Below are 144179 nucleotides of genomic sequence, written 5' to 3'. Positions count from 1 at the left end.
CAATATCATTCTGCATGGGGAAAAGCTGATAGCTTTTCATTTAAGAACAGGAACAAGACAAGGTACCCACTCTTGTCATTCCTATTTAATATAGTATTGGAAGTACTAGCCAGAGCAATCAGGCAAGACAAAGAAATAAATGGCATCCAAATTGGAAAATACAAGTTTAACTGTCCCTGTTTGCAGAGGACACGATCCTATATATAGAAACTCTAAAGACTCTACCAAAAAACTCCTAGAGCTGATAAATGGATTCAGTATAGTAGCAGGATACAAAATCAATATACAAAAATGAGTTGAGTTTTTACACTCCAACAACGAACTAGGAAAAAAAAGAAATCAAGAAAACAAGTCTATTTACAATAACTACCAATAAAATAAAATACTTAGGAATAAATTTAACCAAGAAAGTGAAAGATCTCTACAATAAGAACTACAAGTCACTGATGAAAGAGTCTAAAGAGGACGCAAAAAATGGAAAGAAATTCCATGTTCATGGAATGGAACTCAAAGCTATCTACAGATTCAATATAATCCCCATCAAAATACCAGTGACATTATTCTTCACAGAAATAGAAAAAAACAACCCTAACATTCATTTGGAACAATAAAAGATCCCAAATAGCCAATGCAATTCTGAGCAAATAATAATAATAAAGCTGGAGGCACTACACTACCTGACTTCAAATTATACTACAAAGCTATTGTAACCAAAACAGCATGGTACTGGCATAAAAACAGACACACATAACAATGGAACAGAATAGAGAACACAGAAATTAATCCATGTAGTTACAGCCAACTGATCTTTGACAAAGGCACCAAGAACATACACTGAGGACAGGACAGCCTCTTCAATAAATGGTGTTGGGAAAACTGGATATCCATATGTAGAAGAATATGTAGAAGAATGAAATTAGACCTGTACCTCTTGCCATATACCAAAATCAACTCAAAATGGATTAAAGACTTAAATATAATACCTGAAACCATAAAAGTCCTAGAATAAAACACTTCAGGGTGTAGGATTGGGCAAAGACTTTATGACCAAGACCTCAAAAGCACAGGCAGCAAAAGAAAAAATAAACAAATGGGATTATATCAAACTAAGAAGTTTCTGCACAGCAAAGGAAACAATTAACAGCATGAAAAGACATTCTACAGAATAGAAGAAAATATACAAACTATGCATCTGACAAGGTTTAATATCCAGAATATACAAGGAACTCAAACAACTTAACAGTAGAACAACAAATAATCTGATTTAAAAATGGGCAAAGGAACTGAATAGACATTTCTCAAGGGAAGACATACAACTGGCCAACAGGCATATGAAAAAGTTTTCAACATGACTAATAGTCAGAGAAATGCAAATTAAACCACATTGATATATCATCTCACCCCAGTTACACTGGCTATTATCAAAAAGACAGAGAATGACAAATGCTGGTGAGGATGTGGAGAAAGGGGAACACTTCTACAATGTTGGTGGGACTTTAAATTAGTATAGCCTAGCCTGACTGGTTAGCTCAATCAGTTACAGCATGTTGTTATAACACCAAGGTTAAGGGTTCAGATCCCCATACCAGCCAGCTGCCAACAACAACAAAAAATAATACGGCCTTTATGAAAAATACTGTGGAGATTTCTCAAGCAGCCATAGACAGAACTACCATATGATCCAGAAAACCCATTGCTGGGTATATACCCAAAGGAATGGAAATCATGTTGAAGGAAAACTTGCACTCCCATTATTTATCACAGCTCTGTATACAATAGCCAAGATATGGAACCAACCTAAATGTCCATTGATGGATGACTGTATAAAGAAAATGTGGTATATATAAACAATTGAATACTACTCAGCCATAAAAAATAATGAAATCTGCCATTGACAGCAACATGGATGAGCTTGGAGAAAATTATGTTAAGTAAAACAAGCCAGGCACAGAAAGAAATACCACATGTCCTCATTCATAAGTGGGAGCTAAAAAAATAAATAGGAAAGAAACAACAAACACAATACCTTGAACTTTCAGAAAGAGAGAAAAATAACTGTAGTTATGGGGCGGGGAGAAAGGGAGGCAGATTAGGGAGAAATTGTTTAATGGACACAAAGAATGAGTACATTTTGTAGTGATGAATATGACAACTATCCTGATGTGATCACCATATATTGTACACAAAAACTGATAGTCAACTCTGTACCTCACAAATACATATAATCAATTGTTTCGATTTTTAAAAAATGAAGTACAATGTTTTCTCACTATCAAAAAAGAAAAAGAAAAAGAAAGATAATTCAGTTGGTTTAAAAATAAATAAATAATTTCATAAAAAATAAATAAATAAATTCATACAGGAAGTCCAGAGGTGAGAAGGCACTAGGACCCCCCAAAAGAACTTCACACCCTTTATGGTCATGTAGCTTTCCTTGGGAGAAGTTGGGGTAATTGGCATAAAGATTCTGTTAATCTTCTTTCCATAAGTAATCACAAATTATGTTGATAAATGCAAGATAATAAACCCTTCAGAGAAATTAAAAGACCAAAATTCATGGATTTTTATCCTTTGAAATATTGAAGAAGAAAATGACTTCCTGGATAACATAGAAAAGCAGCCTAAGCAAGAAATGGTAATGCAACAAGTTTTGAGAAGGCAGAAGGAAATCAAACCAAATCAAGTACAACGAATAGAAGAATATTACAGAAAGGAAGATGGGAAATTCCATTTGATCCATTGGAGGGATCCTTTGGGAAGAAATATATAATTTCCGGGAAAAAAGCAACATGCCGTATTTTTTCTTAAAGACAGGAGGGTCTTCTAGGGAGAGGAAACATGAAGAATTTAGTTATTGATCTGCAAAGAGGAAATAGAATGCAGATGGCCATTTGTAGAAATTACAGTCAGTAGCTGTTCTCTCTTCCTGAAACAAATACCTTTATCTTGATGGAGAATTGGCTGGGATTTGTCAATTTCCTGCCTTAGCATGGTACCTGGAACAAAGCAGTCAGTCAATAAATGTAGTTTAAAGATGAGTAAATAAGTTGTTGAATCCTATGGCTCACCCTCACTTATGTTGAGTGGGGCTAAATGATATAAACAGAAAAATTGGGGAATAGCTCTAGGAATTATGAAGCCCCAAGCAGAAAACTAAAGAATTTGTTGGTAGAGTAGACTTATCCAAGTTCCTATTCTAGAGCTGGGGATTTTGTAGATAGAAGACTAGAAAAATAATGGCTAGCTAAATAAATACAGAGGAGGATCTGGTTGCTGTACCAGGGATTATTCTGCCAGATTGATGGACACCTGGAGTACATTGCACAGAATCATCTGGAATCCTGCCAGATTAATAGTATAAAATCAAAATCTAGAGGGAAGGAGAACATTGTTAGATAAAACTATAAAACTAGATATAATGAAGTACATCAGCCATTACAATAGAACAAGTTATGCAAGTGGTACAGGCAAAAGAATTCATAGTTAAAAATGACTAAAAAGAAGGTCAAGAAAACTACCATGTACTCAAAGCCCAGAACATCAACATTTGGAGTATAATTCAAAATAGTAAAACATTACGATTTGTTATTTGAAACTCATGATCACAACAAGGAAAATTTGTACTTTGTTCAAGTAAAGATTTGGAAGAAGATTTAGATAGGTTCTGCATATCATGAAAATATAAGCTTGTGTGAAATCCTTCAATTCTGCTTTTGATAGCATAAAAGTAAACATCGCAATGAAGATAAAAGAAGAAATAGAGCAAAGTGAAATGGTAGAGAATATTCTATAGCTTAGTTACTGAAAGTTCTTGTTCTTGCTCTTAGAACTAAAGTGAGTTGAGACCTTGGAATTGTGCCTAGAGATAGCCCCAAAGTAGGGGTTCCAGGCTAGGTCATACTAGGAATAGTGTTTACCTAAGGAATTAAAGGCCTTGTAGATGGAGGGAGAAACTGGATGTTAGTTGAAAGGAAAACCGTTCTGAATGGAAGATTTAAAGATCAAGACAAGACAGAAAATAGGAGTGGTCAGAAGCCGGAAGGATTAACTGTGAGCTAGTATGTTATGGAAAAGTTTGTGACAAGCAATTCATGATTAAAGCAATAGACAGAGAGCAGGAGAGTGTTTGGATTACCTCCTGGAGGATGTTTAGTGCATGAGAGGTGGGTGTGGACAGCAATGTTGACAGGTGGTAGCAGCAGCAGCTTAAAGGAATCAGAGAGTGCAGACCTGGAAGGGAAGACAAAAATAATGGTGCTGGAACTTTTCAGATTCTTTTTTGTACTCTGTTAATTCCATCATGGGAAAAGTCAGTTTGACATAATCATGTAAAGCACAAATTTTAGAATCAAATAAGCTTAATATAAAACCTGGTTCTGCAGGGCTCTGTGGCCTTGAACAAGAAATGAATCTCTGCATTGGCCTCAAATGCCGTATCCGTAAAATGGGAATTATAATATTAGTACTTACATTACCGTGATATAAGGAAGATTAAATGAGATGGACAAATTTAAAGAGTTCTACCTTGAGCCTAGTAATCACTATATAAATGTTAGTTTACTCATCATTGACAGTAAGTTAAAATTAAATTATTTGAAAAGATTTTTGTATACCTTGAAGTAAATTGTTTTCTACCAGAAGTCCATAAACCTGACTGTCAAAGAGGACTTCGTTGAAGGAGTGGAAATGGGAGGATCTTTGGAGAAAGCGATTCTGATCTGTCATCTTAAAACAGTGCTCCTCTTATTCAATGTGTTTTTTAAAGCACCTGGATGTCTTTTTCCTATGCTCATTTTTATTCAGTTGGCCTAGCATGGGGGTCTAAGATTCTACATTTATAACAAGTTCCCTGCTGGTCCATGGACCACACTTTGAGTAGAAAGGCCATAGAATACTTGAAACTGAGTAAAGAAAACATGGCAGGGAGTCAAACACATAATATGGGTTTCAGGAAGGCAAATTCCAGGGGCGGCAGAAAGACTGGAGATGTTTTTCGGATCAAGGCCTGAAAAGAAGATGGCTCAAATCTAAAACCAATGATATAAGGCACAGTTTTCAAAAATGAATTTTGGCTCTGTAAACTCAAATAATTCTGAAGGGGATTTCCATATAGCTGCAAGCATCAATTACATAAAATAATAACATGTACAGAAAATGGAAAAAAGGGAAATAACCAAGGAAGAAGGGAAGAGTGATGCAGGCCTAAAAGAATAATATTAGTAAGTTGATAAATTTTAGAATATGTTTCTTAAGGCACCTAAAATTACTTTTTAAAGATATGTTGATATCAACAAGAACACAATGACATAGGCCCTCTATAAACAGATTAACCTGTCAACATATGATGTGAACCCTAAACTCATCATTTTTTACTTGTTTCTTACCATGATCGACACTCTGAAAAGTAGAGAATAAAAACTGATTTAAAGGACAATAAGCTAATTAGTGATAGAAATAGGTGGTATAATGCACAATTTCTCTCAATGCATTCAAATGTTCCATGCTAATGAGAGATTGCTGAACAAAGTCTTGTGAAACCACAACATAAAAGTTCTAGAATACCTTAAAAGACCAAAAGTTGTCCTATTTGTTTTAATAGTGGTTTCTATGAAGCATTGTCTAATAAACTTAATGCTAAACCTTGAGAAATATTTTTAAAAGATAATTAATAAACAAAATATTTTTCTAATATTTTTCTCTTTTGTCCAATGGACTCCTATTCGTTCTTAAAGAACCCATCCAAATATAATTTCCTTAAAGTAATTTCTCATTCTCTTAGATAAAATTAGTTACATTCCTTATGTTCCCATTAATCTTAGAGTAAACTTAAATCACTATACTTACAATAGCATATTTTGGTTTTTTTATCCTCATGTCTATTTTCTAACTTTATAGGTGCAGTGGATTGAATGGTCCCCAAAGTCATTTAACAACAACAACAAAAAAAGCTTAATCCCCATTGTAATTCTTGAGGCTGTTAAATCCTATTATGGTAATTGAAAGGTGGGGCCTTTCAAGATTCTGAGGACCATGCCTAATGAATGGATTAATAATGAGGTCATGCACGTGACTCTGAGGGCTTTAAAAGGAGAGCATGTGAAGGTCTTTTTCTCTCTGCTACACCATTTTCTGCCATGTCAGATCCCTGCATTGCTGTAAAGCCACCACCAAAGAAGACCCTCACCAGACGTATTCCCTGGACTTTGTATTTCCCAGCCTCCAAAACTGTAAGCAATAAATTTAATTTTCTTATAAATAACCCAATTCCAGGTATTTTGTTATAAGCAACAGAAACAGACTAATACAATAGGGAATGGATTATTTTTATTATTATAATCCTTATGTTCAGCACAGTACATATTTAATAGAGGTTTTAAAATTGGAGTCTACACACATAGAACATATACATACATAGAACATAACTCAATTTTAGGTTGCACTTATCTAATGTAGTATCTAGAATAACAGAAATGTAAGTCCTAGTCAATTGAGTGATGCACAAACTATGTCAAAAATATAAACTTTAGATAATGCAATATAGCCCAGTCATTAAGAGCATAGAGTTTACAGCCCAGACTACCTGAATTTAAATGCCAGTACTAGGGCAAATTGTTTAACCTCTCTTGCTCTTAATTTCAATGTAGGTAATAACAGTACTACTGCATAACACTGCTAGAATGATTAAATGAAATGATATAAATGAAACACTTAAAACAGTGGCTACCACGTAACAAGCACAGGATGTTAGCTATTGTCATTATTATTATTAGTTATTATTAACTGTTTTAGGTACTGCCCTTAAAAAGCACCATTGATAAACAACCCAGTCCAGAGAGGAGTGACCAAGAGAGTAAAAGAATCAAAATCATTTCATAAGGAAAGCTAATTTATCTCTAGCTGTTTAGGCTTAAACTGAGATTTGAGAAAAGTGGAAGGAATGAGACACGGGATAGCTGTCTTCAAAAGTGAGAGAATGGGTACCCTTGATGTAGGACATTCAAAAGGACAAAGATTGGAAACCGCATGGAAGAAGAATTAGGTTCAAATAAAGGAAAACTTTTCTCCTAAAAAATAGATGGGATACCTCTGGAGGTATTTAAGCAGGATTTAGAGAACCTGTTATGGATGATAAGTATGGGATCAAATCACTGAATGGTAGGAAGGGTTGGGCTAGCTGATGGATCTATACGCTTGAATATCTTAATAGATATCATCCTATTTTAACTATCTTCAACAGTAATAACAAAACTGAGTAAGGAAGGGAAGAGACATTTTCTTCACAAAAACTTCACAATTGGTATATAGAATTTATTCCACATTTTCAAGCATTGATCATACAAAGAGTAGGAGATTGATTAATGGATTGATTGATAAAACATAACATTAGATCATTCAAGTTTATTATGTATAAAATAGTTAACAAATCTTAACTGGGCAATAAGCCATGTTATATATTCCAAGTAGGTTTTATAGTCAGCAGATATTTTGCTCACTGTCGGAACGATGAGAATGTTTTAGAAATTATACTTATCCCCTAACTTCTCAGAATGTTGGAGTATTATGAACTCTCTCCTTTGTTTTTTCTTTCATCAGAATATATTCTTATGAGAGCAAACTCTCAATTTGCTTAGAATAATACTTGAAATATAATTGGTGCTCGATAAATATGATTTGAATAAATGAATTAAAAAGTTAATGAATTAACAAGTGGTAGTGGATGGAACAGGGAGAAGGATAGCTCATGAAAACTGCTTTTCTTTAAGTTTGCCAGATTTATCAAACTTTTTAAAAAGTGCTTATAGAAAAAATATATATATTGTTAATCTGAAATTCAGATTTAACTCAGCACCCGGTATTTTATCTGGCAACTCTACCCATCTGGTGAAAAAAAAGAAAAAGTAAAAACCTAAGGGCAAAAAGTATGTAAAGTCATCAGTATTCACCTATAATAAAGGAAGAAAGAAATTTTCTCCCAAGACTATGTTGATAGAGGTAAAGAAATCACAATAAATGTGTTTAGAAAACGAAACAAAACTTAAAAGAATCAAAAAGCATAAAGGCAAATCCTCTTTGAAAACACAGTTTAGTTTTTAAAGATCTTGCTAGACTTAGAGATGTTATGACCTATCCCATCATGTGTGTATGTGGGTGTGTTTTGGGATAAACCCGAAAACAGCTTTTAAGTGTTTTCTATACTTTGTCCTTTTCTACTTGGAGGTCATCAGGGGTGAGTTGTTGCTGTTGGTTGCCATCCCGGTTTTTCACTTTGGGCCTCATAGTGAAGTCTTAGTAGAATTATGACATTAAAAGTAAAATAAACATTGATTCCCAGTGCCAAAACATCAAACAGGAATTATTTTGTTCACTGACACCGAGAACAAGGACTTGACAATTTTCTAATTAGTAAGCAAACTCTCCTAGACTGGCAACCTCTTACTGATCCTACGATACTCAATTTAGCAATTAGCAAGAGTGAACAAAAAAAATATTTGTGAGATTACAAGTCTCCCTAGTGATATCATAAACCTCAGGGATATTGAGAACATATCTAAATTGTCCACCTTTTGTCTATCTGGAGTTTAACATGGATTGTGGTATATACTGGGTACTCAGTTATTCATTGAATAAATCAAATTTTAGGACATGAAACATAAATAGAACTGTCACCATCTTCTTTTTTAGTTGACTTCTCTTCAGTATGTTTTTCTGTTCTCTCATACCCCCTTAATATGTACTGAATGAATAAATTAATGAAATTCTGGTGCCTCAGTATCCTTATCTGTGAAGTAGATATAATAATCTACCTATCCCATAGTGTTCTTATGAAGATTAAGTGAGCTAACACAAGTAAAGTGCTTGGAATAGTCCCTGCCACATAGGAAATATTATCCATTATCATCATTATCATCATCAACATTACCAGCGACAGCAGCAGTATTTTTCATCGTTAGGCCTTTTTTCAGTGAGAGTTTCAGACTGGAGTTTTTTTGTCCAAATATCACTCCTCCAGTCAGAAGCCTGGCCTCAGGCTGAATGGACACTTCTTTGGAGTTTTAAAAGAAGCATCACCCCTTCTAGAAGAGCCTAGACTAAAAAGTTTTCTTGCAAAGCAATGTTGCCACCTCCCCTGCTTTGTATTTGGTTTTTCTCCTCGCACTCCCTACTTCTTTAGAATCCTCTCCTGAACGTTGTGAAATAGTTTAAACCTGTTTAACTATGCTGTTGAGTCCCCCAATTTTCCCCTCTTATTCTAAAATCCTATCGTGATTTCATTGTTTCAGCTGTTTTTGGTCAAACTACCTCAGTTGAAAATGGAGAAGGATCCCACAAACTGGCTTTTACAGGCTAGATGTGCTCAGCACAGAATAACATGTTTTATGCTATGTTGACTAACAGTTATATCAGAACTCCCTATCATCTATTGCTTAAGTAGACTCAGATTAACAGACCCAGATTAAATGTTCAGCATATGTTATAGCTTGGAATATCTAGTTTACTAAGCTAGTTAATATTCTTTCTCTCAAGTTCTCTTAGACCAAATTTATACTAATAATTGTAACTAACATAAACACTGCTAAACAACATTAATCTGTGGTTATTATATGAAGTTGTTAAAATCTCCTTCCCTCATATTGCCAGAATTGCCCTCCTGAATTATCTTGGATAACGGTCGAAGTTGAGAGACTATTTCCATTGAGATTTCTTGCTACAGCAACACAACTTTCTGATGAGATCGTGTTCCAGACCTGCCAGAAACTAGTGCTCTGTTCTCTCCTTGCTGCCTCCTGGAATTCGGGGATAATGAGCCACCTCAATTCACCAACTTCACTTAATTCACTTACTCTTTGTTTCAGAAAGTCTTGTTTCTTACAATGAATATGTAAACATATGTAATTAACTTTTAAAATGTGTTTCGGTGCTAATAAAATTTTTCCTATTACACAAATATATAACTGAATGCATCTCTTACCTCTTTTTTAATTACCCATACTCTAAATAACCTAACCCAGTGGCTCTCAACCTTGGCTCTGCAAGATTTTAAAAATACACATGTCCTGCCTTACTCCTTGTAAAGTGAATGGAAACTTTTTATGGGTGAAAACCAGACATTAAATTTTTAAACAAGCTTTATAAGATATTCTGATGCTCACCTGTGAGATTCTTCCAATTTCATCCTAATTGATAAATAATGCATAAAAGTAGTAATGTTATCATTGTTTTATTGCAGGCTGAAAATACTTCTTGAAATGTACTTATATAGACAATAATGAATAAAGCCAATATCCATAAATGAGAAAGATGCATATACCAGTCTTATTTCTCTATATCCTAGCACATCATCTTATAACTGGGAACATCTCCTTCTTGGAAAGTTTTGGTTTCTGGTGAGGAATGGTGGAATTGCAATGTTGGAAAATTGCCTGTGGTACTCTTTAAAGTGCCCTCTACATGAATGACGTTAGAGTTCTTTGCTCTTCAAAGGCCTTTTTTTTTTTTTTTGCCTATGAATTCTTCTTGTTGAAAAGGGCCAATTAAATGTAGAGTCACATTATGTAAATGAAGTGTTTCTTTGAATGAATTATTAGTAATAATTTGCAATGTGATGAAAAGACGTATTCATTTGAATTTTAATGATTGGTTTTTACTTATACACTTTTAAAATAACTTGCAGCTTAAGGAAAATAGAATATATAACTCTACTATAAAAAGTTTTTCTTAATCCCAAACATATTGTATACATTTAAAATAATGCTAGACAGAAGATACCATATCATGATGCTTCAATTATCTATTTTAATTTTAATAAAAATTCAGACAATTTGCTAATCAATATGCATCATGATTAAATAAATTCCCAGGTAGTTTTGGAGCCAAACTTTCAGAAGAATCTTAGTGGAGAGGGAAATATTTTTTCATGGAAAAGGCTGTACTTCTAGGTTTAAATAACTGTGACTTGGTCTCTGAGTCACATAATGTATATTAATATCTATACACCATAATGATGCCTTAAAATGGAATGTGGTCTATTCCTTCCTAAAATCTATTCGAATATAAGCTAATAACTCAATTATTCATGGGCCTATTTTCCAGTTTATGAATTATTTATTTCCTTTGTTTTGAAGAGGTTATAGCTGCCAGGGCCAAGAGAATAGTAAAGCTCCAGAACCTGATGATAGTGTTCGTGAGATATTTATGCATGAAAGGGAGTCACTGGATACAAAACCAAATAGATTTTAAATTAATGAAGAGCCAAAGCAAAATGCTTCAAAATTTTACACTCATTCTGTATGAATTATTGAACAACAGATAAAATGAACCCTTCAAGAATTCCCATTTGCTTTTAGTTGGAAATGAAATACAACAGATAAGATTTTTGCCAACATTAGATCTACGAAAGGAGCTGATATCAAGAATTATAGCCACATTTATTTGATACCTTTAGCAACTTAAACCAGAGTTCTGACTGTCACTGGTTGGACTTGGCTGCCCTGAGCTCACTGAATTTAAGGATGATTTAAGTTTTTCCAAATGGAGTATTCTATTTGGCCTTTCCCCCATGAATTAAATTGGGGCATAAGCAATAGATTTAATGGAATTTAACCCACTCACTATACAATAAATAATTTGGAACTTGGCAACAAAATAAGTTTCTGAAATCTGAGGAACTCTTCTAATATTAATTTTAAAATAGTGACCAAACCACTAACCATAGCCCCCACTAACTATCATCAAAATAAAATTTGTTGCTTTATAGATAGAAGGCAGTGCTATAGGTAAATGTTATTAATGACAAATACTAACCTGACCTAAAACTTCTGTGATCAATGTTCAGCTAAAAGCTATCATTAACTCAGCTCTTTTGAGTGTTAGAAAGTTTTCAGATAGATTTTAATGTCAAAATGGTAACAAATCGTCTAATGAAGAAGCTGTGAGATTTCTACCTACCCAAGATTTTACATATTTTTTATTAAGCCATTTTATCAATATCCCTCTGAGTCCCATTAAACGTTAAGAAAAAGGATTTATAACCACATATGCCTAAGGATAATGTATTTTCTATTAGACAATAGAATTAGCACATTATTTATTGCAATACAATTCCATTAGACTTAATTTATGTAATGGGTGGGGAATAAACTAATAGCTAATAGAATCCTGTTTTGGAACATACAACACCTGCATCATCATCAGAAAACCAAGATCTTTATGGTACTAATTTACTTTAAACTATCTTGCAATCCCTTATATTTTAATTTATTTCACCTGAGATATTTACTTGTGAGTGATATGCTTTTCTACCTCAAAGAAAGCATTCTTCTGTGGAAACAATAGTAAAATGGCAATAAATGGCTCATGAGATGGGAAGAACTCAAAAATAGGTCACTTACCAGTCATCTATAACAAATTTTATTGCTTGGACCAACTCAAGCCTAGAAAACATCTGTGACAATTGTCCAACATAGGCTGGTATATTCATAAAATACTTGATTTTTAAAATGCTTATTCTGGCAATACTTCTTTTAAAGTTGGTGAGCTGAAATCAGAGATGGGTTTTGCCTCTTTATAATTCTGTTACTCAGCAAAAGTAATATTTAAAATGAAGAGTTAGCTATTATTTAAAAAAATAACTCTGGCAATAAAATGTCAATGACATCATTGCCCAAATCAAATAATTGCCAAAGTTCTCTGGACATTGTTACTAGAGAATTTAAGCAAAAAATGTTGTGATTATAAAGGCAAAAGTGTTCTTTCTCCTAAACTTAAAAACAGTGAACATAAACATATATGGGAAGGGAGGGGGATTACAGATTGTTATGATAACTTAGAAGCATCAAATAAAAATTAAGAAATATATAAACTAACAAGATGGTTAAGTATTAACAAGAATCTACTAACATGCATTTCAAGACTCCTAAACCATCACAGTATCATCTGTCCGCTCTTCTAACTCCTAAAGAAAAGAGAATTTGTTTTTATCATTCAGATTCTTCTTGAAGTCCTGCCTTTTGGAATGATCTGAATCAATGATTTCCTAAGGGCTGCCGTGCCTGGATTTGGATGTGCTCCTCATGAACTGCCAAATTCATTTCCCAGCCTTTATGTTCTTATTCTCAGTCCCTCCACCCAGAGTCACAATACATATTTGATGACAATACTTTATGGTCTAGAATTCAGGGATTATGAACTCAAAAGCCATCAGCAGCAGGACCTAAGATGAACTGCAAAGTAGATATCTATCCCAAAATATCCAAATTCAAGTTATTAACAAACAGTAACAACAAAAACACAGAGCTAGCCCAGCAAGATAAGTTAGAAGGCTGGCTTCGGCCCAACAGCAGCCATACTGAAATTTTAGTCTAGATCAGTGGTTCTCAATACCAGGTGCGTGTTAGAGTCACCACATGGACGAAAACAAAATACAGTTGTACATACCCAGGCCCTTCCCCCAGAAATTTGGCTGAAATGGCCTGAGGTAGGGCTCAGCATTGGTATCTTTTAACAAGTTCTCTAAGTGATACTAATGCCAAAATTGAGAACCTCTGGTCTAAAGACATAGATTTTATTGTATCACATGAAGAGTATTTATGTTTTTCTGTTTAGATCTTAATTTCTATAGGTCAGGAACAAGCTGGAAATTTACATATTTACAGTAAAGCCAATCATTGAGCTGTTTTTCAAAGGCCAGTGAGAGGTTTCCCTACTCTGTCTGCAGTCACACATTTGTCAGATAGTTAGCCAAGGTGAGATACAAACAGCCATTTTAGAGCATAATCTCTATAACTGCGTATATTAGCCAGGGTTCTTTAAAGAAGTAGAACCAATGGGATATGTGTGTGAGTGTGAATGTATAGACATGTGTGGGGTTCTTTTAATAAATTGGCTCATGTGATTGTGGAGTCTGGCAAGTCCAAAAACTGCAAGGCAGGCCAGTAGGCTGGAGACCCAGGGAAAAGCTGATATTGCAGCTTTAGTTCAAAGTCAGTCTGGAGGCAGAATTCCCTCTTCCCCAAGGACTGCCTTCCTTTTTCCTCTTACAGCCTTCAACTGATTAGACAAGGCCCACCCACACAGTGTAAAGTAATCTACTTGACTCAAATTATATTAATTTAAATGTTAATCTCATCTAAAAAATACTGTCACAGCAACATTTATACTGGTGTTTGACCAAATATTTGAGTACTGTGGTCTAGCCAAGTTGACACACAAAATTAAACATCAGAAGAATCGTGGCACTGAAGAACTTGGTTGGTTGTATTCTTTGCCTTCTCTTCCTTCCATTTGCTAAATTAATGTTCACCTCAAAGTGATTAACTTATTTATTTTAAAGGGCTCAGGAGCTAAAAACAACTTAAATAACTGTTGCATTAAAAGGTATGATATTTGGAAGTTTGCTTATACTAATGTGGCAGTTTTAAAAAACAGCTATAGTTTATTTGAAACTCCTCTCATCCAGAGGTAGAGTTTATGTCTCCTATCTTTGAATCTGAGAAGTCTTGTAACTGCTTCAAATAATAGGGTACAGCAGAAGTGATGTTATGTAACTTCCAACACTGGGTCATAAAAGGTTTTGCAACTTCTGCCAGCTTTTCTTGGAATGATCACACTGAGGGAGGCTTGGCCTTTATATAAGAAGTCTGACTATTCTGAGATTGCCATGCCGGAGAGGCCACATGAAGGCATTAATGGAAATAGTGCCAGCTGTGTGAGCCATCCAGCCATTTTGGCAAACAAGTGAATAAAGTCATCTTAGACTCCACAGACCAGCTTATTGGCTGAATACCACTGAGTGACCTTACTTGATATCATAAAAAGCAGATCTGAATTCCACTTGAATTCCTCACTCACAGAATCTAGGCAATATAATAAAATGGTTGTTGTCTTAAGCCGCTCAGTTTTGAAATTAAATAAAGTTTCTAAATGTGGATGCAGGACACAATTCAATCCATAACCATAGTTAATGTAAAAAATATTATATCTAATTTGTAAATCAAAATGTAATTTTTTTCTCTAAACCTCAGAGCTATCATATCAAATGAATGAGTGAATGAATAAGTGACCAAATGAATTTCTATCCATCTTTGCTCAAGTCTTACTTCTTATTTGGAATTCCTTCTCTAGCCCTTATGGCTGCATAAATTCTAATCAATATCTGAGCTCATCTCAAATTCCTAACAAGGATTCCAGAAGGGTTGGAGGTGTCGGTAGCATATCCCATTATGGTAATTGAAATGTGGGGCCTTGAAGAGGTGATTAGGTTGTGAGGACTATGCCCTAGTGAATGGATTAATCCACTGATGGCTTAATGGTCATTATGGGCATGGTTCTGATGGCTTTAATAGGAGAGTGAACGATCAGGTTACCTCTCTCTTGCTCCTGCCATATTTGCCATGCGATACCCTGTGTTGCTGTAGAGCCATCATCAAGAATAAAGCCCTCACCAGATGTGTTTCCTCATCTTTGTACTTCCCAGCCTCTGAAATTGTAAGCAATAAATATTGTTTCTTTACAAAGTACCCAGTTTCAGGTATTTATATTATAAGCAACAGAAACTAATACAACTATAAACTATTTAATGGTAGATGCTATTTGTTACTCTCTTAGTAATCTCCATAGAATGGATTACAAATCCTATTTTGCTAAAAATTTAGGAGCACATCTTAGAGTTCAAAAATAATACTTGGGGGCTGACCCTGTGGCGCACTCAGGAGAGTGCGGCGCTGGGAGCGCAGCAGTGCTCCCACCGCGGGTTCGGATCCTATATAAGTATGGCCGGTGCACTCACTGGCTGAGCGCGGTGAGGCCAGTCACAAAAAGACAACAAAAATAGTAATAATACTTGGAGGCTTTATATCCTAATTTTATTGATGATCTTTGCTTAAAATCAGGATCAGAAGCAATATTAGAATAAATGCAGATAGATTATAGGTATTTTAAAGATGAAGTCAGGAAACAACTAAAACTAACGCTAAAAATAAAGACAATATATTTACAAATTGTAACTATAGGCGAGTCCAATGTTCATGAAGCTCAGTCTTCAGAACACTGGATAAGTATTGATGTTTGGGAAAGTCAATAAGTGGCAACTCTCCAATCCTTCCCTCTGAAGGAAAGCTGGACAGTTCTGGCCCAGCTGGCTTGAGTTTGAGGGGCCGCCTCAGAAGGTAGAAGTGCCTCTTGCCTGAATTCGTGTGCATGGTGCCAGAGTCCAAATACCAAACTGTGTTCCAAAAAGAGATGCCAAGGGTCAATTTGCAGAAATGTGTCCAAATGTGCTGTCAAACCTGCTGTCAAAAAAGCTTGAGACTCAAAGCCAAGACAGCCGAGAATCCAGGGAAGGCTACACCAAGAAACAATGGATCAGAAATGGGAACAAGGAGGTGATGACCAGGATATACTGCCTTGGGCTACTATCGTTCTAGGTGGGTATAAGGTAGAACAAGCCAGTATATTTAAAGGAACTAGAATAGGGCAGATAGCAAGCAAATTGGCTTTTAAAAAATAGCTAGGATAGGAATTAATTCTACCAGGGAAGATTTCTAGGAATGTGAAATGAGTGGTAACAAATGTAACTTGAGTTGAAAAAGCTGGTAGATTTTGGCTCTTGCTAAACATATTCTTTATCGACTCAATTTTTAAATAAAGTTTTCATTTTTAACCAATAAAGTTAATGATGTAGAATAAAAAAATATTGCTAGAAGATTTATATAAAACATTAGAACTTTAACAAGATACTAATTCATAAATTCTCTTTTGAAAGTGTCTAATTGGTTGTCACCCAGCAAAAAGAGCAGAGGCTTAAAGAATGAAGGTTTGATTATGACAGTTTGTGAACTGAATAGCAGTTCATTGGAGTGTAACTTTCTTAGATTGAGTTTTCCTGAATCAAACTTAGATACAAGAATCCATGTGCAAGTGATTTATGAAGATAGTACTCCCAGGAAAAGCCACCAGTAAAGGAGTGAGAAAAGAAGAGGGAGGGGGACAAACCAAACAAGAATGCAATTTCAGGCAAAGCTCCCTGTCCTGAAGGATAGCTGCAACCTGATTCCACCAAGGTTCTCTGGAGTGTAGGCCTCAGAATTATTCTGCCCCAGGGCAAGAGAGCCAGATTTTATGTTTTTGCATTGCACCAGACTATCATTACCTAAGAGTCATGCTGAGTGGACATAAATACCAGGCACTTCCAGCTCACTTTACAGGCAGATGAAGGTAGTCCTTTTTTGAACAGAGTCATGAGTATAGGTTGCTGGAAGCAAAAGTGCAACAAACCTAGGAGTCAGGGGGCGGGGAAGAAGTAAAATGTATCTGAGGGGATCCAGGCTGAAGGTTAATAATTGTTGTAGTGTTACAGGTAATTTTATTTATTCATTTTTCTTTCTATATTTTTTCTTTTTCTTTTTTTTTTACAGGTGATTTTAGTTTATATATATGTCTGATGTAGTTTGGATGTATAGTCCTCCCAGAACTCATGTGGAAATTTGATCTGCAATGTGGCAGTGTTGGAAGCTGTTTGAGTCACTGGAGTAGATCCTTCATGAATGGATTAATGTTCTCCCTGAGGGGGGAGTAGTGACTGAGTTCTCACACTATCAGTTCCTGTGAGAGCAGGTTATTTAAAAGACCCTGGCACCTTCTCTCTCTCTCTTGCTTCCTCTCACCATGTGATCTGCTTATACCCGCTGGCTGCCTGCTGCTTTCCACCATGAGTAGAAGCAGCCTGAGGCCTGTGCCAGATGCAGCTGTCCCAGAATCATAAGCCAAATAAACCTCTGTTCTTTACAAATTATCCAGTCTCAGGTATTCCATCATAGCAACACAAAACTGACTAATACAGTGTCTCAGTCCGTTTGAGCTGCTATAACAAAATACCTTATGCTAGGTAATTGATAAAACAGCAAAAGTTTATTGCTCACAGTTCTGAGATTGGGAAGTCCAAGGTACCTGCAGATTCTGTGTGTGGTAAGATCCTACTCTCCACTTCATGGATGTTGCCTTTTTGCTGCCATCCTCACAAGGTGGAAGAGGCCAGGCAGCTCTGCTGAGCTACCTTTGTAAGGATACTAATTGCATTCATGAGGGTAGAACCTTAATCACTTTCCAAAAGACTCCTCCACCTCTTAATATATGGCTTTGGGTTTTAGGTTTCAACATATGGATTTTGGGAGTACACCAACATTCAGACCATAACATTCACTGAGAAATCCTTTTTGCATGATCATATGATTAAATATTCTTTTATAAGAAAATAATATTTTATTAGAACTATTATGGGAGGATGTTTAAATTAATCACAACAAAAATTAGAAACTGAATAGTTCTCAATTGTAGTCAAAATAAACCCATAAACCTACAGATACAATAAAAAAATACAAAAAAGTATAAAAATATTATCTGAGATGGCAATAAATTGTCCTAGCAAAATAATTTTATACTGAACAGAGTATATAAATTCACCCATCACCATCAAGACAAAATGGCATGAATTAGATTTTTAAAATATGTTTTTTTAAAATATGAGGTATATGGGGATAGTAATTGCATCATGATAAAATGTATCATTAATGAAAATATTGCACAAATTTGACATTTTAAATTACAGAGCTTTTAAATGTGATGTAAAATCTGTAAGATATTCAAGAAGCATTTGATAAGACATGTGTAATAGAACAAATTTTAAACTCAACTACATCTATTGATGACAAATTAAGCAAAAACTAAAAATGAACATGATGAGTCAAGTAACACTCCCAAAATATAACAGATACACATGTAAAAATTTTTACACCAAAAATATTGATTATGACTTTATTAAAAATGAATTTTCTCTAATAAGTATTCATTCAAAGCAATATGTGTTTCTTATTACAATTGAAGAAGTGCAAGGATATACGAAGGAAAAAAAAATCTAAATATCTTGCAAATTCTCCACCATTTTTATTCACTCAGGAAACCAATTTTAAATTGTTAGTTGTTTATTCTTAACATCTGTACATATATTTATAAAACATATGAACACGTATGTAAGATTTGGTTTTGTTTGTTACGAATGGTAACAGTATACACAGTACTTTTTACCTTCCCTTCCCCACTTTACAATGTTACACGACCATCTATTTCACTGAGAAAATACAAGCAATCATAAGAGAACTTTCACAAGCTGCCTTAGACAAATTAACCAATTGCTGGAGTCTATATCATATACCCTGTCTTCTCATCCCTCATCAATGGACTATCAAGTCCAGTATCTCCAACTGTACACTACATCTCATTCTCTCTTGCTTACTCAAGGACGTTTTTGTTTCTGTGCTTTTCCCCTCTTTCTCTGTCTCTTACACTAACTCAATTTTTCTAGTTCCTCAAGACAAAAAATCTTGGTGCCGTCATTGACTTTTCTTTCTCTCATGCTGCACTTTCACAAATCAGGTTGATTATACTTTAATACGCATTCAGGATACAACCACTTTTCATTACCTTCAATATTACAAACTTTGGTCCAAGCTGTCATCTTCTTCCTGGATTAGGGCCTTAGTTGCCAAATGGCCTCTCTGCTTCTACTCTTGTTCCCTTATAATCTAGTCTCAATACAGTAGTCAGAGTAATTCTTTTTAACTTTAGACAGATCATGTCACTCCTCTGCTCAAAAATCCTAATAGTTCTCTGCTTCTTTTTGAGTAAAAACAAAGTCCTTACATTCATGCACCCACGGGTCCTACATAATCCTGCAACTCCCTGACTCATCACTCTCTGAGCTGATCTCCTGTTACTCTAGACCTTACTCATTCTGTTCCAGCTACACTCACCTTCATATTAGGCACTAAATGAGCTAGACATGCTTCCACTTTGAGATCTTTGCAATAGTTACCCTTGACTGTAACAACTTTCCTCCAACTTTCTGCTTACTTTAATTCTCAGCTCATATGTAATCTTCAAAGTTAAGACTCTCTAGAAGCATTATTTAAAATTGTAATCACCCATCACATCTGTATCTCTGCATTCTTCCCTGCTTTATTGTCATATAGCATTGATCACTTTAAAATAAAATATATAATTTACGTATTCTAGATCAGTTGGAATATTTTATAAGTTAATGAAAATCATTTTTATTAGTGTTTATTATTGCATTTTTTGTCTTTATATTTTTTACGATTTTATTATGAAAGAATTTTAACGTACACCATAGTTCCACCTTTACCTCCAAGCCCCTTACAAACTCCTGGCTCCCCCTGCCAGATAGGTGAGGAGCAGCTGTGCAAACGTCTGGATTGTCAACCACTTGATCCTTCCCATGTGTAAATTACCCATCAAAAAACTCTTAGTAATACTATATGGAGTTACCACCTTTGTTTCTCAGTCACAAAGTTTCTTCACAGTTAGATGCTGTTTTACTTTAGCTCCATCCTTACACAACATAAGAGCTAGGTAGGTGACCAAAAATGAAACAAGCTTGGGTAAAGAGACCACATCAGGGGTAAGCCCATTGTCACTGAGGGGAAGACTGTTGTCACTGGAGGAATCTCACGCTGGCCAATAACTTTCATGTGGGACTACATGGCTAGGTTCATTAAGTGCTTTGGATTGGTGTGCAATTTCCAGGATACCCACAAAACACCCCAAGGATTGTCAGATATCCTGGCCAAAGTGACAGGGAAGAGGAAATAGAAAATAGAAAGTGAGTGGGCTATCGAGGCAGTAGCCTGGGCCCTACTCTGTGCACTTAAGTTTAGTACAGAGAAAGAGTTAGAAACTAGTTAGAAATTAGAGAAGATCAAAGAGAATTATTGGATTGAGTTGCTACTGAAATGAGTACACCATTGGGTATACTGAATTATCAGTGACCAGACCACAAATCTCTTGAATTGGCTATATTCAAAAGAAAACATTTTTTAGAGAGTTCTTGTGATAAACAGCTGTCTTATAGGTGCTTATGAAGAGATTAATATAACAACTAGCCTTACAAAACTCTCTTTGCAAAATTAAAAAACAAATTAAAACAAGATAAAATCCTTTAAAAGCACAAACTGCCTACTTTTGATTCCCTGCTGGACTTGCAAAAGGGCACTCCAACCTGTAGTCAAGTAACTAAGATTCTGAACTTTCACTCATGCAGCCCAGGATTGATTCCCAGACAGGGAGCCAGACTCCTAGAGATGTAATTTACTTTAAAACATTAACATATAGGAAATTAGCTAACAGCATTTGACCATTGCATTTGGCTAAAACTTTAAGCTGGCTTCATGGGTGGCTCTGGATTCTGAGAGAGCTCCTTTGCACCTCTTTGGTTTTGTTTGGGTATATTTTCTTTTAAGCCTCTTGATTTCCCTCCATGGGTTTTTGCTTCTCCCCATGGTAGATTAACAGTTGGCTGAACCCTTTTTCTTAAACCCTGGTAATTGTATGTTCTCCCCTTATCTTCTCTTGTTGTCATGATTCCTGCCAAGGACACCTAGTGACTCTGAAGCCTCATGAAGAACACAGCCATGCTATCCAACCTATTTTTAGGATTAGCTGCCTTCCTCTTGAGGCCCCAAAAGTTGTTAGTTGTTTTAGTCCTATTCATTAATGGCCCCCTTGTAAAGTGTTGTGGTAAACTTCTCTGATTTTGTTTTGTCTTTGCATTCATATTTTTAAAAAATTTTCCTCTGCATTTCTTTGACACAGCCAAATTCCTTCTTTAAAAGGCTTGGCATGTATACCTGTGAAACCTGTATGTTTATGTCTATACATGTGTTACTATATTGTCTACATAGTACTAAATTGGCTTATAAACAGTGCATTCACATAAATTAAGTAAATAAGCCTAAATGCTCTTCAAGTTTATGTGCCTGCAGTAATCTTTGATATATAAAACTAGTTCTAAAATTGTTAGTAAAATAAAATAAAAATGTTTTTATGATTTAATTTAGACATTTTTGCCTGGTCTATATTGGTCTATTGCTGTCTCTGATAAATGTTTTAAAATCATAAAACTGTTGCTTCTGTGATATTTTTGATACATGCTTGATTGTTCCTAAGTTAAAATGTGAGGACTGACTGTTAGGTAAGGCTTCCCCCAGAGCTGTATACATATCTTGCTGTGAACTTACATCTTTGGTTATAAGCCTCTGAATTCTGGTGCCTAAACAGGTGACCATGGTGAAGCCTGGGGACATAAGTGCATGGGTCACCAGCTATTGGTCAAAGCCAAGCCCCAAATCGTCTTGCCTCCTAATCTCAGCTCTGCCTCCTGGCCATACTGAATGGAGTCATATCTTTTAGTCATCATCTTTGTAGCTTTGTTCTCTGTCTTGGACTCTACACTTGGTATGTAAATCCAGACAGCCTTGCCTTTCATGGTTGCTCTGAGAGCCACATGGATCCAAGATGACGAGAAGGGAAATTGTGGGGGGTATCTATGTCCGATAGCTTAGAGACCTTGGTTAAAATTGATTAATACAGGTTTAGGTTGTTTTTACCTTGTGTAGAAAAAAAAAGTGTGTGTGTGTATATTAAATGGGTAGCTTTGTTTTCTATGAGCAATTTAAATGTAATTGTTAAGAATGAGTAAATTAGGTAAATGTGAATGGGATGTTTATAAATAAACTTGTTATAGTTTCAAAAATCCTTACAGAAGTTTGAAATTTTATTCATGTTATATTAAATCAAGTAATAGATAATCATAAATGTCTCAGTCATCTTTATCAATAAGTTACAATACTAAAATATTAAGTATTAAACATAAATTTAAGATTATATACTTTAACATCTTGTTTTTACATGATATAAAAAAAGCTAAATTTATTTAGACAAGTTTTAAAAATAGAGGAAACTTGTCTTTTCAGAAATTAGGAAATGATTTTTGTCTCCGAATATTGATGTGAAACAGTTCAAAATTACTTACTTCCTAGATTTTTCACTGGAAGTTAGGGTTATAAGACTTAAAATTGTAGTTGATATATGTAAAGATATAGAGATGTGGTTTTTATTTTTTTAAATTGTCTAATTTAGGGGGTATTTAGAAATTGTTTCAAGTGAAAAAATAAAAAAGAATGTTATAGAAAAGACTAAATAAATATAGTTTTAAAATTTGAAAAGGGTTATAAAAAACCTATAAAATTTTTGTTTTGTATGGTCAAAATTGACTAAAATTGGATGGATTTGTTTATAAGGTTTTATTAAAATTAACTTTAGTATTAATAGTATACTGGTACAAAGGTAACATTTGGTTTTCTCTTTTAAACAAGATTTTCCTATATTGATTTTTATTAGGTCTTTGGATTATTTAGAGAAACTGTGTTAATTCTCAATATATAACTTGATATTTGTATAAATGTATCATTAATATGTGCTCCAAAATTATATAAAATTTCTAAAATTCTAATTCTTCTTGGTATATTTTATCAGTCATAATTATGGCTATTATGAAATATTATTGTAGGCTTTGGAAATAACAAGATTTCTTTGTCAATTGAGTCTTTAGCCATGTCATTTTAAGTCTTGATTGTCCACAGTAAATTGCTTTTTTCTAATGCTTCTTCTAAAAGAAGATCTTTGCAAGCAACTGTAATTCTAAAATGTTGTGTCTTCAAGGAAGTTCATGAAAAGGTTAAAAAGATCCTGACAGATACTCTAAAATACAGACGTCTGTTGATGACTTTTGGATTATTGAAGCGGACTAGGTAAAAACTCCAAGACTCTAACAACAACAACAAAAAACTGGACTCATAAAATTGCTAATCTATCATCAAAAACAAGACAAAAATTAATTATACAGGACTGAACTGACAAAGGACTAAAATGATTTTTTAATGACTTTTTTAAACATTGCTAATTTTTTTAAATGTTTTGTTTTCCAGATTTTAAGAAATTTTTTTCTCTTTAGGCTATTTATAGCTTTACAACAATTTGGTGAAGTATTTTATTTATTGTGTAAAGAAAAACGAGACCTTTACTTTTCTCTCTACTTGATCCCGCCAGGATTTTTAAACTATTTATGATTTTTAAACTTTTATTTTATGGCAATATAGTTATTTGCATAAGTTCAATAATAATCTGTTTTCTTTTATAACAGGACAATTGGAAACATTGGTTATTACCAAGGCTTTGACTAAAATGTTGTATTTTCAAATATGACCAAATATGTTTTGAGGGATTGAGATTGACTTTATAATGACAATAGACTTGGAAAAAGCCTGGCCTGTTACCTTGTCTACATATTCCTTTACAAGGTTCCTGGCCTTGCAGAAAGTGTTGTCGAATTCCAATGTTTCTTTATTAATTTTCTGTCTGCTTGACCTGTTTATTGTTGAAAGTGGGGTATTGAAGTCCCCAACTATTATCATTATATAATGCCCCTCTTTATTCCTGATAACTTTCCTTGTTCTATTGTCTACTCTGCCTGAAATTAATACAGCTACTCCTACTTTCTTTTGATTAGAGTTAGCATGATATATCTTTCCATCTTTTTACTTTTAATCTATATGACTTTATATATAAAGTGGATTTCTTTAGAAAACATACAGTTGGGTCTCATTTTTCATCTAATCCAGCAATATTTGTCTTTGGTTTATTTAGACCATTGATGCTTATAATAATTATTACTATAATTGGATTAACATCTACCATATTTTTCACTGTTTTCTATCTGTTGCCCTTGTTCTTTGCATCAATTTTTGTCTTTCACACTTTTTCTGATCTTTTGTGGTTTAATTGAGAATTTGATATGATTCCATTTCTCTCCTTTCTTAGCATACTAATTACACGTTGTTTTTTTTTTTTACTTCTTTAATGGTTGCCCTAGAGTTTGCAATACACATTTATATCTAGTACGAGTCCACTTATAAATAATACTACATTGCTTCACATGTAGTGCAAGCATCTTATGATAATAAAATATTCTTAATTTCTTCATCCAGTCACTTGTATCATTGCTGTCATTCATTTCAGTTATAAGCATACATAAGTATATATATATATGTACACTTAAATACATTGCTATTATTATTTTAAACTGTCATTTGTTAGATTAATTAAGATTAAGAATAATTAAAGTTTATTATTTTAATGTCTAGGACCTGCAATTCAATGTTGATTAGAAGTAGTGACTGTGCACATCCTTGAATTATTTCCAATATACGGGGGAAATGTTCAATACTTTACCATTTTGTATGATGTTAGCTGTAGATTTTTTGCATATCTTTTATCAGATAAAGAAAAGGGACCCAACATTTGGCTCATCTTGGTATTGGTGTATGCTGGTCCTCCTCTGTTTTGTGAAAGAAACACATTTTCTTGATTCTTCATATGTCGAGTGAATTTTGGTTTTATACTGGACATTTTGGATGACATGTTGTGTATCCTTTGTATTCCTCTGACCGAGTAATTTGGACTTGAACTGTAAACTCTGCTGTAGCTCAAATCTCAGCTCAGTTCTTGGATCTTTACCTGGGATGTATTCCACACATACATGTTTTTGCTATTAGCCAGATAATTGCATGGAACTTACACAGAGAATTTAAGGCTCTTGTTCTCTGGGTCTTCTCTTTCCAGGACTGCCCCTCACTTTCTGATGATCAGGATTGTCACTTTGTCTTTTTGTGTTTCAGGCCAGAAAGCCTATGGTTTTCTGTTAGAGATTTAGTCACCCCATATGGCCACTAACTACAGCCTGACCTCAGTTTTCTCCATTCATAGGAGCAAACTCTGACAAAGTTCCAGGAACCATATCTATATATAACAATGGCTGGCATAAGAAAAGAGACATCTCTTTATCAATAATTTGCCAGAAGCCTTTCCCTATGCCATAAATATGACACATGTCTATCCTAAAACCAATCACCAGCAAAGACAATGGTATATTACATTTGGCTTAGGGAGTTATATGGTTCTGAGGAGGACAGTAGGTTCGCCAAATAAATTACAGACTGTGACAATAGAAAAAGCTGGTAATAGTTATTAGATAGGCAGCCAACAGTGGCTACTACATAAACCTCTGCACTGCAAAATTCTGAGAGACACTTTTTACATAGACTAACACGGAATTACAGGCCCCAGAATTGTGCAATGTAGTGCTGTCAACAGTAATTTTATAAAAATAAAATTGGGAAATTCATAAAGTGAAAATCAGTTTTATTTTCATCTAACTGCAGAGCCACTTAAATGGAATTGAGATCAGTGTTTGTTAGAACTCAAGATATAGACATTCTAAGCATGAATATTTAAGAAACAAGGAGAGTATTCTAGGAGGGAAGTGTATAGACTAATATACAATCATATTAAGAAAAATATGGACAAATGGAAATTAGACTGAGGTTTTCTTAAAAGCCTATGGTAAGTTTTCTCAAAAGAAAAAAAAAGCAAACAAAGTTGTACTAGTCAGTGCTCTCCAGAGAAAGAGAACCAATAGGAGATATATAATATATACATATATAATATTACATTATATTGTATATATGTATAAATGTCTGTATATGTATGTATGTAACAGAGAGAGAGAGAGATAATGAAAAAGATTTATTATAAGGAATTGGCTCACATGATTATTAAGACTGAGAAGTCCCACGATGTGTGGTCAGAAAGTTGAAGACTCAGAAGAGCTGATGGTGCAGTTCAAATTTGAGTCTAAGACCTGAGAACCCACAGAGCTCATGGTGTGAGTTCTAGCCCAAAAGCCACGGGCTTGTGGCCCAAGAAGAGTTGAATTTCCAGTTTTAGTCTGAAGTCAGGAAAAGACTGATGGCTCAGCTTAACCAGTGAGGCAGAGGCGGTCCCTCTTATTGGTGGGAGGGTGAGACTTTTTGTTCTATTCAGGCTTCATCTGTTTGGATGAGGCCCACCCACATTAGGGAGGGCAATCTGCTTTACTTAGTCTACTGACTCAAATGTTAATTTCCTGCAAAAACACCCTTACAGACATACCCAGAAAAATGTTTGATCAAATATATGGGTATCTCATGGCCTAGTTAATTTGACACATATAATTGACCATCACAAAAGTATATCACCAGGTAATGATAAAAGCTAACTTTTCTGTTTAAAGAAGGATTCCTAGAGGAGGACAAGACCAAAATAGGCAGTGATGAAACCCAGTTAGCTCAAGAGTGATACTGATATTAAGAATTAAGTCATCTTTCCACACAGTTGAAGGAAAGGCCAAGGATTCTTTCCTTGAGATAAATTCCTAAAAATTACCCTATGAAAGATAATGTCCTTTTTCTGCTCATTTATGTAATTTTTTGACAATTTCTTGTCAGTTAATTCCTACTGACTGAGAACTTCCAGCTGCTGATGACTTTAGTGTCACTGAGGATTCTCAAATACCACAAATGTAAGTAAAGAATCCAATGGAGTGGCTTCATCCCATCGGGGATACCTACTGCTACTCTTGGCTTCTTATCTTGAATCAAGTACCACAGACTTGACTTCCAACTCCTTCGCATCCTAAAATACCTAGACTTACACCAACCTCTTTTTATAGTTGTAAGACTTTTAAAAATTTATTTAATCAGTTTCCCATTATCCACATTTTCACTTACCCACTATATTTCTTACCATATTACTCATTATCTTTCTTAAAAAACAACAAAAATTTTACATTCTGTTTTCGTTTGGTGAAAAGAATATAGGAAAGTTGGGGTGCAGGGCTTCTAAAGGTTCTGTCACTAATTAATTGGATAATCCTGGGCAAGTAATTTTTCCTTTGCCTTATGTACAACTGTTGGAAAAAAAAGATGAAAACAGGGTTTGGTATTAGATAGGCCTTTCAGTTCCATCATTCGGTGATTCCCGGAAATAATCAAGTAACAAGGTCAGATTTTCTATATTAAACATCATCCATTTTTACTATTGCCATACTGTACTGCTAGTACAATGTATAGACTAGAGAATTTTAGAGCCAACAGGTATCTCTTCTTTTTCCTAAATAGTATCCCTGGGCCACACAGTTATTGGGGTCAGAACCAGAAATATAATCTCACCTTCCTAACTTCCGGGTCTAATGCTCTTCCCTCTTTTCCTATTCATCTGAAAGGTAATAAATACAAACTATGTAAGCTGGACAAATATTCTGATTTATTCTTTCCTCCTCATGTAAGTATTACAGAAGATACTATTAGCACAGTTAATGAAAGTGCGGTTTATCAAGCATTGGTCTTTCCACACCTCACTTACATCCTGGATGGACTCAGAATTCTTCAGCAATATTTAAGTCTAAAAATTGAAGGCTGAGAAGTTGTATATTTTTCTATAAAAAACAGTTCCAAGAAATACACTTTTGTCAGAGAATAAACCCAAAATAATAATGCAACAGCACACAGAACACACAACACCTGCTGAAGCAAACATTGATTTGTTTCAAAATACTGTCCAATTTGAAACATATTATGTTTACACTCTATGCATTTTAAGTCACTTTATTATGAAAAAAATAATTTTAAAATCTACTAAAGATTCAGTCCCTAACAAAAGCATTTTACTCTTACTAACTTTAATACTATCTATACAATAGTGATAAAAATTAAACATTACAAAACCTTAAGTGATGATTTTGATAAGAGATCTTAAAGTGGTGTCGCTTTTGGAAAATGAACTCAAGAGGGGCAGCCACTCCCTTCTGTCATGCTCTTACCTAAGCATCCAACCCTCCCCACAGGAACCTCACATACTCCTAAAACTGAGAACAATGCCTCACCCAGTTCTCCCCACCAAAGAGGAAAGTGCTCAGGCCCAGACTCTTCATCTTACAGCGCTTTGATGAAAGGCTGGAATCTGGATTAGGGCCCCCTCCATTTGTATGACAGGGGAGGGCTCTCTCCATCCCCCACGTCACTGGACACTTGTAGGGAGCAGCCTGTGTAACAAGACATTCCACCTTCTCCTCATCTCTTCTCAACTTAATTTTCTATTTCCAGCCTCTGCTGCTTCCTGATGGAAAGTTCAGGGATACGGGGCTTTCTCTTTATCCACTAACAACATAATACCAGCCACAAATTTCCAATTTTCTCTAATAGTCACTCTCCCTTACTCAGTTGGGTAGCTTTGGAAAATTCATTTCGTAATAAAGACAATTCAACCAGGAAAAAAAAAGATTCCCTCCAAATGACAGAAGAAAATATTTTTGAGACAGAAAAATGATGTAAATGAAACTGGCTCCCAAAACTTTATACAACAATTAATTTCTTCCTAAAACATCTCTCTACTGTCATTTGGATATAGCTGTGTGTATTTTCAGTATGCCTAAAAGGGTACTGTTTATCAATAAAATGTTCCTAAGAACCAAAACTAATTATACTTTATATTGCTAAATCTGGGAGTTGCTTTATTTTTCAAAAAATCTGAGGTTTCTATCTTTACCAAATATGTCTTCCTTGCTGTCTGCATTTCATTTCCTTTGCTTATTTACCAAAAGATAAACTAGCCACTTTTTCCCCCTGGCTTTGCTTAGTTATAATTTTTTAATCTTATGAACAACTTTTTTCTGGACCTTGATAATGGCAGATCCTGTCTTTGGGTTCACAATATTTGTTCTAATTTAAAATTTTACTTAATTTAAAATGCATTAACTAAAATTCAACTGACAAGCTCACAATAAAAAAGCAGAGTTGAAAATGGCAGCGTTTGTTACCTAGATTCTAACTCCGAAGAAATGAGTAAATGGAGATTTTTTGTCCCCTCAGCCTCCTTTGTTTTCCAAAAAAATGAATTGGAATCATGCCTCAGGTCTTTAGTGGTCAGATTGAGATCTTGTGTTAAGAATCTGCACTGAAGGAAGAAGCTCCGAATGCTCACAGGGAATGTCCTCAACTAGCTCGAGACGTTTGTTCTCCACTAATTACATGGAACTTAATGTGCAGCCATCCAGACTCAGGTTTCTAAGCAAAATAACTAAATTATTTTCCATCTTGGCACACAAGTAGCCTAGGAGCTAGGTCTTTATCCCAAGGGAAAGAAGGAGAAGGGTAAATTGACACCTACAGCGCAACCTCAAGTCAGGGATAAAGGCTCCCTTTACCATGATTATTGTCGTATCAATAACCAACCAGAGGAGGCAGTTGTGCAAAATCAACCTTTGCATTTGGGAAGGGAACAGAGAAGCAGAGGAAATGCTTTTATTTTATGATATATTCAGAGCCCAGAACTTTCTGGAATAAACAATAAAATCAAGCACCTGAAAGAGAAAAATGCAAAAACACATCAATGCAAAGTACCACTGTCCTTACCCCTTACCTCCCAACACAGATACTCCCAAACTTCACCAAACTGGCATTTCTGAGGTTCAAAGTACTGAATCTGGGTGCCCAAGGGCTTTTCTATGCACAGGACTGTCAGAAGATGAGAATAAGTCCTGGACTTTGACATACATATTCAAGGCCCATACACCTTTCTACTTCCTCCCCTATCTTGTCAGACTGGAGGGCAAAGAACTCAAATGTCTATTTTTACAGCACTTAAATGTCTTTGCTAAATCACATATTTATAGTTGCCTTTTAGTTACAATGGGCTACTTTCTCTGTTTTACTAAGCAATTCTTTTCCTAGGGTTATTTCTGTCAAATCTAGAAGTCGGCCTCTAAAACAGACAGAATCCATCACTAATTCCTATAAATAACATATATCCGTTATAGATAAATATTGAACTATCCAAAAGTTGTTTATGTAAGTCTTTGAGCTTTTTTATTATTTTCCAGTCAATACCAAATGATCTGACAGGCTTTGTTTTTCAAGGATTCAAAATAAGACTAGATGTCTAACTAGAGGTCCTTGAAGGAGAGTGTGTGTGTGTGTGTGTGTGTGTGTGTGTGTGTGTGCGTGTGTGTGCGCGCGTGCGTGCGTGCGCGCGAGATGACAGGAATAAGTAGGGTGATTTCCCACAAATAAGTTTCAAATTGCTGAAAATAAGACATTAAAATATTTTCATATTTTTACCCACAGCACAGAGATGAAACAGTAAAAATAATACCCAGGCAAAGTAAATAAATCCAGGAAATGTTGCTCTCTAGTGCTATAAAGCAGGAAGAATAGATCCTGATTCACCTACAAACAAGCATGAACTCAGTGGTTAAAGGCGAAAACAGTGTTTCTCACAAGTTGGCCAAAGAAATATTTCTAAATCCTGCTTCCCTCTGCCAATAAAATTTAAGTATCAAACCAAAATATATAAACCTCCACTGATAAATAAAATAGGAATACAAAAGCCAGAATCTAGACCTAACAGTATCGACAAGAAGGAGTTATAGATTCTTGAGCAGAAATAAATTTGAAAATGGCATATTTTTAAACTATTAGCTTTAGAGCAGTCTAAAGCTAAGTCTTATACCTTAGCTAGAATTCAAGAGATTTTTTGAGATGTTCATCCACTTTAGTAATAGCCTAGTATGTTCTCAACCACAAAGAACTGATCTTCTAAAGGCACGCTTAGGAATAAACCCTGAGAATTTTCCAAACATCACATGCTAAATGCTCCAGAGATTTGGAAATGTTCTCTTTCTCCCTCCCTGCCCCCAGTCTCAGAAGGGGCCACTGTTATTCTTGGAAGTGTCTTATATTCCTTAAGTATGTTAAGGCTGAAATCCTTGGCATTTACTGCTAGTTTAGTGCACAGGGAGCAGCTTATCACCACCAACCCCGGCGTCGTATGCAGCTCGTTTCCCCTTCCCAGGCCCTTTTCTTTTGTCACCTGTAAAGTAAGGAGTGTAGAACTAAGGGAGTTAAAGTCCTTTTCAACTAAAAAGTTTCCAAATTCTATAATTGCTCAGATGATAAGGTGAGAGGATGAAACAGAAAGCCTTGATCTGGGCTTCGTAGACTTGCTACATTGATTTCTGTAAGAAGTCATGTTTCTGTGAGATTTGTGAAACTGGACAGTGATTTAAACATGAAATTATCTGTATGTGTATTTCATCTTGGGATCTTTGGTACTATTACACCTAATTGTGCAATTCAGAGCTGCCTACTTCTCCGTTGCTAAAGAATTGTCTTTAGATGAAAACAAAATGTCCAAAAATAGCTCTCAGTGGTCTAGAAAATAATACAATTGATTTCCCTCTTTTTCTACACCAAACTACAAACAAAAGTAAGTACAGCATGTTTATTCACAAAAAGATTAATGATTTTAAAGATTACCAAAGATTAAAAATAGGAAACATTTAAATTTTTATAAGAAACTGAAAAGAAGAAAGTTGATTTTAATCTAGAGTTTTAACTATAGCTTTCTACAAATATATGTCATTGATGAACATAATTTCCACTTTACCGAATTCCTTTTCTGAAGTCATTTACATAAAAGTATTTTATTGAACATGTAGCCATCAGAATGATTTACTCTTTCATTTTGGACCTCAAAATTATTAGCTAAGTAATTTATCAAAATACAATACTAGACTATCTATTCCTTGAGGGCAAATGCCATGTGTCATTATCTTTTGTACAGTTCAAAGAATCTAACACATCACTAAGCAAGTATTAGATGCTTCACAACCTGCCTTGTATTAAATTGCACTTCTCTGTTATCCTGCCTATACACAGAAACCACATTATTATGCACTGGTTACTCATGCTGTGGTCTGCAGTCAGTGTCCTGACTAGGACAGAATTCATCCCAGTTGATTTAAGTGAAGAGGCTTTAATGAAGTTACCAGTTACACAGGTGTAGTTACAGTTAAAGGAACCAGCAGAGGATGATGACGGCAGACCAGCAATAGAAAGGAACTGTTACCACTCCTTGAGCTTAAGGAACAAAGGGAAGAAATGTTATTTTAGGGACTCCGATGATAACTGGAGTTCTGGAGGATGCACAGCAGGCAGTGTAGATCTGGAGGGATCCAGCCACTGCCAGAAAAGTGACTCAGAAACAAAGGAAGGAGAGTAAGAAACACCAAAAGTTCTATCTCCTGTATGCTTATCTTCTGAATATCGCATTCTCCCATTGCCAAAACCAAATGCAAGTCATTTATCAAAAGAACATTGGTGATGCACCCATGTCAGCACAGAGCTGAGCAGAGAAGGGGAGAGAGCAGATCTGGAGGCCAACCCTAGAAAACCCAGCACAGCAAATATTGCATCCTCCAACACAATAATACTTCTGTTAATACTGATCCATAGAAAATATATCTTCTTTATCACAGTGTATTTAACAGAGACAAAAGTTGCCAAATAGAATGAACATCAGATCAAATTATATTAATATAATTCAATATTATAATAATAATATATAATATTATAATAATATAATATAATCTATATCAATAATATATAAGTTTTAATAGGAGGCACAAAGGACAGCAGATGGATTAGGGAACTTTTATTTGGAAGTAATTAAAATAAAAGCTAGAAAACCTAAAATATACATTGAGGAATCTGGGAGCAGAAGAAAAGGAGAGCAGATCAGTCTGAGTTGACAGAAAGGATGTGGCGCAAATCCCCAGACTGTAAGAGAAATCTAGAGTGAGGGATTGTGCTAGGGACATAAAACAGGAAAAGATCAAGTCTCAATTCTTCATGAAGCCAGTGAATAGAAGTCACAGCTTTCCGTAGCTCTTCATCTAGGGAAAAGGACAACCAGAAAGAATTTTCAGGGCTCTTCTTTCTCCTCCCAAACCTCTCCATCTGCTTTCTGAGTCCTAAAATTGCCCTAGTTTACCCATCATCAATGATAAAGTTCCTAAAATCATTCATTCGTTCATTCTGGCATGCATGCTCGTTACGGGATAAGTTGCTGCTTTTCGTTTATTTGAAATACCCTGTACCACTCACAATGCCTAGCTAGCACATAGTAGGTACTCAATAGGCATTAGTTGAATAGAACCCAATTTAAAAACTAGTTTAGTGAATGGATGAATCCACTGCAAATGTCTATTGTGATAAGACACCAAAATTTTAAAGAAATCATTATAATCTGCCATTAATTCATAAACATAAATGATTGATAGTGGGATATTTAAAACTTTGACACAGGTAACAGGACTAAGAAATCTAGAAGGTTTGAAGTAGAAGGAAGCATGGATGTACAAAGGGACTGCTGTGAACACAGAAAACAAACAAAACTCTTCAGAGACTTCACAACTTTGTCAAGGGAAGGTTCTGTGTACCATCAGCTGGGAGGGGAGAAACAGCAGTTTGTGGAAATATGTTTGTTCTGTTTGGTGCCAGGATGCAGAGTTCAGTTTCTAGGAATGTTTGGTGTTTTATTGCATGTTTTAAACATTCTTATACTGAATTTTTTTTATTTCAAAAAATCCTTTTCACCACCTTGGCCATATTTCCTTCCCAATAACAGACTGTTAAGTCTGTTTGAAGGAAATTTACCCGAATTTCAAACTCTGAAAAAAATGTTTAAGCAAATACCTTTGCTTTGAAATATCACACTGCTTTATGGAAACAATATTAGAAGACAAAAAGCTGAATCGAATTATAAATCTACTTTTCTAGAAGGTGCCATCAATTTCCCAGAGAAGAATTTATAAATTCAGATTATATTTTTTTTAAAAATATCCTTGGATATCCTGAAAATATGTGGTATGCATTGCTTTCCAATTGTGTTCATTTTTTAAACTTTGATAAAATAGCCCCCTTTGCCAAACATCTATCAATATTTACGTAGTCTAATCAGCTAGTACTTAATAATTCAACGCTAAACTATTTTATTACTTTTCTCTGGCTAATCTATTGCAACAAAGATGTATTGGTTTTCCATAACTAAAGCCTTCTAACCCTTCTTATCAATTCTCCTCTGTCATCTCAGACATATTAGAGTGGTGAGTGGCCAGTGATAAGAAGAACTGCAGGGAGTGAGAAAGAAGAAAACAGACAGGTGTTACAAAAACTTAGGGTAACAGCCTAAGGTCCATCACGGGAGTTTCAACCTCTGTTCTACCACTGAGTGACCTGGGCGTCAGTTTATTCATTCAACTATAAATGAGTGAGTTGGATTCAATTATTGCTGTGATTCACACTGGCCCCGAAGTATTACACTACTCTCTGTGGAATAACACCTCTTTCCCTTTCTCTTGAAGCCCTAGTTTAAAAATAATAAGAAGAAGAAGAAGATATTACTACTTCATTTGCCCCAAATGTAACTGATTGTGAGTATTATTTCTAGAAGCAAACTGGGAAGACCAGAGCCCTAACAATGCCTTAAAACTGGCATTGCCTGTATCCAAAAGGGAAAATGGGCTGGAACACATTCTCACAGGGCTGCACCCCAAGCTTCAAAAATGAGGTCTGCACATGTCTAAATTGCCAAACAGCATGGCTGACTTTTTGACTGGTCTCAGCATTATTTGAAGCAGCTTACTAACACTGCCAATAACATTGCACATCATAGAACACACATCTTGTAAGTGAACCACAGACAGTGCTGAGCCACATAAGGAATCCAGGAAATACATACTTAAAATGTAAACTGCTCAAACAGAATAGCTACTGATGGTCTGGCAGTACAGACACAGATTGCTTCTCTGAGGTTCCAGACCACATTTTAAGATACTTCAATGGCTGCTGCCATGGTCTTACTTTAAAAAGCTTCACTAATTTCTCAAGGCATCACGTTTAACAAAAGGCCACAACAATTTCTCTGAATAAATATTTAGCCTAATATTACTGGATATGTTTAGGGCATAGAAATAAAGCGTGCCTTCCAGAGGTTGTATAAAAGAGAAAAAAACACCCTTTTAGAATTAGTAGGTACCACTCAAATCTGAAGCTTGCACTGTCCTTTTCAATCCTAGCAAGAGAAACAATTAATAAAGGAACCCATTAAGACCTGATTATTGCTGCTAAAAAAGGAAGGTAGAATTTCAGTCCTTTGAAGTAACTGAGAATGATTCAGGCCTCATTACAGAGATATAATCTACATTCATACATTTATGTTAGTGATTCAAATCTATTGGGAGAGATTGAATTCCGTTAAATAGTGCATCTTTCCTGTGGAACTTTTCTCAGGCTTTCTCGGGCTAACCTAAGAGGTGACCTAACAATGCAAAATAGTGGGGTATTTAGGGATTCAACTGTGCTATAAAAGAAAGGCTGTACAGAAAAGAAAGAGAAGAATGAGATATAATCTAAAAAGCTATGTCAGCTTTTCCTTTGGGCTGTTTTGTAAATGCCCTTCCTGTCATCACGCTGTACAGAAGAGCGGCAAAAGGGCTCTAGAACTTTCAAACACTGCACCTGCTGTAACCAGATTTTAATGTGGAAGTTTTGAAGATGTCTTTTCCCCCATTTTAGGCAGGAAAAAAAAATAAAACTTCCAGTTAAAGGTTTGAATAGCTTCTTCTACTAGAGCAGAAAGTTGATAGATATGCGTCAGTGTATGGGTGTGAGGGAGAGAGATAGAGACAGAGACAGAGAGACCGAGAGACTAGTTTGGGTTGGGAGAGGTGTCTAGTGTGTGTTTTAAAAAATTTTTTAAATCCCAAGCTGGTTTCAATAGTGTTGGTTTCCAGTGTTACAGAAACCCCAAAATAATAACTTCCTGTGTGTTGTAACTTTCTACAGCAGATTCTTTATTGCATGGTTTCATCAAACATAGTTTAAAAAAAAAATACATGTAGTTTTAATTAGTTGTCAAGTCAAACATTTGGATTCTTCTGCACTATTGGGCTGAAACACAAATCCCTTAGAAACACTACACTCTTTTTCAAGCATTTGTACAGTCAGGTATACAACTGTGAACTAGAAAATTGAAATTAGCACTGTGGGTTCATTTTTCAATATCCATGCTTTAATGAAAGAGCAAGACTTGTTTGACGTATGCTCTTTATTTGCTTAACTTTCCAATTAACAGCTACAGAAATCCAAGCTAATTATATTAAACTTAAAAATCTACTGGGATGCTCATCACATTGTCAAAATCTTCTGAATAAACATTGTGATGAGTTATAAATAAAGCAATTAAAATACTGATTCTAGTATTAAATAATTCTATTTCAAAGGCTCTGAATGCACAAGAAAATATAACAGCAAACATGTAAAGCCATCTTTCAATTCACTAAACCATATAATTGGGCACTCATTCATAATGCCCATCTCTAAAGCTAAATTTTAAATTTCTTTGTATTTTCTCTGGTTCACAATAAAGATTGAGGCCAAATGCACAGTAGAAGGATTCTGGCTTGTTGTGCGTACACAAGTTCTTCTAATTAGTTCCCTCCAAATTACATTAGCAGTTGTTAAAGTCCCAAGTTCACTTTGAAGTGTTTCCCTGTCTGAGATTGGCAACCTAACTTTTACATTGAGCCATATGAAATTGCCACTTTCGTAGGTCAAAAACTGTAAAATACTGGCAATTTCAAGTGCTTCAACAAAACACAAGTGTGCAACTGCCTTACATAACATAGATACTTTATACCATCACGTTTAGGCATTCCTCCAGTCCAACTTCCCCTAGTTGAGAGTCATTCTTAAAGAAGTAGTCCTCTAGGAACGCCTTTTAGATTGAAATAGGTTGACACAGTATTTCCTTCTTTGTGCTTCTTTCTTAACTCATGGCAAAGGCTTCCTAGGCTTGGACTTGGTTCTGTCTATACTTGGGTTGTGAGTGAGTTTCTGTAAGCAGGGGGTAGTTGGGGGTGATGTGTGGAAGAGCACCAAAAGAAGAGGGCGACTGGTAGAGAACTTATATTGTAAAATAGAGCCCTTTAAACATTAAATGTGGAGATAAAAACAAAAACAAAAAACGCCCCTTTATGGCAAAGTGTAAAGGAAATTGCACAGAAAAGAAAACAGACAGCAGGGTATTCGGGCCAAATTGTATGGTAAAATCTTTGAGATCTCAATAAAGTGCGTTCGCTTTGAAGTGCACGCGTGTTTCAGTAAAGGACTCATGTTAGCAATTAGAAATCGGTCATTTGGGTCCCTGATTTCATTTGCGCCAAGAGAGAGGCGACTTTTAAGGGTGACGATAAATCTCCCTGAGCTTAAAAGGCAGAGAGGGCCAAAGTGTGAACTTTTTACTTCAGCAACGGAAGCGAGAAATCAGCGATTCATTAAAGAGGAGACCTCCCTGGAAGCTGGCAGAAGAGCAGGAAAGGAAGCTAATTACGTCTCCCTTTTCGGTGCTCGTTCCGACCAGTTTATAATCTGTCGCTTTACAGGGTTTTATCCCCAGCATCTTCTGCTTTCTCCCCAGCCCTACCCCCCTCTGGGAGCAAGAGTGGAAAGAAGAAGGAAAAAAAAGTCAACCAAGCACCAGGCTCCAGGTGGCTCTCAAGTACTTCACTGCCAAAAGGGGGGGGGGGTCCTACGCTGAAAAACAAGTGAGAAAGGGGCTCCCCGGAGGGGATTGGTTCAGGATGGAAGGCAGCAACATTCGGAAAGCGTGAGGATCCAGCCGCACCGGTGGCCTGCGCTGCGAGCCCAGGACGCTTCAGCGGCGATCAGCCCGGGCTGCAGGCGCCGGAGGCGGCGAGGACGGGACCCGGCAGCCCCCGAGCTCCGCGTACAGGCATCGCGCTCTCTTCTCGCTGCCCTGCTCTCCCCCCTCTCGGCCCCTTCCCTCCTCCCTCTCCCTGGCGTTCCCAGCAGCCGAGGGTTTCAGATGTCCCACCGCCGTTTGACCCCCTCCCCCCGCTTCTCCACCCCTGCAAATGAGGTTTGACCAGCAGAGGAAGAGCCCACCTCTGGCTTAGAATCACTGACATTTAGACTCTAGGCTTCAACCTGTTTACAAGCAGGCTTTCCAAAGGAAGGGGGTGGGGGAGAGGGCCAAACACCACACCAGCCGCCATCCCCCCCCCCCCCCCAACAAGAAGTGACTTTCTGAGGCTTCAAATCAACAGGCACCACCAAAAAGAGAAAGGAAGAGGGAGAAGAAAACAACGGCGACCGGGCAGCTGCCTTCAGTTCTGACAACTGCAAAGGGACACACTTTGAGAAGTGACTAGCGCCTGGGTCTCTGCAGAGAGGGACCAGAAGGTGCCAACTGCAGAGGGGCGCAGATAGCTCCCCCCACCCCCCACCCCACCCCCTTTGGGTTTTCTTCACCGCGCTGTCATCTGTTTTTCAGACCTTTTTTTGCATCTAACATGGTGAAGAAGAGAACAAAGTAACTCCTGGGGGAGCAGAGAGCGCTGGTGCCCAACACCGCCACAGCCGCCACCAGCTCCTGCTGCCGCGGCCACCCGCGTGCGCTGTTCACCGGGAGACTCGAGAGGCGCAGGCGGCGGATCCGGGAGAGCAGCGAGGAGAGGCAGCCGGCCCTTCCGAGGAGTTATGGATGTTGGCGCACTCACTTCTGCCCAGATCCGCGCCCAGAGGGAGCTAACCAGCAGCCGCCACCTCCAGCTGTCTCCTCGCCTTGCACCAGGTCTTACCCTTCCAGTATGTTCCTTCTGATGAGACAATTTCCAGCGCCGAGAGTATCAGTACAATGTGGAAATGGATACTGACACATTGTGCCTCAGCCTTTCCCCACCTGCCCGGCTGCTGCTGCTGCTTCTTGTTGCTGTTCTTGGTGTCTTCCGTCCCTGCCACCTGCCAAGCCCTTGGTCAGGGCATGGTGTCACCAGAGGCCACCAATTCTTCTTCCTCCTCCTTCTCCTCTCCTTCCAGTGCGGGGAGGCATGTGCGGAGCTACAATCACCTCCAAGGAGATGTCCGCTGGAGAAAGCTGTTCTCTTTCACCAAGTACTTTCTCAAGATTGAGAAGAACGGGAAGGTCAGCGGTACCAAGAAGGAGAACTGCCCGTACAGTAAGTAACAAACGCGGGCTCCCCTCCTTCCAATTATCCGCCCCCACCCCACCCGGGGGGGAAATCTGTTCCAGATGTGGCCGGCTAAATATTTACGTCCCCAACCCCTGTAAAATGATGAAGTGGGATACTTTCACACTAAGTCACCCCCCGCCCCCCGTGTATACATTGTGCTGCCGCATCCCCTCCCCTCCGCGCGCCCCCTCCACACCCCCGCCACTTGCCACCCCATCTGCCCCTTCCTCTGGCTTGTCACTCGCCGGACTACGCAGGGCGCCCGAGAGTTGTCGCAGTGCATGGATGCCCCTATCGGTCTCCACCGCCCTTCCCCACCTCATCCGCAGGTCTCCTTTCCCTCCCTTCTGGAAATGGCTCACGTAAACAAATTTCGTTGCTTTTCGCTGGCGATCTTGTTAAAAGTTTTGAGACAGGCTGCTCAAGCTGAAAATAATTATCCGCTTTCTATTGTAGGGGCTTTATGGGAACTTGATTGAAAAAGAAACGTCAATTCCACTCCCTCCCCACCTCCGTCTCTTTACCCCGCCACCTCTAGATAGGAGCGAAGAGTATTTTTTTTTTTTTTTTTTTTTTTTTTTTTTTTTTTTTGGTCCCTCACGTTGGTTTGAGTGATTGCAGTCCATGAAGTTAGCTTTTCAGGCACCACCGCTGCTATTTGTCTTCTGCCTGCCTTCTCTCTGGGTAACATGATGCTCATGTCTGCCTTGTCAATAGCATATGTGCTGCTTTGTGGTGTCCTGTGGTACTGTTTCTTCTGAAACCTCTCATATTGCAGAGCCATACTACTAAAGCATTGTAAACATATGGGACTGGATTCACACAGACCTCACACAAATTTCATTGTCATTCTTTTATTTTCAAAGTAAAAGTCATAAGTGTGTTTCCATGGCTATGGTTTATCCCATAGTGTGAGGTTTTCTCCTCAGTACAAATTATGCCCAAGATCCCTGGGTTTCTTTCTTTCCTCTTTCCTTTCTCTCCCTTTTTCTCTTCTTTTTCTCTTGCAGGAGTACGGGCTGGATAGGGGGAGGGAGAACGAGGAGAGAAGGGGTGGATATTGTGTCTCCTCTTGAGTCAATCCTGCAAAGCCAGATTACTGTGTTGGCTTCCTTTGCTAGTTACTTTCAAGTAGTGAGACTTACTCATCCCCTACTGATTGTTATTTGAAAGGATCCCAAGGCTGTGTAATGGCACACTGAAGACAGTAGACAATGACATTTAAACATCTTTAATGCCTATTTAGCATTATCTCAATGGTAGATTCCAAGTCACCTTTTAAGGAACTTTTTTGCGTCAGTTGTTTGGGAATGCCAAGTATATATTTGTTAGCTAACTTAAGTACATGGGTCGCAGAGGTCAGGATTCCTTGGCCCAGAAGGTACCAGGTACTAATGAGAATGACAATTGACCAGAATTTAGCATTTTATTTATGAATAAAGACTTACAAAAATTAAGACTTAGTTTTCTTTTTTGGGAATTCATGCACATTCAACATTAACTTCCGTTCCTCCTCAGCTACTGCTTCTATTTACTAAAATCAGCAATATGTTTACAAATAATAAAAATATTTGTAGAAGTATTTTAATGTATTCCATTTTATGTTTAGTGCTAAAGATATTCATTACCTATTTTTTTTCCATTCTGATTTATTAGGAAGTGGCTGAAATAATGTCATTAATGATAATCATTATTTTTGCTTGAAAGTCATTTGTTATCTGAGTACAGCCTTTATGGTTGTTGATTTAAAATGTAATACCTTTATTTACTTCTAAAACAAAATAGATGTAGTGTCATCCAGTTAGAAGGGTGGGGAAGAAGCTGTCCAAACACTGAGCTGGACAGAGTGAGTTGGAAATTTAAAAAGAGAAAAAAATTCCCATGTACTGAACTTCTTTGCATTTTTATAGTTCATGGAGAAAGCTCAAAGGAATTTAACAAAATTTCAGAGTGTTAACCTTGAGCAATTTTTTATTTTTGACACTTACTTGATATTTCTACTGCTATATTTTAAGTGTTTTTAAGATGTGACACAAGGACCAATCTGCACTATTTTCATTTATGCAACTTAAATTACTATTTTCTAAAATTATGATCACTGTGTGATTAACTATTTAGTAAAATAATTTCCAGGGTACAAATTGAAGTTTTTTACAATAAAAACAATCTACAAACAGAAAGTATGCAATTTTTATTGTATAAAACGGGTGTGGAAAATATCCATCCTAATTATCCAAAATATGCTAATATCTCTTCCATGTGATAAAGTATACTAACAGTCCTTGTTAAAATTATGAGCTAAATATCTTATGATAGTAATGCAATCTTAATTAATAGTTAAAAATGAAAAGGGGAAAAAGACTTATTCTGCTCAGTATCGTCAAACCATAAATAATTTAGGCTTTCCAAGAGCATCTGTATCAAAACATAGCAAGTGGAAAGCAGAGGTTGAAAAAGACTGAATTTCACATGTGGCCCAGTAATCAGAATGCTGCTTCAATTTCCAGCTGGACTGATTCAGCTGAACTACATGGTATCATTAAGATATTGTCTAAATGTTGCATAATTACATGTGAGCAAACTTTTGCCATGCCTACGGGTAACCAGACAGCCCAACAAATCGTAGCCTGTTAAATATTAGGATATCTAACCTCTGAAGAGTGTCAGTTCCTTGTCCAAAAACCACATTTCAGTAACATTTTCCTAAACAAGTTATTAATTATTCTCAAGACACAAAGCTGTTCTTTTGAGATTTGCTTATTTGAAGATTAATTTTCTTGGTTACTTTTGACCCTAGTATTATTGCTGCTAAAATATAGTAACAGCTTATCTAAGAGGTTGTATGTTTGTGATGTCCTGGGTAATTAAACAACTGTTCTACTGGCTTTTTGCCAGCTAATAAAAGGGAAGTAAGGAAGTCACCCATAAGTATTGCAAAATCATTTCTAACTTCTATCTCCAAAGCCAGTTCCCAGAAATTGAATGGTTCTAAAAATACTACATGTGTTAAAGAAACTGTTCTCAATTTGGGTGGTTATTATAATTTCTTTTTCTAGAGGGATGGTGCATTTCTTTGTTTGCTTCTTTGTCATTATATGAGAGTAGAATAAGGAGAGGAGAGATGAATTATATTTCTCCTGCTAGAAGTCTGAGAAAGCTTGAATAATTTAGAATAGCTGTGGTGTATCTGTCATTAGATATGTGCAGACTCATTTAGGTTTTGTTTTATCATTCTTTACATCTAGAGCTTTGCCCTTGAAACATTACCACTCGGCTCCAGTTCTGACCTCCTAGAAAGGCTGGATACAGCTGTTAGGTACCCTTGCAACTGGGACTGGTTGACTTATTTCTTGACGTGAGTAAAACAGCTGTGGGCTTCTCCCATGGTTGTCATTTGTAGAAGAGAGGAATCTAGTGAAAAGAAAATATATCCCTAAACTTGAGACAACTAAGGATGGATAATCCCAAAACAGAAAGTCACAGAGCCATAGGCCTTTCTGGAAAAGGAGTATGGGAGACAATAGAGAAATCAATGTGTACTAAGTATGTGGTAAATGCCATATCTCTTTAAATACACATCTCATTTAATACTCACAATAGTCCCATGACTTAGATATAATAATTCACATCTTTCAGACTTGAAAACTAATACTGAAAAAAGTAAATTTTCCAAGGTCATTCAACTAGAAATTGGCAGAACCAGGATTCAAGCTTAAGCCTACTTGGTTATATCTCTCCTTATTTACCTCTTTGCTACTTCCAACATTGATACAGATTTGTTAGAATTAGACACTCCAAATCTCTAAAAAACAAATTATCCAAGATATTACTGGCTTCTCACTGTGAACATCGACAGTTCTCTTTTTTTCTTTTTTTTTTAAATTGAAACAGAATTACATATGTGTGGAGTACAGAGTTGACTATGAATGCTTGTGTGCAATATGTGATGACTGAATAAGGATAATTAGCATATTCACTTTTACAAAATGGAGTCATTCTTTATGTCCCTTAATCAATTTCTTGCTAACTCCTCTCCCCCTTTTCCAGCTCTAGTAATCACAGTTCTGTTTTCTCCTTTTGAAAATTCAATATATTATTGTGATCTTTCTTTCTTTCTTTCTTTCTTTCTTTCTTTCTTTCTTTCTTTCTTTCTTTCTTTCTTTCTTTCTTTCTTTCTTCATTTTTTAGGTCCTACTTATGAGAGAGGACATGTGGTATTTCTCTTTCTGTGCCTCACTTATTTCACTTAACATAATCTTCTCCAAGCTCATCGAAATTGCTGAGAATGGCAAAATTTCATTATTTTTCATGGCAGAGTAGTATTCCATTGTGCATATGTACCACATTTTTCTTATGTATTTGTCTGTCAATGGACATTTAGGCTGATTTAGGCTGATTTTATTGTAAATAGAGCTGCTATAAACACGGGAATGCAGGTATCCCTTTGACATGATGGCTTCCATTCTTTTGGGTATAAAAACAGTAGTGGGCTTGCTGGATTGTATGGTAGTTCTCTCTGTAATTGTTTGAGAAACCTCTGTACTAATTTATAGTCCCACCAACAGTGTACAAGAGTTCCCCTTTCTCTACATTCTTGCCAGCATTTGTTATTCTCTGTCTTTTTGATAACAGTCTAACTGGGGTAAGGTGATAGCTCACTGTGGTTTTGATTTGCATTTCCCTGATGATCAGTGCTGTTGAGCATTTTTTCATGTGACTGTTGGCCATTTGTGTGTCTTCCTTTGAGAAATGTCTATTCAGCTCCTTTGCCCATTTTTTAATCAGGTTATTTATTTATTTATTTATTTATTTTACTGTTAAGTTGTTTGAATTCCTCATATGTTCTGGATATTAATCCCTTGTTGGATGTATAGTTTGCAAATATTTACTCCCATTCTGTAGGTTGTCTTTTCACTCCGTTGATTGTTTTCTTTGCTATGCAGAAGCTTTTTAGTTTGGCCAAAAACAAAAAACAAAACAAAACAGTTCTTTCGAATTAAATTGGAACTGAAGTAAAATGATAGTGGAACAGAAATGAAATATGTTAAGAGATATCATTTCAGGTGGCAATATGGTATCACACCATGTTAGTGTGTTCCCTAGGCGAAAGCTCTCTTTTGATAGTATGCTTGGGAATGTAATTCCTTATGGACACAAACAAAATACACATACATCAATCTCACTTATGTTAACAGAGGTATTAGGAATAAATGACTATTTAAGAAAAATCTATGAATGTCATTATGTATAGTAATTGTTTATAGCTGAGGGCCAAATGTTTAATTGCTCCCACTTGTAGTAAAATAATTTGATGGTAAATACCTGTGGGAAATAGAACTGTTGCAGAAACTTCTGAAATATGAGGGTACTTCAAAAAGTTCATGGAGAAAGAAAATTGAAAAATAATACAAATCTTTCCATGAACTTTTTGAAGTACCCTTGTACAACTCTAAAAAAATGGCAACATCTTAGAGACCCAAAGCTATATAAAGAAAGCTTTAAAATGAGTCTGCAAATCCAAGAGGTACTTCACCATATAAAAAAGACAAATTATTGTGTAGGATTAAAGTTTTGAATTATTACTTTTTAATCAGGACTAGTGCTTATCATAGGAAATTAAATAAAGTGAGAAAAATAATTGTTGAGGAAAATAGGAACTCAAATATTATCTCATAATGTACACACAAGAGTTTTCTGGGAAGAAAACCTATAGACAATTTATGGCTTCCACTGGTGTCTTATTTCAATTGTGGTTGTTTCTAGAATTTGGTTGCATAATTTATAACCGGCAGCATTTAATCATGAGCATTGAGGATTTATGAAGGTGGAAAGCACTGTATTTAATGTTTACATGACACTGTCCTGTTACCTTTACTGCATTCCTACCATATGGACCCTCCACTTTGATAGCTTTATCATAAATCCATTAAAAATACGCAATTTGAGAGAGTTTCCTCTTTTTAAACCTGATTTATAACCACCTACTAGAAGAAACCCAAGAAAACGGTTGGCAAGAACCACATGACAGTATAGGAGGATGGAAATTCAGAGACACCTATCCCTAGGCCTTGGGTATTTCAGTAAACTATTACCCAAAGGTTTGGACCACTTTTTAAAGCAGGTGTTTTCAAAATTATGTTTAAGCACGGAATTCTAAAAAAAAACGAAAAGAAGTATGTCTTATAGAATCAAAGGAACTCTGTTGTATGCATATTTTTTCCTACATTTTTACTATCCAGTTTATATCAAAAGGCCTTATTCCAGTGCATTTCTTTAGAATTTAAAAAACTTATAGTAGAATATGAATTAGCACTTTAAATTCCTGTACAATTACCTTAATGTTTAGAGGCAAACCCCATTTATTATCCAAACGTCTAACTTTACACAAGCCAAAATGCTGGAAAAAAGTTGACAGCTCATTTGAAATAGAACTAATGTTCCTCACATTAATGAGCTGCTTATGAATATCTCCATCTTTTCTGAGCCTTAAATGTCTATGCTTATCCAAAATTGAAGGGCAAATGATATTTCCTTATTATGCTTCATAAGGAAGAGTAATACATTTGTATTAGTTCAAAGTGAATTTAATCTGTCTTAACATTAATTCTGTGAACTTTGCAATGAAAAGTAATTCAGATGACATTTTTAGTATTACTGTTCCAACATTTGTCAACATTAATAGTTGATGTTTGCTTAATATAAGTAAGTAAAATATTAGCACTTTTCTCCCAGAAATTAAAGATCTCGTTTCATTTTCCAGTGAGATTGGGTGTTAGATTCGTGTTCATATAATTTTAATACAGTTTTGTCAAAGGCTAGAGATGTAATGAACTTCATTTTTTTCTCAAGTTTTTTATGCAGAAGTATTTTAATCTTTCATGGTATATTGCAATGATTCAAGGTCACTTACATTTGCCATTTGACCAATAGTGTTTGTTGCCTGACACTTTTTTTTTTTTTCAGTGCATGTTATATTTACCTGTGCCAGTCAGTATAACAAAGAATAACATAGAAATGTGCCTTTAAAATTAGTAAAGAGAAATATACCTGCATCCTGCCTGGAAAGCCACCTGTTACACTCTGATACTAAATTAATGAATACAAAATGTTGATGCTTTACAGATCAGTTTAAAACCCAGTATTTAATTTGTACAGATTTTACACAAATAAAAAGTTTCAAGATATCTAAAGGGGAGTCAGGTCACCCGCAAAATAATGGCCTTAAAGGCTCCCTTGCTTTTAAATCAGGTTGGATGTGTTCTTTCTTTGAACACTGTGTTCTAATTGGAATAATAAATCAAAGAAGACACTCAGGGTAGATTCCCATGTAAGGTGGACAACTGGACAGTGACTTTTTACTGCTGCTAACACGTGCATCCAATTAACATTTGATAGATTCATAGTGCTGGCAGTAAAGCATTGCCTCATTTTATAGTGCACCTAATAATTCTTCAACCTAAATCTGTCCACCATTACTGATTTCTAACTTGTCAGTACGTGTGTTAGCATTAATAAGGAATTTTCAAATGTTTGGCATGCTTCCTACAATAAATGATGTCATTGAGATATTAATGAATCATCTAACTAATCCTAATAGAAGGCAAAGTATTAATTATTCAATACAGTTCATGTACCCCAAACTTCAAATAATTGTCAACTAAACAAACCTAATAATTTTACCACAACTGCAACCTAATGCTGAATAGTGTTGGTTAAATGCGCTAGCATGGATTAACTGCAAGATTAAAAACGTCTTTTAAAAGGCATGTTTGATCCTTTCTGTAAGTATGACTTTTTTCAGGGACCTTGTGTTAACATGCTTTACTGATAAACATACGAGTTATTTCATCCTTAACAATTTTTAAGGCATTCCTCCTGTGTTAAAGATAACGTGATCTATACATAGTGTCTTTACAATTTAAGCTCATTGGCTTCTTTCTAATAGTTCTGTTTTGATGCAGTTTGTGACACCTGCTTCTGAAACATTGTGAATCTCTGATATTTTATCACCTTTTACCACTCCATTTTTCTCTCCTCCTTGGTTTTTTGTTTGTTTGTTTGTTTGTTTGCTTGTTTTCACTGGTTTCTAAACATACTGCATACCTTTGAGGTCAGAGAGAGTTATTCATTAGCATTACTTAACACTTCAGGTGACATTCAGGGCCAGAGGCCAGTTTTGGATGTATAGTATCCAAATCTGATAGTTTATATCCTATGCATAAAAATGGTCAGTAATGTAAGTTCAACTTGAGCCATCAGGAGCCCCTTATCATTTTGAATGTCCAGTGAATTCTTCCTTATCCCAGAACTCACCACCAATTTTTCTAAGCTTTGCCTTTAGAGAAGTGGGCAAACCAGAGATAAACACCCCTCTGACAATGGATTCTGATTGTCCTAGTACTAGGTCATCATTCTGCATTTTCCCTCCAGGTTAAGTTTCTGCTCCTGATAAGTCTCCCTACAGGTTCATTTGAACTTTCTTTTAAGTTTTTTTAGTACATGTAACACTTATCAGCTACTTTGTCATTTTCCTTACCTTTTTGCCTCTGTCTGGACTCCTATAAGAGAAAGAGAAGATGATTTAGAAAATCAAAATAATTATTTTTCTTCTACTTTAGTTATTTATTTCAAAGAAGATGAATGTTAATCTGGAGGTCTTTGGTATTCCCAATTTCCAGAATGCCACTTAGATTATCAGGCTTCTCTGTATGCCCAGGCCAAATGTATGTAGCTTCTTAAAACAAAACCCATGTTCTCATTTAATAGTCATTATCAATAGGGAAACAATGCAAAATATGCATGCATATGTACTTCAGGTTAGCCATAAATATAGAAATGCACATGTCTTTTTTAGGAATATTTTGAAGCCCCAACAGGATTTAGAATCTGAATTAATAACATAAATGTGTTCACATACTTCCTCTGAGGGAGAATTAAATTTATGTTAATTATATGCAGAATCTGACTATTTACATATGTGAAATTTATCTGTTACTGTAATAATAATGTAAAGCCAAGCTTCTTTTTTTAATTGTTTCCAAATTTTAAGTAACTTTGATTCATTGATAGAATTATTAAAAGAATTAGTATTCTGTAACATGGGTAAAATGGTAACATATGACACTGATTTACATGCTACTTATGTTCTAAAGTGACATATTTATAATGGTATTAATAAGGTAATTGCCAGATTTCTTGTGCATGTTCTAGAATATCTGTATAGAAGGATATGATTCCATTAACATGAAATAAAAGTGCTAGGAATGTTAGTCAGATAATGTATAATGAACAAAAATAGAAAAGTATTTTAAAGTTCAAATGTGCTGATATCTAGGGAGCCAGAGAGATGGTAAAGAACATAATATAAATGTTAGAAGGCACAGAAAAAGCAGAAAAGCAGAGAGGCCATAGAGCATTTAGAAACATACTGTGAAAGGAGGAGGAGATGCTTTGCTGGAGTGATGAAGACAAGGGTTTTGAACTCTCAGGAGAGAGATCTAGCTAATGAGTAGCATTGCAAAAGGACTGACATGACAAGAAAGGTGTGAGGGAAATATAACCCAAGTGCTGGCATTCAACTGGATGTTAAATCAACTGAAATGAGAACATGTGATCTAAGAGGAATCCCACAGAAGCAATCGCATGGTATCAAAGTAAGGAAGGCTAAGTCCCAGTTTCTGCTAAAGAGGTGGGATGATAGAATGATTAAAATTGGGGGCTTTGATTCAAAGGGATTAAAAGTATGAGCCCAAAGTGAAAATGGGTTTTGAAGCCACAGACCTGGATGCAAAATTGCCAGACATAATGGATAACTTAGGGAAAGTCATCATCAGTGAAATGAAGATATTAACAATATCTCCCTCTTTCCTACTTGGTAAAGATTAGATAATCTCATTCATTCATTCATTTATTCATTCATTCATTCAACCGAAATTTGGGGGCCTGCTTTGTGTCAGATACTGTGTGAGGCATTGAGTAAATACGGCATTGAAATAAGTTGCTGTTTCTGTTCTCATAAAACTTATACTCTACAAGATAGTGTTATAAACAAACAAACAAACAAGTACACCAAGAGATGTATGATGAAAAATTGAGGTGAGGGCTATGGAAGAAATGAGTAGAGCTTTAATAGAGAACAACTGGAAACTATTCCAAACAGCATGGCTAGAAAGCCTTTTGAAGAGGTGGGAGGAAGGAAACCACATGGGGAGGGTTTGGTGCTTCCTGTGAGAAGTAGAGAAAAGGCACATTGAGGCTGGACTTGGTGGAAGTTTGGAGAAATTGGAGTTGTTGCACATAAACAGCTTAACATTGCCTGGAACACAATAAGCCTTCATCAGGTGAGTAGGATATTAAAAAAAAAGAAAGAAAAGGAAAAGTATGATGCTTCCTCTTGTTTCTGAAACAACTAATAGATTATTTAATGAGGTGGGAATTAACAATACTGGGATTGAGGAAAGAGGCAGGAATGAGGAATATAACTTAGCTTTTTTAAAAAAATTAAAAAAGGAAAATATTAGAAGTACCTAAAATTTGATTTGGAATTGTAATATGTATAATGTTCTGCAGTTTGGGGGAAAGAGTAGAGGCCTGGTTCTTTAGCAGACTGGTAGCAGAGATTTAAAATTGTAGGTAACTTGAGGAGACAGTAAGGAGCTGAAAATAAAGAATAGAAGATAACATGTGTTCAAGGACACAACCTATAAAAGAACAAAAGAAAGGAAAAAAAAGAATAGCAACAAAAAAGGTAACCATGGAGATTCAAAGAAGACAGATAATGGGATGACAGGCAAAAAGAGAAAAGTGACTCCTATGGTCTGGAGTGTCCCAGCCAAAACTCAAGTTGAAGTTTAATTGCCAATGTAATGGTGTCCGGAGACAGTGTCTTGAAGAGGTGATTAGGTTGTTAAAATTGATTAATAATATTTTTCCCGCAAGACTGGGTTAGTTCTTCTGGGACTGGATTAAGTCCTGAGAGAGTGGGTTGTTATAAAGTGAGATTGTCTTTCACGTTCTGCCCTTTTGGCACACACCTGCTTCTCCTTCCACTTCTCCTCCATGCAAAAGGCCCTGACCAGAAGCCAAGCAGATGCAGGTGCCATGCTCCTTTGACTTCTCAGCCTCCAGAACTGTGAGCCAAATAAGACTCTTTCTTTATAAATTACCCAGTCTCAGGTATTCTGTTATAGCAACACAAAATGGACTAAGATAGTAACTCTTAATTTTTAAATATTTTAAAACAAATCATATTTCAAGTTATGATATGGTTTTTAACAGGATTATCACAAATGCTCAGCTCTCAGTAAACTCTGTAAGTTGTTGTTGTTTCTTGTTTCTCATTCCATGATCGTGACCTTTTGGCTCACACCCTCAAAGGGTTTGCAACCTAGAACTAAGAGACAAGAGATCTTCACAGGGACTTGGAAGATCATATGTGGCAATTTATACTCAACACCAAGATGCAGGGCAGAATTTAAGTAAACAGCAACTTCTGAGAGAGGTATATATGACATGAGAAGATCACATTGAGAATAAGGGACTCCAGTTAGACATAGACTTAGATAACAGAGAGGAATAAAAATATTCCAAAAGAAGACACAGAAGCATGTAGACACAGAACCAAACACAAAGTGTTTAGGAAACAACACTCAGATCAACGGAGTGGACCAGAGTTTGGGTGGGTGTCCTATGATATACAAAGCAAAGTATATTAGAACTTGCTATCGTATGAGAGGGACATATGTAAATATATTTGAAGACCTAAATTTTTTGGCAGAGTATTACAGTAACATGGTTTTCATTTAAAATCAGCCTTCTTTATTTTTATTTTTGTTTACTTATTTATTTATTATTTTTGAAGTAAAAACAGAGAAAATAGAAGAGGAACATTTGATAAGAGTATTGTTTATATTATAATTGACATAATCTAAATATAGTAAATGCAAAACTTGTAGCTTGATTTAAAAAACTAATTTTGTGCTAGGGACATGAAAAAGAAGCAGTTCTTCCAATCTTCACAAAATGACATCACTGTTAGCTTTCTTGATTTTCCAAATGAACATTATTTTAAAATGTAAAATACTCTCTACTTCAAAAATTCTTGTTATGTATGTATCACTGGGAAAAGTGCTTTGTAATTTCCAGGAGATTCCCAAAGGGAATTACCGATGTATTAACATCACTTGCTTGAATTCTATATTTTTTCTTGTCATTCCTGTTCTAAATTGTCTTAGATTTAGTTGGTTTAGGTCATCAGGAAAGGAAACAAAGGTTTGTACAGCTCTTTTTCTTGCAAAAGAGTGGACTTCAAGTGTTTTTTAAACAAACTTGGGATACATACAGCATATATACAACTAAACCCACTATTGAGCCATGAGCTCCAGAGTCACACTTATTGGTATAGAATCTGGGTTCTAAAACTTCATAGCTATGTGACCTTAGCCGAGTTACTACCTGGACCTTGGTCTCTGCATCTGTTAAGATAATAATTTATCACTCATCATTGTTGGATGAGTTCATCAATTTACAAATGAGACTATAAATGTAAAGTTGTAAATATAGAACCTGGCACATTTATGAGCTCAAAAATGTCTCATTACTCTTTTATGATAAGGCTACTTGTGTTCTTATTAATCATCTCATTATCTGAAAATATCCCTAATCATGGAATAATAACAACAACAAAAAAAATTGGCAGAAAATTGCTAATATAACACCAAGCTATATTTTATAGTTTGTAAAGATTTCAATGTTTTCATCGATTGACAGAAAAATTCTGTTCATACTATGTTTAAATGAGAAATCTAAGCCTAAAAGTTATGGTGCCAGATTGAAATTACATACTTTGCATAAGTGAGTCGGGATTCAAACCTAGGCCAGCCTTAGCTAGGGTGATCTTTTTCCTTGGTTCTCCTGGAACAGTCCAAGTATATGCCTCTTGCTCTGGTGTATTTATTAATATAGCACCCTATTTAGTCTCAAATGTCCTATTACAAAATCACCCTAGTCTTTGTCAGTCTGGTCTATGTAAGGCACAAATCTACACAAGCCAGTTTCCTATTAGATACTTCAATTTCTTCCCAGTGTCTTCAGAATAATATCTACATCCTTTAACATGTCATGCAAGGTCCTCATGATCTGCTCCCTACCTACTGATCTCCTGGCCTCATTTCTTACTTAACTCCCCATTATAGACTTTCTAAGTTGATTTCAGTTCCAGAACGTGCCTTGACGCCTCATATTCAACCTTTGCAGACACTGCAGGGTCTGTCTGAAATGGTGTTCTTGTCTCATCCCGGCTTTCCTTCCTTTCAGTTGGATGTCATCTCTGGAAAGATTTCTTGACCACTTTGTTGTACTCCCAAAACTTGTGCACCCCAAAAATCCTATACCTAGTGTTGTAACACAGTTTTTCACTTGATTAGTTGACTGCTTATTCAACTTGTTTCCTCATGAACAGGAAACTTGTTGAAGGTGAAGACTGTATCTCATTAACCTTTGCCTACAAGCACTTAATACAGTGTCTGGCATATAACAGGTTCTCTTTCTACATATTATTAAGTAAATTACTCTTGCTACCTGCATGATCTTGATCAAGTCACTTAGATTTTCTTTGGTTTAATCATCTGGTGTGGAAAATGTGATTTACATACTACCCACCTGAAAAAAAGTGGTCGAAGTAAATGATCTCTTAAAATTCCATTTAGTTCTATCTTCTACAATTCTGACTCTTAAGTCCTCTTACGTACTTAAATTGATTCAAACTTTTGAATAAAAATTATGTAATCATAAAATGGATCATTTTTCATATTTCTCCAATTTTTCTATTTAAGGTTACTATTTATTATGTTCAGTAGAAATTAAAAATGACTTTACTGTCCTTTAAAATTCCTTCTGACTGTGAGATTGTTATTTCTGGTTTCAGAATTGTGTTTGGATTCTTGAATAATTTGGTGGCAATCAAGAAATCAGCAATTCTGAGTAATTTCTTCTTTTTTAAATTGAAACATAATTGACTGTACATATCTGTGGGGTACAGCATTGAATATCAATACCTGTGATATATGATGCTCAAACACCTGTAATGTGTGATGCTCAAATCAGGATAATTAGCATATTTGACATTATACAATGTAATAATTTTTATGGCCTTTTACCAATTTCTCTATAATCCCACTTCCCCCTTTTCCACCTCTGATGGCCTCAGTTCTGTTCTCTCCTTTTGAAAGTTCAACAAATTGTTGTAATTGTTGTCTCTTTTTTCTTTCTTTTTTTTACTTGTTTATTTTTTAGTTCCCACTTACAAGTGAGAACATGTGATAGTTGTCTTTCTGTGACTGGCTTATTTCACTTACAATTTTCTCTAAATTCATCAATGTTGCTAAGAATGGCAGAATTTCATTCTTTTTTCTGGAAGAGTAGTATTCCATTATGTATATATAACACATTTTCCTTATCCAGTCATCCATTGATAGATATTTAGGTTGTTTTCAACTTTTGGCTATTGAAAACAGAGCTTAAATAAACATGGTAGTGCAGGTATCCCTTTGGCATGATGATTTCCATTTTGGGTGGTATATACCCAGCAGTGGGATTGCTGGATCATATGGCAGTTCTATCTGTAGTTGTTTGATGAACCTCCGTACTGTTTCCCAAAATGGCTGCAGTAATTTACAGTTCCACCAACAGTGTAGGAGGGTTCCTCAGTCTCCACACCCTCACCAGCATTTGTTATTTTCTGTCTTTTTGAGAGCCAGTCTAACTGGTGTGAGATGCTACCTCAATGTGGTTTTGGTTACATTCCCCTAATCCTTAATGATGCTGAGCATTTTTTGATGTGTCTGTTGGCCATTTGTATATCTTCCTTTAAGAAATGCCTATTCTGTTCCTTTGCCCATTTTCTAATCAGGTTACTTGATTATTTTTACCATTAAGTTGCTTGAATTCCTTGTATATTCTGGATATTAACTCCTTGTTGGGTGCATAGTTTGCAAAAAAAATTTTCCATTCCTTTACAGAGGAAAAATAAAGTACTGCAAAGAGTGGCAGTAAAACAATACAGTTTGTAGTCTTGGCTGTGTCAAAACATTTACTGCATGATCTTAAGCAGGTCATTTACTGTATCTCAGCCTCAGAGATCTAATCTATGAAATGAGTGTATTTTTGAATGAAATAATTATTGAAATATTTTAGTTCCACACAATCATTTCATAGACTAAGGGCTATATTCCAGGAGCATACCCCTATTAGAAAATAATAGCTATAGTATGCTGAATAATGGTCACCAAAAGACATTAGGTCCCAAGCCCTGGAACCTGTGAATATTACTTCATATGGTAAAGTTCTTGCGAATGTGATTAAGGATCTTGAGATGAGTTTATCTTGCATTATCCAAGTACACTCTAAATGCCATCACAAGAGTCCTTATTATAAGAGAGAGACAGAGGAAGATTAGACATACACAGTAAGCAGACAAGAGAAACACAGAGAGAAAGATTTAAAGATGCAATGCTGTTGGCTTTGAAGACAAAGAAGCCATGAGCCAATAAATATGACTTTAAAGCCAGAAGAGGAAAGGAACCTACAAAAGAGCTTGTCTCCCTAGAACCTACAGAAGAGCTTGGTCTTGTTGATACTGTGATTTAAGCCTAATGAAATTGATATTGAACTTCTGGTCCCCAGAACTGTGAGAAAATAGATTTCTATTGTTTTAGATGCTAAGTTTGTAGTAATCTATTGTAGATGCCATAGGAAATTAATACATTTTTTGGTACTCAAAGTGTACCAAATACCTAAAAGTATGAAAGTGGCTTTGAAATTGGATAATGGGCATAGGCTGGAAGAATTGTGATGCACATGATAGAAAAAGCCTAGATTTTCTTAAACAGACTTCTGGTAGAAATAAGGACAAAAAAGTCACTCTGGTGAGGACTTAGAAGGAGGCGAAGGGCATAGCAGAAAAAGTCTACATCACCTAGAGAATACATATATCATAATAAACAGAATGTTGGTAGAAATAGGAACATTAAAAGTACATTAGGTGAGGGCTTGGAAAGAAATGAAGAACATGTTATTGGAAATTGGAGGAAAGGCAATCTTTGTTATGTAGTGGCAGCAATTTAGCTGAACTGTGTCATACAGTTGTGTGGAAAGCAGAACATGTAAGTGGTTAATTTGGATATTTAGCTGAGGAAGTTTCCAAGCAAAGTGTTAAAGGGTAAGCCTGGTTCTTCTTGCTGCTTATAGTAAAATGCAAGAGGAAGGAAATAAAGTGAAGAAAGAACTGTTAAGCAAAATGGAAACAGCACATGATGATTTGGGAAATTTTCAACCTATCCAGATTGCAAAAGATGCTAAATTAGGAGATTCACTGTTAGGAATGCACACTGCTAAAAGAAGGCTGAGGGTTTGGCTGGACATCCTTATGCTAGTGCTGAAGAGAAGAGACATATGACTGATGGATTTCCTCAGCCATTTCAACAGAAGCTAGGAATAGCAATGAGATTATCCAGGAAAGATCTGTGAAGGACTCTCTTGTGGCATGAATCTCTATGACATATACGGGAGGCCCACTAAGTTTTTGAGAATGTTATATTAGCAGAAATACTGCCAGCTTGGATTTTAAAAGACAACGATAAAACAAAGTAAAGAAACACTACCAGGCTCCCATAATTCTACAGAAAGGGAACAGGCTAATAAAACTATTCAGCTGCCAACACACATTAGCTTTAAAGAAGAGGAAAGATCACTGTGAATGCAGAGCCTTGGGCACAGAGGCACTCTAACTGTGAGCCCACTGCAGTACCCTCAAACCACAGTGAAGTATTTCCAGACCTTGAAACCTAACAGAATTTGCCCTGCTGGATTTTGAAATTGCTTGGGACCAGTGGTGACCTCTCTCTTCCTTACATTTTTCTCCTTTTGGAATGGGAATGTCTATACCTGTTATACTCTGCTTGTCCTACTTCTGTATTTTGGGAACTGATAACTTATTTTCTAGGTTTATGATTCATTGATGGAGAATAATTTTGTTACAGGATGTATTATACTTAGAGTCTCATCCATACCTGATTTAGATTATTTAGATTATGAGATTTGAGATTTTTGAGGTGCTGATATTTAAATAAGTTTTTGGACTTTATGCTGATAGGTGGAGACATTTGAGGACAATAGGACAGGGTGAATGTATTTTGCATATGAGATGGATGTAAATTCTGTGGGACCAGATGGTAGAATGTAGAAGGATGAATAACAGCTGCCCAAAGATTTCAGGTTTTAATCTCTGGGACCTTTGAACGTTACCCTATATGGTAAAGTTTTACAGATGTGATTAAATTAAGGATCTTAAGATGAGAAGATAATCCTGATTTATTCAGGTGGGCCCTAAATTCCATCACAAATGTGCTTAAAGAGAGAGGCAGAGGGAGATTAGATATACACACAGAAAGCAGAAGGTGATTTGATGGTGAAAGCAGAGATTTGAAGATGCTACACTATTGGCTCTGAACATAGTGGAAGGGCCATGAGCCAAGAAATGTGGCTCCAGAAGCTGAAAAAGGGAAAGAAAGGATGATCCCCTGGAAAGCTTCTAGAGGAAATGTAGCCCTGCCAACACCTTGATTTCAGCCCAGTGAAACTGGCCTCCAGAACTATGAGAGAATAAATTTCTGTTGTTTTAAGCCACCAATTTTGTGATAATTTATTGCAGCGGCCCTAGGAAACTAATACAGTAATTTATGACAGCTTGGTGTGGCCCAAATTAAGGATAGTTTGCAAAAGCAATGTGCTATGTTATGGTAGAAAGCTCTAAGTATGTATTTAAATAGATGCAAGTTCCAACACTTTATCTACCTTCTATTAACTGTATGAACAAGATAAATCTCTAAGCTTCTATTTCCATCCCATCTATGAGGATTAAACAAAATAATTTATGTAGAAATATCTAGCAAAGTAGCAGGCTCAGTATGGAACCTCAAGTTTTAGTTGAACCTAAATGGATAACAAGTTTAAATAACTATATGTTTATAAAACATTGTTGAAAAAATATAGTCTATTTGCTCATATTGCCTTGACTGCTGGGGGCTACAAGAGCAAAGGGCTTTGGTTGCTTGATGAAGAATCTGGCGATAAAGGTGGCCTGTTTTTCCATTTGGTTACAAATTCAATCCAACTGGATAAAAAGATTTCTCTTGAACTGGTCCAAGAGCCCCTCTCCTGAAGATGCATGCTAAACTCAAGGTAACCTTTTCTATTTAAAGAAGCCCCTTTACAGTTAAGGGTGATAGAAGACCAATTTTTAAAAAAAGAATAATGAACATAATTAAAATGTCAGTAAGTGGTAGTTTCTGAAGGATGTTTTCAGTTTAAATATGTCGACATTAAAGCACATTTGCTCTTTTTGAAACTAATACCTTGCATCATCTATCCTCTCTCACTATGGGTAGAATTCATTAACATCCTATGTTTAAGTCTCTCACATCTCAAAATGTTTTCAGAATAGTGCAACTCTCCTAAAACTTATTATCATGTCTGCTTATATTCCTCTAATTTTTAAGGTCTAGAAAAAGGCATGATTCTAAACCTAACATTTTCTCTTACAGAAAATTGGTTTCTCTCACAATAATAAGAGCTATGAAATTGTAGAAGGAAAATAAAATGTTTCATTGTTAAGTCTTAGGATAATGGGGCTTTTGCCAAGCTGAGGCTGCTTGTGACACCTCCTAGTTTAGAATATTATGGAGTTCACTCCTTTTTCTCCTTAATACTCATTAACAGCTAAGAGCCTTGGATAATAGTAATTTGAGAAGAGAGGTAATGGTGATGATGGAAGAGGGGTAATGGAAAAGGCGGATGCAAGGGAACAGGGTAAGAGATATGACCCAGGATTACCTAGAGCACAGTGAGCATGCTAGTGTGAAGACCAATCCTACCAAGACTGGTGGCTTCAAAGACTTTTACTTACATTCTCTGAGACCAGGCACGTAGCTTAGGTTCATCCAAACCTTCCAGGAGGTTTCTGAAACTTTCTTAGCGACATAATAGCCACAGAGCCAGTTGTACATTTTAATCAAAAATCCAGCCTCTATCCATTTCTCTTAATAAAGATAAGATTCCTTTTAATAAGCACTTAGAAAAGAGGTTCGGAGCAGGAGTAGAGGGAGGTCAGATTGGAAATAGGTAATAATAATGATAAGCAGTAATATGTATTTCTCAAACTTGGATCTGTGGACCACATGATCACAATGAACTAGTGTGCTTGCTCAAAATGCAAATTTTTAGAGCCTTATTCCAGAAGTACTGCACTGTGAAAGAGGGAGGAGCAGGCAAGTAAGACATTCATGCACAGGAAAATGAACTTTAATAGACACCTCCAAGTGATTCTTAATGCCAACAAACCTTTTTTGAGAAACCATAAAATTAAGAGTGACACTAAATTAAGGAGTAGAGGTGCTGGGAAAAAAGGCCAAAGGTGTTTTGAGCTTGGAGTAATCTGAAAAATTTGGCAGAATGAATTTCATACATATATTCCACGTTTGCACATTTTCCATTTTTGAACATATTCTGGAAAAGGAAAAAATGCCAGTATACTTTGTAAAAAGGAAGTCCTTTTTAAAAGTTAAAACATATGCTTAAGTTTAAATGCTCTCTGGTTGGTGGAAGAGATTTTCTGATAAATCTGAGATTAGATTAGGTCAGTTTTCAGCTCACTATCCTGAGTGTCTGAGTACGTGTGTGCTCAAGCTGAAGGGAGGAAGAGAAGACGTGACACCTGTTTAAAGCTGGCTGTTTTCTCACCACGTTAGAATGGCCTCCACTGCTATTTATGAGAAAGAGCTGGGGATGCTACACTGAATGACAAATGTGTAAACAAACTTTTGGAGATTCAAGGTTCCTTCCTACTCTTTTTTTTTTTTAAAGCCACAGAAATTTGTGCATATGCACCTGCACCTCTAACCCTGAAAGTGTGGGCAGGATCCTAGCCCTAAAAGTTATTACTTGAATTGGAGCACAGCTTCCAAAGCTGGAAAGATGAAAAAGAAATATTGCTGAAATTCTATCGTTTCCTTGTGATCTATCTTTTGAACTCAAGCAGTTTCTAAATGTCTAACACTTTATTGAGAAGAACTCCTCTTTATTGTGGAAAAAAATTGTTTGTTTTCAGCTGTGGAAATTATTTCAGTTTCAGTTCCTGCATATGACCCTTTTTTCAGATGATTGGAACTGATACTACAATAAAAGCTGTGACTACATTCACTTATGCAAATTATAGGCTCACACTTTTGATATAAATGACATTTCTTTATACCTGCGAAAGATATCTTATACCAGATTTATATCCCATGTAATTCATGGAATATGTCCTGCAAAGTCACAGGGAATATGAATCTGAAAGTGTAAATAAAGAATTGACAACAAGTAGCCTACCCTATGATGTGTCTTTTCTTCCACTACTTATTATTTTTTAAATATTTTTCTTTTGTACTGAAGGCTTCAAAGTCATTTAATAAGCTCAACCAGAATATGTTCAGCTGAGCTTAGCAGTATGTAACCACTGACACTGGCCATGATTTATTAGTTTGAGATCATTATTGTACTGACCAACCTACAGTGGTATGGTGGGGATTTTCACCATCCCAAAAGACTTCACGGAGGTTTGAAATCATTTGTTATATACTGCTATGCTATGTCTTATGCGTTAGTTTGATGGCATCTTTGCCCTAATGTTTTGTGCTCCAAAAAAGCATCAAAGTATTTCTACTAATAAATAATCTGAATTAAACACTGCCAATTTTATTCACTAGAAAAATGCCATCCATCAATTGCCATCAATATTATGTATGTTTTCCTTTAGTAATGACAATAATTATAAAATAAAAGCATACTGTCTTTGTCCTAGACCATCCTATACCTTTGCATGTCCTTTTTCAGTGACTGACACTATAATTGAATTCATGAACTTTTTATATAATAGTGACATTTTGTGATGAGATAGAACTGGGGACTAGAAAGAGAAAAATGAGAAGTTGGAATAAGTTGTATTATTCAATTCATTCTTATCTCACACTCAAAATAAATGAAGAATTCAATAATGTTTCTACAATCTCTTAGATTGACTATACAATCGTAGAAAATCCTTGTCTTCCTATGTTGATCATGGAAAATGTTTTGAGGCACTTCGGTCTTAATCAACATATGGGTGCTACGTGTGCACTTTTTTCTTCTAATCATTTTGGATATCAGAAGAATCCATTTAATAGGCAGGTATACATTTTTTATATTAAAAATACAGTATAGAAGTATTTTATGATTAAATCATTGATGCAAATGGAGTGAATTATGTTGACTACTGATACCTAGCTCCTCATTTTAAATACTGTTTCAGCTCTGTTTTTATGGGATAAAATAATAATAATAGATAACATTGCTGAGTGTTTAGTTAGTCCTATGTACTTTACATGTATGCTCATTTAATCTTCAGAACAACCCTAGGGTGTGGATACTAGATCATCCCATTTTACAGTTGGGAAAATTTGATGCCACTAAGAGACCGAGTGACTTCACCGAAGTCTTACAGTTAATAAGTGGTGGGGCTAGGATATGAACCCAGGTAGTGTGGCTCTAGTTTACAGGCACTTAATTACTATGCTATTGTGCCCTTCAATAAAATATTCTAGTTTAGTTTGAAATCCTTCAGTAAAGCAAAGGCAAACTGGGCGCTATGGTACATCAGCAAATTAAACTTTATAGCTGGAGGAAACATATGCAGTGTTCTGTGCTTTCTTGACTGAACACTGCCTACATAAGGACCAGAAAAAACACATCTTATTGTCATCTACAAATTTTTACCTGCAGCTGCAAAAGTCTGGCTCCCAACCACTTTTGTCTTGATACTCATGATGGCTAAAAAAGAAACAGATAAAATATATATATTTGTACTTTTCCAGTAGTAACCTTTTTGAAGGATGATAAACTGGAAATGTTTTTAAAGTAGTTTTATAATATAAATTCAATTTTCAATCAGTTCTTTTAGCTTGAAATTCCTTATGTCATTTATTTAATATCAAAGATTTTTGACCTACTCACATATGAAGAAAAATATTTATTTTGTTTTCTTGCCATTTGAGAAATATTTGTCTGGATGCCAAACTGCCTGAAGACATACTCTTTTACTAAGAAAGCAAAATTTTAAGAGAAGTTTACTTAGTATTGCTGATATTTTCCCTTTTATTTAATTTCCCCATAGTTCCCAAATTCAAGACTTGAGGTATTCTCTTTATTAAAGTCACTCATATTAAACTCTCACATCTACATGTAGCCATTTTTAAGTCCAAAGGATAACTTCAAAATGATCTGAACACTGGATCAAATAAAAGATTTATTTCTCATCTTTACAAATGCCTTTCCTAATGAATTTTAACCAAACTAAACTAGAATCAGCTTTTGGTATACTTCATGCTAATGGTAGATTTGCTTTTTGCTTTTGAAGGTGAACTGATATTCACAAATCATATGTCACAAGCCACTAAAAGTGTCAGAATCCCACAGCAGGCCCTTGGTGGCTTGTTAATCTCTCCTGTTTAAAAGAAACAGACTAATTCACTTAAATATAATGAAAGCCATGCCTGCTCTACCCAGTCCCTCAATGAGCATCAACCATGCAAGTCCTGCCTTCTTTCTTCACCTCCTTCTTTCCTGACTCTGACAATTAAACATGAAACTAAGAAGTAATGATTTCCTTAATGTTGCCATGTCTGAGTTATTTCAGATGTCACATATGTGAAAAATGAAGAATGCCTTTTTTTTTTTTTTTTGGCATTGAAAATATATACAAGGAGGTCTCTGCCCACCTTTCACCATTGTTCTCAACAAAGCATAAAAGATAAATCAGGATGTGAGATGCTGGGACCAGATGTATATATAACCTTTTGCCCTCATTATTCTAATTGACTTCCATTAGGGGGAGGGAGAGGAAAATAAAATAGCACAAAATAGGAAATAATTGATACAGAGGTGAGAGATTAAACTTTAAACATTGGATTGGCTAAAATCTAGGAATATTATAATTAGAATAACAGAAGAGCAGTTTCAAAGGATCAAATCAAAGATGATTGGTAAAATACTAATAGGAGAGAGAGAAATAATTTATCTTAACAGTACACACCCAGAAATTGTCCAAATGTGGTTAGTTGTGCCCATGCCATATTATTTTTAACACTGCGCATATTTATTTTTGTACTTTGAAGAAAGAGCCAAATGTTCTCTAACTCTTATTGCCCAGATACACACAAGCACTTGTGGCTACTTATGTTCATAGTGAGTTGTCCCCTTCCAACCTTGTATTTATTTTTTCCCTTTTAGTAATATTAGTTATTTGTGGCTCTCCATGCTGAAACTAACTGCAATATGTGGTGAGGTTAGATCTTCCTATCAAATACCTTAGTGACAAAGGAAGGGACCCGAGACTAGGATGAAAACAGATTCTTACTTTCAACATATATCTTAATTAAAGCTTAGAGTCATAAGAGTGAAAATCTGGAGTTAGGACATTTAAAGGAAAAACAATTTTCATTGCAAGCATACTGTACATGTTAGTCATGGCTCAGAGTGGAGTAGGAATTTTATGAAGCAAGAAGGGGGAGGTGCAAAAAGAAGGTTTTGAGTTTTCTTCCAAATGTATTTTTAAATAGCATTAAGAATCAGGATTTATAAGAAAGAAACAATAACAAAAAGAAAGGTTTTTTTGTTTGTTTGTTTGTTTTGGCAAATTATTTGAGAAGGAAATTGACCACCAGCAAAAAAGCATGAAGAGACCAAAAGAAGACAATTGATTCAAGAGCTCCTGAATGTGGCAATGTCTGAAATCCTACCAGACAATCTGCCAAAGCCTGTTGACAGCTGATCTTGGGGTATAAAGTCTGACTGGAGGTCTGAAGTGCGGAAGGAACTTTTGGAGGTCATTTAGTTAGCTTCAGTCTCTCTTCACAAGCCACACACTGTCATTTTAGATGTCACCCACCCACCCTGATACTTGACAGTAGTAACTGAAGAATCTACAGTACTCCTTAATATCTAAATCTAGTGTTTGGCTGTAATATCTGGAGATATACATATATACATACATACATAGATATATGTATAATTTTAACTTAAATCTCTGATTCTGTAACTTTAGCTCATTTTGTTTTGGTTTCTCCTCAATGAGCATAAGAAATACTTGAGTCTAAATAACCTACTTAAAATATTTGCATTTTCTATGTAAAAATTATCCACAGAGATTATATAACCAATTTCTACCTTGGTTTCCAAGAACCAAAAGGATTCACATTGTGGTTCAATTCATTCAGATACTTTATTTGGTTTACAAGATACTTTACATATATAATCTTACTTGATTTTCACAACAACTCTATCAAGTAGGCAGGATAGATGGTAATATTTTCATTATATATGTGAAAAAACTCACCAGATTGCACTTAAAGTAGGATTCTCTTCTTCTGGTTTCTAATTAATAATCTTTCTACTGCATTATTAAGTTTCTCCTAGATCAGGGCTGCTAGCCCTGATTTTAAACAAGGTAATTTTTTGTTGTAGGAAGTTTCCCTGTGTATTGTGGGATGTTTAGCAGCATCCTTGGTCTCTACCCACTGGCTGCCAGTAATACCATCCTTCCAGTTGTGACAACCAAAAATTGTCATTGTCATAGGCCATGGGCCAAGGGATTGCCAATCTGATCATATCTGGAGAATAACTGTATTCAATTAGTGTTAGGTATTAAGAGATTCTTTAAATGTAAGATGCACATGCGTCTTCCTATTACTATATGAGTACATGAGTTTGTCATCATTTTTTTGATAATGACTATGGTCCACTCACAGAGGATATAATCTAATACCTTCCCTTAATACTTCTAAGGCCTTTAGTTTCCCATCAGAAAGTAATTTTCTCCCTTTCCCTTAAAAAGAGTCACCAAAAGAAATGATATTTATTTTTCTTTTTTCTTAAAAGTTTAAAATGCAAAAGAAGAAATTCCAACTCAGATTAATTTTGGAAGTCTCTCAGCCACCTAAGACTTGGTCTATAGAGAAGGTGTGAGCCCTGAAGCTTTCCTTCTATTTTACGGTGCTCTGAAATACATAGTAAATTCAATAATGCAATTCAAATATAAGAAAATTGTGTTTATTACCAGCTGCTGATTTGTTGCCTCATTACCATGTGGCCCAGAGCTGTCATATTTGTGTGGCTGGGGTGTTTGAGAGACCTAGAGAGAGGTCAGTTATGAAGGAAAATGTACATGGGGTAACCAAGAAAATAATTAATTGAAAAAAGAATTAAAAATTTATGTAGACCAAAAGTGCATAAAGAATTATGAATGTTTTTAAGTGGATATATAATCAATGACATCCCGCTCTCTAAGTTAAAAATAAACTTTCTAATGACATAGAACAAATGCTAGGTTGCCAAAAATTACTTTCTTCATATTTTAAAGAGAATCTTTTAATAAAGAAAAATATTGCTAATGACCTTATTGAAAAGTCACAGTTAAAATGGATGAATCTTTTATACTTTATTTTTACTTTTCAACAAACCTATCTTTTTTGGTGCTTCTTGGGTATATAAGATAATTGGTGTGAAATCTCAAACTCTGTGAAACTTTCTTGGTCCAAAATACAGAAAATTTAGGCAGTCAAGCTCTGTTTGAAATGTCTTTAAATCTTCCAATCTATATTTTTAAAATTACTGTATAGCAATTTAAAATTACTATTGATTTCAAGAATACCTAATGGCTGTCTTGCTGGTTTACTTTAAGTATAATTGTATTTCCTCATGAAAGGTTAAAATTCCCATTTCATTACTTCTATTTATGTAAGTTTCCAGGTGACATTCACAATTAGCCATTAAAAGGGAAATACATTTAATTGAGATTCACCAGTTGGTTTAATGCAAATATTTATTTTAAAATATATATAAATATATAAATATAAATATATAAAATACATTTTCTAAAATGTATTTATACATTTGTAAAATATATATTTTCTGTACTTAAAGAAAATATATTTTGTATTGCAAGTTGAAAACTGTATTTACAGTACATTAAATCATGGAAATTTAGAGATTTGAGGCAAGTGAAACAAAACTATTATTATGACATGTAATTTGTAGGTAAATTATATTCATCTTCTGTTTTTCCCAAAAATGAACTCTAAGAAAATTGATATTGTCATGAAATGTTGGAAAAGTTACAGAGCACACTTATTCAGGAGTACATTCTTTATTCGACAAATATCTACCGAGTACTTACTACATTCCAGGCCCTGTGAATATTTTGGGGACAACAAAATTAGTCATTGTAATTAATAATTAATAATTAATAATTAGTAACTGCTGTCTCCTACATGGTGCCCATGGCCTATAACCAGAGAGAGACACATAAACACACTTACTATAGAGTAAATGCTAGAATAATAGCACAGCGGAGGCACTAAAAAGAAGAAAGAATTAACCCTACCTAGTCCTGAGTGTTTGAGGCAGAAACACTCAGAATGAATGATGTCAGTATGAACTTGTCCAAGGGGGAATCTCTTTAGCAGAGGATAAACGATATATAGAATATCTCCAAGGTATCAGAGACATTGTGAGTAGAGGGAGAGTAGACATAAGTGCAGATAGGTTTACACAATTTGTCGTGTCTGGGAAAGCAAAAGAAATTTTGTTCTCTAACATATAGTATCCATTGATAGTCTATGATATCTCTACTCTACATAGTATAGAGAATATGACAAAATGCCTACAAGACCAACTACCATGAATAATGTTAGTCTTTTCAAATATGAGGAAATATAATAAGTGCTGTGTGTGTGCTGGGTTATAGGAGCTTTCCATATGTTCTAAATAATTCTATCAAAAATAACATGGAGCAGGTGATTATTTCCATTTTTCAGAAGAATTGAGAGGTCACTTATACAAGTTGACAAGGACAGTGAGAAGCAGAGCCATGATGCCAAGCTAAGCCTGCTTGGATCAAATGATTATGCAATATAATCTCTCTTGTGTGTTTCATCTAGTTTGGTAAGGCTTTTTTAGAGAGTATAGTGTATTCAAGGGATATTCAGGAATGGAAGCAAGATGCATAAAGTATGGGATTTGTTTGGGGGAAATAAATATAAGTCACTTTCTGGTGAAGGGAGCAATTGAGTGGTAGGAGGTAGCTTTGTGTGTATGTGTATTTACCAGAGAAATTTTGCAAATACGAAGGAAATGAGAATTGTATCTATGTGCTTAGGAAATGGAGTCTACAAAACTGCTGAGCAGACAAACCAAAATCAGTGAAAATTTTCAAGCAAACTTACAGAAAATATCAAATGCAGATTTATTAAGTGCAACATAATAATGAGTTTGTAAGGCAAAAGGAATCTGTAGAAGCCCAATGTTTCTAAGTCTTGCCAGACTATGCAAGACAGACTTCTCTCTCCTCCCTGGCTCAGCTCCTAAACAGAACTATTATCTGGAGAGATAATTCCAGATGCTCTGACCCCTTCCAAGTTCTTACTTGATGATCAGTCATCTGGAGTGGGACTCTTACTCTCCATTGTGTTTTCAGAGTAATGCACCAATCTTTGCTCTCCTAATTAACACTGTGGGTCATCTCATGCACCCAGTAGTTCTTAGACACTCTGCTGTCAGACTCTCAAATCTTTGACACTGCCCCAGGGGAGGAGAAGGATGGGTGGACCCCTTGATGGCCTTCAAATGCCTCAGCATTAAAATAGAAGGCTCTCATGAGTGCCTGAGAAATCTCAGCTGTTATTTCTCCAACTTAAAAATTTTTGAACTCGGAAAGCAATAAACTAACTACAAGTTAAGAAGACCTAAGGAGCTTCTGTGGGGCAGCAGAAGCTGATTTTAGCTGAACTAGCAAACCCTCTGTCATCATTCTAGTCAAGATTTCAACACTGAAGAATAATCTTGACACAGAGTTGCTGCTGCAAGGCAGCTCTTTCCATTTAAAATTTGTATTATTGCTTGTAAGTGTACAGAGTACCTTTTAACATAGACATTTCTGGGCAGTTTGGTTGTGTTCTGCATTGAGTCAATGAGGTAACTAAGAGGACATTAATGAAGAAAATTTAGAAGTTGAAGTTAGGAAAATTAGGGAATTCACCCATGTTTCAGCAGCAGCAGGCCTCCATGGAAGATCCAAATCTTGAAATATTATTAAAACAGAATATTTTCTAGATAAAGTCATGCCATTAATATTCTTGATCATCATTCAATTGGTGATTGGGTTGCTAAAGGTGTCTTGTTTCTTTCAGTGGTAGTGATAACGATCCCCAAAATCCATTAATTACCTGTGGGCATAAAGAGACATAAGATTCCAGCCTCCTAGCTTAAGAGTCTTACAATCTAATTTAGGAGACAAGGCAGGTAGTATAATGATAAGTATGCATAAAAATTTCTAAGTGTAGAGTACCAATGGAATTGCAAACAAAATCTGTACAGAGTCAATCACAAAGAAGCCATGGAGTTAAACATTCAAGAGAGGTTCTTCAAGGAAACATGCAGTGTAGAAGAGTGGCTACAGGGAATTCAAAGTGGTGGCCTGGGCCTAGATAAGAAATGTGGCTGGTATGTTCAGGGATCAAGCATCAGATGCTTGTGGCTGAATGAATGGTTACCCCAGGGAAGGGAGTTTGGAGATTAGCAGGGAAAGCTATATGAGCATATCAATAGCCATCAGAAGATCTCAAATGTCAGGCTAAGTAGGAAAGCTCAATTAACACATTAAATGTCTTGCCCTTCAAAACTTTTCTTGATGAAGTATATTTAAACAATTAAGTGAAATTTGTTTTAGTTAAAGATAGTTCTGATGTCATTAAGATGTCATTTTACAGTGGTCTAATGAATCGTAATACTTGGACTTCAAAATTCTCCAAGTGTATCTTGGCAAAGCCATCCCATAAAGTCATGATATTTCATTATGAACCAAAGCATTGAGTGAATACTGGTCAGTGCAAGTTCTTTCTGTGTTTTCTGGACTATCAGGATTGGTATGATTTGAAGGGCAACTCTTACGGTTCATAAAGGGATATAGAAAGCTGCACAATGACACATGCCAGGTAGAAAAATTAAAGATTGTTGTATCTCTGAGTATGTATCTGATTTTTGCAATGCTATCTACCCAATGTGTGTCAATATAATTTTTTTCTTACCAAATCCCTTATGCAAAAATGTGCAAGTTCAGAGCATACATAATAGCAGGAAGAAAACCCTGAAACTTCATTAGAGCATAAAATAAATTTAAGCACTCTGCAAGGTGCTGTGGATGGTTCAAAAGAAGTACAAGATGGTAACCTTACAGGACTTAGAGTCTTGTTAGGAGGCAAGGCTTTCACTGAGGTATAACACTGTACATAATCAACTGCTGAAAGGATTGAGCCTGTGCACACCGAGGTCTGAGCATGTGCGTATTGCACCACACAGAGAACAAATGCTCCACAAAAGCAGAGTCTTCCTTGGAGAATACTACTCTGAGATTTTTATTTGGGGCATCTAATCCTATTAACTACATAATTTTCTTTTTTTTTTTTTTCCTCCTTGGCTTTTAAAATAGATATATCAACCTAAGATACTATGTGCTGACTTTTAGTGCTGTCATGGGTAGAGCATGTACCATTAAAACTGATGTGTGGAGATAATATACACCACATGGTTTCATACTATCTATATGTCTGGCTTTAATCACAGATTCTTCATGAAATGTTGCAATCCTTGGGTGAGCTAGCTGTTAGATTCTTCTGGGGTACAAGCCGGGCTGTGGATTATAGGTGAAACTGCATTATAAGGCTACTGAGGTTAATTATGAAAGTTTCCAGTACAATACACATCATTTGACATTGCGCATACTACATAAACAGTCTGGAGGGAGACCTTTAGTAGCAGAACAAGAAAGCGGCTAGCTGTCTGTGTTCTATAATTTCCTTTTGTTTTTCAGAGGTTCTGACTCAAACAGCCCCTGTTTTATTTAATGTATGTTAATAAAATATACTCTTATTAAGCGAAATAATTAAGAACCAAGAGTATCAAAATCTTGAATACAAAATATCTATTTCTAGGATTTCTTAATTTCTTAATTTAAGATTATGTGCCCCAGAACAGGAGAGAAAGCATGCCAATGTGTGCCCTGAATTGCAAAGCACATAGTGCAGTGCTGGGAGACATCCTAACCTGCAGAAGTTTAATAAAGAAAATAGTCAGTGAGCATAAGTTAAAGACTTTCTCCCTTGAGTATGTTATGTATTATATACTGGAACTTGTGCAATGTAGATTCTTCATAATTCTCAATGAATCATAATCTTCTTATCCATAACACTCTTTCTGTTCTTAAACAAAGGAAGGGTGGAAAAACACTGGGGTCCAATAGTCTAAGCTAATCAGGAAATGCCTTTGCCTTCCATCAGCCTCCCGATTTTGACATCACTCAGCCTCTGGAGTACACCAGTTCCACTTTTCTTTACAGGAGCTCTGCTTCATCATTTTATTATGTGATGGATTTTGTAAGTTTTGGAGGAGATAGAGGGAAATGTATACTTCCTAAGTACCTCTGTGGCAGAAAAGATTAGGAAGCTTTAGGATCCTGATAACCTTGTAAGGGAAAAGGCACTTATTTAGCTATGCTTAGCTATAAAGAGAAATCTGTATTCACCAAGATGTTGAGAAAGCAGGAGGACTTTGCCCCAAACTGGCATCTTTGTCACTAAACTACCTCAGTACCTCAAAAAGGGGAGGCAAAATAGCATAATGGTTCAGAGCAAGGACACTGGATCAGAAGCTGAGTTTGAATCCTGGCTTCATCACTTAGGAGCTATGCGACCTTGGGGAAGTTACTGGACTATGTGTGCCTGTTACCTCTCAGTAAAATGGGGATACTAATAGTACCTCACTCGGGGCTATTATGATGGTTAAATGACTTGATATGTGTCACCTGGTAAGTATTAAAATTCTAACTAGGAATTCTCAGTGCATCTATTTCTCCATTACCAAGTTTATTATTAGTCATTTACATGCAGATCAACTTTTATTATCTGTAAACTAATGAGAAAACACACACACACACACACACACAAATGACAAGATAACTTTTTTTCCTGATCCCAGTACTGGCAAGCTGTGACTTTGCACAATTAGTTGATCTTTAGGGGTTCAAACTTCCTCAGCTGTAAAACAAGGAGGTTGAGGCAGATGACTTACATGGCCCCTTTCAGGTCTAACATTCAATTACTCCAATTCTAGAGTTTTGTCGTTGCTAAGCCAAAATAATTTGTCGTGTTTCCAAATTGCATCAGAATATTTTTTATAAAATCTTAGGTAGCGTCAGTGATCTAAATGGCACTTCTTGCCTACATATACATATATTTTCTTTCAAACAATCATTTTTCTAACAGTTTTGACAGTTGAAGCAGGGAGAAGTGAAGCATTAGATTTTTGAAAGCGAAGTATATTGGGGGAAAAAAGGATATAAGGTCACGCCGTTAGTCTGAAGTGTGTAATTCTTTTCTCTCTCACCTCATTCTTGTTTCTTCAGAATGGCAGCTGGGTAATACCACCTCAGTTTGATAAGGCTCCCTTGCCCTTCCTAACAACAAAAACCATCCTAAACACCTTTTCATAGATACTCCCTCCATTAAAGCATCAGAGAACTTTAGAACTGCTTTTATAAATAGCAGATAAATTAATGATTATCTTGAGTAATACTTTTCCCTAGATGATTCTGACTGAGAAACACAGTTGATAATGCCATATAAGATCTTTATACTGAATAAAGACATGGAGTCTTTCTGCCTCCAGAAACATGCTCAGAAAATAACCCTGGGACATTGATATTAGAAAAGGAACAAACACAAACTCCATTGCATTTGGCTGCCAGTAAAGAGTTCATTTTGTTTACATTATTACTCTCCAAAGAAGACAAGATGAGATTGTCATTATCCAAATGTTGTCCACTGTTTTCCAACTCAGTTCCTGAACTAAAGTAAGAGATTGCCAAAAATCATGTTTACAACATTGAATGCATTGTGTAATAAAGTGTTAGGTAGATCGGCTAATAAAATTACTTATTTTAAGACTTAATTCTAAGTTGAATTTGGGTTTAATTTGCTTCCCCAATGGGGACAAAGAGAGTTGATTTTCTGATAAACAGAAACATACTCAACTTTTTGTTGATAATAGGGGGTGAGATCTTTTATCTAGATATTGCCCGTGGGAACCATTCCCTATCAGTGGGAAGAGTTGGCCAGTCTCAACTGAATTGCTAATGGTCATCTGTTTAATTGTTTTTGATTCCCAAATTTGTTAAAATGCAGTTGGCAAGGAATATTTTTTATTGTCCCTGCTGGCTGACCTATGGACTGTGAGTCGGAATGAAGTTGGTGAAAGTTTAGGAATGAAGCCCAAATCAAATCCTTAGATTTCCATCATTGATTTCCCAGGGGATATTTTACCTCACTCCCTTTCCTGACACTGAGAGTTGCATGACCAGCATTCTCTGGTTATAGTATTAGTCCATCAAGCCTCTTGGGAAAGGCAATAATGTGCTTAGAATATTTGGCCTACAGTACCACTTAGGATAATTTATCTCAATTTATTCTACTTACAAAATGCAGAATAGAAAAACTGAATCATGATGCTTTAAGTGTAAAAGCACCCTGCTCTCAAAATAGCCATGCAGAGCCATATATAAGAAGTCTTCTCTTCTATGCTGTGTTGTGCTTTGCTGTTATTTTAGTTTTGCTAAAGCATTCCAGAAAAATATGGACCATTATATTCTCCTTGTTTTTATGATAGCTTCTGTACACTAACACTGAATTGTCTTCTTTATTTTGCACTCAGGAATCTGAGATGCTTGTTAGTTTTCTGCTTTCTTAGCAAATGGTACCACTTTAATATACATTATAAGTATATAGCTGGATAGATCCACACTCAGAGTCCTCAGCAAGCTTTCTCTTCTATTTGAGTCTTTTCATACCAGATTTTTATAAGTACTTTTCGTTTTCTGTTCAATCTTTCCCTTTATTATGTGCACAACAGACATTATCTCATGGAGAAAAGAAGTACACTTTGACTTTACATATCTCCTTCAGAAGATTGTTTTTAATATTAGGTTGGGGCCACATACATCAGAGTGGTTTGGAAGATGAGGCTTTAGAATCCTGAAGAATCCAAGAGACAATGACCATGCTTGGTGAATCAATTTGTCTTCTTTCCTACCCCATTTTTCCAACTCTAGATACAAGTGAAATGAATGTTCTTGTAAGTTCTATTTTCCTTTTATGCCATTTAGATCATAGTTCTATACTATATGCACACATAATTTAGAGACTGGATACATGCGAAAAAGATGAAGTCACTGCTTTTTTAAGATCTGAGTTCACATCAATACTGCCTCACCAGATATAAAGCCTAACAAGTGGAAAAGCGAACTGGTATTATGATGGTAGTGAATCATGAAAGCTAATAAAACCAAGATCTGACCAAAGCCGCATCTGGGAGTGAGGTTTTAAGGAGCAGGCAGGAATGTGCACTAATTATCGGATTGTTAATATGTTACATGTGTTTTAGAGAGGAGATAGTGTGACTCAGGGAAGGCAGTAGCTAAATCAGTAGCCCTGGGTTTTATCCATCACAGATTTAGTATTAAAACTCCAGCTGCAAAAATCTCTAAAAGTGGTGGTATATCTGGCTGCAGCAGCAGGTCATGGATGGGAATTTGTTCCATTAGAAAAGTTACATGGGCTTGCTTGATATAACTTTTGTAATGGAATGAATTCCCATATATGCCCTGCTATTCCAGCCAAACATACCACCATTAGAGATTTTAACATTTATGTGAGGATCAGGGTCTACTTGGATACCTTCTGAGCAGGATGGAAAGTTTAGATATATCTGTTAGGTGATTTTATGGCTCTGCTGTAACAATGAGCAAGAATTGGGAGCTCTTAAGGTCTTGAGATGCAATTAGATTTAAGAGTAAATTGATTATTTGACTATAAAAAGCAAACATAATTGTCTTTTAGTATGAGGTAGGTGGAGAGTCAAGGAAGATATAATATTAAATATAATATAATGCAGATTATTTTATATTTAATGATATAAAACATACATAATTGAAAATATGCCTTCCTCTTAGTCAATGTGAGAAATGCCATTAATTACAATATTAAGGCACCCTATATGCTAGAGAAAAACATTTTATTATGAACTAAGAACATGGGCATTTAACATGCCATACACTCTCTACCTTCTATTTAAGAGTTTTACTTGAAAAAAACTAATTAGAGATGCAACTGAAGATTCTAGTATGTTCTTTATAAAGCAGTCTGTTTCTTTGTATTCTCTTAAGAGAAGGGAACTTTCTAATATTCAAAAGGTAAGGTAGATCCACAGATTTTAATTTGCCTAAACTAAGAAAAGAATTCCAGAGAGTTGTAGCTCATTATTCAACATATTACTCTGTTTTGCCTTATTACTTAGTTGTATTGCTGCCAGTATGGGAGACAAAAATAGAAGGAAAAAAAATCCTCCAATTATTTATAAAATAATAAGTGCATCTTTACAATTTCATTTTGTTCAGAAATGAAAACATATGAGCTAGCTGAATAAACCAGAAATGCTCTTTCAAACTTAGCTGCATTCTAGCAGGAAACAAGAGCCTTTTTTTCTTAACTGTTTTCTCTCCCCAGTGACAACTTATTAGACAATTCACTTATTCTTAAAGCTAATAGGAAGAGATTGAAGAGCCTCCACCAATTTCCTTACTTACCATCTTCTTTTGCTGAAGAAAAATTTTCTAAATACAATCCAATTTTACTAAGAGAATCTTCCAATTTACAAGACATCTGACAAGCTCTCATTATTTGGAAAGTACCCTCAGGATTTATTTTATTTATTATTTCTACCTAATTACCAAAAGATTTGAAGGAATTTAAAATAAAAATACAAATGCAAAACAAAGCCATTAAAATGAGGAAGTAAGAATAAATGTTAAATAATGAGGGCTTAAGAGTTAGAACCAGCCCAAATGTCCATCATCGGATGAGTGGATACGGAAAATGTGGTATATCTTCACAATGGAATACTACTCAGCTATAAAAACGAATGAAATACTGCCATTTGCAACAACATGGATGGACCTTGAGAGAATTATATTAAGTGAAACAAGTCAGGCACAGAAAGAGAAATACCACATGTTCTCACTTATTGGTGGGAGCTAAAAATTAATATATAAATTCACACACACACACAAAAAACAAACCCCCGGGGGGGGGGCGGGGAAGAAGATATAACAACCACAATTCCTTGAAGTTGATAGACAAGCAAACAGAAAGGACATTGATGGAGGGGAGGGAAGAGAGGGAGGAGGGAGGGAGATTTGGTAAGGGGCAACAATAATCAACCACAACGTATATCGACAAAATAAAATTTAAAAAAAATAAAAATAAATAATGAGGGCTTAATTGCAATAGTTTTATTAGAAACTGAATTAGGGGTCCCTGCTAAGCATTTAGCTCTAAATTTATTGAAATGTAAAGAAAAATGAAAAAGCAGAACAAAACTAAGAGTTCTTAACAAAAAACAAAGCATAACAAAAAACAAACAAACAAAAAAACTAACAGTAATAACAAACAGGTCATTTGGACAATAAAAATGTCCCGGCATTGGGTTCTTAAGTGAGTACTGAGGAGGGAGCATAGACTACAGATATGGAAGCTAATAATAACTAAGAAGAAAGTATCAGTCACACACTATTCTAGGTAATGGACCTGCGTAATCTAATTCATGATCATCGTGAGATTGCTATGAAATGAGTAGCATCTCGGTAAGAAAAATGAGCACACGGAGACTACGTGGTTTTATTCTACCTATACATGGTACTGTGTCATATTAAGGGAAATCTTTTTTAAACTCCAAAACATTTTACTTAAGAAAGTTATCTCAACATTTCTTGTGACAACCCTAGAGTATAAGATTAAGAAGCCTGAAAGTTCATTTTTAATAGTAACAAAAATAACATCTGTTGACGTTTATTGAGCACATATTGTAATTAACTCACTAAATTTCAGAAGAACCCTTGTGTTAGATACAATTAATATCCATATTTCACCAACAAGGAAGAAGAGTCACAGAGGGAATCCTGAGGGTTTCCAAATACCATAGTGAGAGCTTCTCAGATATCTTCTAAGTTGGAAGATTCTCCTAATAAAATCAGAATGTATCTGGAAAATTTTTCTTCAGCAAAAAAAGCCCAGTTCCCAGAATTACAGAACCTAGAGATTGCCCAGGGCAAAGTCCAAATCATATACTCCTGCTGATCAAAATTAACACAGGGTGGGTCTTGGAATACCTTGATGGATATAGTCCTGGGCTTTAGACTGATTATCGCAAAAATCAGTTGTCTCAAAAATTCCGACAAAAGCTGGGTAAGAGTCAGGTAGAGTACCTGAAATGCACAGCTGATATTTTGTTTCCAACATGAGAGAGCCTGGCTTGTACCCTGGCCCAGGAAAGGGTCATGCCACCTCTGTATTGTTGTTGCCTTTTGGAAGCATGAAGGGCTAGGCATGAGTTCCTCCTGTGGCAGCTTTTGCATTGTATACAAGCAGCTCTTTTACTGAATACTCCAGCTCTGAGAGTAGATTTCAATGGTGCCCTGCCCTTGTGCATTGAAAGCACCAGAAAAGTTCCACACAAAGCTCTTGCCCTGATAACTGGTTCAATGACATGGTGTTATCTTTGTTCATCAAAAACATCCCTGCCGTTGTGGCCAGTCACCTGCCCACATGTCAATACAACCCCAGACGTGCTCCTTTTGTAGACTATACTTCCAATTAATTTTGGCTCTCCTTGGTCTAAGATGAAATCATTAGTAATAGCATAACTGATTGGCTCTATGAGTATCTACTAGCTTCTAACATTTAGTACTGAATTCAAATTAAAACACAGTTCTCAGATGTTGGAAAATCCATACCTTAAAGTGGAAAATCCAAACATAAATCCCTAAATATTTAAGTCTAGGTTGTGTGTGTCTGTGGGTGGGTGTGTGTTTAATTTGAAGAAAGGAATGTACCTGTTGTACATCTTTTGGCACAAATACGCTATTGACTATATGCATATTTCTCCAAATTTTTTCTACAAAAATGGAAATTCATGTGGTCCAATCTAGTATTTCCAAATACCAAACTAGTAATAGTAGCAAAATATCAATAGAAATGTTAGGGTAGAAATTAGTCATAGGTGACCTGAAAGGCTTCCTTTCTTAGGCAGATAAGATTCCAGAAATGAGGCTGCCTTAGAAAACACAGACTTCTGGTTTTCAGAGGGAAAGTTCACATTGTAGAATGTTTCTCTGCTTAATTAAATAAACACAGTACTTGTAATTAATCATCTAAATGAAGTTTTACTTATAGCTATCAATCCTCAGAGATTTTTCTGCTTTTAAATCTTTGAAAAGCCACTTAACTGTAAAAAATAAGTTAGATCAAATCAAATAGGATAAATCAGAGAACATGACCTGTTTTTTATCAAGCATGGAACATCTCAGTACAACCTCTAATTATCAAGAATAAGAGAACAAATCATTGGCTCATTTTATCAATTATGTATGTATGTATCTATCTGTCTTTCTTATCTATCTGTCTATTGTTGGATGATAAATTAAGCTACTCCTTGGCTGGTTGGTTGGCTCAGTTGGTTAGAGTACGATTTTATAACACCAAGGTCAAAGCGTTCAGATCCCCATACCAGCCAGCCACCAAAAAAAAAAAAAAAGCCATTCCTTTATGTAAAAAAAATTAATAGACAATGACGTCCTTAAAGCATGCTTTGTGTAGTTGATTAGTATATTTTGAATGAGATAAATAAGATATTCACACCATAGATTATCATCTTCTCCCTAAAGAAAAAGGATGAGTATTTTAAATCCAAGATAATTCAAATTTTAATGCAAGTTAAGTTGAATTAACTTATTTATATCCATTCAGCAATGCCAGAATAAGGAATCTGACCTGGAAAGTTAATTTCAACTAATGGATATATTTACCTATTTAAAGTACTTTTTCCATTCTTTCACATGTGCAGTAAAATATCTATAATGAAAATCATTAGAAATCATTTACTAAGCTACTGAAAGACGCAAATAAAAACAAGTTTTGTCAACTTGGAAACTCTCAACTTGGAAGTTACTAAAATTACATTTTTTAAAAAAAAAAACTGATAAGCTCTCTGCTAAAACCGAATACTAATTTTTTTTCATAAAAAGAACCATAGGGCCGGCCCCATGGCTCACTCAGGAGAGTGTGGTGCCATTAACGCCGAGGCAGCGGGTTCAGATCCTACATAGGGATGGCCGGTGCGCTCACTGGCTGAGCGTGGTGCAGACCACACTGTGCCAGGGGTCGTGATCCCCTTACCGGCCAAAAAAAAAAAAAGAACCATAAATAGAATAAAAGTTTTTCATTTAAAAAAATTCCTATGGATCATTTAAAACTGGATACATTTCTTAAATTATATAGTGTAACATATATATAATTTAAGGACATATAGGTATGTTTTTTATACATACTTTGTGTTATATGTGTGTGTATAATGGCATGTATGTTTATATATGTACACACAAATATAATTTTCTTATTGCTGATAGAATTGTATTTTCATTTTTTAAAATGTGTAAGATAAAGAGGTATTAAAATATTAATTACTCATAATTTCACTACCTATTGTACTTGCTATTCTATTTTGGTAAATTTTCTTTTATACCCTTCTCTATGTCTATAATTATGTCATTATATGTTATATGGATACTCAGTGGATATCATACTGTATATCATAGCACATTTTATCATGGTTATAGTTCTTCTCATGGATACTTCTTTATATTATAAAAAATATTCATATGTATTACTTAAAGACTTTCAATATTCTGACTTTTAGCTATATTATAGTTTACTTACCCATTTATGTATATAATATATATAATATATGCTTATTATATTCATGTAGAAGATGTACAAATCAATAGATAAAATGTTATGATAATTCTGTTAATTCAATATTCTCAATATTGCAGTTTTTCAAATATACAAATGAGACAGATGTTCCACAGCTGTTAGGTGGCAAAACTAGGATCTAAACCCAGGCCTGTACGATTCCAAAGACTATAATTAACTACTCGACTTCACGGTCTTCAAATGCTTTTCTAGAAGCTAACTTTTTAGGTCAAAGAGTATGCAAAATGTTAAAGGTATTAACAAATATTAGCAAATAGCTTTTCTGTTTTCTCTAAAGATATTTAACCACAGCAAAATTAGAATATCAGAATTTTCAGAACTAAGTATGAATCAAACTGATATGACATATATACCTAGGCCAAGTCTAACTTGTTGATTTCAAAATAAAGAGACTAAATTCCAGCAGAAGAAATGAAATAACATCACAAAAGGTAGTGAGATAAAGATATATCTTTCAAAAATGCTGATATGTACATACATATATACACACGCATACATATATATTCATATATATGCTTTTTTTCTTACGGAATAATACCAGTCTTAAAAAAATTGAGGCAATGAAGACCTTAATTTGCAAAGTGATGGTGAAAAAGATGAGATAGCTAAATTGCTTTGCATGTGAATTTAATGGAGATCTGGCTGCTGGGATAAGTAGCAAAACAGAAAAAGTTGAAGAAATAAGAAACGAGGTGAAACAAAATAGGAGGCAAAAGGACTAGGGAGACCTGTGGACAGTGAGAAATTTGCTCATAGTAGAAAGTGGTAGAGGGGCAGGTAGTGTGACCGAAGTATTCTGGAAAATAAACACATTTTGTATTTAATCTTAAATTATTTATCTATATCCCCTCACTACTTGCAAATGTTAAGCAAAGGCTGCTACATACACAAATGCCTTGAATGAGTTTTGGGGAAAACATTACAGCAAAGAAGGCTTTTTTCACAATGCAATTAGCACAGAGCATAAGGAAGAGAAGAGTTGTAGAAAGTGAGATTGGAATTTTAGTAAGTATGCAAGATTGAGCATTTAGGATAAGCAAGAATTAAGAGCCAGAAGTGTTGAGGAGAAGCAGAAGTCACCACCTCCCAGCATCTTCTCCACACAGGACTTCCAGTTAAATATGGATTTCGGATAAACAACAAATGATTTTTAGTATAAATATGTCTAAAATATTGCATGGAACATATATACACTTAAAAGGCCATTCACTGTTTATCTGAAATTCAAATTTAATTGGGCATTCTTTATTTTTATTTGCTATGTCTGGCAACATACTCTTAAGAACCTCCAGAGATAATGGGAAGGATGGCAGGTTCCACCTTATCTGGGTCAGGAGTGATAGAAACTTGCACTGAACTTTCTTTACAACTCAGAGGGTCTGGTGAGCACAAATATGCACAATTAGTGTCAGAATGATTATAAAATCCAGATCCCATGTTAAGTGCCCTTTCTTCTGTCCCTAGTTCTGCTTCCATTTATGGCAAGACTATTCCATTAGTAAGTTTTATTAGTGCTAACTTTGTTTAATACTTATAGAATATTTTATCCTGCTATTGCCAGTGGCTTCATATAAGCAAACTGCATCTTTAGTAACACTGCTGGTCCACCTGTTAATGCGCAACTCTTCAGAATAGTTAAGACATTTCCTTAAAGAAATGTTGCGAGTCTAATTGATGCCTCATTAACCATTTCATCCATGGTATAGCTAGAAAGGCAGGTAGAATCCTTGGGAGTTTCTGTCAACCATCTTCATATTTGTCAAATATTTTCACTCAGGTTTATTTACATTTTATACCAAATCATGACAGTCTCAGGAAAAATAATATACTGCAGAATGATTATATGGAAGACTCCTTTATTTACCTTCTAAATTAAATAAAAATATAACATTGTCCCAACATAAATAAAATCATATTACCCAGACACTAAAAATAATTGTTCTGTATAAGAAAAATGGAAGGAAACAAATATTTTTTCTACAGGAACCATATTAAATCTTGAACCAGAACCACTGGGCCCCATTCACTACTAAGATGGAACCCTGCTTGAAGGGCATGAGCTAAGTTTAATTGGCAATTACTGACTGAGCACTATTTATGTCCTACAGCTAGACCCTTTGCTCTGTGGTAAGGGTAGGAAGTAAGTCACAGGCCCTGTATCGTCAAGTATGACTTATTCATGTAGCAATCGATGTGTGGGCAAGGTGCTAAAGGAGTCCAGGGGAAAAAAAAAAAGTGATTCTTAATAAGAGAAGGAAGATTTGCCAAGTCCTTCAGGTTTTCGAAAGATGGATAGGGATTTGCCAAACATGAAAAGAAAGTACTGTTCCCAACAGCCTAAAAGTACCAACCTGCAAGTATATCAGTATTGCCTGACATTAAATATGAGTGGGCAGAGCCAGACTAGGCAAAGTAGCCATATTATAAAGAAATGATCACATTTCCTAATTATGGTGACCTAAAAACCCGTGTTTTAAGCAGTAGAGTGTGACTTGATCACATATATAATTCAGAATGATCACTTTGACAGTGACATTTCAGGAGAGATTTCAGTGAGGCAAGAGTAATCTCAGGAAGTCTAGGGAGGACATTAGTATAACAGTCTGAACCAGAGATATTATGGCACAGGCCTCACTTCAACCAGAAGCAGACAGATGTATTTATCCATTCATTTATTTATCCATTTTTCCCACAAATATTTATTGAGTATCTACTATGTTCTGGGCTGCCTTCTACATACTGTGTATATAGAAGCAAACAAACAAAGACATCCCCACCCTCATGGAGGTTATACTATATAGAAGAGAAATAAATTTTTCAAAAGTAGCTAAATAAATTAAAAAATAAATATATATGATTTTAAATTCTATTTTTTAAAAAATAGAATAAGGTGCCATACTTGAACTGTGCAATTCAGCATGGTAGCCACTAGCCACACGTAGCTATTGTAATGTAAATTAATTAACTTAATAAAAATTGAATAAAATTATTCCATTTCTCAATATCACTAGCCATATTTTAAGCATTCAATAGTCACATATTGCATAGCATAGATTATCAAACATTTCTATCATTGCAAAAAGTCCAGGATGGAGCTTGAAGACAGATTATTTATATCAGATTACTTATTTATGAAGATATGATATTGGCACTGAGACCTGATTGATGTGACAGAGTAAGCCATATCAAAATCAGTGAAATAAGGCTCAGGCAGAGGGCATGAGCCATGACGAATGAAGTCAGTGAGTTCAAGAAAAAACAAGAAGGCCAGTTGGTCTGGAGAATGTAATGTAAAGGAGAGAATAGTGAGAGAAGATGCTTAAAAAACAGATTGTGGCCCTGTAGACCATGCTAGGGGTCTGACATTTATTCTAACTAACTGGGATCCCAATGAAGAGATTAATGTAAGTAAATGACATGATATAACATGTCTTTTTCAAAAAAAATCACTTTGACTATTTTGGAAATAAGAGATAGTAGGAGGAAAAAATGAAAGAATTATGAAGGTGAGAAAAAAATAATGCTTTTGGATAGCACTAACAGTGGAGCTGTAGAGAAGCGACAGGATCAAAACACGTTTCGGAGGTGGAACAGTAGGTCTGCATGTTTGACTGTAAATGAGGGCAGGAGGTGCGGCGGGGAGTGGAGCAGGAGTGAATGATGTGGCTTTAAACTCAGACGAGGAAATCTATGGGGCAAGTAACAGCTTCAGGAGGGCAAATCAGTTAATTTTGGAGATATGAACATCACTGTGAAAATGTCGAGGGCAGCTAGCTGCTAAGTAGTTAGAGGTTTATGAACTTAGGAAAGAAGGCAGAGCTGGAAATGTATGTTTGTGCACCATCAACGTATGAATGGAATTTAAAGTCATGAAACAGAGGTCACTGTGGAGACAGCATAGAAAACTTAGGCAGAGTCCAAAGGCAATCCAATATTTCCATATTGAGTAGAGCAAGGGAAGAAGACAGAAAAATGACTTACAAGAAATGCCAATGGGAAAAGAGAAAAATCAAGAGAGTGTTATATCTCGGAAAGCAGGTGAGAAATATGTTTCCAGAAGTATGGAGGGTCAGCTATATTGAATGCCATGGCGATGGAGAGTAAGATGAGAAGAGAAAAGGGCATCGGAATTGATTAACATGGGTATCATGAGTGCCTGATAAAAGGCAGCTCAATTTTATTGAGCTGAGAAAGAGAATGAAAAATATGACAATGAGGTTTCTACGTATAAAAAACTTAAGTTTTTCTGAGAAGGGGAGCAGAAAAATATAGAGAGGAATTTGGAGAAAAACTTGAGATCAAAAGAAGATTGTTTCTAAGATAAGAGATACCTACATATGTTGAAGAGAATGATCCTGTATATGGGAAGATATTGATTATGGTAATGGTCATTCACTTAGGCTCAGATGAATGGAATTTCAACAATAATGATAGATTTTAATGTATTGATATTCTTGTAAACAGAAGAATAAAAAATTGCTTGAGATCTGATACTCTTGGGAAATACTATTTTGGTTCAGTTTTATTTTACTTATTTTTCCTCAATATATCTTCAAATCAAATCTTCTCATTTTTCATTCCATCACTCATTATTTTCCAATGAAACAAACAATATACTGTCAGTAATTCCCAACCTTTTGACATTTAAAGACTATTTTTAAGGTTAAAATATTTTGCAGACTACCACATAGAATCTTACTTACATTATGATAAAAAACTAGTATGAATGTTTCAAAATAAATTTTATTATTTTATCACTAAAAAAACCCCACGTGTATTTGAAAAATAGAATGTATGCATAAAATATGCTTACTTAAATTATAGACAGTGCATACTGTGACTGTCAATTATGATAACTGAAATATTTTAGGCACTCAAGGCCACGGGTTGGTGGTTCATACACAATTTGAAAGGAAGGGAGCCAACAAATAATTATATATACTGTATATAGCCTGAATCAGGAAAGTTGCTGGGAATATACAAGTGCTTTTATCCAAATTCAAAAAGTTATTTTTCAAATAAAATCCTTTGAAAGTCCAAAAACTTCCTTTCCTTTACTGACCCTTAGAAATCACTGACCCATTACATACCATAGAATCAGAACAATGCTGAAACTTACTGTTATTATTAGCAAATGTTCCACAGAAATTCATCTCAAAGGAAAACTTGTACTCTCTCAATCCTGAGCATTGGAAATACAAAATATTTGCCCCTAGAAGCAGAAATGGGCCAGGGAGTCTGTTAAAAATTCAGTAAAATCCTAATTTTGGTAAAAGAAAAAAAAATGTTTATTTTTGTCCAAATTATAACTCAGCTCAAATCTGACATTTTTACTGTTTGTTAGAAAACAAAAAAAACATGTATTTAATCTTTTTAACAAATTTTGAATGATATATTTTATGGTTATATAGCAACCTAGTAAAAAGCACAATTGTACCAAATGCTATTTTCCTAACTTGTTCTTAATTTGTTCTGTAATCAAACATGGTGTCATCATCTGCCTCAATTTATGAAGTTCGGTAAGGTCTAAAATTGTACTATGGCTATGGGATGCATTAAAGTGCTTGGGCTGGGAAAGCAGCTTGCCTCAGCCTCAGAGCCTATAGTTTTTTCCACTTGTCTCATTGTTCTCTGTGGATGTCCCTTTGTTTGCTCTCCTGACCGGATCTCTGACCATACAACTTGGCTTGTCCTCTTGGTCCCTACGTCTGGATTCACATCTGTCCACCTTTCTGGTATCCATAATTATAACCTTGCCTTAATCTGTCTGCATGTATCTGGAATTTTTACTTTCCTGGGTCGTTTAACCGTCATGAACAGTGTTTCCTCAACATCAGTCATTCACATACCACTGCCACAAATTTTGCCGTTATCTTATTATTATTTACTTATCTTATTATTATTTACAAAAATAATATTATCTTATTATTTACTACCATTACTAAATCTCTTTCTTTAAATTGACTCATTTTCTGCATTAAAATTAACTTATTTTTTTTAAAATTATCATTGTTATATCACTTTCATAAAGGGAAAACCAGTATCCGTTGCCATAAGTAGAAGGCAATCAAAGAATTAAATATAATGAAAACAAGACACTGTTGTTAAATTTTACCTATGTGCTATGTTTTTGCAAAAGAATCTGAGGCTTCAGATTTCATTTGTTAGAAAGGGAGTTAGGCAAGATTTCCAGAGGTGTTAAAGACATATTAGCACTAAACTGAGACTTTCCTTGACATAATCAGAAGAATTGAAAAGCACTGTCTCATTTTATGATTTAATGTTATTTCATGCCATCTCTATGTGTCACCTCCGAAACATCTCATGTATCCTCTACATATCATGTAACATCTATAATGTTATGTGTTCCACATTTTAGGAGAGATCATTTTAATATTAAACTGCCTATTAGAAAGTTTGTGCTAAACGTGGCTAAAACTGGATAATACCATCACCTAATGCATGGTCTTCTGCAGTATTTCCTATGGTTGAGCTATAACATTAGGAACAGACTTTAAGGATCTTTAGCCTCTAAGGATCCAAGGAAATCTCCACTTTATAGCATAATAAAGTGGAGATTGAGTACTGTGTAAGTAACTTGTATATAAAGTGAAACTTTAAATAGAAAATTCTATTATTAAGTAGAAGCTTTAAATGAAAATATCTTTTTGTAAGGGAAATTTATATTATTAAATATAACCTCTAGACTATTTATTTTTATTTGTTCATGTAAATGTGCCACACACACAACCGCTTGAAATCTGTGCCAGTCACTGAAGATGTTTCTTCCCTGCAGTTGGGAATTTGACAGAATGGTGAGGAAATTATTATAAAGCTAATGAGATCCTACCACATTATGTGATGCATTTTGAGAAGAGAATTAATGTTTTGAGGCTAGTAGATAATACAGTAAAACTAGAGACTATCTTCATTATGCTAGAATCAGCTTAAAGCTCTAGATTTCATTTATTAATTTAAAAGAGAGAGACTGACATTCCCAAATTTGGAGAGATCACTAAACTCCTCTTGAGAGTGACATTCCCCAACTTAAATTACTGAACTATCTCAAAGCATGTAAGTGCTTTAAAAAAAAAATAAAAGTAGATGAATTTTAGTGTGGGCAATGTTATAAGGAATTTCCTAAATATTTTCATTTCCTTTACTGTAGGGGTCTCCTGGCTTCCTTCTTCTGCCTGTGTTTTACTAGAGTGCTTGACTTATAACTGGCAGTCAGTAAATACTTTGAATAATGGATTCTGGGGTTTTTTTTTCATAAAACCTTTCATAACCTTCCTAATCCAAAGTCCTTGTTCTTTTGAACTCTTACTGAAGTTGTTTATACAATTTATTTGGCAACTCATATATTATAGATGGATTTGTGACATTTATATCTAATATTTGTTAACTTTTCACAAATTGTTTTGTCCCTTGACAGAATGTGCCCAACACAAAATGCAGTGAATTTCAGTGGCTGAATTAAAAGTAGGTCTAGATGCTGGAGTGTGACTTCTACTTCTTTGTATCCTATAGTAAATAATACACAAATAGTACTTCATAAGTGGTTATTGATTTGTATGTGATGATCATGAAGATCAAATTTAAGACTAAAATAATATAATTTTATAGAGGAAACAACTGATTAAGGAATACATAGCAAGGCATAGCATGGGCTGAAAATATAAATTCATTAATTTATATAGTTTTAAATAATTAGATTTAATTTAGATAGTTTTAAATTCACAAATATTAATGGTATAACGAGGTTATTAAGATATGCATACCTAGTTTTTAAAGCTAATTATAGAAAACACAGTGTTGCTTTACCTTCTCTGCCTTCCATTATTAGCAAATGGCATTTCTACAAAGCCTAGTGGTAAATTGAAATATAGAAATTAGAATAGCCACTATTTGTTGTACACTTTCCATACATTAAATAATTTATTCCTTATATAAACTCTATGAAGTAGCGTTGTTCAATATCACCTAAAAGAATAAAAGGCAGACCTGGGCTCAGAATATAAATTTGTAGAATTTATATGAGGGAGTGGCAATTTTTTTCTTCTTGGTCTGATTCTACCTTTGACTGACACTTCTTTTTTCCCTTTCAGGTAAAGGAGAATAAATAAAATTCTAATTCACTTTTCTTCTCTGTCTTTCTGAATTCACCCAAGGTGATGAATTCTAAATCTTAGAAAAAGCCTAGCTGTGTATTTAAAAAAGAAAGAAAAAAAAATCTATTCCATTGGAGCCTAAATTCTCCAAAGGCATTTTCTTTTAGAGTCTGTTTGGTAACACTTTGTCCTAAAGTGAGAGCTAAGGGCTATCAATAATTTATGTCAATATTGTCAGAAAAATGAAAAGTCATACTAGCACATTGACAAAAGACAATACCTATAGCCATTATGATAGAAATATTTAACTGTGTCCTGGGATTAACATTTCTTGTCTGATTGCCTGCATACACCATTCAAAGTTCTTAAACTTTCAGACTTTTATTTTTTCTCATAATATTTTGCTGTGTGTTTTTTAAAGAGTTAAAGAGGATAACACCAAGAAGCTAAAAAGTTGGCACTTTATGGATACAAGAGTAGATTTGAAAGGTTTATGACTCTCACTCAGGTTTATTACTCTCAGGCAATTCTTGAATGGACTGGGAAAGAAGCAAGCCCAAGGAATGTTGTTCCTGTTCTTTGGGCCACTTTTATTTTACCTTCCAAATTCTATGTTGATGCAAACTCAGTTTTTCCTTCCATCCACTGTTTTGCTCTCATCTGTTGCTGTCATTCTTCTGTATTCCTCTCTTCATTAAGGTCATTCCTCCTTAACTGTCCAAAGTAGTAGATGTGTGCGAAATGGAAAATTTTATGTTCACTTTGGCAATAGCGACAATTGGTGAATGGGGCAAAGAGAGAACTACATTCTAAAATTTGTCACTCCTGGCCTCCTATAAATCCTGATGTCTTATCATTTTTCTGTCCTATTAATCAAGTACAGTTGTAGAGAAAAAAATGTAAAGCTCAGGGAAATTAATAAGGCTTCCCCTTGTTATAAAATGATGTATAAGTTTGGGGACCGAAGTCCTCAGATGCAAGAGATGGGCGTTGATAGGAACTGAAAAGAATGGGGGCAGATGGCCTCAAGTGCTGGTCCTTTGTTTGAGATAATAAGGAGCCTGAAAGAGAGAAGAATTTAGCCCAAAGTGGGAAGGTGAGCAGCTGAAGAGCACAGAGCAGAAAGCTTGGTGTTAAAGATAGGGGTCAAATGGCCACAGGAAACCTTCAAGATAAGAAGACACCATTCAAAGAATCTCAAAGTGGAAAAAGGAGTAAGTGGAAATGTCTCAGCTTGGGCTTAATAGGTTACTGTTTCACATAAAGAGTGTTGATAGGAGGTTATCACTGCATTTTAGACAATTTGCAAATACACAACAAGGAAAATTATCTTGCTGTGACAGAACAAAGACCATTCATATAAAGAAAGATACTTTCCCTATTAATAGAGCGCCTTATCCAAATATTTTTAATTTTGTGTTTTATTTTTCTCTTTTCCTCAACCCCAAATTTCTTTAATATACCATAAGAACAATATCATCCTTTGTACATTTAAAAGTTAAAAACTAATTAAATTATAATTTGTATAATATTTTTTGAGTTGTGTGTTAACCTACACTTACTTGTATTACTGCATTCTAAAATAATTTTACTATTCTGGTCGCTTCTTTACAACCTAAGATGTACAGATTTCAAATAAAAATAATTAAAAACATTTAAAAATGTTCTTTGTGTTTGGATTTTAATCTCTCTGTTTGGAGATAGATTAGATACATTGAACATTTTCATAAAATACTCTCTTTAAGTCATATTCATTGTGTGCTTTGATGACTTGTAGAGAGAAAAATAGTAAAAGAAGAGGGGCTTTTTAAAGTTAAATTTAGTTGGTCCTAAATGAACAGGAAATTAGTTACACTGATTTGGCTTTACGTGAACATCTAACCAAATTCTAACTGATATTCTTAACATGCTTTAAATTCATTATTAAGAAGCTGGTTAGGTGATCTCACCCTAAATATAGCTTGATTTTCTACATTAATTGCCTATGTTATCTTCTTACATTTCTTTCTAAATTAACAATAAAATGTCTATTATTTTGTCTTTGATACTTGAAATAGAGAGTATTAATCATAAACAGCTAATGAAAATTAATAGAGTACTTTAACTCAGTTGTTAGGGCATTTCTGATAAAATTATAGAGCAACTTTACTTGTAATTCAAAGCTGGGAAGAGGCTTTTGTTAAATTTAGCCTTTTCATAATAAATATTTCTTTGAACTTGTGCTGCAATGAGGGAAGACATGGGGAAAGCTTTGCTGATCTTTTAAGCACATCAAAGCCTTAGGAAGCTAAACATGCTGGACAGATGCTTTTATCAACCTGAATGGTATCTGTGCAGCATCTTTCAATGTAGATATGACATTTATCTCCTCTATATGCCAGAGAGGAGCTCTGGCCACTGCAGGGACTCTAGACTAGGAAATCTACACAGAGCTTCATCATTTCTATTTCTTTTGGCATCCCTCAACTTTGATTATTAAGTCATTTTTCTCAAAAATCAATTTTGGATTCTGGAAAAAAAAAGTTCTAAATACTGGTTGTAGAAAATACAGAAAAGTACAAAGAAAATAAAAATCACCAATAATGTCATCACTTGGAAGCACTTTTATTTTAGATTATCTTCCTCCTTTCTGACATAAAAACTATATGTGATATATAAAATACATGTTGAATTATGGCTTCTATAGAATTGTGGGTGTATGATATCATCATATTTAAAAGCTTATATTATTAGCAATTTCTCAAATTGTTAATTGACCTGAAAAGAAACTGAGGCCAAATACACATAGCAATGGTTTACTGAGCCAGTATGATGATTGCAACTGAGAAGATGCATTTCTCAAGGAGGCATATTGGTCACTCTGAGAAATGCATCTTCTTGCTTGCAATTGTCATGTTGGCTCAGTAAGCCCTTGCTGTATGTATTTGGCCTCAGTTTCTTTTTAGGTCAACAAATGTTATTTCTAACGTTTTTCTAACATTTTTTATGATTATTGGTGGAAATATAATAATCATATTTTAGAATAATCATATGTTAGAATTGTACTTTAACACACATTTAGTTGGATATTTAGATTATTTTTAGTTTGTTATTACACATAATGATATCAATATACTTTTTAATACATAAATCTGTTTTTGGCATCTCTAACCATTTTGTTTTCTAATAGTGGTTGGCACCTAGAAAGATTATGGATTTAAAATATTTTATATTGAACCCACTTAAAAAACTATTAAGGTTCTCAGTAGATTATTTTTGTGTTTTAGTTAAGTAATCCTATCATCCAAAGATAATCACAGCATGGCTTCATCTTTTCAATACTTACCCTTCTAATTTTTGTTTAATATTGTATTGCACTGACCAGAACTTCTTAGCTAATGTTAAATACTAGTTGTGTCAGTGGGTGTAGTTTACCTAATAGTAAACTATATTTGAATTTCTGGGATAAATCTCACTTGATCATAATAGCATCTTCCTATACTATACTGTTGAATTTAGTTGATTAGTATTTTGTTTAGAATTCAATAATAGCTTTCTTTACGCATTATCATATTTCAATATCAGAGTTATGCTATTTTTGGCAAAATAAATTGGGATCACCGTGTGAGCTTACTACCTGTTTTAGAAAATTTATTAACATTTGCAAGTAAAACCAGTAGATTGTATAGCCTTTTTTTAGGATTGTGGAAATTATACTGCAATATTAATGATAGTAATGGTGGTACTCTATCTTATTTAAGATATCCCCCTTTCTCAGCTTGAGTCAGTGTTGAGAAATTTAGTTATTTTCCTGGTTTACCATTCTGCTTTGCCACCCCCTCAGATTGGTTGGTAGGCACTTTTTTGTGTGTGTGTTACTTTCTCTACCTAGACTTCATCTTAAATGGAACGCAACTCAGACAAAAAGTTTCTGACTTCTTAAATATGTAAAACAAAGAGATTAAAAATAACTGTCATTTTTACCATTTACTGTTATCATTGATCTACGTGCTTTAAAGGCATCATCTCATTTAATTCTCACCACAGTTCTAAATTCTATTATTATCTCATATCCCAAATGAAAAAACTGGGCTTAATAAACTAAAATAATTTTCCCAAGGCCACAAAGATAAGTGGTAGAGCCTGGATTTGCATTCAAGCAGTCTGAATTTTCCAAAGCCCAAATTCATAAGCATTCATATAGTCTCCCTCTCAGTCATGTTACTTATTAGAGAAATCTTTTCTTGAAACAGTCCTCCCCCATCTCTCTCTAGAGGAAGAGGGCTTGATTACAACAAAACAAAACAAAACAAACAAAAAATCTGATAGTGATTACAATCATAGTAAGTATTTGGGACTGATTATCTCTCAATATCATGAAACCAAAGCACAAAAAATATAAGAACAAAATATATAGAACAAAATAAATATATTCAAACACCATGAAAGCAATTTTGAGAAACATCAGTATTTATTAGAGTAGTTAAATAATTTTTTAGATAGAAAAATATTATATTGTAAATCACCTTCATTAAAGACACTAAACAAATTAGAAATAAACAAAAGTGAATATAAGGAATTCAAACTCACATACAGGAAACTCGATAATTAGTAGTAATGGGAACCACAGCTCTGCAAGAACATTAATGAAATGCTGATGAAAACTCATTTTTAAAATATGTTAGAAAATATGTGGGTTCACTAAGATGGAATGATAGGATAAAGAAATTCTCTTATTCATCTACAAATGTGGTCCAAATCCACATAGAAATGGTACGTATTCATGTTATCTTGTTTACTTTTTCTTTTTTTTTATTTTCTAGTCTGTCAAAGATCTGAACTCATAGAATTGCCCTGTTTAGACCTCTGTTGAAGTCATTATTATCATTAACATTCACTAATTATATTTTAAATATTCAAGAATATGAATGATTATATGAGTTATTGAAATGGGTATATTATGTAAAGTTTGTTTACAGAATTGTTTTTCATTTTCATAAACTGTACATTTCTAACATGATAGTCAATAAAGAGGAAAACAATAAATTAAAGCTAGACAGGCAAACTATAATCATATAGCATAGTTACTATGTGAACTTGTACAAAGGACTTTTTCCCATGATTAGCTTTCATGTACTAAAAAATGATTTAAAATAGTGACCTAAATAAGTAGAGCTTCATTGATTCCATTAACGATACTCAAGTTGTAAATTAATGAATATTCCAAAAATTGTATTTCGCATGTAGTTTTGAGATCATAAAATCTGAAGGATTCTTCCCAGTAGAATTCTCAAAGGAACTTTTGTTTCAATTTTCTTTGATTTTTATAAAGTAGTGTCCTTAATATGAAAGGAGTTGTTTTTTTTTTGTTTGTTTTGTTTTTTTCCATTAATATATGTATTAACTAGAACACTAGCTACAATGGGATGGGAAATACAGCCAAAATTGAAGCTTAACTTGATACAAAAAGGAAATCTGGAGACTTTTCCATTCTGCTTGGGCTTGCTTAAAGGAAGGGAGAGTAGTCATTTCTCATCATTAATAAAAGGTGAATGAACACCTCTTGGTAAGTGATCACTGTTATGAATGATCATTGTTCTGTTATGATCCACTTATTCCTACCTATAGGCATAAGTCCTTATAACTGATTATTAGGAAAAGATAAGCTATTCAGATTTACAGCTTAGTATCTTGCCATTATTCACCATTCTTTCATATTGAGATTAAATTCTGGGTCTGGCAATATGTGGAAAAGATTAAATTAAACCAAATACAAGATATGTCTTTTAAAAAATCCAATAACAGTAGAGGGGGGATCAAGTGAGAATAATTAAAAGAGACAATACTCAAGTTCAAGTGAGAATAATTAAAAGAGAGAGAGAAAGAGAAAGTTCTGTGATACGGGGATTTTTCTTAGGCTCAGTTATGATTTCCCCTCACTATTTATGATCAATTTCCACTGAGTCTTCCCTAGGTCTGTTTATGATCAATATCTTTATTTTCCAGCTGACTCAACAATATCAGGCACCAGCTCTCTCGTTCTCGTGGCATTGCCATCTCAAGCAGCAGCTACTCTGCAATAACACCATTTTTCTGGAGGCAGTGGAAAGAATGTTAGGGTGGGATTGAAACAACCTGAGTTTGAATTTCAGCTGTGATAATCACCAGTTCTGTAAAGCAAAGTACATAATTCATTTAACCATTGGGACATTTATTGTGTCCAATTTAATTACTGACATTCTTTAATATGACCTCTAAAGGCACTTCCATCAATAAGCTTCTAAGGCATTCCTGAGTTCAGTTTTTCCCGTGTGAAGTGACCATATTTCCTTATGTAGATGGGATGAAAAAGTGGCAGCCATTTTTTTCTTTTCAGTGAACTGGAAGAGACCTTGTGTTGATGTTGTATTTCAAGAGATCTTTTTAGAAGAGGTCTAAAAATATTACAGATACAAACCTAGAATATTCTAGGGAAGGGCTAGAAAAAGCAGTATTTTTAAATAGATTCTTAATCTAGAGTACAGGGATAATATGGTGAAATTGGAGAAGATAGAAGTCCTAAAGTTGTGGACATAATGATAGAGCATTGTATCCCCATTCCAAAAAAAAAAAAAAATGATTTGAGGTATCAAAAGTTTCAAGACAGCTAACTGAGGCTTTTGTGGAAGCAGAAAACTGGGAAGATAAGTTTGGAGCAACATTTACCATTATTGTCAGAAAGTGATGCCCTTCCTTATTGTAGCAGCAAAAGACATGAGAATTGCCTTTTGCGCATCTGACCCTTTTTTTCTGAAAAGAAGGAGAGTGAGACCCAGAAGAGTTAGTGGAAGATTATGAAAGCTCAGACATAGGGGTAGAGTAGGGAGCCAGACCTAAAACACAGAAGTTTTAGGCTCAGCCTTCCATCCTCCTGCTGTCGTCTTCTCACAGTCCCAGTCCCCATACATAGAATACAAATGAAGAGGTCCTGAGATCCAGACACACATCGTATCTTATTCAAACTGGTGGCCTCAGCCGCATCTCCTTCCATGGCACTAAAGAGGCCACTGCTGAGAACATGGAAATCAAATCACTCGTAGGGGAAGGATTCCCTTCATGTGTTAATTCACTGAAGTTTCAAAAATCAACAGACTACAACATGATTTAGTGGTTAAGGGCCCACATGTTTCATGTCATACATGCATTTAGACCTTGACTCTGAGGTCTTTCAGGTTCAGCTTCCTCGTGTATATAATGGGGCCATTAAAGTAATGGCCACAGCATTCTTAGCATAGGGTCTAGTACATAGTGATGCCTATAAATAGGAGCTATTATTAACCTCCTATGAATTTTGTTACACTTTAACATAGCTATATGTTCATTTTCTTTCTTTTGCTCTGAGAAATAAACTTATGACAAAATACCACTGTTGCCTTCTTTAGTGGATTGAATTATGTCCCCCCAAAACTGCCTGAAGCTTGAATTGTGTCCCCAAGTTTCATATAGTAGAAGCTTAATCACCACCGTGACCGTTAAGAGGGTGAGAAATCCTATTATGGTAATTGAAAGGTGAGGCCTTGAAAGGGCGATGAGATTGTAGGACCTTGCAGTAGTGAATGGATTAAAAATGGTGATCAGGGTGTGGTTCTGAGGGCTTTAAAGGAAGAGAGAAGAGAGTCTCTCTGCTCTGCTTTCTCTTCTCACCATTTTCTGCAAATGTGATACCCCGTCTCCTCTGTTGCCACCACCACGGCCTTCACCAGCTGTGTTCCTTGGACTTTGGATTTCCCAGGCACAGAAACTGTAAACAATAAATTTTGTTTTCTTATAAATCACCCAGTTTCATGTATTTTGCTACAAGCAACAAAAATAGACTAATACAGCTTCCTTGTTTAGGTCTACACCCTCAGAACCTAGCACAGTATTTTAAACAGAGTTTTTTGTTGCTAAACTTAGACCATTCTGTTGTCTGTTAAGAAATCCCACTATGCAAGAATTCAGTGCATCTGGCTATATACTCATTGTTCCACCAACACAGCTTACTTCTGTAATAAATTACACAACAATGGTGAATATTTTTTGTCTAGAGTTATTTTAATGTGTGTTTTTACATAATTATAAAGTTATAAAATCTTGATTTCAGTTCAGCTAGTTCTAATTTTTTGAGGCCTATTTTTTAATTAAAATTTACTAAAATATAATAAAACATAAAAAGGACACACCTTAAGTCCTAATGCATAGTCATGTTAGGCCTGGACTTAGAAATTTTCTAGAGATTGCCAGTGATCAAGAGCAATGTGGTTTTGCCACATGAATCCTTTCAATCTGGTGAATTTAATTCCTTCTTTTTCTTCTTCCCCTTTTCTCTTCATTTTCTGCTAACTGGAAACATTTCATATCACATGCTGAAACGTTTTCTTTCTTACTTGAACCAATTATGTCCCAAAGTATATCAACCATTTAAACTCATGCTACTGAAAGTGTGGGCCTAGGACCAGCAGCACTGAAATCACCTGGGAGTTTGTGATGCAGAGGCTGAGGCCACACCCCAGGTAATTTGTATGAAGTTTGAGAAGCGCTATTTTAATCAATCTTGTGGGTAATTTAGGGAAGATACGGTTTCACCCACTAGAGGGCAGTAGGACATGCGTACCACTGGGCATTGTATTTATTTCTCAAGTACGACTAAAAGTTCTTTTCAGAACTACCTGCAATTGCCAAAAGGATAGCATGCGTAGTTCTCTTAAACAAAAAAGAACTAAGTCAAACCAGGTTACATAGAGAAATTTAACATGTGAGATTAATGAAATAAGCAGTTCCATGGCACTAGCATAGTATAAAATCAGGTGCCAAATCCTAAATTGTATTTTGGCTCTTGTTCATAGATCATGGAATTGTAAAGCTAGAAAAGGCCTTGATAGTCACCTCTGGGGCAACCTCCTTATTTTACAAATGAGGAAAGGGACTCCGAGAAGTTAACTGGCTCTCCCAAATTCACACAGTTTACAGTTTGCCTAGCCAAAGCTGGAACTACTATTGAGTCCCTAACAAAAGGAGAAAAGAGATTTTTAAGAAGATGCTAAACACCTCTTTGTATTATTCCACTGGCAAAATGGAGTTCATATTTGTGCTTTACATATCCGGTAGGCTTAATACTATTAGCTGTTGTTTCTGAAGAGGTGGGGAAATAGAGAGGAATTTTTAGGATTTTTTTTTTTTCTTCAAGTTTTTTATATTCACTTGAACTACCATTAGAACACAGTTTGGATGTCTCCATCTCAAGCTCCAAAGTATCCACATGCAATCACTAAGTATTGAGTAACTATAGTATTCATGGCACTATTTCACGTTCCTTTTAGCATGTTGATGGCATGATTTCTGCTCTTGATGGTCTTGGGTTATGTGTGTTATAATAGCTTGGCTAGTAACTGCTTTTAATTCTCAATTCCACATGTATTTTGCATGCAAAGTGGGATCAACAACATTGTGTCAGACTCAAAGATACAAAGGTGATGAAAACTGAGCGGGTGGATTCTCATTCATCTAAAAAACTGGCAAGGTTTACAGAGAAAAGAATGCTAATTGCACATATAACACCCTCAGTCCAGCTTGCTCACATGTCTTCAAAACAACCTTTTAAAGAATGTTTTAAATGTCAGTGCTTTTTCAAAAATCATTGAACCAAACATGAAAATTTCTTGGGAAAAACTTCTGAATCTCCAATTAAAGGCACAAAGAGTCATATTTTCAATTTCTTCTTCCTCTTTCTTATCAATGCAATTATTTAATAAAAATTAAAATTTCATAAAGTTTATAGACATGGGAATTTGGATGTTGTAATTTATTTTGCAAGCAGTTTCTAAGAAAGAATCTAAGTTGTTGAACAAAGCTCCAAAATAAAAATATAATGAAGCAAAGTCTTGGAGGAGTGACTCCAGCAGTGAAGGGCTCCTAAAATAAATGCATAAAAATTTTAAAGATTATCTAATCTAGCTTAATTTTTACCTCGACAAAGGGAGGAGGCTTGTCAAAAATTTTAATTTAGCTCCCACGTAAATTTTTCAGTCATCTCTTCAAACCACAGAAAAGCACTTCCCATTTGCCCGTCTCTCCTTTTACCATTAATTCTGGTGTATAGCTCCTCTAGTGTCATAATTTTATTAGGAATCACTGTTTGTAATGTGTTTTCCCCACAAGTCCACCTTGAATTATCAAGAACATGAGTGCGAAATACAGTCACTAAGTCAGAGTCTGAAGAAAACATTCAATTCTTTTTTTTTCTATTTTAAACAAAATAATCAATAATCCTACCAAAAAATGATGATGTCTGATCAATTGAGCTGCTAATCCATAATTTATAATTTGAACAGCTCAAATGGTAATTTTGGTATTTTCCTAAGTGATAGACCAGATTTTATATACTTACATAGGGTATGCATTTTCCCTACCATAATAACAGCACCAAAACCATGAAGAAAAACAGTAGCATTTAATATGCTTTATTTTTAGTCTTCCGATAAAAATATGTACACAGTAATTTTAATAGAGTGATATTACCATTTGGATTTACTCTGTCCATTTCATGTGAGAATATCCTCTTTCTTTTCCCTTGTTATAATGAAAGATCAGCTCTCAATCACTGCCAGCAATATTAGTGGCACACTTGTGTTTATATCTTAAATATGCTTTTAATTTTCTGAAACAGAGGCAAATTGCTGGTGATATCTTAATGTTTTAAGGTAGTTAATGCCAAAAGGCTTGGACCTGATCTTAAACTGAATATTTCCCAGATGTGTGGCAGGGTGAAAGGTGGAACAGCTAACAGAAACCAACTTCCTATCCATGTTAACTTACTTAGGTAAATTTTAAGTAAGGATTAATTAGACATTGGGACCTTCTGAGCAGTCAACTTCACAGGTCCCAGAGATAAAAGCTGAGGGCTTGCTCATTTGTAACATAAGCCATATGTTGAACAGGAAAAGTATCAATTGCCACTGTCTCCTTGTGCCTTGTTTATAATGCACCTTTAACCAACCTTCTTTTGAAAATTCAATACTTTTGGAAATGTTGAAAAGCTATTTACTAAAGGATTAAGCAACTTACACTTTCTTAGTAAGTGTCGGGTAAATATTGAAGTAGCAAAAATATATCCAAAATGCTTGACTCATGGGGATGAGCTTATAAAAAGACAGCTTAAGAATGACAAGAGGAAATTGCTATTAATGTGGCTTATCCTAGACCAGCTTTGTACTGGCAGATACCCTGAGGACACCAGGGCTCTGAAAACTCCGTGTCTGCATGGGAAGCTAGGCTGTCTATTGTAGAAAAGGAATTTGGCACAAAATCACAGTTGTTTGCCCACATTCAATAGAGATCAGAGATGAATTGGAACAAAGTCTTGCCAATTGCCCATTCTTAAAGATTGGGTGCTTTAGCTTGACAAGATTTTGCCACCTCAAACAGCTATTTTGTGCTGGAGATGAGATGGTAATTTCGCCAGAACTCCTTAGACGGTCTAAGCCATGAATTTCAAGGAAAATGTTTCTGATGTTGGCACATGCTCATTTTGTGGTGTTTTATTTAAATTATCATATGGATATGTGTACTGTTTTAGGTTGGAGGTGTTAATGAAGCAGAAAACACTGATGCCAAGTTAAAAGTCTATGATCAAAATACGTCAGCCAATTAGGGAGAGATATGCTTCTACAAATGTAGTAAAAACTAGACGTGGTAAAGCAAAAAGAGATCAATGAGATGCACCTATTTGCTATCAGTAAGAGCAAAATCTACATTGGTAATTATTCAAATATGTCAACCAATTATTTTGGATAGGAATCCACTAGAAATAATTTTCCTTATATGATTTCCTCCTTCTTAGACTTTTAAGTATTTTATGAACATAGATGAGATTGTTGGTAAGAGTTAAGACCTCATAGGTGAAATTATAGTAAAGGTTAAAGGAAATGTAAAGAATCTGTCTGAGAAAGTAAAGAAAATAACTGATTATATATTTTTCTGCCTATAATAAATTTATCAGCAAATTTTGCTACCAAAAGTCTTTGTGTGTCAATATTTTGCTTCAATTTCAAAGTCAAAAATATCTGTGACTTTCCAATGTGATCAACTTACACAGAAGTTAGCTAGCAAGGGCAACTGAAAAATGAAAACTATTGGATTCCAAAGCGTAGTACGCTTCTCAATAGGTATGCCGGTGTATTTGGAGGGGTTAAATGAAGGTGAAAGAAAAAAATATGAAAACCATTTTCAAGGACAGCCATTTAACTGTATAGGTGCACATCCCTTGAAGCTGTGAGTGGGAAGACATTTCAGGAAATATCTCTCAAGCTCTCTTTTTGGAAAGTTTGTGTAGTTTGTGTAACTGGATGAGACATGTGACGTGAAACTGTGCAATTAGATCATGTAGCTGAATAACTGCAAACGTAATTATTAGAGGCTCTCTTTGCCAACTGGCAAGTTGGAGAAACAATAAAAAGAGGAGCTGATGATGATGAAAGAAGGAAGGTGTGAAATGGTCGTACCCTTCCTAGCAGTCTTTAGGTCTCAGCATAAAGAAAAGACTGTCATTCTCTCTGGAATTAAAGTGTTGAACGACTGAGAAAGCAAAGAGGAGGGAGAAGGCTGTTTGTTGGCTAGAGGAAGAAAGATAGGATCTCCCACCATGTCAGAAAGCTGTTAAGCACTCAAGATGAAAACACTCAGCAGGTTTTAGAGTCAACAAGCAATTGTTTATATTTGGATATTTGCAGCGGACCTCATTACCTTAACATCCTTGAGCAAGTTTCTGAGGCAAAGAACGTCTAGAATGTGGGCTGCGATGTTGGACTCTGTGGTTAAGAAACTTTTTTTCTAACATTTTTTAAAAGGTTCTTATGACTGTATACTTGTGTAAGGAAAGGGAACAAAGTGGTCATTAGTATTTGTTGTGGTTGAAGCAAGTGGATTTAGTAGGAAAAGATTGAGCAGAATAATTCTGGTTTAGGTTTAGGACTCTTTTATTCTTTCTTTTCCTATAGCATGCAAGTCACAGCAGACCTTTTTTTTTTTTTTTTTTTTTTTTTTGTGACCGGTAAGGGGATTGTAACCCTTGGCTTGGTGTCGACTGCACCACGCTCAGCCAGTGAGCACACCGGCCATCCCTATATAGGATCCGAACCCGCGGCGGGAACGCTGCTGCACTCCCAGCGCCACACTCTCCCGAGTGAGCCACAGGGCCGGCCCTACAGTAGACCTTTTAAAAAAAATTTATTGAAACATATTGATTGTACACATTTATGGGGTATGGAGTTGTATTTCAATACATGTATACATCATGTGTTGATCTATTCAGAGTGATTAGTCTACTCATCATTGCAAAACTGCATCTCTTCTTTGTGAAATGCACATTTCAGATCCTCTCTTCTAGACATTTGGTTACATGCAGTAAAACACTGTTGATTATAGAATTCTGGGTCAACTGTACACCAGTAGAGCTTTCTTTCCCCTGTCTCCTTGTACTTTTATGTTCATTAATCAACCTTTCACTATCCCTCCTCCCCGCTCCCAACTCCTATCTCTAGTAACCATGGTTCTCTTTCTTTCAGCAGTTCAACATAATATTATTATTTGTTTGTTTTTGTTTGTTTGTTAGCAGCCCTTTTTATGGTTAGTAGATGACTTTTACACACAGTAAGCATCAAATAATGTCAATACGATTTTCACAGGGTTACATTTGGCAATCTGCCTCTCTAGGTACCTGATTGTTGCTTTGAGTTGTAATATACATATGCAAAATAATGTGAGGATTTAGACTCCAGACTAGAGACTATGCTGAGGACAAGGACTGAAGACAAATTGAAATTGAGACAGGGGAGGTGGGGGAGGTCATGCTGCTCTATATTCCTGCCTACCCTGAAGAGCTTCTGATTTTACCCTTGGATAGAGCTGACACATAATCTAAGTGGGACAACCTGCCAATAGAAAGTAGCTTCCCTTTTCCTATACTATTCTCTTTCAACTTGAGAATTGAACCATTGTATACAGAAAGAGGAATACCCAGGCCATCTTTCTTCATTACTCCTTCTATAGGGAAATGAGTTTGCCAAAGTTAAAATGGGTATTTTGCATGTGAGTTTCTTCAGATAAATTAGTTAATTAGATCTATTATTATATGAGTATATTTGGTACCTGCTATGGTATATATGGGCCAGTTGCTGACAGTACAGCCACAAGTAAGTGAAAAGATGAGGCCCATGTGGAGAAATAGAGGAATCATTATTTCAATAATCTAAAGACAAATTGGATCTCCTCCTACCTCCAGCTAAATTCGCTCTCCTATTTCTTCACCGTAGTTCTTACTTCTGCCAAGTGATTAAAGATCAGAGTTGTGAAAGAACTTGAAATCTGAAAACTGAAACATTTCTCCTTGAAATGAAAATATGCCTAGCTCTTGTACCGATGCATAAAGAAATAAGTTCAGCTACACAGTAGCTATAATCTATGCATAAGTAAATACTGCTTAACTAGAGTTCTATTCCTGAGTTCTATTTCAATGAACTGCCATGGTTTAAGTTTTTCAAGCTTTTTAAAAGCATGTCTATTTTTATTATTTTTGTTTGGATTAGGGTTTTTTAATTTTTATTTTTAAATTATTTTTCTAGCCTGGATAAGACAGATGTGCACGAATCCATTCATCTATTTATCTACTTATCGGTCCTTCAAATAACAATGACTATAAAAATCTGTGCCATATTAAGGGTCCTGAATTTGACTATTTTGATAAAATATGGAGAATTCAAATATATCTCCTTCTAAAAATTAAATTATGACACTAAATTTGACATTTATTTGGACATCATTTGTAAGATCCTTATATGAAAACAAATACACAGAGTTTATTTTGAATCCTATCCAATGATAATCTACACTGAACTATTTCAATGTTTGAACTAAATTAAATTATGTTACAAATATAGTTTTTTTTCTCTGATCTAGAATTAATAGAAGAGGAAGAAACATTTGTTGGATGTTGTTTATTCTTCTTTATAGATGTTTCCATTCATTTATTAACCTGACTTACTAAAAAGCCAACCAATTTACCTACAATTCTGTTTTGTCATTTTGACGGCAATTTGACAAGTTATTTTCAAATTCATCTAGTCTTTTCCAGCTTCTGTTTTTCCCTATCCCATAACTATGCACCAATTTTTAATAATGGTACATTCTTTTACATTATTTTATTTCAGTTGAATTTAATAATTATCTGGCAATACTTTGCAAGTTAATCCGAACTGATCAAATCAATTCAAATTCCTTTTTGCAATTTATTATATGCATTAAATAATATAAAAGAGTCTTTCTTTGGGGGAGGGAATGTTTTCAGATTTTAACAAATAAATGTAAATGAAAACATTTCTTTAAGACATAACATTGTGGAGTTTGATCCAGCTGAAACTAGGTATACTACAAAGAAGTTTAAGGTAACTTTTCTTTGAATATTGTTCTCATAAGTTTTTAAAAGTTTCAACAGTTTTGGATAAAATTTGAATTGAGTAAAATTAGGCAAAATTATCGTGGTTTGGATATATATTCTAATAATGTATGATACAAAAAATCAAGTAAGTCCAATAATTTTATTTCCTTCAGTGTTTTTTCGCTGTTAACTTTTAGTTTTGGCTTCTTCTTTATCTATTTTTGTCCTCTAATCTGGATCCCAGAAATATCTTATGTGTATAAGAACTCAAGTACATAGTAGTTGTAATCTGTCTTCTACTCCTAAATGCTGAAGTTTCACCATATTTTGTTTAGAACTTATTTTCTGTGCTCACTGGGGAAGAGACTGCCTCTTCAGCAAATGGTGCTGGGAAAACTGGATATTCATATGCAGGAGAATGAAATTAGTATACCAAAATCATCTCAAAATGGATTAAAGAATTAAATATGCACCCTGAGTAAAACTCCTTAAAGAAAACATAAAGGAAACATTCCAGGAAGTAGGAGTGGGTACAGATTTCATGAATATGACCCCAAAAGCACAGGCAACTAAAGGAAAAATAAACAAATGGGATTATATCGAACGAAAAAGCTTCTACACAGCAGAAGAAACAATCAACAGAGTGAAAAGACAACCAACAGAGTGGGAGAAAATATTTGCAAAATATACATCTGACAAAGAATTAATATCCAGAACATACAAGGAACTCAAACAACTTTACAGCAAAAAAACAAATAAACCAATTAAAAAATTAGCAAAGGAGCTGAATAGGTATTTCTCAAAGGAATATATATGAATGGCCAACAGACACATGAAAAAATGGTCAACATCACTCAGCATCTGGGAAACGCAAATCAAAACCACTTTGAGATACCATCTCACTCCACTTAGGATGGCTAATATCCAAAAGACAGACAATGATAAGTGCTGGAGAGGTTGTGGAGAAAAAGGAACTCTCATCCACTGTTGATGGATATGCAAAATGGTGTAGGCATTACAGAAAATGGTATGGAGGTTCCTCAAACAATTACAGATAGATCTACCATATGACCCAGCTATTCCACTCTTGCGAATATACACACAGGAATGGAAGTCATCATGCTGAAGGGATCCCCGTACTTCAGTGTTTATTGAAGCACTATATACAATAGCCAAGATTTGGAACCAGCCCAATGTGCATCACCAGATGTGGGGAAAAGGAAACTGTGGTACATCTACACAATAGAATTGTACTCTGCTATAAAAAAGAATGAAATACTACCATTTGCAACAACATGGATGGACTTAGAGAAAATTATATTAAGTGAAACAAGTCAGGCACAGAAAGAGAAATACCACATGTTCTCACTTATTTGTGGGGGCTAAAAGTAAATAAATAAATAAACACAATCAGATAAAGCGGGGGAGAAGACACAGCAATCACAACAATTCCTTGAACTTGTTAAGAAAAGTGAACAGATATGATGTAGGAGAGGGAGGGGAGAGAGGAAGGGGGGAAGAGGAATGAGTAAAGGGTCATGAAAATAACTACAATGTCTATTGAGAAGTTAAAATAAAAATAAATAAATAAATAAAACAGCATTTTAAAAAATAAAAAGAACACATTTTCCTCAGAACTGTTTATGAAGACTAATATGAAATAACTGTTGTGTGAATATATGTATCCAGTTGACCCTTGAACAACATGAGGGTTAGGGACACTGACCCTCTGCACAGTCAAAAATCCATGTGTAACTTCTTACCTCCCCCAAACCTTAATTACTAATGGCCTGCTGTTGACTGGAAGCCTTACCAATAGCAGAGTTGATTAATAACATATTTTGTATATTGTATTCTAAGGTAAATGAATCCAGCGTAAGGACTGTCATAAGAAGAGAAAAAGAAATTATGAAGCCATCACTGCAGCTACACAACTGCTTCACCAATTAATTATTTTCTGTAATGGTCCTTAAGTCAGATTAATTTATCTTGAAATAGTGGTGAACCAAAGTTGCAGACCTCAATCTATGGTACACAGCAAGCAATTCAACTTTGTCTTGTAATGTCATGACTTTGCTTTTTGGGAGCACTGCCAGCTGCACTAGTGGCAGTTCATATGGGTCCTATGGTGTTATTCAAGGTTTATGGTATTGCAGTAAACACGAAAAATACGTGAGAACCGCAAGAGATCACTTTTTACTACAATACACAATTCACTGGAGAGAGGAATTACTCACGAGGAGATGATTAGTGTCACATGGAGTTTTAAGCGGATACTCGAAACATTTGAGCTCACTGCAACAGCAACAGGAAATGGCTGCGAAATTATTATGGTAGTACAGTATGTAGTGCAGTTCATTTTATGCAGTTATGATTTAATACTACATCTTCACTTTTGTTTATGTTTCTCTTAATTGCAAATGGTACCATGTACCTTCTGTGTTTATGTGCATAAGTTTTGATAAATTTTAACTTTTTATAATAGATTTGTGTATATTTTATGGTAGTAAATGATAAAATAGACTGTATCTACATATATTTTATGCATTCATGGCATACCTATCTTTTTAAAAGATATTTTTGTTATCTCTAGGCTACACAGTTTGTCTGCAAGTTTTTCAAATGTATTTATTGAAAAAAAGTCCATGTATAAGTGGACCTGCACAGTTCAAACTCATGTAGTTCAAGGATCAACTGTGTGTGTGTGTGTGTGTGTGTATATATACACATATATAAATGCATCACCTAACTTCAGAGATATGTTCTGAGAAATGCATCCTTGGGTGATTTTGTCTTTATGCCAACATTGTAGAGTGCAACTTACACAAACCTAGATCGTATACCCTACTACACACCTACATTATATGGTATAGCCAGTATAATCTTAGGGGATCACTGTCATATACCCAGTCCATAGTTGACTGAAACATTGTTATGTGGTGCATGACTATTTATATACACACACACATATACATATAACTAGATAGACAATTTTTCCTTCACCTATTTGTCTCTTTACATTTTTTAAAGCTCTCCTAAGCGTTTCGTTTAATGATTTGAAACAAACAACAACAGAAAAGTTTCCCCTTGCCCGTTAGTTTTCACTGTCAAACTTGGATCAGATAAAGTTTTCTCTTATAGGGCATATGCACTTGCTCAAGAACATGCTATTTTAAGCCAGTTTAAGCACTGGTTTTTAAAAAAGTGTGATACTGAGATAATTTCTGGTCTTTATCCACCATCGGGAAATGGATTGTAACGTGTCATGTAGAACTCATCCTGCCTAGGAATTTCTTTATAGATAATTTAACTCAAGATTTAACAAAAACAACAAAAGTATTAAACTAGCATTTCAAAAATCTTACCTAATAAAGGGCCACAAAAACTATTACATTATATAATGTTAAATATACTGATTATCTTGATTTCAGCATCACATATTGCACACAGGTATTAATATTCAACTCTGTACCCCACAGATATGTACAATCAACCATGTTTTAATTTTAAAAAACCTTACCTAACAGTCCATTTCCCATCTATAATTACAAAAAAATAATAAAGCATGTATGTTGGATTCTAATATCAATCCTTAGTTGCATCTCATTTAAAAAAGGGTAATAATCCCTCCCCTCATTGGTTAGGGTAATAGAATCTGTTCTTAGAACATATCCTAGCCCAGTGCTGCTTTTCCCATGTTGTCTGTGCTAGAATGTCTCATTCATATTGAGTTTTACTCTCTGCCTTTATACTTTCTGAAGACCCTATTTTTAAGTACCAGGAAAATCTTTACACTAATTTCTATTAAGTACTTCCTCCAATATAAAAATACTAGCTTGTGCTTTACTAGTGATCAGAAATGAATGTGTGATGCTGTCTTTTTCTATTTCCAGACTAAAAGTTCTGTTTTCTTTGCTAGCTGTGTGTTGTGCAAATGACAGGGCATTTCCATGGATATTGAGGATAAAGAATCACTTCAAACTTGGTGTCTGTCCAAAAGAGGGCAGTCTCTAGTCCCGAGAGCTGTGATCTTCCTATCTTGTTAAACATTCCCTTTACAACAGAAGCCAGAAAGTCCTTATTGCCAATATCATGAGTTATAGAAATATACAAGGGTACTTCAAAAAGTTCATGGAAAGATTCATATTATCTTTCAATTCCATTTTTTCACTAACTTTTAAAAAGTCCTCGTATAGTTAATATATAGCAAATGAATCAATGTTGCAGTTGGTGAAGTATATGAATTGTCTTTTTGCACTATCAAGTCAAAATTCATATACCACATAGTAGTATTTATATTTCTTAGCAAGTATTTTAATGACCCACTACCTAAGCAACAATGGAGTCTTTGAAAGAGTTAAGAGGCTAGGCATATATTATTCCATACCATGTTGCAAGCTTGTCAAATTTACAATATATATGTTCAAAGTAAACCTTGAGCATGAATCCCTCAAACTTGATCCACATTGAATATTTTATGCTACTTTGGGCTGTTCAGGCTTAACTAATTTGTGAACACTTCAATGCATCAGGTGAGAGTTTTTCTTGTGAGAAACCCAACATCAAGATGTGCTTTACTAGCTCATTATATTATTTTCATTAAATTGAGAAGAAAAGACACTTTATATTCTAATTAGTAATATTAAATAAATTCAAAGAAGTTTTAGTAAATGTGGTAGACATTTTTCGCAGCAATATCATCAGGGTAAATATCTATATTAACATGGTGATCATTTATTGAAATATTCCATGCAGTAATTCCTCTAACCCTTTATGTTGGCTTTAAATTTTGTTCTTCCTTTGTAAATAAAATGCAGTGGTCAAGCTCAAATAGGATGGATTGTTTCTGTGTAATGTATAAGATAAAATAGTCTATAAAACATTAAGTAGATATAAAATCTTTGCCTGGCTGCCAACAGTTCATAACTATTTACAGGAGCCTCATGGTATAGTAGAAAGAACATGGGCTATATTTATTTCAGGCTCTAAGTAACTTTTTACAGGTGCTTGGATAAGCTCCTTGATCTCTCTGGATCTGCCAGTGTCACCTATTACAGAAGAGAATTGGATATGAAGCAGATAATCTCTAGATTTCTTCAAGCTCTTCTTTGAATCTACAGTTTGCTAAGACATGGCCTTTTCTTATGCCCTAAATGATCTGAACTTTTCTCACCAAAAAATTACTGGTTTCTTTATTTAGTAATTTTAGTTCATTTTGAGGCTTTGAAATAGCACTTTAAATTAGACCAATCAGAGGTTTTGATTGAACATGGAAGATTTCTCGAAATAATCTATAATGAGTTAGTTTAAAAGGGGAAAGTATGACAGTAGATGTGCCTGCCAAAGCCTCCTTATCGTAATAGACATAATTTAGGAAGTTGGTTGGCTTCTACTAGTGCATAACACATTTCTAATATTATTTTGCATTCTCTATAGGTTTTTCCAGAAGCAATAAAATTGCAGTAATTGTCTCTTATTTTTACATGGTTGATATATGCAGCTCTTCCTATACAGAATGGTAGACTTTCCTTCTTTCCAGTGTTCAGGAAGGAGACACAACCCACATAAGGACTCTCTCAGGCTTTTTTCCCAAAGGTGGAAAACAGGAGATATAAGAATAGGGCCAAAAGTGGGGTGTAGTCAGGATAGCCTGGCAAGAAACCAGGATTTCTAACTTTCTAGAATTTTTTGAAAGTTTTATTTATCTGCTGAAGGAAATGAGGCTTGGGAGGAGCGGGGGGAGGAAAACCAATAAATAGCTTCATAAAATTTTATATAAAAATATTTTTTCTGATACAAATATATGTTTACATTTCAGGAAGAAACATTTTCAATAATTACACTCCTTTGCTAATGGCTTTGTTACCATTTAAATGAATTGTGCTGGGCTTTTCTGAGGTTATCTTCAGCCTCCCCTTCTAAACTTTTCTGTTTTGTGCTATTTCCCACCATTTATCCCGTAGCAAAATGAGATCAAATGTCAATTATCTTTGATCACAGCAAATGACTCAAACGTGTAAGTATTTCCAGTGTTTTCTGTTTTTTTGGTTTTTTTCCCGGATTGCTTGTAGTTGGGAGTGGGGGTGAAGTTCCTATCTCCAGGAGCACACGAGCTTTTGTATGTCTTTATTTCACCCAAAACTAGCTATAGAATCTTTCTTCACTTTGTGAGTTAAATTTATGTCAGGACTTACTGTGAACAATTCTCAATAATTCCAAATAAATTCTGTCCTAGAAATATGTCATTTATATTTCACTGTGAATATATCCTAAGAACACAGAAGATAATGTTTGAAAACATGGCACTATTACAATATTGATAAATAATTATCTATTTCCTGACATATTTCCATAAAGTTTAATGGACAAAAAGAATCTCTGATAATGAGAAAGAGAAAATTAGAAAGTTTTACATTTATTTAAATATATTGATCTAGCACAGAGTTGTGAAAAGACACATTAGATAATCACCTGAAAATATTTCTTAACTAATGATCAGTGTGGAAGACCCAAAGTCACATTTCACTCCTAATAAAACTGTGGTAAGAAACTGATCTTTAACACACTTTAACAATTAATTTACCACTTTGGAATATTATCCCTAGATTGCACTGTAAGTTTCTAATACTTTTAATGTTAGGTCAATGACAGTGGTTAAATGACCATACTGGTTAATTAAATATAGCCTTAAATTGAGAAGTGTTTTAGGTTTTGACTCTCCACTTATCAATAAGGCCAAGCTAATCACTGCATTTATCCTTTGATGAATTACTTGGTGAGCAAGTAAAAGGTCATTTCGGTATTTAGCAAATTGTGAAAGATATATCTTCTTATGTAGAGATGGTAAAGATTTTCTGCTAACTCGGGTCCCATTTCTATCTGTAATTCTAAATGAATGTCAAGTGTATTGAAAAAAACTATAGCAGATAGAGAAACCAAATAGCTTTACTGTATTATGCTGAAAAGGCAGCCAGAGTCTATAATAGTACAAGGTTGACTGGACCTACCTCATTGATTAGCTCACTCTGGCACCTTCCTTTTAAAGGATATGAGATCATTCTAGAGCAAGTATATGCCTTCAACTCTGGGTGGAGGGTGGGAATAAACTGAGTCCTGATTGCTTTGATTTCTTGGCCATGAGCATAAGTTTAAGGGGGCTATGTAGTCCTTTAATTCTTAAAGTATCAACACAATTAGCCCTCTAAGAATGCCTATAAAATACTTAAAGGAGTAATTGAAAGTGTTTAAGTTTCTACCCACATTTCCACACTCTTATTAAGGAGAAGAAAATAAAAATTCTGATAATAATCTTATTGTGTGTCTTTAAAAACCTGACTATAGACAACAATGCAATGTATTTATTCAGAAATCCCAAATCCACATTATCACAGTTATGCAGATATTAAGAATCCCACACCTGTCAAAAAACAAGCAGAAGAAAAACCCCTAACTTCTTTCTATATCCTTTAAGAGTTTTTCTTTGGAGTTAAGCTACTTCCATTATTTGCATCTATTCCTGTGTGCGGTTCTGCTTCTCTGCACATTTCTGTCAATGCTTTTTCACATCAAAGTTGTGCTCTGTCTCTGAATTGTAATGTATAGAATAGTGTGTGGCCTTGGATCAACAGAATCAGCATCGCCTGGGAACATACTAGAAATTCTAATTCTCTGGCCCCAATTTAGAGATTACCAAATTTAGATCTACTAAATCAAAAATCCCAGCAATCTGTATTTAGAGAGGCCTTCCAGATGATTCCAACACAACCTTAAGTTGCTGATATAAAAGAGTGGTTAACTTGCCTCCCACCATTTTAATTCCACAGACAGTAAATACATATTCAATACCCATGCTCTGCAACTCTACACAACCCTGTGAGCTATAGTCAGTTAGTCCCAACCAATACTGGGAGCATAATTGCCTTATCCAAGATCACATAGCTAGATAAGTAGCAGAGCTGAGATGTAAGACCAAGCTCTTCTGCGCTTTCACAGCTACCATTTATTTCCCTCTTGTTTACAGCTAAGCTCCTCCATTAATTTCATCACATGAAATGTGACTCTGCTGTTCCCTTTAAGAAGGGGTGTGGAGGGTGGCAGAGAGAGAAATAAGATAGGGAAACAAGTAGGTAACACAAAAAATAAAATTAATATTGCAAATGTTACAATTATGCTCAAAATACAGCAATTACTTAACGTACATTTTGACATTTTTTCAAGACAGTTAAGTTACAGTGTAGACGCACTTTTTTGAAATTGTTGAATGAACCAAGTATGTAATCCCAGACAGGTCTAAAGCATGTGGATCCCTCAGCTAACGGATAGTAACATAGTTCTGTTACCCCCTCAGCTAGGAGCCTTCCTTAACAAGACTTCAAAAATCCATCTCTTCTTCCTTTTTTGCATCTGCTATTTGAGAACTATTTTGCTAGACAAATACTACCCACAAATTTGGTGACAGTTTTCTACTCCATAATCTCTGCGAAATGTTTTAAATCCCATGTATTTTTCAAAGAAAAAAAACAATGGACATGTTAACAGCAACAAGACAGATGTTCTTCAGACAGCTGCAATACAAGAGAGAGACTCCAGTATAAATTGAGCTCAGCTACACCTAAGACAAGGGTGGCTGAGGCCTTTACAGGAAGAACAGATAGGGAACAAAAAGGTACCATAAGGAAGTGAAAAGTGGGGGCAAAAAGAGAGTAGAGGCTATGTGCAAATGGAAAATTACAGGAGAGGTTAAGTAGAGAATTCCTGAAAATGGTTTGGTGGGGTGGGTTGGTACAATGACCTTTTACAGTTTGGCAGCATTGCATTTTCTTAAGCAAAGACTCAGCAAAGGGGTTAGGGAGTCACCCTTAAGAACACGACCTAGTGCAGGTGGAAGCCAGGCTAAAGTTTGGTCATGTCTCTTAGCAATGTTCAGGAAGGTCCTTTGTGCTATGTGGGAGTTCACAGTTCCCATAATATTTTGAGGCTTAATTTATCTCTGTTTCACATTTAAAAAGAAGCAAAAACATTGTTAGTTAAAATATTTCTAGTTCTTATGATGAAAATTATTTAAAGATTGAAAAATGTATTTTTTCATGAGCATTATCATAGAGACCTAGAATCTATTGGACATCTGGAGGCACAGAAGCATTTTATTGTAGACTCATGTTTTCAACAAACTCAAGGGTATGATGAACTAAATACCAGCTGAAATAATAACTTCTGTATAATTTTTAATACCAGTGTTTATAAAGCAAAATTATACCCAATTATATTATTTGAAATTATCTGACTATTATAATTCCTACAACATAAACAAAATTATTACATTTGTTTTATCATAGACATAAAACTAGGTATTTTTATGTTTCCCCCAGAATTGTAACATCACATTTGTGTAGATGTTCACTCCCTGGAATACATCTGAGAGGCTATCAAAAAGAGATACTAAAGTGTCTTAGCCCATTTTCTATGTTGCTTATAACAGAATACCTGAAACTTAGTAATTTATAAGGGTTTTGTGTTGACTGAATGGTATGCTTCTCTAAAATGCTTTTGAAATTTAACAATCAAGTGTTTGCTGGAATATAGAGAAAAGTATTTAAAATGGTTAAAACTATGTTTACTATTGCCTTTGTTATTTTACTATCGTCAGCTTTATTAGGTGAAGCCTAATCTACTATACCGGAGTGGGTGGGTATATGTTCACCAATTTACTGAATTTCTCTAAGGCTCAGTTTCAACATTTATAGAACATAATGTTTACCTCTGGTATATTTTGTGAAAATTGAGATACAAAAGTATATGACCCATGAGAGTTACTCTGTATCTTTATATTTGTGCTATATATTATCTTTAAATTCAGTTTACCCCAAATGGTGTTTTTCTTAACCAAGAATAAATGTTGCCTTGACCAGGAACCTCACACCCTAAATAGCCTTTCTAACCCATGCTCAAGACCCCCTTTCTCACAATCGTGATGAATAATTGCAGAGACATACAAACATAAGGAGTCTTCAGAAAGTTCATGGAAATATTTGTATCATCTTTTAATTCCATTTTTCTACAAACTTTTTGAAATATCTTCGTATTATTTAGAAGATTTTAAGGACTTTCAGATTTATAATAATTCACCTATAACATCAAATATTTTTATTTCGTAATTTACTAACTTTTCCTTTGAATCATACAACATTTTGACATTTTCTTTTACTTTCCTTTTTATTTGATTTGTGTCAGAACTTAAAAACTAACACCACCTTAAGTGACATTACAAGCTCCCCATTATCGGCCCACAAGAGTGTATTAAGGTGGCAGCCTAAGATGGCGCTGGGAGGAAGTAGGGTGGGAATGTCTGCTGGAACCTTGCCTTAGCCCTTATTGGCCAAATACGTGCTTCCGCTCTCATGAACACTGCATAATTCTAATAGCTAGGCATTGAGACAGGATGCATGCTCTCCTAACCTTTAAGCTGATTGGAGGATGTAAAAACCTCCCTTCCCCATTTGCCTTTAAAAGCAAGTACTTGTGTGATAGTAAAAGGAACTGCTGGACAGAACCCCTGCTGCGTCTGAGTGTCCTTTAACGGGCTGGTTGGGGCGGGCAGCTGTGCTCACCTCTCTTCACGGCGCTCTTCCCCTGTCTCCTCCCAACGGGGACCGGGGACCGGAGGGAAAGAGGAATCTGGGCAATTTGCTCGCCCACCAAGGGAGCGACTGATAGCGAGGCAAGGGCTGTTCGGGTCAGCCGGCGGCAGACCCGACAGATTTGGATATGGTATTATTAATTTATCTCAAGGTTTTACAAATGTGACTCTACTATCAAAAGAAAAAAAGTTCTATACTTAATGAAAACTCGATTTTCTTTTACTCAGCCTGTCACTGGACTGCATTCGTTGATTTTTTTTTTTCATTCAGTGAATATATATATGCACTGTTCAAGTGGGAAAAAACTACAATTATTATGGTTCTTTGAGGAGGATACACAATTAAGGAGATAAGACCCACAGTGATTCTGAACTGAAACCACATTTGGAGCAATTTAGTCTAGCACTAGTGGGTTTGGCTACATAATCCCTGAGGCTTATAGAGTAAATGCGGTAACAACCCTGAGGAGCTCCCTAGATCTTTTTATGTTAGGATATAACATCAATTTGGGACACTGACAATTCATGAGAAAGAGAAATTTAGTTTAGAGTATTTGTGTATTACATTACACCAATCATGATACATTTCAGCACATTGATCAAACCTATCAAACTATATAGCATTATGATCTATTTTGAGTTAAAATGTTTAGAGAAAAATAGATGTAACTGTTTCTGAATTCATGAGGCTCTGACATTTATTGAGCTGCTCCCAAGTTTCACAACATTTTTTTTAAAGTATGTTCCTCAGCCAGAAAAGCACCATTGCTACTCAATGAAGCAGAACCCTTTGTTTTAGCTGGAGTGACCACCTCAAAGTGCCATTGTGTGTGGGCGGGGGTGACATGCTGAGCTCTTTCCCCTCTGTCCATGGCTTTTCCTTACTCATGCTCCTCTTCAACTTTCCAGATCCCAATCTACTAAAACCCTCCCCATGGAAGGTTCATCTCAAACACCAACTATCTTCTTCAAGACTACTTCTTAATTATTTAGAGCCATGAGAATGGATTTTATTTTTCATATAGTACTTAATATCTTTTCTTTGTATTGTGATTACTTATTTGTACCAGCATATCTTACCCAGCTTTAAAACTCCTTCACAGCAAAGACTGTCTTTGTCATTGCATCCTTCACAGTGAGAGCTAACACCAACCCTGCACATTGGTGCTTAATACATTTAAGCTAGATTAATTTACACAAGCTCTAGAATTCCATTTTATATTCATGTTCTGTTTATTTAAGAGAGGATAATAGGATTTTGCACTTATTTTTTACATCTAACTTTACCCTGTCTATAACAATTCTATTAAATAAAAGATTTATTTGCCTTTTACTTTCTCCTCTTATGTCTATGAGAAAGTATTTAAGGAGAATGTTACCATCCAGGCTAATATCTTGTTTAGTCTTATAGCCCCCAAAGGGAAATAATCTTGGTCCATCATGATTGCTGGGGGGGAAATAGGTCAAATGCTCCTCTTCTAGAGAAGGATGAGAGGTAGAAACTGGGGAAGATACTCATGAATGATACTTCCTCAGATTAACCACTCAGTGATTCACCAAACCATAACCAGCCCAAACAATTATATATTCATGCCCCGCAAGTAAAAACAAAAGATAATTTACAGAAAATTGTGATTTCTAAGTTATTTCCTTTTGGAATTCATGAGTTTGCAAAATCCTCCTCATTACTAGGGTGATCATGCATCATTAGGGAGCATTTGCTAATTAATAGGAACTGATTTTTGTCACAGTTGCTTTTGTAATGCTGTAATGCTGATTATCAAACTTTATTGTTTAATATTCCAACATAAGGGCCGAGCCCGTGGCGCACTCGGGAGAGTGCGGCCCTGGGAGCAAGGCGACGCTCTCGCCGTGGGTTCGGATCCTATATAGGAATGGCCGGTGCACTCACTGGCTGAGTGCCGGTCACAAAAAAGACAAAAAAAAAAAAAATTATAATATTCCAACATAATCCAAAATAATTTTATAGATTGCTACTATTTACTTAAAGAAATTTGCTAAATATTGTTTCTTCTATGTTCTTTAAGCCGTCATATATTTTTAGATAAAATACTTTCTAGTTGTGAAAATTCTTAGAATCTGTACAAGATGGTTATTAATCTGAGACTGGCATAATTCTCCAACTTTACTTTTCATAACCTCCTGCCTTGTTACTTTTACTCTAGTTGGTAAGCCAAACCTCTTAGGATTTTTTATGATGCCGGGCTATTTCACCTTAATGATTTTGCTCAAGTCTCTAGAAAGTCTGCTTGAAGTCCCAGCCAGTATCAACTGCATTTCTCTTTGCTCTATAGTTCCCCCGTCTTCCTCTTAGCACTTACTATCACGTAATATGTTTTACTGTAATTCTCTGTGTATTTGTCTTTTACTCCCAATAGAACACAGACTTTTCAAGAGAAGAGCTATAATTTATTTGATTTTATATTTCCACTTCCTAAAAAAGTGCCCTTCTCCTAGGTCTTCCTAAGTGTTTGAACTAAACTGTCCAAAGGCCCTAAAAGAGATTTACAATACCACCTGGAATATTCATCTTTTGAGGTATATCAAAACTGATATGGTTATAACTTAATATAAATAATATATAAATAATAGAATTTTACTACAAGAATATGTCTTTAAATTTACAAAATATCTCACATGAGTGGGAAACATAATTTGTGTTTCCTTTTATTGATGATATAATTTCTAGATTTTACTTTCTTTGAATAACAAAAGAATGCTTATAACTTTTAAGTTTGAAGTAATTATAGATTCACACAAGTTGTAAGAAACACAGGAATATCCAGTATGCTCTTCACTTACATCCCCCCAGGAGGCTCCTTCAATAGGCTTTTAACCTTGCATCAAAATATACATGGCTAGACTCATAAGCTCTTGATCTAACAATCCTCAGACAAAATTCTGGAGCTCCTTTCCAAGAATAATTTTATAGGCAAACTTGATCATCCTCATCAAAGAACAGAAAAAACTGGAGAGATTCCTTATGAAAAGCAGAGCAGTTCTCTAGACTTCAGTCCCTCAGAAAGTCACTTTCACATTCACAGATGTTTATAATAAATGCAGTCATTGTCCGTTACCCGCAAGATTATCAAATTATAACTTACTGACCATATGGTGCCTCCAAAAAATTATTTTCAGAATTTGAAAGAACCTTAAATCATCCAGGTCTTCCCTCTTTCTAGTTTGAAGCGATGCTAAATCTTTTCAAGCTATCCTGAACTCTTTGCAGTGTGGAAAAAAAGGTTGATTGATTCTTTGAATATTGAGTTTCTATTTTGAGCAAAGCAGAAAGAAATTCAGGTGTATCTGAGCTAAATATGATCTCATGAGCAGTGCACTCTCAGAAATAATTGGTCAAGGATTTAGTAATATTTATATCATGATGTTTTTCCTTTTGCCAATTCAGTCTGTTACTATAGCTTGATCCCACCACTTCTCGTACACCTTCAGAAATCTTGGTTTATTCTTTGCTAAGGTCATCCTTCATTTCTCTTTGTCCTATTAATTTCCAGTTTCAAACACACACATATATAGGGATCACCTTGCAATTTACTGACAATACTTACTTGCCTCTTGTGCGCTCAAAGTAAACAGCAGCCTAATATTTTGCCCCCAAATTCTCCTTCCTTCCTACTCTAGATCTTCTGTTTGTGAAATGAATAAAGTATATTAGATTTTGTCCTCTGATACTCATACATTATCCTCTGTGGCATGACGACATCCTTGGGAGGAATAACACATTAAGTCATTAAAGACTTATCTTAATGAGTCACTTTGTCAGATGGCTTTCCAACAGGATTCCTTTGTGGGGATGGAAAAGAGGGAAAGATGTGATGGAGAGTCAAATAGTCAAAGATGGAGACGAAGATAGTCTGAAAGTCAGAGCTCAGGTGCTGGGTCCATCACTACCCTGTTTCAACTGATCGCCTTGTGTCTGAGTTATGTAACCTCAGGAACTTTTGTATTGTCATCTATAGTTGAGAATAACAGTACCTCCATAGAGGGCTGTTGTGTGAATTAAAGACATAAATTATAAGAAAGTACTTTTTAAATATGCAAATAAGTGTGTGTGTGTGTGTGTGTGTGTATCTTCAGTGCAACTACCAGAATAAGAGAAAAGGAAGTTATAAATACAGATACTGTCTCCTTCACCCTTCACAATCTTTCCTTGGTTTTTGCTTGCAAAATAGGTGTACTGTGTTAGGTCAGAGACTTCCTACTGATGCTTCAACTGAATGGTCTGGGTAGCCCAACTTTGCAATGAGTGGACTCAAGCATTTCTATTAGCCTGCACAAGGCTAATCTGTGAAGGAAGGGGAAGAAAGAAGTCATTCATGTTTTGAGAATAAGCTGCTTTATCCCTATGGGAAGACTATAAACATAATTTGTAGACTATGTTTAGGATAGTGTTTCTCATCAATAGCTAATACATAATAAATGGTAACTTATGATCAACTTTCAAATTTTATGGGCTAAGCCAGTGGGAATTTGTATGTTCTATTCAGGATTTACACAGTCTGTTGAAGAAGTTCAAAAATCTAGAACTGTTTGAGGAAAACTTCCCTCTAATAATAATTAAGGAGATACTGAATTCCAGGCAAATTCTAATTGTTTTACATCTACTATCTCATTTAATCTTCACAACAAGATTATAGGGGAAGTACTATTATGTTGGCCATTTTTTCAAATGTAATTGAGACATGGGGTAGTTCAGTGACTTCTCCTGAGATCATTTACCAATAAATGCAGAGCCAGGAGTCAAACCCAGACACTCTGGTTCCAGAGGCCACATGCTAATTGGAATTCTTCTTTTCTACCCTGAGCAAGCTTTCCTGAGAGTTATAAAATAAGAGGTTTTAGTTCCCAAGGTCTTCTTAACCTGAAATGGGTGAGCACTTTGAGTAGAATATCAAATGCCTTCCCCATAGCTACCTACAAGCTTTCCAGAGAAAATTATCTTTAGACGTAGCGATTGAAGCTCATGCATTAGGAGGAAAAGCCTCTTGTCTATCAGTTACTAATTCCCTAAGTTTTCCACTCTTTTAGAAAAAAAAAAAAAACTTTAAAAAGTGTTGATGAATTTCCTCCCAACCCAAATTAGTGATTCTGCTATTTTAAAGACAGTGTGGATATATGGATTAGTCTCTCTATATCTCAGAATGTCAACACATTTGCCAAAAATAAATTTATCAGTTAAATGTAGCCAAGAGATTTAGTTTATCTAATGTTCTACAAAGAAAAAACAGTTTTTACAGATTGAGGTAAATCTGAGATATTATTGACATATGCTATAGATTTAATTTGATTCCATAGTACAGATGTATGCTCTGATGAAGTCTTTGAGAAATCTAGGCTAAGATGAGTAGAGTTGTTTTTAATATTTATGGGGTTGAAAATGCAGTTAGCAAAGGAAACATTTTAATTAAAACAATATTTTCCTATATATGCTCAGAGTAAAATGGAGGGAAATTCTTTTAAAACCTTGCTACTTGTTTTCATATATTTGCTGGAAATATTTGCTGGCTTTTTAAACATAGCAAAAGAGGTTTGGTTGTGGGGGTTTTTTCCCAATTTTTTTAGCCTTCTGTTTTTAGGATCATCAAAATATAAACTCAATAGTTTCTTTTGATTTTACTTTCTTTCAACGAAATTTATATGACTCTTTACATTTAGCCTTTTTTTAACTGTGTGTTTTAGGTATCCTGGAGATAACATCAGTGGAAATTGGAGTTGTTGCTGTCAAAGCCATTAACAGCAACTATTACTTAGCCATGAACAAGAAGGGGAAACTCTACGGCTCAGTAAGTAATCTGCTTCTGTTGTCAAAATTCACTGCAGTAAATCATTACCACAGTTTTGGAATGTTTCTTCCAGACATTGAATAATTTTGTTGTTGTTCTATTGCTGGTAAATAGAGCCACAGTGGGCTGGTCACCAGAGTTGCAAGGGCTGGCAAAGCAGATCTTCCAACTCTGTAATCTCTGTTGTTCACCCATTAGTCTACCACATAGGCTATAGCTGGCATTTGTCTGTGAATGTTCTGAACTAACCAGTCGGACTCTCACGGAAGCATCTGGTCAGCTTGGCATGGGAGCTGCAGACCACTTGGAGAAGAATCATTAAAAACAAAGATCTTGGGCCGAGCCCGTGGCGCACTCGGGAGAGTGCGGTGCTGGGAGCAAGGCGACGCCCCCGCCGCGGGTTCGGATCCTATATAGGAATGGCCGGTGCATTCACTGGCTGAGTGCCGGTCACGAAAAAGACAAAAAAAAAAAAAAAAAAAAAAAATCTTGAATTGACTGGCAAACCATATGCTATGTGTGTGTTATAGCTGAATATAAAACAGGGGCTCAGATGTTTTGTATTTTGTTAAAATCTGAAATGGGGAAACTTATCAAGGAATTTATAATTATGCATGTTATTCAATCCACTCTAAATTTTATTTACCTAGACAATAACAATAGTCACTAATTCAAATTATGCCTGAACTATAAACATATATATGTGGAAATATTATTCCTTGCAATAGGGTCCTTATGGGGTCAGTATCCAGTCAGTGCTTTGGGTACATCCATACCCGTGTTCCATACCAAGGGTTGAATATTTTGCATACTACGTCTACAACCTTAGATCAAACTCATTTAGACCAATTTTCTTAGATCGTGATCTCACTTAAAATAATAGTTATCTTAGGTTTAATATTGTAATTATAATTAACATTAAATTATAAACAGTGTAACAATTTATTCTGTTCAGATTTTTAGAATATGCCAACCAATTATATCAATATCTATATGCCAGATATTGTTTGATGTACCAAAGAAGCATAAGAAGTATAGAAAGTGGGCCTGAACTTCAAATAATTTACAATATTTAGGCAAAAATGTAAACAAATGTGAAATAATTACAGAGCAATTAATTGTTAAATTTAAAGAAGGACCAGGAATAGTATAGTAAGCCTATGATAAAGTTAGGAATTAAGTTTCAATCTCTTAATTATCTATTTGAATGATGACAGTAGATCAGTTGATGAATGTGAAAGCATTTCATTTTGTCAGTGCCAGAGCTAGATCAAGGAGATGCCAACTGAATTTACATTTTTTCCCCTAGACTCTAAGGGAGTATACTGAAGCCAGCTATAAGCTTGATCTTAAAAATTTCTAATTCCATTTTTTGTGGGACATATAACAATATTTATTGGCCAGAAATAAAACCTGTGACACAGATCTCTTAAACAATCTCATTTTTTCCCAACCAGATCTTGTGTCATTTTTACATTTTTCATAGTATTAAAAAGGCATCTCACTTTAAGTGTGGAAATAAATTTATTTTGTTGATTAGCCTAAGGACAATTGTAGTGACAGCCTAGCGCCAGCAGCCGTCAGAGGAGTATGCATCAGAATCCTCAGGACGACTTACTAAAAGGGCAGAATGACGAGACCCACACCCAGATTTTCTGATTCAGAACTTGCTTTTCTAACATGGTCCCAAGTGTTCCTGATGCTGCTGGCTCAGCAACCACAATCTGAGAACTACTGGTCTGGACACAGAATAGCCTTGCATTTTATTCATATCAGGTCCACTTTTAATTGGGGAGTCAAGCATCCTTTGGGTTGGTCTCTTTGTCTAAGTGGCTAGAGTAGGCTTTTTACATGGAGGTCAGAGGAATTTTAGTTAAATGTCTCCATTATGCACTGCTCGTTACAAATGAGCCTAGCAGAGTAAAGGACCATTTTAAAAAGTGGTTCCATTTAGGGGTTCACATCATAATCTCTTTTGAGGCATTTTGGTGTATTTCATTTCATTAAATATTCCTGGGTCCCTCCTTGATCTACTTTAACAAAATTACTGGGTAAGAGGACCAGGTGTATATTCTCTGAAGAGATACCGATACACACACTTAATGAAAAATCGATGCTTTAAAGTAAAGCCAACTAACACTAATTTAGACTAAGAAAGAAAATGTAAATAGTCTTAATTGGAACAGAAGATTAAAATAATTACAATTGATGAAATATACATATTTAAAAATGTGACATCAAGAAGAAAAGAATAACTCTCAAATGAACTGTGACATAAAAATATTTAATTCTTATCCTCCCATTTGCCCATGCCCACTTTTTTCTTCTACCCCAACACAGATCATGTGCTATGCTTATGCTTCTTTTTGAGCTCTAAGCTCTGTGAATTATTTCATTCCATCTCTTTATCTAAAGTAGATGTTCAGTTGCTTTCTATCACATCACCCTATTTTAATTATCTGCAAAGGTACTAACTTGATATTTCTCTCATTGATGTGTTTATTATTGACTGTCTTCTCCCAGTATGGTGACTTCAAGAGGGCAGGGTCAGCCTTGTCTCCCACTATGTGCTCAGCACTTAGAACCATTCAGAGCACAGTTATACAAAGCAAAACCTAACTAACTCTCCTAGTAGCTTGGCCCATTAGAGAATATGCCTGCCTTCTTAGAGAATTTTCAACCTGTCTCAGAAAGAATCTCATTCTCTAACCATAGTGTCCTCTTTTTGCACTTTTGCATTACTCCCAGGAATAGTGAAAAATTATGGCTTGTTCAAATTAAATAAAAAATCTACTCAAATTGAATGTCCTGCTCAGAGTGGAATAGGACTAACAATTTTGCACCTAAAGAGTATATACCATTTATGAGCACATACCTAATATAATTCTGCGTACCCAGTGACAACACTCGTAATCCCTGCCTTTATTTTTTAAATATAATTTCCATTGATTCAATAAGCCTTTCTGAAAACCTCAATTAGGCATATACCCCAAGTGATTGATTAAAACAGCTCTATATCTATTGTCTCTTGAATATTTTCTTCTTTTCCTTTGTAGGAAACATGTATCTTTCTTATATTTTCATTATTCGTTCTCTGAACAATGCATCTATTGTATTCTGAGTTTTCTTCTGACTTTAATTCTGATGGAATTAAGTAAACAAGTTATAAAACTGAATTTAATAGAAAGAACCCTCACAGAGCATGGTTTAAGTACCAAAGAAATTTCTCAGGTAGCTGGAGAAAATTGAAAAGCTTCTTCTGAGGTACCAAAACCCTACTTTTGAGAACTTGCTGTAGCCTAGATTTTTTTTAAACTTTAGTGCTTATGATCTATCAAGATCCTATAAAAAACATAGATTCGTAGGCCCCTCCTCCAGAGATTCTGACATTTGAGCTATGGCCCAAATATTTAAAACACCTGAGATGAAAAGGCTGCTACAAGTGCACTTCATTTTAAGAAACACTCTATAAGTTCATTTTGGGGAGGAAAAATAATTAAGCATCCACTCCCACTTTTCAATACAAAGTCACATGAAATAATCTCAATCCTCCTCTAGTCCCTAAACTGAACCCCCTTTATTGAAATGAATACGATTATCCATGTTAAAAAACCACCCCTGCTTTGAAAACCATATACAAGTAGTTTTAGATAGATGTAGAAGAATAAAAAGGAAAAAAAAAACATACTAAGGATTTAAACTCCTTTCTAATGCAGATTTTTTGTTTTATTAAAATTATTATTTTAACAATTTACTTTTTCTTCTTATTTTCAACCAATTAAGTCATCATTTGAATGTTACACTTAAATATTGCTTTATAGAATAAAAGCACTTAGGCCTAATAAATTCCAGCAAAGAAAGCTTAAACTGGTAACACTAACATAATATATACTTGCTTGTGATGGTTCTGATAATGTCAAAATTATGACCTATCTCACAGATACTTGGGTATTTAAGTGTACACACATTCAGGAATTTGGAATTTGGAAGAAATTTTAAGAAGTCCCAAGGTGAGAGAAACTGCCCAGCAGATACCTCAACTGAAATATATCCACAATGCTCCCAGTTTGGATGGAGAAAGTAGAACCAGAAGGACAAGAGTCCCAGTTCCTTAGCTTCTTAACTACTTTAGTTTGGGGATAAGAGAAGAGGAGCATTTCTGAAGCCAGAGGCTTGAGATCATTGAGGTACCTCCTCTTTGTTATGAAGTCCACAGTAAGATCCTGAATTTGTGGAGTGAATGAGAGTGAATCCTTGTCCCAACACATTTCCTTAAACCACTTGGCCACCTGAAACAAAGCCAAAGATCTATGGCTATAGGTTAGAGTTTCCCAGGACGAAAGTCTTCAGGCTTATACAATATGTATAGGCATTGCTAGTCACCATGTTTATAATTTTTTTGACATGGTAATTCACAAAACAAGGTATTTCATGTCCCAGTTTTCAATCATTCCTAGAGTTCAGAACAAAGTTTATCAAAATTACAAGTAATGGAAAATTGTGAATAATTTAATAAAATTGAAAAATTTGGCATCTGAATGAGAGGAAGACATCCCCCTGCCCTTTAGTTATGTAGAATTATTGTGATTTTGCCATAAGATCTGCTTTCTTATCAATGTGTGTCTATATTTATTATGGATTTATAAGATGAAGTTTGCAAACTTGATAAGCCCACATTTTTCTGCAATTCTATTTTCCCCATGGGGCCCCTGGTTATCATTATAACAGAAAGATTATAACACTATTCTTTATTATTGGCTCATCACAAATATTGTTAGTGGAACATCTGCTTCTTCACAATCATTTTAGGTACTTCAACCATATTCAAAGCACACCGGCTTTTTAAAAGGATGCCCGTATATGACTATGATGGTCAAGTAAAATGGATCTTGTGCTTTCAAACACAGAATCTGTTTTGTGGCTATGAGTTTTATTTCTGTTGACATGATGTATTAAGAGCACAACATATGTACAAATGGCAACTGCAAACGAAACCCTTAAAATGTTTTTTAGATGGTTTGTGTCAAACAGAATCAAGTATCATCACATAGGAATAAAAGATTATGTTTTTCCTTTGCAGAAAGAATTTAACAATGACTGTAAGCTGAAGGAGAGGATAGAGGAAAACGGATACAATACCTATGCATCCTTTAACTGGCAGCACAATGGGAGGCAAATGTATGTGGCATTGAATGGAAAAGGAGCTCCAAGGAGAGGACAGAAAACACGAAGGAAAAACACCTCAGCTCACTTTCTTCCAATGGTGGTACACTCATAGAGGAAGGCAATGTTTGTGGATGCGGTAGAACCAAAGGCCCTTTTGCCAGGAATAGTTGGTATTCTTCAGGAAGACAGTAGCTCAAAGAGATACATTGCAGATGTCTGCTTGCATAAAAGAGAGGAATCCTTTGAAGGTTTTTGTACTTACTGCTGACATATGATGTTCTTTTAATTAGTTCTGTGTCATGCCTTATAATCAAGATATAGGCAGATCAAATGGGATGGAAGTTATTCCCAAGCGAACAACATTGTGGCCGGATTTTTAAAAGTTTTTCCTTTTGTTTTTGAACCTCTGAGATAGAACTTAAAGGACATGGAACAATCTGTTGAATGATCTTTGGGAAAGTTATTTATGGAATACGAACTCATGTCAAAGACTTTCTTTGCTCATTCAAGCCTAATGATTCAATGAGCAGCAAGACACGCAAGCATTTACTGGAAAGCACTTGGGTCATATCATATGCACAACCAAAGGAGCTTTGGGTGTGGCATCATGGAAGAATTGGATAGAATTAAAAAATATACACATGTTAGTGTGAAACTGTTCTAACAATACAAATAGTATGGTATGCTTGTGCATTCTGCCTTCATCCCTTTCTATTTCTTTCTAAGTTATTTATTTAATAGGATGTTAAATATCTTTTGGGGTTTTAAAGAGTATCCTCAGCAGCTGCCCTCTGACTTACCTTTTCTTTTTCTTTGGCATACCACATGTATGTTCATGACAAAGTGTTTTTAAAACTTGGCAAACACTTCAAAAAAAGAGGCAAGTTAGGGAAGCAGAATGAGTGCCCAATGTGCTATCTATCGGTTGACTTAATTTGCACTTCTGCAATCAGAACCATCGACAATAAATATGGCAGTGCTGTGCCATGGCTTGAATGAGAGATGTCTGCCATCATTTAAAAACATTTATTACTCCTGAGGCTTCCTTTCCTAAGAAATAGACCAAAAGGCCAAATTCTTCTCTATTAATAAATCAGTTTGTCTCCGAGAATATACTAAAAGAAGGAAAATTGTTAAATGCATCTTCGTATCCTAGCCTCATTATTTACTAACATTTTCTTGCCATACATCACAGTGGTAAATGATAAAGAGGCTGCCTGCATATATACAAACCCTCTGTAAATCCCACATAATGCATAATCTCCTCCACATAATCTCCCCCAAAGGAACAATCAAGGAATTTGGTATGAAGTGCGACTCTCCCAGGGGCTTAAACTGAGCAAATATATCCTGGTATATGTGTAGCCACGTACTGAAACCTGTTCAAGCTGTATGATCTAGTCTTTACAAAACCAAATAAAATGTATTTTCTGTAAATTTCAAGAGCTTTAGAAGGTTCCATAATGTAACCATATTGAAATTCATTTTGTTAGAGCAGGTATAGAAAACAGTGCATAAGAGTTCACCAGTCGTCATCACATTGTATTCCACTAAATAAATACGTAAGCCTTATTTGCAGTGTCTGTAGTGATTTAAAAATGTAGAAAAATATTATTTGTTCTAAATACTTTAAGTGATTACTATAAGATTATATTGATGCTGCAGTTTTATCTTCATATTTCTTGTTTTGAAAAAGTCTGTTTATTTTCATTGTTTGGACACAGTATTGTGGTACAAGGAAAAGACTCACTAAATGTGTCTTTTTACTAAAATTTAACTTCTAGAAAGGCTGGTGTTTTGTGATCCTCTTATAACTTATTTGTGTCAATCCTTAACCAGCACTTCCAGTTAACCTGTTATTTAAAAATTAGCTTTATTAAGAAATTTTCCCAAAAAGTAATACACAAAAGGTCATATTTTTCTCATTCTTTAAAAAAGTTGGTATTTCAAAAGAAATGCATTTGAGGCACAGTGTTTGGCCTTATGGCTAAAGTTGCTTTTCGTGGTACTTTGATTCCAACTTGCTTTTTGACAAATGGGATTCTGAAAATGTTTAATTTTTGTGGTTGGTATCTGTAGGTTAAAATTTAATTGGTTACTGAGTCTGAGAGCTATAATGGAAGGCATTCCTGTCAGAACTAGATACTTTTTTTCTTTTATTTTAAAATAATAATTGCACCTGACACATGAACATGGACCACCCACAACTAAAATTAAATGTTTGGTGAGACAAACACAGTATTAGATGACCACAGTAACAGCAAGTAAGGCGCAAACTGGATTCCTATTTCACACAGCCATTTAGATTACCAAAGAGACCATGTGTAAACAGTCATCATTATAGTACTCAAGACACTAAAACAGCTTCTAGCAAAATGTATCAAAGCTTGCAGAGGCCAAAAATAGAAACACACCCCCCCACCGTAAAGACAGAAACAGTCTGGTAAGGAGTAATGAGATTCTCTTGCATTTAAAAATGGCATATTTGCTCAATCTTGAGATAGAATTCTGAACCCTTTTGCAACTACTGAAGGAAAATCAGTTCTAGCCTGAATGTTGTAGATTTAAAAACATATCTAGATTTTGGGAGCTCTGCCTCTGTGGGAAGTGTGGCCCTGGTCCATGAAGTTAAGGTGTATCAGCCACAAGTATGTGTCCATATGAGTATTGGTTCTGAGGTGACTCCTCTTAAAGATATAGAATCACTCCCTCCTCCTACCTCCCGAAAGGCTGAACAGTGTATAGTATGTTACATTTAAATAAAAACAATAAAAATTCTGGGAAAAGAAAATAAAAATATTGTCCTTGTTTGTTTTATTAGCCTAAAACTATACCTGGTAATTAAGAGAGATCTCAAGTGTGTGTGCATGGCAGGATGTGGTTGAATGCTCCACAGCCCCAAACAACAACAGAAAAAATAATTACTCAAACATTTGTAAGGTTTCTTTAATGTTTTACATGTGTGAGTCAGCTATCCTTACACTAATAACAACCAAATGCTTTCGATTTTTCCTAAGTATTCGGGTCCACCTAGTTTACACAGTGGATAAAGAATGAATTGAAAACAAGGATGACTTGTGACACAATGAAAGACTTTTGGAGGAAAGCCAGAAGGCTGCAAAATTCGATTTCAAGGGGGTGGTATAGGCCAATACATTTGATCTGAAAAGTAGAAAGAAAAAAAATACATAATAATGCAAGTTGGTTTCAGGGCCCAAGCAAGCTTATGGACACAATTTAAAGGGATCAGCATTAATGCTGCATAGTTCTAATGATTTGGATGTTGTTAATTCAGGGTTTATGATTATTCATCGATGTAAAATTTACCATTTCCATATCAGTGAAGGTTTTAGCTGGTCCGAACTTTGTCTAAATAAAGATATATGTAGGAAGTTTGAAATATTTAAGAGAAGATACTAGTACATTAGAAGTAGCACATATACATATAAACAAATACCATGTTGATTATGAGTTCTTGTTGTCTGTTTCATTATTCAGGACCTTTGCAACTTAAACTGAGCTGTAAGGAAAAAAAGAGGCATATCTTGGAAGAACGCTGGAATAAAAAGGGCAACTCTGAGTTCTACCAGACCTGGGAAATGAAGCAACTAAGATCTGCTTCCTCTCAAACACTCATTTCCTTTGATCCCTGATTGACTTTATTTGGTTGGCTGCTGCTTGCTTCCAATTTATTTCTTTCCAACTCTAAAACCCAAAACTCCTTTTTCCCAAGAGCCAAAAATGGAAACATCCTAGGTGTGACTCTTATTGGCTAGGTATAGGTAACATGCCAAACCTCTAGACCAATCAGTACGACAAAGGACTTGGGCATTGTGATTGCCCAGTCTTTAGTCAAACTAGCACAGAATGGCAAGGTGCAGATTTCGGCAGCCCACACGATTGGAACTAGTGAAGAACAGTGCACCAAGGAAAGAGCAGTTCTGGGTAGGTGCAAAACAAATGATTATTAGTTACATATATTTAAATGAGACTACTGATTTAATTAAACATACCACTTTTATTCCTGTATTTTTCACCAATTCCAATTATTATCTACCTATTTGTCCAAATCAGAGAGGTTTCAAGATCATTCTTTGATGCATTTTTTAGAATGAAAGGTTATATTTGTTTTGTTTTAAGTCAAGAGTAGGACCCTAAATATAGCTAGGTTCACTGTGGTTCTGCAAACTTTATAGAATGATAATTGGGATGAATGCAAGTATTTGCTGAATAAAAGCTGGTCCTTCTACTAAATATCAACCTGTATCACAACATGATATTATAAATACTTCTTTAAGTTTATTCAAAAGTATGTACTAATATTTTCAAGTATATCAACAAAGAAAAAAATCAGAAACCCCAATGTCATTCATTTTTTTAAAATTGTAAAATGAGAAAAAGGAAAAAGAAAAAAACTTGCTTTATATCTCTTACTATGTCTTGTATATATTCAACATGAGAGAAAGAAAACTTTATAACCTACATTTTGCAGATTAGAAAGAAATAAAACACAAAATGTCCTTACAAGTGAAAAATCTACCAAAAACACCCTTATAAGCCCCATGTATTAGTTAAAATTTAATAATAATGATCAAACTAATGAAATCAAAGGAATTGGTCTCATTCCTGAATGGCTAATAATGAATGTTTCCATGAGCCTATTCCATAATAGCAGCTAAGGCAACAGTCTGTACTCACAGAAAAGCCATATGCCAACCATATATGCATGTGGCATGTGGCACATTTTTATTATCCTCCACAAAAGAGCCTATGTTCATTTTTTAATATAGGCAATTGCATCCTCTAGAGATGAGCGCAGCAAACGAAGAATCAAAACATCCTATGTTCCTCATTACAACTGTAAATTGAACATATGCCTTTGTACAACTTAGCAGTGACCCCAGCTGTAGAAGAACCAACTACAGTATGGCTTTAACTTTAACCCTCCTAAAGTTTGGTTTTAATTACCTTATACACATTTTAAATGCCTAAATCATCTTACAATTTTCTAAATTATTTAGTTATCATTTCTGTGGTCAATTTAAGCTGCTGACAATGCAAATATTCTTAGAGAGGTCTTTCAAGGAGAAGTAAATTAAAACCAGTGCTTCATGAGGTATTATAAATTAAAGACTGCTTTTTATGGTTAATGAGAAGCATGAGGGTTAAGGGTCACTTATCAATTCAACATTAAATATATTTTAATGACTAGTATTTAAACACCAGACTTCTTGATAGCCATTTTGGTTTTGGTGACATGATCAATATGTTTAGGCACCAATGGTACTGATTTAGAACAATATCTGCAAAAATGATATGAGAAAAAAAATTGTCTTTAGAGCTTTCCAACTGAGAAAAACAAAAGAGAAACACTGAAAGATGGCATTGCATGTAAGTAAAGATACAAACAGTATCTTATTTGTCCTCCTGATAAATTGAATACTGGACATGAAATGCATTTTACAATTCAAGTTCACCTTCACGCAGGAAACAAGTGAAACTAAACAGGATTTTTTAAGTCAGTATCGGCAATCATTTCTCCTCATCTTACCCTGGAAAAGCTCTGCATTCCATTCTCCAAGATTTCCTAAGAAATAGTCAAATCAGCATATTTCAACTGCAACAGTTAATGTTTTTCTCTGCATTTTTAATGTCAGGTGATATTAAATAGCTATATGAAATGTATTGCCCTATTAGACTCATAAGAAAAAGATAGACTTTGTTTGGACCAATCATCTGCTTTAGCTTTTTCAAGTGAGTAAAGATTTCATGATGATGTTAGTTGAGATTGTTGGAAGCCATTAGTACTGGGCACCTGGAATTATCGTTACCTTCTCCTATCTTGCTTTTTAAAAAAATTTCTATTTCTCTTCAGAATTATAAATATTCCCTAGTGATAAAATTAATGGTTCCTAGTCATTTAAATTATTCAATCCTACTACTGGAAAAAAAGACATAAAACAAAATTTAAACATAGGGACTGTTATGGGTTGAAGTCCTAACACCCCCCCCCATACCTTAGATTGTGGCTTTGTTTAGAAACAGGGTCTTTGCAGATGTAATTAGCTAAGATGAGGTTAGACTAGAGCAGGATGGACCCCCTAATCCAGTATAACTGGAGTTCTTATAAAAAAGGGGAAATACAGACCCAGACGTGCATATAGGGAGAACTGTCTCAGTCCGTTCAGGATGCTATAACAAAATATCATAAACCAGGTGATTTTTATAAACTACAGAAATTTATTTTGCATAGTTCTGGAGGTTGGAAGTTTTAGATGAGGGTGCCAGCAAGACTGAGTTCTGGCAAAGACCCCCCTTCCCGATTCACAAGTAGCTGCCTTCTCATTGTGTCCTCACACAGCATAAGGGATGAGAAAGCTCTCTGGAGTCTCTTTCATTGTGGCACTAATCCCATTCATTGGGCTTCGACCTCACGACCTAATCACCTCCCAAAGTCCCCACCTCCACATATCATTACATTGGGGATTATATTTCAACAAGTAAATTTAGGGGGGAATAAGAACATTCAGTCTATAGCCAGAACACCACATGATCATGAAGGCAGAGATGGGGTGATGAATCTTCAAGCCAAAGAATACCAATGATAGCCAGCAGACCATCAGAAGCTAGGAGAGAGTCATGGCACATATTCTCGCTCACAGCCTCAGAGGGAACCAATCCTGCCAACACCTTGTTTCAGACTTTTAGCCTTCAGAACTGCGAGACAATGAATTTCTTGTGTTTAACCCACCCTGTTTGTAACACTGTGTTATGGGAGCCGTAGGAAACGAATACAGGGCCTATAACTTAAGACCACAGAAGTCATAGTTGGGAAGGTTTCTAACACATCTGGAATTATAAAGCTTTCAGTCAACACAACAAAATTGTTTGACACCAACCTGCATATACACAAAGCAACCTTGACAAGCTCCTAAGGCATGTCACTGAAAAGCCCCATGTATAGTTTTTGCTCAGTAAGTCTTTATTAAATCAACACATAGGTTTTGTAATATTCCCATAATCATGTCATACTTTTTCTCCAAAATTTATTGTATAGTTTGCCCATTGTCCCCAAACACGACAGATTCAAATAACTACATTTAACCCAAGTCTCAATATGTAAGTTAGATGAGTTCGATGTAGAAAAAAAATTGTTTGGAATAGACATCCTATTGGGGGTTTTGATTTTTTGAAAATCTTGACCTTCCCTGTCTACTAGAGGAACAGGAAAAAAACGTATCAAGCCAGTACATATAGTATAAGTCTATTTATGGTAGCCTCCATTAATTCTTGATAATTTATAATAATCTTTATGGATTAACACATCTCTTAATAATGATTTTTTACACAAAAAGATTTGAAATTATACTATCAGGACACATAGATATAAAATAATTGAATTGACTAATACATCAAAATTTATACATCCAAATGAATACTGATTGCCTACTTCAGATTAGAACATCAGAAGACATTAATTATATCAATAGTCTTCCTCTCAGAAATCAGATGCTGTCTTGACCAAGTCCTACCTCCTTCCAAGGCATGTTTTGACCCAAGTGATTTTGTATCTTGTCCATGGCAGTTTATAGCAGGGATAGGTGCCTGGACTCACAATAATTTACAATCCTAGCTTCTGTCCTTTTAGTTTTACTTTTCCCAGTAGAATTGCAGAATCACCTTTTGAATCCAAATACAAAAGGTCTCCAAAAGGATCATGGAAATCTTTTAATTCCATTTTTCCATGAACTTTCAGAAGTACCCTCATACATTACCAAATTGGCTCCTGTCCTATGATCCTACTGTGTGCAACCACAAGATGGATAAATAATAAAGGTCTGCATTTCCCAACACTTAAGTAAGTCCATCTAGAATGAAAATGCATAAAACAGAGAAATGCTTTTATTATGCACCCCAAAATGACAAGGTAAATACCGTCACATTTGCCTAACCTGCTCTCCTAATTTTTTTCTTAAAAATGTTACCAAACCATTAGCATCTACATTGATTTAAGCACCGTAATTGATTGTCACCCAATGTTTCATCATGTCACCCAATTTTAATCATCATGCCCTTTGATAAACATAAAAATCTCAATTCCTCCTTTGATGTTATAGAAAAGTAAAAATAAATTTAATATTTTGACTAAAAATCTAAACAAGTGGAGGAAATACTACTTTGTTTTCAAACTACAATTGACCCATAGGAGATTCTATAATAGTGATTTTCTCTGTTGAGGACATCGTTCAAGGCAAGGGTTTTTCAACCTCTGCACTATTAGCATTTTCGGCTGGATCGTCCTGTGCATGGTAGAATGTTTAGCAGCATCCCTGGCCACTACTAACTATATGCAGTAATGCCCCACCAGTTGTGTCAATGAAAAATGTCATTAATTTGGTATAAATAAGCATTTTCATAATATTGAGTTTTCTCCAAGTACATACTATATCTTATTTACTCAGGCCTTGTTATTTGGTCTGCACATTTCTCATTAAGTTTATTGCTAAGTATTTTATAATTTTTATAATTTTCATTTCTATTTTGGTCATGATGTTCTTTTACTACATGTTTAGATTGACCATGAGTTTATGTAACTTTAAGTTCACAGAGAAAGATATCTTGTGGGATGGGTATTTGGGGCAAAAAATTATCCTTCTCTGATCATTTACTGGTGAAACCAATAATATCCAGGATTTCTACAGTGCTTTGTATTTTATCCTCCTTTTTTCACCATGTGAACCTCCATCTTCTTTTGCACTACTAGTAGTTAAACAAGCAAGGAGTTTGCAGACCTTCAACAAAACACACCTTTGCTACAGAAATAAAATTACACTGAGATAATCCAATGCTACAGCAAACCTGTGGGTACAAGAGCACTTGACATTCAAAACATCACAGATACTGAGACACAACATAGACTTGTCACCAGAAATCTTGTTCAAGGTTTGTAAGTACTCAATACATGTTAGTTTTCTCCCTTCTTTCTGGTTGATTGTAAACATATTAAAAATTTACTTTTAAAATTTTCTTTTTTAAAATAATGACTGAGTCACCCTCAAAATCTCCACTTTATCAGAGATCACTTCATCACACACATTTCAAATTTAATTTGTGTAGTGTTTCTTCTCTAGAAAGTCTTTTTCTGACAATTGACTAGACCATCATTTTATATTAAAATTGTGCTTCTCTCAGCACTGTGGATTACTAGGCACTGAGCCAGCTCATGACTAAATGCTTTGTTCCCAAATCACAATTTTTCCTTGTGGGAGGTTGGGTTTCCTGAGGCATCAGAACACAAGAGGCAAAGATAACATAGAAAATACCTACGCACAATCCAAAGCATCACTTTTGAAGAAAGTGAAAGTGGTAATTGTCCAACCCACAGAAAGTAAGGGACACAAGAAAATGGACAAGATATCTTGCATATTCTGCTCTATTGAACCACCTGTCTTCTGTTTAATTTTTAATACTTGACCAAATAAATGGGGAAATGAGGACAAACATGCCTATCATCTTTGTTTTCAAGAAAGCAATTCAGATTTTAGAACCCTGGCTAGTAAGTGAGTGGGGCATTGCTCAGATTCCCTTGCCAAGACCTAGGCTCTCATTTTTCCAGTTGCTGAAGGCAAGTAGCCTGTTTCCACTGTAGCAGCCACATCCAGTGAAGGTTCCATAGAAGGTACATAAATCTTGCCTCCTTGCCCAATTGGGGATCATTCAATAGAGTTGTTCCCTGTGGGATCAGCTGAGACATTTGCTGTGACTTGGCTTCATATCAATTTTTAACTCTTTTCAACCCTGCTTCTTTCATCCCCTCACAAATGTTCCTAAGAGCATTCCCTAAACTTCCTACAGTATATACAAAACTCCATTACAGAATGTTACCTCTGCAACCAGATCTAAGACATCCTACAAGTGCAGTTTGTTTTTAAGGCAAGGACTTTTTGAGAAAACTGTAGCAAGCAGCTACCTTTTCCTGTGAAAGGTGACTGCCTTGGTTTTAACTTAAATAGCACATGAGTTTACCTAGTCCACTGGAGAAACCTGAAGATACGCTATACTTTCTAGGAGCAAATTGATGAGGGAAGCAACAATTTTTAGGACTAGCCTGGAGAGAGGCAACAGCATAATAAAGTAAGAATACATTTACCAATCTAGTTCTAGAATATAAACTAGAGTCACATGGGTATGTGCCAAGTGCAGGCAGAGGCAAAACGGCAATTCTCTAAGTTCTTTCCCTTTTTATTTTGTGGAAAAACCAGCAGAGAACTCATGGTAGACACTGTTATGTTGCAGAAAATTTGAAGCTTAGAAAAGTATACTCAGACTTTCCAAAAGAAACTTTTCTCAATATTTATTATATATTTTTATGGAAAATAAAATGTGCTAGAAGGGAAAATGAGAGGTATGTAGGTATATGAACTTCACTGTAAGAGATTTTACTTGAATTAGCCTTAAGTCCAGAGAGTGAAGGGTAATATTCTCAAAACTAACAAAAGTTCCAGAGTAGCTTCCCCAGTTTCTACATATTTGCATTTTTGTAAAGAAAATCACTGATAACAATTTGCTATTATTTTTTTCCAGTGTGCTGTGTTGAAATTCCATAACTGGGAACCTCAAACATCGTTATCCAAGACAATTCCCTATTATTATGTTGGAAATGGAACTTAATTTTAGGTTTCCAATTCCAAGTCCCAACTGGGAACTAAATGTCACAGAACAAAATGTCACGCAATGAGATCGGATACTAAAATATGTGACAGTAACCAGATGTTTCCCTAACGATTACCACAAGCAAAAGCCAGTCAAGGAAACGAGGTACAGCACTTCTCACGAGTCAAATGGCCCTCCAGATTGTTATTTTGCATGTTCGTATCTGCCAGTTTATTTTCTGACGAGCACACCCTGGATGCCTGTGAAGAAATACAGAATAAAATGTAAAGTATGATTATTTCTATAAAAGACTTTTTAAAGAAATTATATTCTAATAGATCTCAAATAGGACAAATCATATTACCAACAGTACAATCCAACTTCGAATTACAGTACAAAGTAGAGGTAAATAGGTCCTAGATTATTCTGCTAAAACCTCATCCCTTTCATCCCTGTCCCCAAAACCCTTGCATTAACTACTTTACTATCTGTGAGGCATGTGAAGAGGCAAAAAGAAGAGAAATGGGAAATATAAGGAATGTTCAGCTCAGAGATGAAGAAGCAAAATTGAAGCTGACCAAATAACTAGAGCATCAATTCCCTGCACCTTGAAGAGTACTTATGACACTGATCCCTGAGTCTTGGTCCATGCATTAGACCCTCTATATCAACATCAAATTGACAATTTAATTGATTTGTTTCAGGACAGGTATTCCTCTTGCTTCCCAATATCCGACTTTAGCACCATGGTAAAGTGGTGGCCTGTAATGAAACCAAGATGAAAAACAGAAACACTCTTCAAGCCCAGTGGAGATACCCAATCCACCACAAGACAAAGATAAATATTAGTTTAATGGATTAGAGAAAATATTTTAATAACCAAAAGTCAGAAATAAATATAGAGGTTAAAGAGTCTTTCAAAGTAAAAATAAACTTAGATTAAAACAAGTGCTAGTGGTAGTCATATGGTATAAATAACAGTTTGACCCAAGAAAACTGAAAATAATGTATATTTAATTCACCGTATATATGCAATGTTAATTTTCTGGGGGTTCTAAAATCTCACATAAACTAGTAAAATTTTATATTAATATGTTTGAGTTTAACATAGAATGGGATAACAATTTTGCAAATGTTTTAAGTTCTAAAATGTATCTTTGGATTTTTTCTAAGATTATATCCAAGATACCACTTGGCAGCTAAAATACAATATACAAGGGTACTTCAAAAGTTTTGTGGGAAAGTGGAATTAAAAGATAATACAAATCTTTCCATAAATTTTTTGAAGACCCCCCCCATACTATAGACAAAATTTATTTTTTAAATTTTGAGTTTGCTAAGAAATCTTAAAATATAAAAATACGTACTGTTCTCCCTTTTTTATTTTCACAAAAATAAGCTTTGATAAAATGTGCATTTGTCTTCGGCGCTCTCGGTATGCAGAACACAGGAAAACGGTGACCCAGTCAATTTGAAGAGAAAAAGGCCAAGATTGCCTGCCTATGATTTTGTGCAAATTTTTATTTGATCCATTAGTTTTAACTGATGCATTGCACTCCACTTTATGAAAATACAACTTGTTTATATTTCCTCAAACGGATGCATATGCAAATTTTAAAAAACACAGGTGCAGTAGATGTCTTATACAAGTCCCTTTGTGTACGAGGTTGAAAGGTCATTTTAGTATGTTGCTAGAGATGGACTCAGAGATTTGAGCAGCTTTGAGCTTTTCCATATAGTGTCAAATTGTTCTCCAAAGTGTCTCCAAAAGAGAATATTTAAATTTTAACATGGTTTGTGTTTTCATGTCATCTTAAAGAAATTCTTCCCCATCTTAATGTTGTAAGTCTTTTCTCTTCTAATTATTTCTGAAAGTTTTGAAGATTTCTTTTCACATTTACATTTTCAATTTATGTGAAATTTATTTTTGTGATGGTGTGGGGGAGGAGATGGATAAAATTTTACTTTTTTCAGTATGGATAGCCAATGATATCCCTCTTTATTTCTAAGTTCACTTCTGTCATGTATAGGATGACCATATATATTTTTTCATCCAAACCAAAAAGCTTTTGAAATTGAATGGGGGCATTATAAATAACTATGTTTGGACAGCAGGCATAAGCAGAAACTGTCCCAGGCAAGCCAGGACATAGAGTTGTTTTATTTATAATTCAGATTCCAATATGTATGTGGGTCTGTATTTTGATGCTTTAGTCTCTTCTGTTAACATTTTTGTCTATTTTTACCCCTGTACACACCATTTTAATGACTACAGGTTTATTCATTTATTTGTTTTTATTATATGTACATGTGGGGTAAAACATTGATTTTCAATAATTGTGTACAACGTGTGGTGGCTAGATCAGTATAGTTAGCTTATTCATCATTACAATATGCAATTGTTCTTTGTGTCCTTTGACCAATTCCTCATTAGACCCCCTCCATCTCCCCCTCCCCTCCCCTTTTCCACCTCTAGTTTTCTAAAAGTTCAACATATTACTGTGATTGTTGTTTCTTTCTTTCTCTGTCTCTCTTTATTGTTCATTTGTTTATTTATGGATTCAGCTTCCAGTTGCGAGTGAGAACATGTGGTATTTCTCTTTCTGTACCTGGGTTGTTTCACTTAGAATAATTTTCTTCAGGCTCATCCACATTGCTGCAAATGGTAGAATTTCATTCTCTTTTATGACTACATGTTTAAAATGCCAAATAGTTTCAGGCCAGTTTTAATAAAACATTAAGAAAGACAAAACCTTATAGAAACTCATATAAAGTTCAAATTTGGAAATGATATTTGAAGTACATATTACTGAGAAAGATTAGCATGCAGAATATACCAAGAACTCCTACAAATTCTGAGAAAATAAAACCATAAAAGACCACTTTATATCCATCAGATTAGGAAATCTTAGAAATTCTGATAACACTAAATGTTGGAGAAGATTTGGTAAAATGGAAAATCTCACGAACTGCCGATGACTTGGCAGAAAGAGAAAAAAAAAGGACAGTCAATTTAATTGCTTCTTCTTTGACAAAAATGTTCCAAGTGCTTTCTGGCCTTTTCCCATGCTATATGAGTTTTCAGATCATCTTACCTTGTTCTTATGGAAACTATTCTTGTTCATCTTGGTGATTTTCCTGCTCTCAACTAGATACACTTAACAGTCTCAATATATGAAGCTCATTCATCACAATATCACAGCTTGCTTACTTGGGAGAGTACTGATGAATTTACATGATCGGTAAGGTTGCTTCACTACACCAGGGTAAAACGTGCCAGAGAACATGTGGTGTGAAGACAGCCTTAGCAGAAAGATGGTGGGGAAAGTGTGTTGTGAGTTCAGTTGCCTCCAGGTGTCCTCTAGTATCACCATGCTCAGTATTTTAAATTAAACTTTTATTCTGAGATACTTGTAGAATCATACATCATTTTAAGAAATAATACAAAGAGAGTCTGGGTACTCTCTACCTAATTTCTCCCAAATGGTAAAATCTTGAAAAACTGCAGTACAATTTCACAGACTGGGTATTGAAATTAACAGGATATAAAACATTTTGATCACCACAGTTCTCCCTCACATTCCCACTTTATAGCCACATCCACTTTCTGCCCATCCCCACCCACCCTCTTTTTAATAACCAGCAACCACTAACCTGTTCTCCATTTCTACAATTTTATTATTTCAAAAATGTTATATAAATGAAATCACACAGCATGTCACTTTTTGGGTGAGGAGGTAACAAAAAGTAAGAGGAGGGGAGGGAAGAGAGGGCAAGAAAAAGGAAGGGAAAGGACAGGAAGAAGAGGAATAGCAAGCTTATTATGGAATTTTGATTGACTTCTTCAAAATGCATAGCTTAATTAGGGGAGAATTTTTTTTTTCCAATTGTCTCCTTCTTTTGTTTAAACAAGCTTTCTACCTCTTCTTGTGTAAATAGATTTCCTTCTTTTTAATTACATTCCTACCAATTGCCTTTATAAATTTGGTGAAGGGTAAACTCTTCAACTCTAAACTTAGAAAGCTGAGTCCTTTCAGGTGTACTCCTAGATCATGATAGAATAGCAACTATTTCAGTGAATGTGCTGGTTATCATTTTTTCACACACAAGCATGTACTCTAGACTCAGGAATTGCGTTTGTTTCTTGTTAATACCCTCAGCACCTCTCTTACCATTTTCATTTATGCTCACTCCTCTCCAGCCACACTGTCCTCACTGCTTCTCAAAACCACAAGCATGAGGGCCTCTCAGGACTTTTGCACATGCTGGCTTCTATTTTGTAGGACTTTCCCCAAGAGTATCTGTATAACTCACTCATTCATCAGGTCTCTGCTTAAATGTCACTTTCCAGAAAGGCCTTTCCTAAACAGTCTATAAAAATACTTTCTTACATGGATTCATTTTTTTGCATGTCACAATGCAATCTAACATACTACATATTTATTTGTTTGTTTACTACTAGAATCTAAGATCCATAGGGCAGATGTTTTTTGTCCATATAAGTATCTCTGGAACTTAGACTCACTCCTGGCATGTAGTTGACAAGCAAATATTTGTTAAGTGAATGAATAAATTAGTGAAAAAGAAATTTGCATGTTCTTAGAATGCTTGTATATCCCTAGTGATTGGGTATGGTGAGATCTTGCAGCTACATATTTTTAAGGTAGGAAAATTCGGGGAAACATTTGAAAATAATCACAGAATTAATGGCAAAGCAAAGGAGAGAATCCAAGCCTCAGGACCCAGAGCTTAATTATTGCTCTCTTCCTTACCCTCCTTGAAGCCTCTAACAATTCCCTACTTTTACACAATTTTCCAAATTTTGTTTTATTATCTAAAATTCTTACATTTATTCAACCCACTAGAAATTTCACAGATGGAGGGTTTTTTAAACATAAAATTCACAGTAATGTATTGCTTCCTCAAATCAGGTCTAAATTTCCCCCAAGAAAAAGCCTTCCCTATGGTATTTTGGCATTTCCCCTCCTGGCTCCAATCAGATCCCTAAAGTCTAAAGGTGTTCCACAGTGAAAAGTAAAAGGAAGGAAAAATTAACCAAACTCTTGAAGCTTCCAAAATGATTGGTTTCAAGTTGCATTTGCATTTTGGTGTGAATTAGTCATGCAAGGTGAAGGGGAAGGGTTATTATTTTATTCAACCTAAGCATTCAGGTTTGAGGTATTTTCCTTTGTCAAGCTTTTCTTGGAATTTCTTTCTTTGTTTAAATCTCTCCTGTTTCTTGTTGACAATTCATTTTTAACAAGCTTCTCCTTCACATGTATTTAGAGAATTTTCTTAACAGGACCAGAACACATCTAACGTAATCGGGATGGACCTAATTAAACAGGGGACAGATGGCGATCCTTCCATAATACATGGAAATCTTGTAAGATTTCTTTTTAATTGAGCATGAAATATGCAACAGATTTGTTGCCACCTAGGTAGAATTACAGATTCAAGAATAAATATACATGACGGTGTACACACATACACAATAGTTTTCAAACATTCAGGACAATAAAATAAACAGCTGCAGAAAATATTTTACATGTTATTTGTTACACAGGTCAGCCTAAAACCAAACTTGCTGGCTGAGTTTGAGAAAGAGGGCTATCTTGCATTCCATCCAGTAATATAAGAGTATAGTGTTCAATGATGACATCATTTGCATTTCTTGCCTCTTCTAATTATTGTTCCTGCCCCCAAAGTAAAGTGACATAGTGTAATTTTTTCATAATATACTTCACAGACCTATCAAAGAACTATCCTCAACAGACAATCTCACTGTGGTGGAAAGAATATGGACATCAGAGTCAGGCATACCTTTATTTAAATCCTGGCTCAGTAATTTGTAAGCTGAATTGAAGGTCAGTTTACTTTGGTAAATAAGGATTATAATTTGCCCTTGAAGCTTTTTATAAAGATTTGAAATAATACATGTAAAGCTCCTATCACAGTTCCCCACCTACGGAAAATGCTCAATAAATGCAAAACCAGTTGCACTATGAGAAGAAAAATGTAAAGATTTCTCACTAATACCTGTTTCAAATGAAAAAATGATTTGCCCCTAAATTCTCCAGACACATACACCTTATAGAATGTTAACATTAGAAGAGATCTTAGAGATCAGCTAGTCCAACTCAATCATTTTAGAGATGATGAAACAGAGAGACTAAAAATTAAGTGAAGGAGGGGACAAGACCTTGGGCAGCCTGGCTTCAAATGTGCCACTCTTCCAGAAAGCCCCAGAAACTCTACTTTCTCCTCCACTGGCTTGTCATGTACACCTAGATGTGTACACTTAACTCTTATGAAAATCACTTTTAAATTTTACTGTGTTCCACAGGGAGTTGTGCATACACTCATGTTTCATTTGAGACACTGAGGTTCCCAATTTTTTTAATTAAACAGGAATAACCAAAAGTTCATAATAATGTAATTGATAATTCTATGACCTGCTGCTTTCATTTTTCTGGTATTTTTCCTCCTGTCTCTTTTCATATGGTATTTCTTCTCACATTTTGGGATTATAGCCTAAATATAATTTTATAGGTTTAAAAAAAAACAACTCTATGATTCAAGAAATGAAGTTGAAGAAAACACACACAAAAACTCCTGTTTGGGAAACTACTGTTTGTTAGCCTTAAATTCTGGTCCCTCAATTTTCCTTACATCTATGCCCATTTAACTGCAATTTTATCTTTTTTCATATCCAATTTAAAGACCACTATTAAAAAGCAAGACAGAAACCGGGCTTTCCTAATATCCAACAGACATAGACACTAGACCTTTTGTCTGATGGTCATGAGCAATCGTAGTAGGTGAGGCGCCTGAGGGAAAAGGAAGGTGGACAGGGCAGCCCTCCAGATTTGTTTGCTTTTAGCACATTAGCATACAGTGGAGTTTACCTGTGGCCAGTTATGTGGATTTACAGGTTATATTATCTAGTTTTAAACTAACTCTAACAAGATGAACAAGTGGCTTTAAAAGATTTCTATAAATATTCAGGATAAAGGTAACATTAGTATTGGAAGGAAAAACAACAACTAGAAAACAGTAGACCTGCACTTCTACTCCTAGAAGCTCTTAGCTGCATTACAAGGTTCAAAACAGTAAAATATTTTTAAGAAGTTATTGAAAAAATAAACACACTATTTCTTCAAAGTAAAGTTTTATCAATGAACTTAAAAGCAAAGCTTTTTTAAAAAAAAATACACTCATTGTGTGGTGACAGAAATTAGAAAATAGAGGTTTGGAAATGATCCTATTGTTACATGATTTTATGTTGAAAATTACATACATTTATTACCTACAAGAAGTCAAATGTCTGTCAGTGCACACACACATACATACACGGTGAATCCTTATTCCTAATTCCATTTTCACTATGTTTTCTTTCATGTTTTGCCTCTAAAACAGTTCCCCACTTTATATTTTGTTTAAAATTTGAAAATACACAGCAAAGTGTTCTCTCACCTTATAGCCGTATTATGCGGATTTTATAACAAATTGAATTTTAGTCAAAATATAGTTCAATAAAAAAGTGCAAGCATTTGTATATGCTAGACACTTTGCTAAGGGCTGTGAGGTTGTAAAAATTAAAGATCGATGATCTCTGTCTTTAAGGTGGTTGCAATATAAAAGTAATCATAGACAACTAGATAAAGAATCTTGTACAAGGTATAATATGGCAAATGAAATAGTAAAGTCACATTACAGAAAAGGAAGAGAATCATGGAGAAAGGGCATTTGAATTTGGCTACTGAGAAAAGGATTAGATTTGAACAACTGAATAATAGATGAAGTGAAGGAGAGGAGAGGTGAAAACCATAATAAATAGTACCATCAAAGGACAGAGGGGCAAGGTAGCAAGAAAAGGGGAGATTGTGATAAATCAATGCCTCATTTTTCATAACAGTTTTATCAACATATGGATACATCCCTTACCAACTTACAGTTTAGTTCAGCTTGAATTTGAAGTTTATGTACAAAGGAATCAGATCTTAGGTATGATCTGTGATTTTTTTTCTCAAGATTGAATGTGAGACTCATCCATGTTAATAAATTTGGCTGCCATTTATTCATTTTTATTATTGCATAGTTTAATAAACAGACTACTAATTATTTATTCATTCTACTGTTGAAGGATCTAGGATTTGTTTGCTTGCTTATGTTCATTTTCTGGTTTTTGCTGCTGTGAACACATCTCCTAGTACTCACATACCTAGGAGTGGGATTGATGGTGTGTGTGCCTTTATTACTTTACAAGACAATATGAGATGGTTTTTCATAGTGATGGTAATAGTAATAGCTACACTCCCATAGTGTTCCCAGTACAATATATCTTCTCTAAAACTTTGTATTTTCAGAATTCTTAAAAAATATTTTTATCAACCAGGTAGTGTGAAATGGTAACTCATTGTTACTTTAAAGTTTATTTCCATGATTATTAATAAAGATGAGCATTTCATGTTTATGGGTCATTCTTGGCATAAGGTCTGTCCTTAATAACTATTTCTTAAGTTAATAAATGAATTATCAAACAGCATTATATATTTCTACTGAGTCATGATCCCACTAATCTTCTTAGAGTATAAAGAATTTTAAAGCCAAACTCATGTTATTTGGAGAATGTTGGTGATAATACCTTTTAGGCTTGTAATCGATTCCATAGAAACAAAGTAGAATGGTATGTTTCTTATTACATTCCTATTTTTCTTATCATTTGTGCTGGGTCTATAAGAATATTGGCTTCCAATTGGAGTAATACTAAGGTATCATTAGCTTGCCCTTAAATTTCTTAAACTGTTCAATAAGCAACCTAAAATTAAATTTGCTAATCATTATCTAACATATACGTAGTTACAGATCACATGAATATTCACAAATCATGACCACAGATCTGTTGTAATTACCTGCTCTACATCCAATACAGAAATGTCCCCAATATTTTGTTAAATCAAGCATAAGTTACAGCCACACTGAATTTATTTCACGTTTCTGAATGTGCCATGACCTTTGTTGCCTCCAGGTCTTTAAATAGCAGTTCTTTCTGTTATTAATTACTCCACCCTACCACATCTTTCAGATTCTGGGTCCGTGATTTCCTTAGACTCTACATATCAGAACATTATTTATTCCATATTGACATTACATTATTGTGTAAATCACTGCAATTACTTCCTCTCACCCTTTTTCACACGATCATATTCTATTTTATCTCTTTTCCTCATTACTGTTTGAACAGATAAAAAATGATGTAGACAGCTGTTATTCTGAACTTAAATTTTTAAAATAATCTTCATATGTTTTAATATTACCCCTAGAGTCCAAGAAGCCAATGGATATTTTTTTCTTATTAAAGACATATTTTGAAATCAAATTAATGATGTAGTCCTCAGAATCTTTTGTTTGTTCTCTACACCTTTAATATTTGGTAACAGTGAGATTCCTGCTCCTACAAATTTTTTAATTTTTAGGAGGCCTATTTTTGTGAATATGTATTCACTATTTGAATTAATCTCATTTGGGTTTTTCCACAATACTAAATACATATTGTCAGAGGCTGGCTGGTTAGCTCAGTTGGTTAGAGCACAGTGTTGTAACACCAAGGTCAAGGGTTCAGATCC

General features: G+C 35.1%; 1 protein-coding gene across 1 annotated transcript; it reads left to right on the top strand.

Annotated features, from left to right (window-relative positions):
- The first annotated feature begins 39147 nt into the window (after nucleotides 1-39147).
- On the top strand, nucleotides 39148-124090 carry FGF10 (fibroblast growth factor 10). Its single transcript, XM_063088022.1, has 3 exons — nucleotides 39148-39661; nucleotides 118628-118731; nucleotides 123812-124090. The coding sequence occupies exons 1-3, from the start codon at nucleotides 39340-39342 to the stop codon at nucleotides 124007-124009; spliced, it is 624 nt and encodes a 207-aa protein (XP_062944092.1). The 5' UTR covers nucleotides 39148-39339; the 3' UTR covers nucleotides 124010-124090.
- The last annotated feature ends 20089 nt before the right edge of the window (nucleotides 124091-144179 follow it).

Source organism: Cynocephalus volans, chromosome 2 (assembly GCF_027409185.1).
Source record: "Cynocephalus volans isolate mCynVol1 chromosome 2, mCynVol1.pri, whole genome shotgun sequence".
NCBI classification, from domain to species: domain Eukaryota; kingdom Metazoa; phylum Chordata; class Mammalia; order Dermoptera; family Cynocephalidae; genus Cynocephalus; species Cynocephalus volans.
This window is presented reverse-complemented; position numbering and strand designations above follow the sequence as displayed.

What these genes read in the sequence shown, in the direction of transcription:
- FGF10 (XM_063088022.1), top strand. Translation starts at nt 39,340, where the DNA reads ATGTGGAAATGGATACTGACACATTGTGCCTCAGCCTTTCCCCACCTG. An exon ending in GAAGGAGAACTGCCCGTACA is followed by an intron (nt 39,662 to 118,627) that starts GTAAGTAACAAA and finishes TGTGTGTTTTAG; the next exon opens with GTATCCTGGAGATAACATCA. An exon ending in AGGGGAAACTCTACGGCTCA is followed by an intron (nt 118,732 to 123,811) that starts GTAAGTAATCTG and finishes TTTCCTTTGCAG; the next exon opens with AAAGAATTTAACAATGACTG.